The 142,062-nt window shown below is 47.9% G+C and overlaps 3 protein-coding genes and 1 long non-coding RNA gene across 9 annotated transcripts; 2 read left to right on the forward strand and 2 right to left on the reverse strand.

Moving 5' to 3' along the window:
* Positions 1-2,412: 2,412 nt before the first annotated feature.
* On the reverse strand, positions 2,413-34,746 carry Tmprss4 (transmembrane serine protease 4). 2 transcript variants are annotated; one of them, XM_085688677.2, is made up of 13 exons: positions 34,398-34,746; positions 19,715-19,748; positions 15,147-15,260; positions 13,678-13,830; positions 12,233-12,362; positions 9,696-9,797; positions 8,273-8,307; positions 7,058-7,217; positions 5,937-6,103; positions 5,005-5,103; positions 4,639-4,781; positions 3,348-3,497; positions 2,413-2,938 (listed from the first exon to the last, which is right to left on the reverse strand). In XM_085688677.2, exons 1-13 carry the CDS (start codon positions 34,398-34,400, stop codon positions 2,927-2,929), a joined length of 1,302 nt encoding a protein of 433 aa, XP_085544803.2. In that variant the 5' UTR covers positions 34,401-34,746; the 3' UTR covers positions 2,413-2,926. The 2 variants fall into 2 exon arrangements, with proteins under 2 accessions (XP_085544803.2, XP_085544801.2); XM_085688675.2 differs by lacking the exons at positions 15,147-15,260; positions 19,715-19,748; positions 34,398-34,746 and adding an exon at positions 15,110-15,126.
* Positions 26,783-88,878, forward strand: Smim35 (small integral membrane protein 35). 3 transcript variants are annotated; one of them, XM_085688678.2, is made up of 5 exons: positions 26,783-27,066; positions 78,161-78,277; positions 79,427-79,460; positions 80,493-80,626; positions 85,769-88,878. In XM_085688678.2, the coding sequence occupies exons 1-4, from the start codon at positions 27,060-27,062 to the stop codon at positions 80,590-80,592; spliced, it is 258 nt and encodes an 85-aa protein (XP_085544804.1). In that variant the 5' UTR covers positions 26,783-27,059; the 3' UTR covers positions 80,593-80,626; positions 85,769-88,878. The 3 variants fall into 3 exon arrangements, with proteins under 3 accessions (XP_085544804.1, XP_048272692.1, XP_048272690.1); XM_048416735.3 differs by lacking the exon at positions 26,783-27,066 and adding an exon at positions 48,013-48,361; XM_048416733.3 differs by lacking the exon at positions 26,783-27,066 and adding an exon at positions 77,720-77,995.
* Positions 88,879-90,837: 1,959 nt separating this feature from the next.
* Il10ra (interleukin 10 receptor subunit alpha) lies at positions 90,838-105,230 on the reverse strand. Of its 2 annotated transcripts, XM_048416731.3 has the most exons (8): positions 105,076-105,230; positions 103,131-103,251; positions 102,447-102,631; positions 101,471-101,637; positions 100,326-100,476; positions 97,313-97,434; positions 93,539-93,571; positions 90,838-93,410 (listed from the first exon to the last, which is right to left on the reverse strand). In XM_048416731.3, the coding sequence occupies exons 1-8, from the start codon at positions 105,140-105,142 to the stop codon at positions 92,499-92,501; spliced, it is 1,758 nt and encodes a 585-aa protein (XP_048272688.3). In that variant the 5' UTR covers positions 105,143-105,230; the 3' UTR covers positions 90,838-92,498. The 2 variants fall into 2 exon arrangements, with proteins under 2 accessions (XP_048272688.3, XP_048272689.3); XM_048416732.3 differs by lacking the exon at positions 93,539-93,571.
* A 24,302-nt stretch (positions 105,231-129,532) lies between these two features.
* LOC125389047 (uncharacterized) lies at positions 129,533-130,950 on the forward strand. 2 transcript variants are annotated; one of them, XR_007228380.3, is made up of 2 exons: positions 129,533-130,305; positions 130,395-130,950. It is a non-coding gene; the product is annotated as an uncharacterized LOC125389047 (long non-coding RNA). The 2 variants fall into 2 exon arrangements; XR_015001622.2 differs by having other exon boundaries at positions 129,533-130,094.
* Positions 130,951-142,062: the final 11,112 nt, after the last annotated feature.

A 142,062-nucleotide genomic window follows, 5' to 3' on the forward strand; every position in this document is an offset into this window, starting at 1 on the left:
TTTCTTACTGTTGGCAGTAGTTACTGTGGAAACTTATAACTAGCTGTTAAGAATAAGTGACAACAGACACTGAGAGAAACAATTAATAAATGGGACCTCCTGAAACTGAAAAGCTTCTGTAAAGCAAAGGACATGGTCAACAAGACAAAATGACAACCTACAGAGTGGGAAAAGAGCTTTACCAACCCCACATTAGAGGTCTGATCTCCAAAATATACAAAGAGCTCAAGAAATTGGTCATCAAAAGAACACATAATCCAATAAAAAATGGAGTACAGACCTAAACAGAGAACTCTCAACAGAGGAATCTAAAATGGCTGAAAGACACTTAAGGAAATGCTCAGCATCCTTAGCCGTCAGAGAAATGCAAATCAAAACAACTCTGAGATTCTATCTTACACCTGTAAGAATGGCCAAGATCAAAAACACTGATGACAACTTATGCTGGAGAGGTTGTGGGGAAAAGGGAACACTTCTGCATTGCTGGTGGGAGTGCAAGCTGGTACAGCCCCTTTGGATGACAGTGTGGCAATTTCTCAGAAAATTAGGAATCAACCTTCCTCAAGACCCAACAATATCACTTTTAGGTATATATCCAAAGGATGCTCAACGGTATCACAAGGACATGTGCTCAACTATGTTCACAGTAGCATTATTTGTCATAGCCAGAACCTGGAAACAACCTAAATGCTCCTTGATCGAAGAATGGATAAGGAAAATGTGGTAGATTTATACAATGGAGTACTACACAGCAGAAAAAATGACATCCTGAAATTTGCAGGCAAATGGATGGAGCTAGAAAACATCATATTGAATGAGGTAACTCAGACCCAGAAAAACAATTATAATATGTACTCACTCATAAGTGGTTTTTAAACATAAAGCAAAGAAAACCAGCCTACAAATCATAATACCAGAGAACTTAGACAACAACGAGAACCCTAAGAGAGACATACATGGATCTAATCTACATAGGAAGTAGAAAAAGACAAGATCTCCTGAGTAAATTGGGAACATTGGGATCTTGGGAGAAGGTTAAAGGGGAGGGGAGAAGCAGGGAGGGGAGCAGAGAAAAATATAGAACTCAACAAAAATCAAATATATATATATATATATATATTCATATATATATACATGAATAAGCGACAAGTGAAGTGAAGGTGGCAAATGACTTTAATCTCAGCACTAGGGAGGCAGAGGCAGGCAGATCTCTGTAAATTTGAAGCCAGCCTGATCTACAGAGCTAGTTCCAGGATAGCCACGGTTGTTACACAGAGAAACAACTGTCTCGGAAGAAAAAAAAAAGGAAAGAAAAGAAAAAAAGAATAAGGGACAATTGTGACTTAGTGGGCCCAGTAAAGTGAAAGAAAATAACCACATATCCTGATTAGTTTTGTATCAACTTGACACAAGCTAGAGTCAAAAGTGGGAAGGCAAATGTCAGCTGAGAAAATGCCTCCATCTATGCTGCCCATTTGCAAGACTGTAGGGCCTTGTCTTAATTGCTAGTTGTTAAAAACCCAGTCGGCTGTGGGTGGTGCCACTCCTGGTCTGAGTGCTATAAAGAAGTGAGATCAGTAACGTGCGAGGATCAATCCAGTAAGCAGCATGCTGCCAGGGCTTCTCCTTCAGTTCCTGTCTCTAGGTCCTGCCTTGAGTTCCTGCCTTGGCTTCCTTCAGCGGTGGAGTGTGACCTGAGAGTTACGAGATGAGACAAACCCTTTCCTTTTCAAGTAGCTTTTGGCCATGGTGTTTTATCACAGCAACAGAATCCCTAACTAAGATATCACCTGCCTATATTCCTCTGAGGCTCAGGGAATATTGCTGAAGAAGAGGTTCAAACAAACAAACAAACGAACTAACAAAAGAGTGGGAGGAAGGGGTGGAGTGTTGTCTATATTTTCTCTGAAATGAAATATCCCTTTCTGGAAAGAGGAGGGAGGCTTATGACATATAGAAAGCTAGAAAGGCATAGGTTAGGAAACCTACAAAGTACAAGAAGCCCAGAGAGTCGTAAGACCCCTGAGGCCCTTTCCAAGTATATACAAGCAGTCACCAATTGCCAGCAAAGGTGAATCTGCAGGACAGAGGGCCAGTGTTTCTGTCTGAGCACTGGGTAGAGAATTCCAATGACTCCTCCTTCAAGTATTGTCTAGGCTGGAGGTGGGCGTTTTGGTGACGCAGCTGCCTTCAAGGTACCCATGCACCTGCAGGCAGCCCCAATAAACTCATTGGTTCAGCAATCTAGACTTGGGTGAAATCAATGCTTTGCTTTGTCCTTGGTGCCTTATAAGTATTGACTGGACATTTTTCACATTCCCGGGGAACAGTCAGACAATACCAGGCCAAAGACTAAAGATGTCACAGTCTTAGTTGGATTCTTATCAAGCTGTCCAGGAAGCCTGTGCCAAAGATTTTTCATACCCATTTAATGATAGCGACCGCAGTGGTAAGTGGTAACAGCAACGGAAACGAACCAACACTAGACTATGCGTCTTCCATTAGAACTGCCTGATTTCCTATCACAGTGGTCTTAGGAATGGGCAAAGAGTACAAAGGCCCTTTGGACCTTTTTCTCCTCGGCTCAGCCCTTAGTGATCTGGGCTCTCAGGAGAGAGCTGTCTTCCATTCTTTCAGTGACAGAGTCTCCTTGACTGAATAACACATCTGAGAGTTGAGTCAACAGTCTGGCTTCCCTCCATGGACTGCATGTCTCCCTGGGGTTGTGGGGGAAGCACGCGTGGCTGAGCTAGCACACCTGACATACTTCTGGGCACTTCTGCAACGTGTGTGTCTGCATCCTAGGATGCTGCAGGAAACACCAGGGTTGTGTCCAAGAAGGCCCTTGCCCTGTGTCTGACTTCGACGTATCAGGCAGTGGGCAGGTCTGAGGGGAAGCTGCTTTCGGATGTGGCAGACAGCAGTGTTACATCTCAGACTAGAACGAAAGACAAGACAGTGGCAAAGGGAAAGTCAGATGTCCTGGCAAAGTAATGGCAAGGTCAACATCTTCCTTTCCTAAGGTCGTTTTGCTCTCCCGCTCTCCCCTCCAGGGGCCAGGTTAGCATCTTCTCCCTTGGAAAGGGTCCAGCAGTTTTCTTCTAGTTGTATAGAATGATAAAGCTTGGGGTGGGTTTTGCACCCCGAGGTACTTGTATTCCACAGATATTGCTAACCTAAGGAATCTCCGCTTTAATAGAGAGATCTCAGACTGTCAGCTTGCTGGGAGAAAAATGCATTTGGGATGTAAAAGGTTGTCAGAGCTATTTAAATCAAATCTAAGGAGGATGCATGCCCTTAGGGTACATATCTGAAGGGAGGGCTCCCCATGGGACTAAAGCACTCACCTTCCGCACATTGTAGATCCAGTCGAGATAGGCAGTGACCTTGGTGTACACTCCAGGGGTAGTTGGGCTCCCACAGCCATAGCCCCAGCTCACAATGCCTACTACCTGCCAGTGGTTAGAGTGGTACATCAAAGGCCCACCACTGTCACCCTGTGAAAAGCAAGGACAGGAGTTGCTGGGGAGGGCTGGCCAGGTGAAGTGGGGGCCATCTTCCTCCTGTCCCTGAACTGGCCCATTGGCTCCCTTGCATTCTCCATGGCTCTATGTGCTGATTTCTCTACCCTCCTTCTTGCTCATGGTACTCAGTGTTCTTTACTCTGTGGCCCATCTGTGGGGAACTAAACTGAGGGCAGCTGCCTGCCTTCTCAGAGGGTCATAAGTCACACTAGCAAATTGAATTTTGTTTAGCCCGGCAGTTCCTACATCGATCGAGCTGCCAACGGAGTGCCTATTTATGTTTGATCCCGTTCTGGATAACTGAGGTTCAATTAACTAGACCAAAGTTCCTTGCCCCCTCCCCCCAACCCCAGGAAGTTTACAATCAAATAGGTAGGCAGAGCCAATAAGTGAGCAGATGACAAAACAACGCAGTGAAAACCACACAGGGCCTCTCTCTGAGCTTAGCAGCACTGCTGCGGCCTGACTGCCTGCTTGCATAGCCTCTCTGTGGCCACTAGGAGTTCCTGGAAGGCAGACACTGTCGCTAAATCTGAATGTTCATGGCCCACAAGAGATGGCTCAGAGACAGCTAGCTCTTGAATGAGGGTTTTAGGGTCAGGGGATGGGAGCAGGCTGAGAAATTTGAATAAAAAGGGCTCCAGAGATTTTCTGGAGGTATGGGATGGTAAGAAGGTACATAGGAATTGCTCAAGAGTCCTGGTGGTCAGGGAGATGGGAAGAGGGGGCATGTACCAAAGCTCACCTAGCATGAGATGGTCTTTCTCGTAAAGTATATCAGTATACGGGTAGTCACAGAGAAAGCAGACTCGGGGTCAGTCCTCAAAGGGATTACAGATGATGGGAAGTGAGGGTGGGTGGAGAAGGTGGCAATGCCATCTTTACAATATACATTTGAATTTTCTGCTCACGTAGCTCCGTGTCTCCATTTATCCAGCCATCCATTCTTTTATCTTTACCAGACCTTCCTTAACCACAAACAGAGACCTTCCTTAACCACAAACAGAGAGCTACAATCCGCAAGGCTTCATGTGGGCATCCAGTTTGCAGGTTTTCATGTTTTCAGGACCCACATCCCTACTCACAGAACTCCCATGGTCTTTGGAGGACCCACCTGGCAGGAGTCCACGCCACCTTGTAGGGTACCTGCACACAGCATCTCAGCGGTGACGTCCCCCTGGTAGGCATCCTCGGCATTGCAGCGGACGCTGTCAATGACCTGGACTGACGCCTGCAGCAGCACGTCGGACATCTCCCCTGGGAGGTTGAAAACGTGTTTCCTCGTTCCCGCCTGGACCCTCAGCCCCTGTTAATTTTCTGGACAACCAAAACTCCTGGATGCCTAAAATTTTGGTAGCTTGGTCAGCTAGGATGGGCTTTCCTGAAGGATGTTCCTCTTTCTTATTACCGATTGGGGGTTGGGGAGACCTAATAAAATACCCTCATGCAAAGGATCTGAGGTCTTGAGCCCAACACTCACCACCATTTTGCTCTGTAAAGCCCCATCCAGTGACCCAGAGTGGTGTGCCTGGGATGAGCTCTTCATCAAAGAAGGGCAGGCAGATGGGCCTGACGGTGTCTGCCAGGAACAGAGAGAAAGACTCTATATTAGGGCTGATTTTTTGTTTTGTTTTCTATATTTTGTGCTTTTACAAGTTGGGGGTTTTGCTGGTCTAAGTGTGACTAGATTAGCTAATTCCTAAAGAGAATAAGCTACTTGTCTGTGAGGCCCTCAGTATCTAAATCTGGAGTCCACACCCTTGACCTCATTCACCATCACCCGACTCTTATGAACCAAGTCAATATTTTTTTCTGCCGTAAACCACCCCAGGGCTAGATAGTAAACCTCTAGAGACCAATCTCTGCAGTCTAGACAACTATTCTCAGTCTCCAGTTTCAAGCATGCTTAAACTGGCCTACCCTAGCTCCCTCCTGTGGTCTGGAACCACAAACAACACTTGGGCTGTCCCCTGCCTCGCCCCCATCCTTTCTGTCTTCTGATACAAGCACACAAACACACGCACAAACACATACCAAGAAAAACCCTGGAAATACTAGGTTCCTTGTTCCTGGAGGAACGCAGAGTCACAGAGTCACACTGGTTATTGCGCCAGGTCTTAAGCACTGGTCAGGGGTAAGGAACGGACTAGACAATTCTTTTAAAAAGGCCCTAACAACTCCAAGATCAGGTGACTTGGATTTTCCAAATGGAACAAACAGACTTGAACGATTGAATGTTAGCTGGCAGTCAGGGCAGGTCCCCTGGTACCAGAAATGTCGAGATGTATATTAGTTGGACACCCATGGGCAAGCTGAGGTCTTAGAAAGAACACGGCGTGTCCAAGGCTGCTTGCTTAGCAGGGTGGGGTAAGGACAATCTGAGGGGCTCTGTTCCCAGGGACCACCTCTCACCTGTGAATGTGAGTGGCCCCTGCAGCTTGACGAGGGCAATGTCCTTCTCTCTGGAGTTCAGGGCATTTTCCTTGGTGACAAAGATCTTGGCTACAGACAAGGAGGAAACGTGGTCCAGTTTGCTTGAGCCGACTCTCACCTTCCAGTTGGACAGATCAAGGTACTTCCTAGGGGTGGAGACAGACAGGTAGATGGGGGGGGGCAATTACACTGAGGCTTTGCCTGAGGCTAGGTCTCCAAGTCTGCTAGGAGATCATGTGACTGGGACCAAAGTGGTGGAGGCAGCAGTCTGAGGAGCCACCTTCCTGAAGCCTTATAAAAGGAAATACGATTCTGTTTCTTATTAAAAGGGCCCAAGGAAACTTCCACCTGGAGGGTTTGGGAAGAGGCTGCCCCATTGTGGGGCCTTAGAGTCCTGCCAGGTTCTCCTGCACCCTTGGTCTTGTCTATGCTGCTTGCATTGTAGTCTGTTGAGTTGTGGGCTTGTGTTCATTCTTCTCCTTGCCAGGTCCTGCCTATGCACAGGGAGCTTTCCCCAGGAGCAGATTTAGAGCTCTTGTCAGTCTCAAAAAGGTAAAAATCCCCTGAGCTAGACTGAGGTACCTCGAAGGGGACATGGGTCTATGTGATGCCCAGGATCTGAAGGGAGTGGTTCTTGGTACTCACTGGATGCTGAGTGAAATGGATGAATGAAAGTGAAGGGGGCCTGAGTGTAACCCTTTCCCAAGGCCTGGCCAGCTCCCTCTCCGCTGGATCAAATGATAATCTATAGCTGGTTCAGTTTCTGCACATAGGGATTGACTCCAGACCCTGGGAGCCGTGTCTTGGAAGACTGGCAAGGAAGAGTCAAGGTCTTGGAAGCACAGATGTGTGGGGAGAACCTCGGGAGCACGAGTGGAACCTGTACACAGTGGTGTGAGGAGCCTGGGTACCTGAAGCTTTTCACCCATCAGAGGTCAACCTTGGAGACCAGCTCTCTCTGCTCAGATCCCCAATACCTAACAAGGGAATCACGGCCAGTGTCTCATTATCTCATTGCTGCACCCCAGCAACGGTTTCCAGGGGATCCTGGTGGCCACGGCCTCTGTCCCTCCTGGCCTCCTCGTAGCTGGGAGTCTTACCTGAAGCAGTGAGCTGCTGTGAGGACCCAGTGGGGATCCAGGATGCTCCCACCACAGACATGTTGCTTGTTGTACTGGATGCTGACCTGCCATGGCCAAGAATCCACAGAGGCCTCCACTCCACCCACTATACGAGGAGCCTTCAGGCTCTTTCCACATTCTGGACCCGGCCGAGAAAAAGGGAGAAGGGAGAAGTCAGGCTTCTGCGGAGTCTCTCCCCCAAAGCCCCGGAGCAGGGCCCTCAGGATTGGTACTGGATGGGGAGAACCCACCTATGCCATTGGTGGGTGGATCATTCACTGGAGGATAATGGACATGACGTCACAGGTATGCCTGACCACCCCCCTACTTTGTGTGTGTTTAGGAATTTAGATTTTTGAGTATGGGTATGTTCATTGTGCTTGCAATTTATCATCTTCAGAACAAACAAAGACGCAGAATCATGAATTCTGAAAGCCCTGACTAAACAGAACAGTCACCAGACGCTCCCCACTGAGTAAACAAACAGCCAGTTACAAGTTACTTTGGTATCAGGAAATTAGATAAAAATTCTAGAAACTGGGTTTCTTCCTTCTGTTAAGGGAGGTTGCCCATTGGCAATCCTGTCTTCTTCTGACATATCTTTCACGTCTGACCTTTGAACTTGAGTTAAAATCTTCAGTGTCAGGGCTGGAGAGATGGCTCAGTGGCTAAGGTTATTAGGTGGTAGGTCCTTTAAGAGGCAGGGCCTAGTGACCCTTAGGTCATCAGAGTAGCCATTCTCTGAGGTGGATAAACATTTTTCTGTGTTCCTGAAATCTAGTGAGGATTTAGGACAAGACAGAGTCCACCCCTGAATTGTTGTCTGGTTTCTTGTTGCATCCACATTCCATAATGAGCCCCCAATCAGCATTAGGGCCCCGCTCGAGGACAAACCAAGTTGACTTTCTGGTCTTAGACCTCCAGGTTCTAAAACTGTAAGCTAAGCAACACTCTTCTTGACAACATTATCCTGCCTCAAATATTTCTTTACAGAAATAAAAGTCTAATACACTCAGGTCGTGGGCTGTGAGCAGAGGGTGGAAGAGAGTTCTTAGCATTAATCACTTGAAGGAATGCTGATCTGTAAGCCCAAACAGTGGGACCTAGTGACGAGGAGAGCAAAGAAGATGAAGGTCTTTCTTCCTGCCCACTGCTGGTCGAGGTCCCACACCCTCAGAGATGGGGTGTACTCACCCAGGCAGCTCAGGGAAACCAGAGAGCGGCAGGGCCTGAAAGAGAGACAGGCTGGAACTCAGTCCTTGTGACTCTGCTGATTTAACCCAGTCCCCTAGTCCTGGAGAACCCCAGGACTTCCATTATGGGCCTATGTAGAATTGCATTAATACTCAGTGGGTTCGATTTGACACTACATCCCGTTGCTGTGCATGCACCCTACCGTGTATGGAGCCCTGGCAGGACAAAGGCAGCCCTAGGTCGGAGAGAAGCAGTACGGGCTGTTGTGGAGCATTTAACTAGGCAAGGATGTGCTACATTTGTTTATACTGTGGAATATTACTTTAAGTATGTGAAGGTGTGTTACATTTGTTTCTGCTGTATTTGTTTCACCTTGCCTGCTTAAGGTACCTGATTGGTCTAATAAAAAACTGAACAGCCAATAGCTAGGCAGGAGAAGGATAGGCAGGACTGACTGGTGAGCAGAGAGAATAAGTAAGAGAAATCTGGGGGACGGGGGAGAAAAAGGAGAGAGGGGAGAAACACACACATGCACACACACACACACACACACACACACACACACGCAGACACACGCTTGAGATACGCTTGAGGCCAGAAGTCAGGCAGCCAGTCAGACATGAGAAGCAGTGAAAGTGAGATATACAGAAAGAAAGGTAAAGGTAAAAAGCCCTGAGGCGAAACGTAGAAGAAGAGAAACAGGTTAAATTCTAAGAGCTAGTGAACAAACATAAGATAAAGCCAAGCATTCATAACTATAAAAAGTCTCCACGTCATGACTTGGGAGCTAGTTGGTGGCCTAAAAGAAAGCCTGCTACAACTGGCTACCCTGCAGCCCTTTCAAACAGAACAGGATTTTGAAGGAATCACACAGTCACTACCAGTCCTGTCCCTCTCCAGATGGGCTGTGGCAAGCATCTTTCCTGTATCCTGAATGCTAAGAAGACAGCTGCTCTTGGCCTCTGCTGCCTTGCAGCAGGGTTTGTCTGGATTTGGCTGTGCTCTAACACAGTGGTGGGGTGAGGGTGGAAGAGCCGCCTTGGGAGCATCAGAAGGTGCTGCTTTGGCCTGAGGGAGTTATGGGACAACGCGCCTTTGGGGCTCTTGCCTACCAGGCAACTCATCAGGGAACATGAAGTAGCTGTGGAAGAAACAATCTTGACTGTTCAGACAGATACAAGGTCATTGTTCATCCCTCTGCCTTTGAACAAGACAACACACATTGTATTTTTTTTTTTTTTTTTAAAAAAGAGTCAACAGATAAGACCCTGTGAACCCAGCAATGGGATTCCATGGCCCTGGATGTTTAATTAGCTGCTTGGCTAATTCTTCCTGTGTCTGGCTCCTGTTCTCTTTGCTGCAGCCACGACTGGCTTTCTGGTGGTAGTTAGCCTCTGTAGGTTAGGTGGTGTCCCTCACTTACCCAGTTAAATTCTTCGTCTGAAGTTCCCGGCTGTTTCCTGTGACTTGAGCTACCGTGAGATTCCGGCCTGGGACAATCTCCACCGCTCGGAAAGTGGGTTGACTGTGGAGGAAGAAAACTGTGAGTTGGGGCAGAGGCTAGAACTGGATGGCAGGGAAGACCCATCCTCGGGGGGGGGGGGGGAGAAGCGGGCAATACAGGTGGGCTGGGTTAGTGGGCAGAGCTGGCTTTGCTGGATCACAGGAACGGTTCTGTGATCTTAGTCCAAGGCTGGCTGCCCTGGTCTTGCTTTCTTGGTACAGAGCCCAGAGCTCTGCAAAAGGGCTAAGGGCCCGCCTTCCTCACACCTAACTCTCTCCCTGCCTCAGATGCCCCAGCATCTCTTTAAGTTCACACCAGCGGGAACAAAGCAAAAGGTCCCAGAAAAGCTGTTGTCTTAGCACAGAGTGAACTGGAATGTGGATGTCTGGTTTTCTAGGAGACCTGGTTTGTCTTCGATAGTGTTTTCAAGACAGGAGAAGATCCATTTTCTCACAGGAGTCTAGGTGGAATGTCCTGAAATTTGGACTGCCCTCTCCCTTCCCTTCTGCTAATCCATGTTTGTCTTCTTTCACACCCTGGATTTAAATCTTCCTCTTCCAGGAAGCCTTCCCTAATTACTCTGCTCTCTGGTTCTTTCTTCACCAACCTGCCTCTTCCAAATCTCTCCCCCTAGTACAAGCTTTGCATAGAGGTCTGGGATCACCTGGCTTGCTGGTCCACACTCAGGTAGGAAGGCAAGCACCTTCCCGGGTGAACCAGGTTCTAGACCTGGGATGACAAGAGGCTGCTATCCTCAAGACCTAAGTTCTTATCTGCTGGCTGTGACACCAGCTTGGTGTGTGACCTTGGGTAGGTCTCTTTTGTCCCGTGGCTCCTTCTGAGTCCTGATTTTCTCCTCTATAAAATGATGCACGAGCCAGGGGTTCCTCCTACATTGGACTTCCTACGGTTTTGTGTTCCTAGGTAAGAAAGGCTTCCTTCCAATCCAGGCAGAGGAAAGAAACTAAAGAGACCTGAGCAGAGAGCTCCATCCGAGGAGATAGGGTGCTGGCGGCAAAGATACCCAGGAGAGCGAATATTTGCTCACCAAGTCCAGCCTGATGAGTAATTTAATGAACTCAGGGTTATCATAAAGCCCGAGAGGTGAGGCAGCTCCATGCCCCGGTGCCCTCCAGAAAGGCAGACATTCTGGGAGGCTACCACCTTAAGAGCCGCAGGAAATCCTCTAGGTTTCATAACTGAGACAGCCTGCAGCATTTGGTCCAGCTGACACTGCAGTCAACTGGACTGCAGTGGAGGAGGGGCCAGTTGCAGGGGTAGAAGGGGACAGCAGGTGCTGGGCATGCCTCCTGCTGTCCTTTGAAATGAAGGTGACAGTGTCCCTTTCTGGGGGTGTTGGGAGTCCCCCTGGAAGGGAGAGAGCAGAAATTATAACCAGGAGACAGAGGGGCAGAGGCCAGATGAGTTCATACTGGCTGTCTTAAACATCTCTTGGACAAAACCTTGAGGCTGCTTTAGGGATCCATGGAGAGAACTCTGTGATCAACTGGCAATGTCTGTCTACTGGTCATCATTCCGGTCTTGTCTCTGGGCTCAGTTTCTTAGCGTCCCAAGGAAGTTCAGCTTGCCAGGGGAAGGGTAATCCCTCTTTGCCACAGAACACCCGGTTCCCGGAGGAGAAGTGATCAGTTCTCACTTCTTTCTCCACTGATGAAGCCTTGTGTGGAGAGAATTCCCAACGCACAGACACGGAGAACTTGTGTTCGGAGAGCTGGGCAGGCAGATTCTAGTCCTCTACCTCCCAGCGTCTGCCTAAGCAAGCCACTTACTCTTTCAGAACCCCCTCGTAACACAGATTTAATAATAACTGTGCTCTGAGCTTTCTGCCAAGATCAAATGAATATAAATACATGTAATGCTAATTACCCTCCATGTCCCTTCCATCCACTCCAGATTTGGACTTGCTTCTCCAGTTTGCTGAGAGCTGCCGCGGCTGCTGCTGCTGTGGGGCCCCAGCGGAATCAGGCTAGTCTTTGCTATTTTTGTTTTCCAGTGCTGGGAGTGGAACCCAGGGCTTTACATATGCCAGGCAAGTTCTCTACCACTGAGCTACACCCCCAGCCTTCCTTGCTAGATTTTAACCAAGAGTTAATTTGCATATGTAAATTAGACTTTGTGCCATGGTCGGGGATTTCTTACAAAAGGACAAAGCAGAGATAACTGGAGAAAAGGGCTCCATCCTCCTCTAGTGAGATTGGTATCGCTTCCTCTGGCTAGCTCTGAAGGAAGCTGAAGGGGGTTTGATTAACTTAACAACTTCTAAGTGCTGGGACTCACACATAGTTTTATATGAATCCCATGCCTGTATTTTTAGGGAGAAGGAAGGAAGAGAGTAGGGGAGGGAGGGAGGAAGGAAGGACAAACAGAAGGCAGGCAAGAAGGGAGTAGAGGCTGCTGGGTTGAGGTGATAGCCTCCTATAGCTTTGGTTGGGTACCTGTCATAGCCCATCTGCCTGCAGGCTGTCTTGGCCAGTGCTTCTGTGAAGTTGTCAAAACAGGCAGAGACCCAGGTCCCTGTGGCTACATCCAGCACCTGCAGAGTTGATCGGTCCTTGGAGAGGCGGACTGGTAGGGAAGGAGCCTGGGTCAGCTGGAGTGGGGAGCCTCTCTAGCCCAGCCCCCCTCCATTGCTGCTGCTCCCAGCCCAGAACTGAGGACATGTTCAACATCAAGGGAAGGTTCTTCCAGTTGACTGGAGCCTAATTTGGATGGCAGCTAAGGGGAAGCCTGGCCAGCTGCCCAGGGACAGTGCTTGACAGGATCTCTTTTTGCTCGGAATTACTTGACCATGGGCCACACAGCTTGCCCAGTTTGGGGAAACATCTCAGCCAGGGACCTGGTAGCTTCTCCAAGGAAGGTCAGAGAGAGAGAGTTTAAGTAAAAATTTCTATTGTTGTTAGCAAGGCAGGAGCCCATGGGCATTTGACTTTACTAAATTACCAGTCAATATACAGGAAGTCACTCAGCCCTGCCCCTCAAAGGGTCTCATTACCTATCTTTCAGGCTAAGTGTTAGTGGGTCAGACCAAGCTAGGCGATCCTGGATTTTATGCTTGAACGTTTGTCTCTCCAGTGATCGTCTTCCATCTTGTTCCCTAGCATGTTCAGCAAACACTGTGAGTGCAAGGGTGGCTAGCTGGTTAAATGACATGACGGCCATGATTCTAGTCTCACTGAGATTCCAAAGAGGAACTGTAGCACGAATACTAAAACCCAGAGATATTGGGGTTCATCTTGAAAACCAGAAAAGCAAAGCAGCCAAACCACTAGAGAAGGCTTAGCTCTCCCAAGGCTGGACGACCTCAGACTCAGCAGACTAAGCCTCTCTATCCTCCCATTTTGTATTCCCTCTAGTGCTGGGATTAAGTGAATGTGACTTCCTAGGACTGGGATTAAAGATATGAACTGCCACCACCCAGATTTGTTTCTGTGTTGATGTTGTATAGCCCAGGGTAGCCTTGAACTCACAGAGATCCATTTGCCTCTGTCTCCCAAATTCTGGGGTTAAAGACGCGTGTCACCATTACCTGACCTCTAGTGGCTTTAGCCTTGTCTCTGGTCTTCAGGCAAGATTTATTTACTAAAATACAAATAATATGCCACTACAAGGAGCCCTCCAAGGCCACGCTCTCTATTCCTCTTGTCCAAACCAAGTAGGTACAGCCAGCATAGCATTGGCCATACTTTCCTGTCTCCTCCGTGCCATGAATTAACCCTTTTTGAATGGGTGCCCTATCCCAGTGTTGGGATCTACAGGTAGACGTGCCATGATCCTGTTCCTGGGACCTTTTCCAGCAGGACTAGAAACTGACAAATCTGGGCAGAGGCTATAACGGAGCCCAGTTCTCCCACCGTTCCTGCCCTTCAGTCTCGGGACTCACCTGCCACGCCAGGCTTGTCAGGGAAGTCTTTGACACAGTGCTCCTCATCCTCCCCCGAGGCACAGTCAAGGCGGCCGTCGCACACCTGCCCCCTCGGAAGGAAGGTCAGGGGACTTCCACAGATGAAGTAGTATTTATCCAGAACCACCTTGACTGGAAGGCATGAAGCAGGGGCAGAGACGGTCAAGCAGGCAGAGAGAGGCTGTTTTTCCTGAAAGTCAGGCTGGCTGGAGACAGGTAGCCAATTTGAAAAATAAATTTTTATTGCCTGTGATGGTGTGTGTCTGACTGGAGGTCAGAGGGCAACCTCTGGGAGTTGGTTTCAGGTGTTTTACTACAATCACGGAAAGTTGACTAACGTAGCCACATCAGGTTGGGCCAATGTTGAGAAGAAATGATTTGGGGGTTTATACATCTCACAAACACCCCAGGCTCTCAAGGATGGAGGTGGTGTCGGAGTTGGGGATACCCATCGTTACTCTGATGAGGACCTGCTCAGCTGGAAAACTTGGATCCTGCCTGTGCCAGTCTCTGTGGACTCCGAGCCTCAGTGCCCACGTGTGGAATAAAGGGTTAAAGTAGAGGGTCTCTGTGTGTCAGCCAACACCTTCCGCGCGTTGTGTCTGCTGCTAGTGTGGATGGCCTCACAGCCCTAAGTAAGACCGCCATGGCCGGGTTATGCAGGCACTGCCTACCCTGGGTCCCAGCTCTGCCTGTTACACACTTTCGGCTTTTAATCCAGGTTCTTCACACAAGGAAGCTCATTACTGCTCATGATGCCCAAAGGCATTTCATCATAGAGAGGACTCAGTAGACTTCGTGGGCTCACAGGTTTGAAGGATAGAACCGAGATCCCCACCCCTGATTCCTAACCTTGTCTCTTATATTCTGAAATTCCCTGCCGTGAAATCTGGGGTCAGTCCCTGTGGTAACCGTGGGAATCATTGTCACAGAGTGGGCTGCCCCAGATCGCATCAGAGCTAATGCGCTAGCCATAGTGAAGACTGCGCTGAGGTGGGCAGAGGGTTCCATCTGCCTGGCCCTCTTCCCTGGTACCGCCTGTCCCTCTCCTCTTTATAGGCAGAAATGCTCTCTAGCCTGCCAGACAGTGTAGAGTTGCACAGACGCCCTGTTCAGCCCCACCCCACCCTGCCCCTCCACCAGCTGTCAGTTTGCAGAAGATCGGAAGGAGGCGGCTGGGGGTGGGCACCTCTGCAACTGCCTGAGTGCCACGTGGATAGCAACCATCTGGAAGAGAAGCCATCTGGGAGAACTGGGGGATGCGCTCACCTTCCCCTTCCCCTTAGAAGCCTCCCTCCAAGGCAGGGGTGGGCACATGAGGCATATGGATTCATTCCCTGCTCCCAAGCATTGCGTAGATCACCTGCCTATCACTGTGGGGGTGGGAGGGTGGGTGAGGGCTGTGGCTTACTGAGGGGGTGAAGGTGAGAGTGGGGGCTGTCACTCACTGAGGAAGGCTACAATCACGATGGCCATCAGGCTCAGCAGCACTGCGATGATGGGGATCCCCACCTTTTTGAAGGTCTCCAGGGACCTGCGGGGTTTGCGAAAGCCAGGAATATCTGCAAGGGCAATGAGAGAGGGGAGGAGAATGAGTCAGGCCTCGGAGCCCAGCCCTGCCATGGCTCATAGTCTTCTTCTTGCCCCGGGCCTGCATCAGGATGCCCTGGTGATGGTTTTGGCTGGTGGGGATTATCCCGATAGGCAAGGCTGAGATTTATGAACATGTATTCACCCACTTCCCCCTCCCTTGCCCAGATTTACCGGGTCTTTTGTAACTGCTTCTCAGCTGAGCTGGCAGCCTGTGCCACCTCCTCTTGTCTTGCCCTAGTTTGTGCAAGAGGATGTCACTCTTGCCTTGTCTGACCTGTCCCTGGCCTGGGAAGGGTCCAAGCTCACTAAGCATGTACTTGGGTCCCTGCCATGATCTATATGTTACGTTATCATTTCCCTTCCCTATTCTTGAATATATTTTTAATTGACACATACTTGTAAGTATGGACTATAATATTTCAACATAAGTATGTAATACATAATAAGATCAGGATAATTATTTTATGTGTGTGCGTGTTGAGAACATCCAGAATTCTCTCACTGGCTCTTTTAGAACATCAAATGTCGTCAGCTGCGGTCATCTCCACTTCCCCAGTGCTACAGAACATTGGTGCTTACTCCTCTTATCCAGTTGCTTCTCTGATATATATATTTTTTAAAGCAGGAGACTAAGACCATGTAGCTCAGGCTAGCCTCATGCTCTATATGTAGACAAGGATGACCTTGAACTTCTGATCAAGGTGCTGGAATCAGAGGTGTGTACCACCACTGGTTTCTGCAGTGTTGGGGACGGAACCCAGGATTTTCTGTACCCCAGGCAAGCATTCTACCGACTGAACTGCACCCCCAGTCCTCTGCCTTCACTTTTTGCCTCCCCACACAGTGAGCATGTAGCAGAGGCCTGCAAATTCCTCATGAGTGTATGTATCATGATGTTCCCATCTCCAGGTTAGTCCAATACATAGTGAGGCCCCAATGTGGTCCTTGTTTTTAAGGAGAGTAGAGTCTGGAGAAGAGGCACACAGGACACAGGTGACAGCCCACCAGGTGGAAGAAGGTGTGTGCTGAATTATAGACACCACTTGGGGAAGGCTGGGGAAGGTTTCCTGAGTACTTCAACACAGGAAGAAGACAGGAACAGAGGCTCTGGGCCGGTTCAGACACAGGCATGGAGGGTGTGTGTGTGCTGTGAGTGTCTAGTGTCCTGGAATACGGGTCGGGAGAGGGCAAAGCCTGTTGGGAGGCAGGACAACAAAGTCATTCTGTGGAGACTTGAAAACCACGCTAGGGTTTGGCATTTGTCCTGAAGGCAGTGAGGGGCCATTGAAAGTTTTGAACAAGAGAGAGTACGTGATTGGGCTGTCATCTAGGGAGAGCCTTTGCTTGTCTAGGAGAAGAGGGTTGGAATGAGCTTGGGACCAGGGAGTTCACACAGGAGGCTACCATCGCCTAAAATTTGTAAAACAAACAAACAACTACACACCCACTTCAGACAGTGTCATATCTGAATTTCAAACAATGCAACAGGCTTATAGTTCTCTATGTTTGGTTCCCAAATGGTGGAACTATTTTGGAAACTTCAAGGAACTTGGGAAGGTAAGGCTTAGCTGGAGGAAGTAGATTCCCCAAGGCTGTATCTTTGGGAAGCTATTTTCTTCTCCTACTTTTTATTTCCTTTTATGTACCCTGTTTTCTGCAACATCCTGTGAATGGCTGCCACACCCTTTCCCACAGGGTGCACTGAAACATTTTGGAACTGTTTCAAAATGAGCCCCGTCTCCATGAAGCTGTTTGTACCAGGTACGATGGTCCCAGGGGCACAGAGAGCAAATACACACGGCAATCCAAGGAGATGAAGCGTAACAAGGCAGAGAAAAGCTCTGTGTCAGCACCACAGATAGGTACTGGGTCTTTTCAGGTTCTTTCCTTCAGGCAATGAACTTGGGAGGTGTTTTGGGGACCTTGCTCCCGAGGGAGCTGGGTAAAAAACACAGCAACTCCGGAAACCTAGAAAGCAGTAGGCAAGCTGTCTTGCTCTCACCTCCACATGGCTACCCCCAGTCTCTTTCAAACCCCTCTTCTCCATCTCCTTCCTGTGAGCCCATTCTAGAACTTCCTGTTCAAGATGCAACCATCCCACGCTTCCCATTCCCCCTTGCTCGTTTTTTCCCCAAAGCACTTATCTCTGACCTACTTTCAAACGTTTTGTGTCTTTTCTCTCTCCTCCCACCCCTCCCTGAAATGGAAATGAAGCCACCATGAAGACCATCTTGTGCATTGCTGCATCTCCAGTGCCCAGAGTCTGTCACACGGCAGATGCCCAGTGAGTGTCCATGAAATGGGAAATGATCCATTCTTGACTCTGTTCTCCTCAGCACACCCCTGTCCACTTAGCTCTTGCTTTATTCTACCTCAGACAATATGAGGCCTGTGCCAGGCACCACCCCCTTTCTTCTGCTCCTCGGAAGCTGAGGCTGGCGTCTATTAGAGACCAGTACCCCATAAACGATGGTATCAATGATTGTCAGTAAGAAAGCTCAAATTTAAACTGGCCGGTGGTGGAACACGCCTTTAATCCCAGCACTCGGGAGGCAGAGGCAGGTGGATCTCTGTGAGTTTGAGGCCAGCCTGGTCTACAAGAGTGAGTTCCAGGACAGGCTCCAAAGCTACAGCTAAATCCTGTCTTGAAAAACCAAAAACAAACAAACAAAAAAAAAGAAAAGAAAAGAAAAAAGAAAACTCAAACTTTGTGCTTCCCTAATGGGAAATTTTAAGAGCACAGTGGCCCAGCAGTGGGGATGTGAAGACGAAGTGGTATTGACTGTAAATTTTTAGGGGCCTGACACAAAGCAGGTCATCAAGAAATAATGCTAGGTAGTCCTGTTTTTTTTTTCTTTTAGTTTTTCGAGACAGGTTTTCTCTGTGTAGCCCTGGCTGTCCTGGAACTCACTCTGTAGACCAGGCTGGACTCAAACTCACTAAGATCCACCTGCCTCTGTCTCCCGAGTGCTGGGATGAAAGGCATGTGCCACCACCGCCAGGCGGTAGTCCTGGTTTTAATGCTTCCGCACTAACTCTTCCGAATTCTTCTGTTTCTGCGGCACCGAAGCATAGCATTTTTTTCAATTATTCTTTGCCTGATCTGTTCCTTGGACACCTGCTTCTGGGGACAGGACATTGATTTGTTTTCTTGGATAGTGAACTATCTGTTGGAAGGAGTCACTTGCTACGTGTCCAGGCTGTTCTCAGGGAAGACCTGCCTCCCTCCTCAGGAAGGGATGGGGTTTCACAGTTAACTCAGGTTCATAAATAACCTCCCAGCCTGTGGTTGTTCCTTCTGTCTGTTTGTCCTGCCTATTGCTTCAAGATGAAGTTTCCAGGAAGGTGGCTTTTACTCTGTCCCTTTCCTCTTGAGTGACAATAATGGCTCCTGTCACACTCACTTCTGGACTTCGCTACTCTGAACCTTCTAAACGGTGTGATGAGCCTCATTTTCTGAGCTAGTTTCAGCACCAGGCCCCACCCCAGCACCTAGTCACCCGAGGAAGGTTGACTTCCTGGTGTTATTCCTGACTTCTGACTCTCAGGAACTCAGATTCCTCCCCTCCCCTTTCCCTCCCTTACCCTGGCTGTTGCTAGGTGACTGTCTAACTAGCCTGGTTTATACAGCCAGCCCCCACCACTGCGTCCCAGGGCTTTCCTTTCAGTTTCCTTCCCCACCAGGTGTTTGGGGCCCATTCAGCTGTGTCCTGGTTTCACAGTTCTCGGGTTTGTTCATTGGCTGAGGCACACACAGGAAGAGCCACGGGAAGCCTGGAGCTCTCTGGGGACCTTGTGGTCTACTGTTAGGTTAAACTACAAAGTACAAAGGAGGCCCTGTTTCTACTTAGCTGAGTTATTGTTTCTGACAACTATTAACTTGTGATGCAAATGAGATGTTAACCTGAGAGGGATGAAGCCATTGTCTTCTGGATTTGTTCCCATTAATTTGTTCCCTGTTCATTTGCTGGTGTAGAGGCTATCGGGAGTAGGCGACAATGATTTAAGAAAATAAACTAGGAGGGGGCAAAACCCTTAAAATTGGGAGTGTTCTATTTATTCATTCATCTTCTTTAATCAGGGGTTCACAGCTACTTCCTTCCCTACCAGTAAAACACCAGTGCCCAGCATTGAGCCTTGGACACCTGCTTCTGCGGACACGAGGTTGGGTTGCTGCAGCCCAATTCTGTGCAGCTCAGGGCCAGACACAAAGAATAGATTGGGGGAGTCGCTGTTCTTGGCCTTTTGGGCCTGCTGGTCATATTTCCTCAGAGGCCAGATTTTTTCTAGAACAAGTCCCAGAACCTATGAATACTTAGTACTTTTTGCTGGATGATGGACGGACAGGGGATTGATGTCATGCATAGCATCGAGTACTACGGTGGCCGGGTAGCCGAGATTCAGCCGAGGGACCTGAGCTTACCATGGTTGTTCAGGGGCTGGCCACTGTCCCGATCCTGTAATTGAAGGAAAAGGGCAAAGTTAGTGAGGGGACCTCTGGGACCCAGACTACCAGTGCCTGCTTCCCAACTGTAAGTATTCCTTTTTTTTTTTTTTAAATGATTACGTCCCACAGTAGATCTGCTGAGCCATCGAAGCATAGATCAGCCTGTGTTAAGTATCAGTGGATGTGACCACAGCATTGCTACAGTTTATACATCACCAGCAAGTACTTCATGTAATGGATGGATGAACTGACTGATGGATCCACAGCACAACAACATTACTGGGAAATGGTGAAAGTTTGGAAGTGGAGCCTCACTGGAGGAGTTAGCTCATGGAGGCAAGTGCCCAGAAAGGGTATCTAGCCCCAAGGTTTCCTTGTGCTCTTTTCCTCATCCTAGTAGCCTAAAAAGTGAGTCAATTTTCACTCCTAGTCCCTCTTGCCTAAGTACATGCAGCCAAGTAACTTCTGGCTAGGCCCTCTGAATCTGTGAGCCAGATCAGTCTTTCCTCCTTGAGGTTGCTTCTGTCGAATACTTTCTCACAAGAACAAGAGAGTAACCAATACAAAGCTCGTACTAGATGCAACATCATAGATGAACTTCATGACATTCTGGTGAAAGAAAGAACTAAATACAGCAAAGTATGCGTTGTTTAATGACACTATTACAGAATTAGGAGGTAAAGTTTAGGGGTGCTAGTAGTCAGAACAGGGGTTGCTGCTGGGAAAGTGGGGTGGTTATAGGAAGAAGCACAATGGAATGTTCTGGAATATTGAGAAACTTCTAGAACTTGTCGTGGGTGTTGGCTATATGATGTTTACATATGTTAGACCCTCTCTGAGAGGAGTATTTCCTGAGTTGTTTGCTGCATGTGGAATATACGTAATAAAACAGGCAAGCTCAAACAAAAGTCTACCAGGATACTAGGACATTTCTTTGTTCTATAGTGACACACTTGCACAAACACACGCACAGGCATTTCCTGCATTGCTTACCCACTTCCCATGTGCACTCAATGCACACACAGTTGTAGAGAATCAATTGGGGGAGTTGCCTATATAAAGGCTCACATGCAAAGCATGCTTACTCCTTTTCCTACAGGTAAGGGTCAAAGGGAGGCTGATACCCAGGTTCCCATTTGAAGGGTGATAAGGGCCAAGAAAAAGCACTCTGACCCCGTCTTGACCCCATGACCAGGGCTTGGAATCACCCAATCCCTGAGCTTGCCACAGAGTCAGGCTGCAGAATCCCACCAATCCCTGAGCATAGAATTCTACCAAACCCTGAGGTCCCTAAACTCCAAATGCCGCCAATTCCTGAGTCTGCCCCAGAATCAGGCCACCAAAATGCACCAATCCCAAGCCACCTTGGAATGTTCCGCTCCTCAAGAAATTCTATGTAAGGTCTGTACCCTGTTCAGTTTGCTTTTGTTTCTTTCTTTTTTTAAATATTTATTTATTTATTTATTATGTATACAATATTTTGTCTGTGTGTATGTCTGCGGCCAGAAGAGGGCATCAGACCTCATTACAGACTGTTGTGAGCCACCATGTGGTTGCTGGGAATTGAACTCAGGGCCTCTGGAAGAGCAGGCAATGCTCTTAACCACTGAGCCATCTCTCCAGCCCCTTGCTGTTGTTTCTTACAACAGCCACCCTCCTTCCTTCCCAATAAATCTTCTGAGTGGGGTTTGTTGTGTGGTGTGACATTTTCACTGGCCTGAAGACCAGCTGTAACAGTTTTTGCTGAAGCTGGAGCAGAGCAGAATTGTAACTCTTTCACTGGGGAAACCTTCCCCTAGTGGAGCAGAGTTGTTACACTCATGGGGGACCTGAGCAGAGCGGTAACAACTTTACCAGGGAAACCTTCCTCCACCTGGGCGGAGCTGTGACACTGGGGAAACCTTTCCCTAAAGCAGGGTTGCAAGCCCCTAAGCTTACAGTGACTTTATGGTACTCCTTGGCTCCCAACTGCCAGAATACTTTTCCATCCTGGTTGCAATGCTTACACCATTCTCTGAATACTTTCTAACATCTCAGAACCTTCCTGATCTTTCTGTTAAGGTCTGGTAGAGGATAAGGAGTCCCTGAGCTCTGTCTGAACTTTCAGCCTCTACCTAGGGTCTGGCTTGCTAATACTGTACGGAGGTCATGGATATCCAGTGATGATGGGAGGATGTTGGACATTTTCTACTGGGGACTTTTCTGGTCCTGATTGAGAGTAAAAGGCTTCTTCTAAAGCCTTGAATGTGTGGGAATCCTAGGGTGGTTTTGGGGACATACCTGCTCTCATGATTAAACATGGAACCCCAGTGATGGGAAGGGAGCTCGTTCCTGCTTTCCGTTCCTTCTACATTTGGGTCTGCAATCTGCTGGAGGGGTTTTGCCCTTTGATGTCACTACAGATGGCTGGTACAATGTCCACAGGCTCTGGTTCCTATGATTGGTGCCTTTGGGCAAGAAATAAAGGGAGCTTTCCAGTGGCCAGCTCACACCTGGGCAGCTCTTCCTGTCTGCCCATCCTCTGTGGTTCCGCAGGCCTTCTCTGTTTGGACAGTCATCATTTCTTGGTCTTTGTCTCTTTCTGTTTCTTTTTTCTTTTAAATTTTATTTAGCATTGACGAATAAAAATTATATTGATCTTGGGGGCTAGAGAGATGGCTTTGTGGTTAAGAGCACTGACTGCTCTTCCAGAAGACCCAGGTTCAGTTCCCAGCACCCACATGGCAGCTCACAACTGTCTGTAAACTCCGGTTCCAGGGGATCTGGCACTTCCACACAGACAAACATGCAGGCAAAACTCCAAAGCACATAAAATAAAATGAAAATCTTAAAAAAAAGAAGAATAAAAAAATTGTATTGGTCTCTTTTCTAGGTTAAACATTTGGCTTGTGCCTACAAAAGACTACACTGGTCTCTAGACTTTGCTCAGTCCCCGTTTCTCCTTGGTCATCACCAGGCTGGACAGAGAGGACGACTTTCAGAATGAAGATGAGAACAGACCAGGGTACCTGGCTCTGCAGCTACTTAGTCAGGAGATAACAATATCAACAGCAGTGCACGCACAAACTGGCAAAGTCTTTTCATTTAACTTAGAACCAGATTAATAAATGCTGAAACTGAGCGTGTGGTAATCAGAGTGGTTAGCGTTAAATTAGCTAAAGTAAGTAGAGGTATGAGGAGTGCCCATTCTGTGCCAGGCCTTGATCCAAAAAGGAACTGGAGTCAAAGATCAATTAGCAGACTGGGAGAGGTGCCCAAACCAGACAACTGAGTGCTGTATCCCTTGGAGGGCCTGGGGAGCATGAACTGCCCCAGAAAATAAGCCAGGAACAGAAAACCCCACAGGTTTGGGGACAACTTTCAGAGGAAAGCGGATGGAGAAGAGGGAATGTCTGGATGGAGACAGAGTAAGGGTCAAGTGTCAGAACAGTTAGGGAGGGTCTCCCTGGAGAGGACACGTCTGAACTGTGACTGAAATGAAGGAAAGGGGCCAGCAATCCAGAACAAGTGTGAGGTGAGGGAGGAGCTACATAGAAGTTGGCAAGTTTGGAGGGGAGGCAAGGGTATAAGGGAAAGGGAGGATTCTGTACGCGTTTGGAAGATTGAGACTGGCTTTCCCAGTGGGCTGGGTGCCTTTGGGCTTTGGTTAAGCAGGGCAAGGTGTCTGCTGGAATGTGGAAGGCCAGAGGAGGTAGTAGGGTACCAAGAGCATCTATTCAGTGGACTGCTCCCCTCAGTTCATCCTTTTTCATGGCTTCTACCTGTGCATACACGCCTGCATTAGTTAAGGTAGGTAGGATGAGGTCCCTTTGTTTTTTACTAATTCAGCAGGCATTGACTGTACCCATGATGGGCAAGAGATTATGCTAGAAGCCTAGACACAGAAAGAACAAAGAAAATGTTCAGTCCACACCTTTCTCGGCCTTGGGCGTTTACTGTGAGCTGAAGTGGCCTGAAACCTCACGGTGGGCAAAGCTTCTGACTGCAACCTACTTAGTTGTGGACGTCCAAACGTTCAGAACTCATTTGTAAACAAAGACAGAAAAAAGAGAGGGAAGTCAAAGTTGCAAGTTGCAATCTTAAAGGACCGTGACTGTCGTGTTTGTCACACATCCAAACTCTCCTTCAGTGCATGGGGTCGAGTGAGCGCTGAAGAGCTCTGGGTGAGTCAGTTAACGAGTCTATCTCAGGTTTAAGACTTGTCTTGGGACAGCCTTTAAGAATCTGCCTGTAAATATAGTCATACAATAAAATATCACACGGAAGTCAAAATAAACGAACTACAAGTCATATCAAATAAAAATGAAGCATATACAACCGAATGACAAGGGCAAAGTCCCAACAGGTTCCATTGTAGCTCAGAATCCTTTGCGGGAAGAAGCAAAGCAATGACCGACATGGGACCTTGGGGTGGGCAGATCTTCCCTCGGCAGAGGGCCTTTAATACCGTTCCTTGTTAGTAAAGAGGTGCAGTGCAGTCAATTTTTGTTAACTTAATAAGCAGAGACTTGTCCTCCTATCGCAGCAGGGGCATGCGTGTGCATGTGAGAGGCAAGGGGGATCTGATATAGAGGTTACTGCTAAGTCCAAGTTTTTGTGTAGATGCATGGAAGCTTACTATCTTCCTGAACCAAGCGACTAGCTAGCGAGTTACTAATGAACCCTGTGTGGGTCAGTAGTGAAGTGTGAGCATAGACCAAGGGCGCAGCCTAGCCAACGCTGTAGCTCAAGGTTCTAAGAGACTAAAAGGCTGACACCTGCCTGCGATTTGGAGAGCCCGGCTCCTGTCCTCATGGTGCTACGCTGTAGCCTCTAGTTCTCCCATTTAGTGGCTCATTCTCTGCCCTTTCTTGAAGCCTCTGGACAAGCATCTACGACAGAGAGAGGTTGGAAATGTGAGGCTGTCAGACTTCCAGGAAGCAGAGATGCTGCAGACCATGGGTATCAGGGCTGGTGGTCGATGGGATGGGGGTGTTGTAGGACTGAGTGGTGATTGCAGACTATCAGTGTTAGAGACATTCTGGGGAGAGCCGAAAGAAGGACCGAATGGTGCTCCTATCCCCTCCCAGCCCAGGTTCAGTCCTGAACTGGGGAGAGGTTGAGGTTGAGACATGTAGGTACCACGTGGAACTCAGAGATCCCACCAGACCCCACCACGGCAGGCCCAGTAGTGCTCAAGGATGCAGAATGGAAAGAAAGGGTCTCTAGAGACCACTCTGGATCACTGTCCCTGAAGTCAGACAGAGGAAAAATATTGCCCTAGAGTCAGAGAAGAGCGAATTTTGAAAAGCAACCAGAGACCAATCATGGCTCCTTCATTGTAGAAATGTCTCTGGTTATGCTCAGCTTATACTTAACCTCTTGAACTGGTCACGTTACCACAACGCAGTCCCTGTATAACCCAAGGGATGTTGCCAGGCTTCCCCTTTCTGTCAGGACTGCTGGCTGGGCCCGGCCCCCTGATTTGTTGATTCAGATGGTACAGAGCTCCGACTTGTGGGTCCCATTCAGTCTATGCTCAACTTAGGGCTCATCTGGAACAAAGCTTGTCCTGGCTGGAGTACAGCTGAAGGTGAGAGTGCCCAGATCCTCGGTGCCCAGGTGGGAACAGGATGGAGGATGGATGGGTGGATGAGTGATGGTTGAAAGACACTTGCCATTACCTGGCTAGCTCAGAGCATCTTCCTGCCTTGTTTTCCAGTCGCCCACTGACAAAGAACAGCATTAACCTGGAACCCGCCCGCAAAAGCTGAATGCTTGTTTGCAACATCTTCCTTTCAAAGGTGCTATTACAGTCAATCTTTGGGAAACCCAGAGACATCCTCACTTCACAGAACTGGAAGTCGAAGCTCACATCCATGAAGTGACTTATGTGGCTTCAAAGCAAGGGAAGGGCAGACCCAGCTCTTGAAGTCAGGGAACTACCGGCTTCTAGAGTCAGGGAACTACCGGCTTCATTTCCTGGCAGTTTTAGGGACCTGTGCGGTTGAGCATCTTTGGGGGGTAGTGCTCCCTTTAGAGTCTCTACCTTTCTGCAACGTGGTCTTGTTGCTCCTGCTTAGCCTGCGATCAACCTGCAGAGATCACCCTTAGTATCTCCACAACCCTTCCATGGTTGCAAGGCATTAGACACTGGACTTGCTTCCTAGGTTTGCCAAAACCTCTATAAATGGTGATGGGAGCTGTCTCTCCAAAATCATATAAATAGCAGGGCCTTGGTGTCCAGGAGTTAATGTCCAATGTTCATGTTACCATCACTTCTTCCATCTTCTACCGCATTCACCCTTGCTCAGCTATGGTTCCTCCCTCTCTCTGTGTTTTAAATCCTGGAGAAGTTCCTGAGCTTACCTGAGCTCCAAATATTGAATGGTTCAGTCAGAGACAATTCCCCAAGACACCAGGCAGTTTTCTTTATTTTGGGAGGGAGGAGAATTTTTGAGACAGGGTTTCTCTGTGTAGCCCTGGCTGTCCTAAAACTTGATTTGTAGATTAGACTGGCCTCAAACTCACAGAGATTTACCTGCCTCTGCCTCCTGAATGCTGGGATTAATGGCGTGTGTCACCACCACCCAACTTTTTCATTGAACCTATTTTTTAAATTCAGAGACACCACAAAGAGATAGCCAAGGGCGTGTGACTTCCTCCTTGCTGTACCTCTAGGCTGCTTCATCAGGCCACTGGGAACTATCTTCCAGAGATGGTGAAGTACTTGATTATTTCACAATGGAAGGGCCAGGGCCTGTAATGAAGAGGCCCAAGGGACAGAGCCGAGCAGATCCTTCGCCTTGCTGAAATCTCTGCAGCTCAGACATTGCCTTTCTCTGAGAAGAGGCTAGCAGAACTGACGAAACAGAGCTGGTAATGAGAAGGACAAACCAGAGCACCGAGAGGCTGTTTCTCTGGCTTTGCTTTTCTCTGTGGCAGCTGCGGGGGGTCCCATGAGGAGGGCTCTGGCTTTCCTTGATCTCAGAGGGAAACCTGTTGCCAGGTGATGGGTAAACAGGCCCTCCGAGGCTCTTTGCTTATACAGCTAGGTTGCCAAGGCTAGGGACAGAGTGACGGGGACACCCCAGGGAGAGGTGGGGATGCTTTGTGAGTGAGCCAAGAGACCTGGGGCTGCTCACAGTTAACAAGAAGAGCAAGTCTTGACCACAGCCAGCTCAGGTGTTCAGGGGGCTCTCTAGGTGGCCTTAAGCCACTTTGACCCCTGAACCCTCAGTCCCACTGCCAGCAGGCATCTGCTTTCCACCTGCTGCAAGGCAGGCAGTTTGATGCCTTTATCAGGCTGGAAACAAGACTCTGTCTCTTGGGCGCCTCCACAATGGCAGGTAAGGCGGCGAGAAGTTTATGGAGGGGCTCTCCATCACCAGGCCAGGGAGGGGTTGCTGAGATGGAGCAGTTCAAGGTGCATGCGGGGTTTCAGTGGCAACAGCCATACTGGCTTCCAAGTGGTCCGTATCCTGCGACCCTGTTTTCAGGATGTCTATCCAGCAAAGCAGGCTAGGCACCCGCTCTCGCTATAGGAGCAGCCGTCTGTACCATGGGTGCAGGCGCCCTCCCAGAAGTCCACTTTCTATAACCTAACCTCAGTCCAGCTGCTACATTAGAAACCACTGTGCCTTGTAATAAACCACATAGGTGCTGACCTGCTGGCAATTTGAGTAGAGAACCTCACCCCCATTCCAAGGTATAATAGCTACAGGGCAAGGCCTGGGGCGGGAGGCAAGTGTCAGGTGACCCACCTTTATCCTGCTGCCAGCCCGCGGCTCAGCTCTGGCATTTAAGAATCAACCTTTGTGTTACAGCAAGACTCTTAATGCAGGCAGGACTTGGGGAGGGTAGAGAGGCAAGGATCCCTGTTTCAGGGTGCAGGGGTTAGAAGCTCTCCACCCTTAACCTATAGGACAGGACAATGAGAAGGCCAGGGGTGAGGCACTAGCGAAGGACTCTTGAGTGGAGTGGACCGTAGACACCCTGGCTTCCTGGGGAGGCCCTATGCTCCCGATGGCGCTGCTGTGAGCTCTCTTGCATGTTCCCGAAACCCGGGGGAAGCAGTCCGTTCTCTCCTACATTTCTGAATTCTTGACTATTCTGTTTTGCCCAGCTCCACACAGAATTTTTGTGTCCACTTTCTCCTTCTGACAGGGCCAGATAAGAAGAAGGTGTCTTGGGCGCTTGCTTGCTGAGGGCAGACTAGAGCTTAACGGGGTTCTCTAAACACTGTATTTGCCAGAACCAGGTAGCTGCCACCTGCAATGCAGTCTGATGGTTATGAAAGAATTCCACATAGTTAACGCTGTTTTTAAAGACATACTGCCTTTGCCTGTCCTGAATTGTCCCTTAAATATTTAGGGGCTGGAAGTGGTGGCAGGGGAAGAGGGGATTTGCTATTGAAGGGCCTGACTCCTCTACTGAGCTCCTAAGCAACCTTGAGCAGTTCTCAGTGTCTCCGGGGCCCAGCGTCCTCCTTTGCAATGTATGTATAACTCTAACTCCCTGTCATGACTGACAGGGAGAAAGGCTCGGCAGAAACACTCCACCTGCTGGGTGTTGTGCGCCTTTCCAAGGCTGCTGGGACTTCATCTTGTCCTCTCATGATCTCATTGTTATTTATGGTCCCCTTGGTTGATCTTTGCGGTCTGGAGGGTCTCAGAGGCTCTGGTGGGGATGGGGTCCTCTGTGACTATTCTTCCTAAGCAGGCGTGATGGGCTGGCTCCCGAACTGTCACACGCTGTTCAAGTTCAACACCGAGGTTCTCTCCAAGGGCAGAAGGGAGCACTCTGTTTCGTTCTGGATGCCTCAGGGACAGCCACCGCTGCACACAAGTTTAGCTGCTGCTGCTGATCTGCCCGCAAAAGACTTGGTGACTCCTTGATGGCTTTCCTGGGAACTCTGAACTCGAGAACCTATAAATAGCGTTCCGGTGGTTCTTCCGGGACCTCTCTGCATTATTACTTCGATGTTGCATAACCTGGCATTCTTCTCCCACTTCCCTGCCCACTCACATAACTCTGCAAGCGCTTTGGAAGTTTCTCCTTGCCGTGATGTCTCTGCTAGGAGAGGCATTTTGGCAGTAGATGGAGCACAGGCCCTGCCATCCTGCCACCCGGGTCTGAAGCCCACCTCTGTGCACAAGTGTTGACCACTGAGAGCCTCAATTGTGCACATGTGTGCGCACGCATGTGTGTGTGTGTGTGTGTGTGTAAGAGAGAGAGAGAGAGAGAGAGAGAGAGAGAGAGAGAGAGACTAGTTTTCAATAAGTCTTCCTCTTGAGGAGCCCCAAATATGCAAGGTCCACAGCACATTACCTGGAGCAGAGTGCGGTGACTGTTAGCTGTAATAATACTGTTTTATTCAGTCAGAAAGCCATCGTTCAGGGGCTGGAGACCCAGCAGTGGATAAGAGGCAGTTTTTCATGCCCCTGAGCAGAGATTCGGTCCTTAATAATTGCTAACAATATTTAAATAGAATCTGACAAGTACCTGACATAGTAGATACTTGGGAATTATCCGTTTTTATCTGGTGAGAACTTTGCAGAGCATCTGGCACAGATGTGACAGGAGCCAGACAGCTATTTTGATGATTTTCTAGGTTCAGGGTTCTGATATCAGGAGGGCAGACTGTGGCCCAAGGGTAACCAGGACAGTTAGGAAACCTGAACGGAAAGACGTCAGTTGCTCTCTGAAGAAGAGGTAGCAGATGAAGGTCAGAGAGGCAAAGACAGACAGAAGAACAGAGCAAACACAGCCATTCAAACCATTTTACGGAAGAGGATGAAGAGGACTCTGAGGACCAATGGGGGTTCTGCAGCACTCTCTTGGCAGAGGGAAGATTGCAGCAGCTAGAAGCACTTCCTAGAAGTGTGTGTGTGTGTGTGTGTGTGTGTGTGTGTGTGTGTCGGGGTGGGGGTGTCTGTAAATAGGAGCTGGGCCATGCAGGAATTTCCCAAGCAGACAGGTAGGCCTGGGAGTGGTTTCTAGTGTCCTTGGTTACTAGGCAGAGCCCCACCAGTGCTAGGGATGGGTAGGTGGGACAGGAGTGGGTGAGGTCACAGTCCTTCCAAGCGCTGCCACTCTGGTTGTTCTATTTTGCTTATGGAATTCTGCATTGGGTTTCAGCGGGGCTCTGAGGCTAGAACACACAGGGCCTCATAGGTCCTTCCTCAGGGCCTGTGATCTGGGAGGACTGCTGGCTTGCAGTGTCTACTGTCAGGGCCAGTCTGCCGCCTGGTTCCCTGACAGTCCTCTCTCTTGAAACTTGCTAGGTAGTTAGGCGGCTCTCAAATTCATGGTGAGCCATCTGCCTCAGTTTCCAGAATGCAGGGATTACAGGTGTGCACCACCATACTGGGCTTGCCTTTAAATCAGTTTTCTCTCCTTAATGGTCTCATGGCAATATGGGTAATTTTTATGAGCAGACTGGCTGTGAAATTTTTGTCTCAGCCTCCTTGAAGGTTCGAGTTAATCATGCCCAAGGGCTTCCTTCCGTGTGTGTTGCTCCCCGGAGCCCCCACTGCTGTGATCTTTGGCATCTTAAGGGGGGCTAGAGTCTGCAAAACCGCCATTCCTGCCCTCCGTCCTCCGTGTTAGCATCTCCACTTCACGTGCACCTTTGCTATAAAGCTCAGCAGCTTGGAGGTAGTGAAATGGGGTGCCCTAGTCTCACAATGGTTCAGGGTACGCCATGTGCTGGCACCATGAGTCTGCAAACTGAGGGAGACAAAGAGACCTCCAGGGTTTGGAGTCTCATCTCTGCCTCTTAGAGACTGAGTGACCCTTTTCAACTCACTTGACTTCTCTGTGCCTTCCTCTCCTGATTTCTAAGTCTCAGAGAGTTGCTGTCACACTCAGAAGGAGACCCTGCACATCAGAGTCCCTCTTGAGCACAGGGGCTGAACTTCTTGTGTCAGGTTAGAGGCAGGAAGTCAGTTGCTGTGGTTCTGTAGGACATCGGGGACTCCAGCTCTCAGGCCAGGCCAGTGGCTGTGTCTCTTGTGTCAGCGTGGCAGTGGGGCAAAGGTGCCTCACTTACTTCCTTGTTCCCTTCTTGTTGGCATCTGTGCATGAAGGAGGGCCATGTTCTTCCTGGAAGGAGGGGAGCAGTTTAGCTGACCCTGCTCCTGGAAGGGTCATGCAGCCTTCGAACCCGGGGTCTTGATCTTGAATCTTCTCCTGGCCTTCCAGGGTCTTTTTAGAACCTATTCTATGGCGAACTCTCAGGTTCCCAGATGGGTAGTGGAGAAACTAAAGTAGGCAGGCTATAGTGGGAGAAATTGAGACCATAGACAGCACACTAAGCATGGGGCATCTCTGTCTCACCAGCCAGGTGTGTAGCATACCCCATGTCCAAAGACCCTTCTTCACCCTGGACAGGCCACTTCATTCTGTCACCCACTTCCTCCAGAAACTGTTCTTTCACCTGCCTTCTCAGAGTTTCCATCTGCGCGTGGATTAGACTAGAAGCTGGAGAGCACCCTGGGAGCCAGCAGGAGGGCAGGGTGTTTTGCAGTTTTGAGTTCTGTTTACCAGTTTTTCTGCTGCAGTCGTGATGTTTAATCAGAGTGGCAGGCTGGGTGGTGCCACTAAATACATCACAGGGGGATTGCCACACTGTCTCTGCTAGACTCTCCCTTTTCCTGTTGCTGGGGTTTCCTAGCAGGCTCAGGCCTGTCCTTCCCTCACCCCCAGCTTCTGTTTTCAGGGTCCAAAACACTTTTTTTTTCTGGTAGGAAGCTGCACTTTTTTTTTTGAAAGTTGGATTTGGTGAACTTTGCTTTCTCTACCATGTAGGTTAGAATCTTGTGACAAGAGACCTGGCGCTCTCTAGCCTACCCAGCCCCGTAGCGGCATGACAGTGAGTTATGCCCCAGTAACGGGATTGTCTGATGACCTGACGCCCTCTGGATGTGTTGTTCTCACCTCTCAGTGCTTTCCTAGGGCCTGGTGCTGATGAGGCAGGCTGTGTTACTGCACAAGGAACGGAAACTGTGCTCTTGCCTGGTGGGAAACATGGTCCTTCAGAGCAAGCCACTCACTCCGCTGATAGCCAGTAGGGCCCTTCCCCAGCCTTGTCTTCTGAGCTATGGGCCAGTGCTATGAGGATGAGTTCTCCCATAAAGGGATCAGACTGCACACCTTGTGACTTCTCTGCTCCCCAAACATATTGCTCCAGACGTAGCATGTTGTCCCTTGTCCTTGTACCACCACTCTGTCTCGCTCATCTCATCCAATTCTCTCTCTAAAGGACACCCTTCCTGACTTCTCTGCCTGGAGAGAGCTGGTTCATACTTCCAGAAGTCCAAAGCAAACACTTTCTCTTCTGGGACAGCATCCAGGCACCCTAGAGTGATCTGCCCCTTTTGGCTAAGAAGTATCTTGTAATCTTCTTTTGTGAGTGCCTCTGAGGGAACACCTAGACATTGTCTCAACACCCCCACCCCTTGCCTAACAGTTGGTCATTGGCCAGGGTGAATTTTTTTTTAAAAAAGTAGCTGGCTTCCTGGAGCCACATAACAGATTCTCTTACCCAGGGAGAGAGGGAGCTGGGGAAGCAGACATAAAGAGAGAGCTTTCTTGGTACTTCACCAGTCTGTCTGCTGCCCAACTCTCAATTTGCTACCCCAAAGTCAGGGATGAGATCACCAGAGTGAAGGGCTCTTGGGTTCTGTGGCTCAGCTAAGAGGGGGCCACCACATGCCACCAGGTCCCTATGCCAGCAGGCTGACCTGTTTATTGCCACAGTCCTCCAGCCAAGCCCACCAAATACTTTGGGACTGTATAGGTTGGCAAGGAAAAGAGACAGAGGGGAGCACCTTGAAGGACTCAAACTGATCTTGGGTGTTATTGCTCTTGCCTTGATTGGATATAATGCCCTCGTCTTTGGCTCATAGGCGTTATCACCCTGGCCTGGCTTGGATATAATGCCGTTGTCTTCAGCTCATGGTGTGCTCAGTACTTCCTGAGAGTAATGAGTCCTGGCCAGGATGGCTCTCCAGGGATCCCCAGCTGCAGGGCACATTTGGTACAGTCCTGCCCAGGCCAGGCACTAGGTTCTTACTCTGCCCAGGACTGGTGGCCCGATCTAGCGCTCTCTCGACATAACCAGCTAAATAAACACAAGGGAAACCACTGTTGAGAGGCGGCTCCATGCGGACTTTGGCCAGCTCTGACAGGGAGAGGCAGGAGGACAGATGGGAGAGACAGGGAGGGCTGAATCTGGCCTTGGGTTACCCCATCCTCTCTCCTGTGGCCTGGGAGCTAGGCTCATCTTGGCTCCATCAGTGGGAAAGGACAGATTGTTACACACAGGTAGCTTAGCGGTTTGCTCAGGGCCTGAGTCTGGCAATTCTCTCCTGCAGACTAGCCATCATGATGCCTGCCTCTGCTTCATGAGCCCTGGCCTGACCCTGCACCCATGGTGCCCACTTTCCTCCCCCTCATCAGCAACACCAAGCTTTCCTTCCTGGCTGGCAATGGGGCAGAGTGAGATGTGGTCCTGGCTATCACTTCCTGAAGTGGGTACGGTTCTTACATTTGCTCAGGCTTCCTGGTTTACAGAGTCTATTCACCCATGTTGGTTTGCTCAGCCTCTCTGCTCACCGTAGGTGTGCCAGGGGTTTCATGGACCACACCGTTTTCCTTCTGCAGGGCTGGGGAGTGAGCTGAGACTCAGTGAAATTAAAGTCTCAGGACCTGTACAGAGAGCTAGCCCCTTGGTTGTACCACAAGTTTTGTTTCTGTTAGCAGCCTCAGAAAGGGCACCCTTGTCAGCAGCTCCTCCAAGAGGCAACCCAGGGCTCCTCAGTGCCACTCAGCAATGGCTCACAGTCAGGAGGCTGACACTGCTCCTTTCCTCCCCACTGACCCCTCCCTGGGATGGGGGACACCTCTGCACAGCACCGTGTATGACTGGGTAGCTTTGGTCCAGTACAGCCAAGTGGTCCTGCCACTCTGCCCTCAAATGGACACTGGCAGTTTGCCAGACTTTCTACTAGAGGATCATGGGAAGTGTTTGGGTATCGCATACCCTTTCCTTGGACAACTTCTTTCTCTGACCTTTTCGTTTTGATGCTTGAGCAATTACTGAGCATTGGAGAATCAAGACCCACTGACTCCTACCTTAGGCCTGGTGATTATCTCGTCCCCGCCCTGGTCCTCAGTTGTCCCCCTTAAAAGGACAAACCAGCAGCAGAAGATGCTGGGGATACTCAATGGAGGTGAGCTATAAAGAGACCAAGCAGACGGCCCCACAAACATCCCTGAATGCTTTGGGATATCTCTTTACTGATTTCTTTTAAAATGACAGGACTCAGTTTTCTCAGGAAGTGTCCGAGGGCCACTGTGGCACCAAAGCAGCCCTTGTTTTGAAGAAACCGTCGCATCTTCCAGCAAACACACCCGAGATAGTACGCAAAGAAACAAGCATGATTTAGAAGCAATTGGTAGACAAAGACAGCCCTGACATCTGTGCCCAACTTCAAGGATGGCTAATGATGGAGAGGGAAGATGGTGGACACAAAGGGCTGGAAGTGGAGGTGTTCAGTTATGACTTCTTTTTTAACCTGGAAGGTGTCACAACATTCTGTTAATGACCCCGTGGGCCACTTGAAGGGCCGTTTATGGCCAGCTGCCTTCCCCAGCCCGAGGGCCCAAGACTCACCATGCTGTTTTGGTAATCCTCCGAATTTTCTTACAGCCTGGAGCCAAGATCTGCAACCCAAGGCAGCGGGAGGGGTCCTCAAATGAGTCTCATTAGCCAGTAGGCCAGTAGGTCAGAAAGCCGGGGTCAGCACTGGTCAGAGGGCGCCCAAGTGCAAGGCTGCCCTTGCTTCCTGACGACCAGCATTCTCTTCCTTCAGCAAGCCGCCTACCTCCTGCCACTGTGTCTTGGAGCGACTTGGGGACTCTGGGGCTGGTCAGTTCCTACAACCCAACAGGTGAAGTTGTCAAACTGGAATGATTATGCGTCTTGTAACCTGACACCCAGTTTGAAGGGTTGGGACAACACCTGGAGTCATTCACAGACCTTAGAACAGGTGACACACCTAAAGTCCTTACAAATGCCTGCCCACTTGAATGCCTTCCATCCAACCAGAGGGCAGGAGGGCGGGCATTGGCTGAGGCTAGGCGATGACAGACAACTTTTTCTTTCTCTTTCCTCTAGTTGTGTGTCTTCTTACTCTGTGTGTGTGTGTGTGTGTGTGTGTGTGTGTGTGTATGTATGTATGCACTTTCATTTGGGGTTGCAGGAAGCAGGAAGACTAGATTGCTGGCTTGTGCCAGGCAATTGGATCGGGAGTTCATGCATCTCTTCCCTAAAGAAGATGTTCACTCTGTCATTCCCTGGACCCAGAGTGACGCTGTGGGTTGTGGGGCTAGTGAGCTTTCTGCTAGTGTCCCTTTCACATAGTTGACAGTCACCAGGGCTACAGCTAGGGCCAGGTCATCGTCTCCACAGGCTCATTTCTGATTCACGCCCTGCCACCTAGGATGGTTGGACCCCTACCTTCCCCAGCCAGGGACTGTACAAAGTGGAACCTCAGGATCAGACCATAGAGCTAGAAGGGACCTGGTCACTTGTGGACTCTCTGGGGGTAACCTACCATCACGTTCAAGTTAAAAATGTAGATTGCGTTCTGTTTCCCGTCTGATTCTCCTGGGAGAACACTCAGCCATAAGTCTTGGCTCTTCCATTTAGCAATGTGCTTCTAGGCGTCATCTCGATTTCATTTTTACAGTAACCTCACCGAGAATATTTTGTTGTATTGACCATTGAGGGTGATGAAGTTGTTTCTGACAGAAGAAAAGTGGAGGCTGGAGCCTGGGTTCTCTCCTACTGTCTGTCAGGCAAATGGGTTGCTGTTCTGACAGGGCACCAGAACGCTCTGGGGTATAGTTGGGGTTGGACGGCCCCCAATTTTGGTCAATGCTGAGTAGCCTTGATTCCATCTGAGGCCACCCTATAGGTCTTCCGGGCTTGATGAGTCCACAAGACTCTCACTCTTCCCTAAACTGGAGCAAAGACCTTGAAAGCAAGAAGTCTGGGGCCAAGTTGAGATCTCTGAAGGGAGGGCCTCAGTAGTCAGGCCCCTCCTTTTCAAAGGAGAATCTCAGCAGTGGGGCAATGAGGAGCCCGTAGGCCTCTTGCAGCTAGGCCCTCCTTGTTTGGTTCCTGTCTGTGCCTGGATAAATATTTGGCCTACATTTCCAGGCAGCTGCCAGGCAAGATTGCTGCAGGGCAGGGCTGCTGCAGGCAGGGCTGGTGGCAGGATGATTGCTCAGCACTTCTTGCTCTAGCTTTGGCCCCAAGCTCCCAGGTGAGTCTGGGAACCAGGGCAGAGGCCTGGCAAGGAGGCACACAGGCCGGATTTGGTAGGCTGCTGTGATACTCCTGGGAAGAAAGCGCACAGTAGAGATGGAGGCACTGTGGTCTGCAGAAAACAGGCTTGCCTTTTCCAGGTGCCTGATGCAAATAGCTAGGCCATAACTCCATTTTCTGGTGGAGGCTTCAGCCTTTTCTGGGGGTGTGCGTGGGGTACAGCGTCTCCTGTAGCCAGGCTGATCTCTAATTGGCTGTTTTAGCTTAGGATGACAGAAACTTTAGGTTTCCTTGCCTCTACCTCCTGAATACTGAGAATAAGGTGTGTGCATCATAGCTTTTGGTTTGTGCGGGGCTAGGGGTCAAACCCAGGGCTTTGTAAGTGCTACAAAAGCCCTCTTCCTTCTCCCGACAGAACTACACCCCAGCTCCACCTCTCCCTTTAGATTTACTGTTTGCTCTTCCTTTTTTCTCTCTTGCCTCTGACTCCTTTCTTATCCTTTCTTCTCCCTCCAACATAGTTTCCTCTTCCTTCTCTCTCGTCTCTTGGGAGTATGTTAACTTCCGAGGCAGAGTCACTGTGAAGTTTGAGCTTTTGTATCCCTCACTTGTGTGACCCCTTCTAAGGTCATTGTCTCAGTTACGGTTTACTATTGCTGGGAAGAGACACCACGATCTCAGCAACTCTTATAAAGAGAACATTTATTTAAAGGTGATTTGCTAACAGTTTTGGACGTTCAGTCCATTATGATCATGACGGGGAGCCTGGCCCTCAGGTCCAGTATTCCAACAGGAAGTCGACTGACTGTTACACTGAGGGAAGCTTGAGAAAAAGACTTCAAGGCCTGCCCACACAGTGACACATTTCCTCCAACAAGACCACACCTACGCCAACAAGATCACACCTCTTGATAGTTCCACTTCTGTTGGGGACCATTTTCTTTCAAACCACCACGGCCATCTAGTGGGTTCCAGCAGAGTATTTACATTGTCATTTTTTTGTAATTTTTGTAGGTACACACATACACACAAACCTTCAAAATATATAAGCTTCAGGGGCTGAAGAGATGACTTGGTTAAGAACTCACACTGTTTTTGCAGAGGACCTGACTTTAGTTCCTAGTACCCATGTTGGGCAGCCTGACCTGTGCTTCTGGCCTCCATGGGTTCCTGTATGTTCACCCTCAACATACACAGGGAAAAATTAAGCCAGATAGGGGTGGGGGCTCACATCTTTAATCCCAGCACTTGAGAGGCAGAGGTAGGCAGAGTTCTCTGACTTTAAGGCTAGTCTGGTCTATATAGCAAGTTCCACGACAGCCTGAGCTACACAAAGTAAGGACAAAAGAAAGATAACAATAAAAGTAAAATATGGAGGTGTGTGTGTATGTATGTATGTGTGTATATATGTATGTATGCTTCAGGTTTCACATAACTTGCATCATCTTTGGTCAAAGAGCATGGTCTTTGGTAGCCTGGAGTCCCTGCCACCTAATCTCAATTACCGTTTGTGACTATGGGCATCTTTATAATTCCCCTGCATTCCATACTCTTCTTTTACACAGGGATATTGAAGGGCTGGCCTCATAAGCTTGTTATGAGAGAGTTGAGGATCCAGGTGACATATCTGCTCCCCGAAAGAGACTTGGTGAACGGTCTCTGTTCCTGTGGATAAAGTTCTTTTACTAAGTTCAGGGTTATGGGAGAAACATCAGGCCTGGGCACACCTGCCTTGATCTGTTGCAGGAGATAGGGCACACTCATAAATTGTGTTAAGATTAATTCCAGATAACACGAGAATGCCTTGGGAATATAGAGAGTCTTTCTGAACTTTCACTATCCACTCTCTTTCTTATTTCTCTTTCTATTCTCACCTTCTGCCATCTTTTCCCCACACCTTTGTCCTAACCCCAGTTTATAGAACTACATATTATTTGATCATTGTTTCTGACTGTGCATTTGATCTTAATGTCAGCTGTCAGCCATCTTTCCATTCATCCATACTCAACTATTGGTCCGTTTATTCTGTACATTTGATCTTAATATCAGCTGTCAGTCATCCTTCCACACTCAACCATTGGTCCATTCATACTCATTGACCCACCCACTCAAGAGATGGTTCCTATGCATTATCAGTGTGGTTAGACATTATGGTTCGGGAAACTAGAAAAGATCTTTCTCAAAGATCTCAGTCAGCCCGCACTTTGCATGTCCCCCATTAAAACAGGACCTTCAAACACCCTGTTAAAACAAGCCTTCTAGGCTCTCTGCTTAAGGCATGAACAAGGTGTGTCCCCAAGAGTTTGCAGAAACGTAGGCTCGCAGTGCTTCATCCCTCCTCCTACACACCCCGAATTCTCTGGGTGAGGGATCTCTGGTGAGAGCTTGCTGCTGGCAGTCCATTCTCAGGCTCAAGGGAGGAAAGAAGCTGTTGTCTGTGGAATGAACTGGAATCAGAGTTAGAACTTGACAAAGGCAAATCCCTTTGATCTGTCCTCTGAACCCAAGTAACTCGACAATCGGTTCAGTGATGGATTTGTTTGTCTGACCTCATTCAAGAACTCAGGCAGAGAAATGCAGTGGGTGGGCAGGAGCCAGGTGTCCCATGCACTCCCTCCCTCAGGGTGTGATGCCTTCTGCAGGGAGTTCGTGCGTGTCCTTCCTACGGGACAGCAAGAGGAGCCTATGTCATGGAGAGGGGTGCAAGTGAGGCTCTCCCTCGTCTACCTGACTTTCTGAGAATTGTCACTTCTCTGGGGACACGGAACCTCAGGCATCTGGCCAAAAATCCTCTAGTCATCTCTATTAGTAAGGAGCTGACCTTTCTCTTGTGGCCCCTGCCGATGAAGCAGCTACTCCTGCCCATACATATCCAACTTAAGGCTGTGGTCAGGAGAAGAGTGAGGACAAATAGGGGCCCAGTGAAAGACAGGAGGCACAGTTGCTTCAAATAAACTACGGAGAGCAAAAGATGGCCAACGCATCACATGCGTTCTTGCGTGCTGTGTCCTTAGGCTTCTGTATGATGTCACATTGATTCATTCTACGGTATGAATGGTACTGCCACCTCTATTTTATGAAAGACCACGCTGAAGCTTAGAGTTGGAGTCCAGGTTGCTGTGACCTAGGAAGCCCAGGCTTTTCTACTCCGCCAGGAATGATTCACAGAGAGGGTCCATAGTGGCCTCTGAGGCCCTTCAGGAACCTCCGAGAAGCCCCTCAGACTCCCGGAACACCAGAGCTCCGTGTGAGCAACTGTGTCTCAGGGAAAATGTTTCCATCATTGCCCATGTAGCTTGGTAGCAGGCTCAGTGAGAGATCTTTCCCTTAGCCAGCCATCTTCCCTTAGACTAGGCAAAGAACAAATTTCAGATTGCGTTTGAGTCCAATCCTTGTCTTTTCACCTGTCTTCAGAGAATGCTTTCTAACTTAAGGTTTTTATCACTGTAGTGAAATGCCATCACCAAAGAGCAAGTCAGGGAGGAAAGGGTTTATTTGGCCTGTACTTCCATATTGTTGTTCATTATTGAAGGAAGGAAGGACAGGATGTCAAACCAGGCAAGAACCTGAGGCAGGAGCTGAGGCAGAGGTCATGGAGGGGTGCTACTTACTAGCTTGCTTCGCGTGGCTTGCTCAGCTTGCTTTCTTATAGAACCTAGGACCACCAACCCAGGGGTGGTACCATCCACAATAAGCTGGACCTTCCTCCATCAATCACCAGTTAAGAAAATGCACTACAGTCTGATCTTGTGAAGACATCTTTTGTTTTTTTTTTGTTTTGTTTTGTTTTTAGTTTTTTTTTGAGATGGTTTCTCCCTGGATGTCCTGGAACTTGCTCTGTAGATAAGACTGGCCTCAAACTCACAGATATCTGCCTGCTCCTGCCTCCTAAATGTTGGGATTAAAGGCGAGCACCACAACCACGCATCCAGAAGCATCTTCTTAACTGAGGTCCCCTCCTCTCAGATGACTTTAGCTTGTGTCAAGTTGACATAAAACTATTCAGGACCCCCTTTTTCTTCCTTCCTTCCTTCCTTCCTTCCTTCCTTCCTTCCTTCCTTCCTTCCTTCCTTCCTTCCTTTTTCATTGAGACAGAATCTTGCTATGTAGATCAGAGTAGCTCCAAATTTACTATATAGCCCAGGCTGACCTCAAACTTGTAATCTTCTTGCCTCAGCCTTCTGAGTTTTGCAATTCCAGGCATGTTCCACCATGACTGGCTCAGGTCACTCAGTCTTATCTTGGGCAGCCCAGCGCACATAAGACACACGGTGGGCAACTGGACTGGGAGATTTGACTTTCATGTGTGTTAGTAGGCATGTGTGTAGATGTGAGTGCACATGCGTGTGCATGCCTGTGGAGGCAGAGTGCGACACTGGGTGTCTTCCTTAACCATATTCTCCCTTATGTTTTTGAGATAGGGTCTCTCACTGAACCTGGAGCTCAGCGATTCAGCTAGGGGACTCACTGGGACCTTCCTGTCTCTGCTACTCTGGTGCTGGGATCACAGGCAAGCCCTGCCATGCCCTGTTTTTATGCGGGTGTTGGGGACTGAACTCAGGTCTTCGAGCTGTTCATGCACTTTACTTACTGAGCCATCTCTCCAGCCTCATATTCTACGTTTTGTTCTACAGTGTTGAGTATTTGAGACTGAAGACAGGAAGGACTTCACAACTGTTTGTTTTTGTTTTGTTTTATTTTGTTTAAATCTAATTAGAAGGCAAGTGATTTCATCTTATTCTGTCCTGGTTATTTTCTCATGACCCAGATATGTACAGTACATACATGGAATAACCATGTACAGCTTAAATCTATGCCAACATGGACAGCTCTATTGTCTGCCAGCTACTTAACCTCTCTGTACCTCTCTTTTCTCCTCTGTAACATGGGGACAGTAATAGGTCCTGCCCACAGGGACTGTTGCAATAAAATGCCTACAGAGATACTTAGAGCATATTAAATATAGGCAGTGAGATTAAAATGAGCATTAAATGACTCTTTCCCATCAAAACGGATCACACGTCATTGCCATCCCTTCCTTATATATCTTTGATTCGTTGTTTCTTCAATAGTCATACATTTTACCCAAGTTCCAGCCCCCTTTGTCAGTTGTGTGGGTAGGGGCCAGGTGTGTCTTTTTTTGGCTCCAATTACCTGGGTGGTTCAGTAGCTGCACATCTCAGCCTGCTGTGGGATTGTGTGATGTAACATTCCCACAGGAATGAAGATGGGAGGAGAGCGTGCTTTGTGGGGCTCTGCCCACTGAGTAGCAAGATCTGGCTTCTTTCCTTTTTGTGACTGAGCAGAACAGAGATGACCCTGGTGAGAATCATTGCCCTAGTCGCTGTGGAGTTGCTTCCTCCTGCTTCTGTGGCCTCTCCACATATTTAGTGCATCATACGTATTCCCGTGAGCTATTCCTTTAAACACGTACGTGTTCCCGTGAGCTACACCCTTAAACCTGCACATGTTCCCGTGAGCTACACCCTTAAACCTGTACATGTTCCCGTGAGCTACACCCTTAAACCTGTACGTGTTCCCATGAGCTATGCCCTTAAACCTGTATGTGTTCTCTTAAACCTGGATAAGCTTTGTTTGGCTCAGCTGTGTGTTCCTTTCATTCTGCAGAGGTCCCACCCAATGTTTCCAGTCACTTTGCATTTGCAGGGGGTGGGATTAGTTTTCTTTTCCAACTCTGCCTGAGGGAAGCTGAGTGCAAACAGGGGCCTGAGCCCAGGGAGTGGCCGGTCCAGGTGAGGAGGGACTAACAGGACAGCTCTCTAGGTTCTTTATGGCTCTATGACTTCAGCGAGTCCTGAGTTATAAAATGGCCACACTCTTATCTTTATCAGAGGGACTTTGGAAATGTTTTCCGAGGACTTTTGCTCCCTATCACATCCAGGAAGCTGGCTTGCTGGTAGAGGACCTTGTAGAAGTCACGGGGTTGGAAAGAGGCAGTAAGGGATTGGTATTTTATCTGCCGTGTGGTGAGGAGAAGCAGTCTGCTGGGAAAAACACCTAATATCTTTACAGTCCCAAAGCGCTTTCTCAGCTCTGACTTTTTAAGCAACCCAACATAGTCAATGAGAGAACAAAGATGCCGAGAAATTAAGTCACTTGTCCAGGTTCCATAGCGGGAACTGACACCTTTCACATGGCACTTACTCTGACTTCTATTGGCTGTTGGCACAGAAGCTCCTGCGACTGTGAATGGAAGCAAACCTTTCTATTTGTAGTTTGGGCATGGCAGGTGTTTTGCTGCGGTGATGGGAAGTAGACCGGCATGCCTGGTTTCAGCGGCATCAAGTGGATGGTGATAGATTCTCTGCTAGACAGAGTAGACACTGGATGCCACACATCTGGCCTCCAGAACTGTGAGACAGCACATTCCCATCGGTGTAAGCCATCCAGCTGTGGCGCCGTGAGCCTGTAGTTCTAGGAAGTGAAGGCAGAACCAGCGTGTCTCCTTGCTTCCTTCAGGGTTGCTATATTATTCTACTTCCACCATGACTGCACACAAAGAGTATCTGAGCCCTGGGCAGCCTGTGCTCTGTGCAGTCCTGGTTCTCCGTCTGTGCCCCAGTTATAGTTATCAGAGCAAACTCACCTGTCTAATCCTGTCTAGCTCTGACTTTTATTCAGTGTACCTTCTACTACCTCAGATGTACCACGAGAGTGCTTGGTGTGTGTGCAGGAGCGAGCCTTGGCACAGGCTCTTCAGAGAGTCTCCTGAGTCTTTCTGCTGGGGGCTGGCAGTCTCAGGCTGGGGATAAAAGGGTCGTTCCATGTCTTACTCTTGACCTTCGAAGGCCAGTTGGAACTTGAGTCCTGAAGTCACGGAGCTTTCATGGGGCAACGGTGTTGGGTTTTTCTGCTTTTGTGGGAGGACATCTTCTTGGATGAGAATCTTACCTTGCCTAGTCTGCCACCCATAGGAAATGGGTGGCAAATTAGCAGAGCAAATAAGCAACCTGCTACCCTTCCAGGCACATGCTCTCTCACTCCTGTAGAGAAGCACAGTTTCTTATATCAAGTGTATTATAAAAGGCTGGCTTGTCCAGTAACAGCTTGTGCATGCTGGAGAGTCACAGAAGGCAGTAGTCGCTCAGTCTAAGAAGCTGGACATTACAGAACAAGAGGACCATGATGAAGCTCTGGAAGCTCTTTGGAGAGTTTCTGAAGGCAAGCGTGCATTAAAAGATTGCAGAAGGCGGATGTCCACAGATGAGGGCGGCTTCTGGATCCACGAGTGCTGAGGGAAAGTGAGGCATGTGTATGCTGGCTGGCTCCTGTCTCCATCCCCCTCTGTACAGATTCTTGCCCATTGAGCAGTGTCAGCCACACAGAGGCAGTCTTTGCTCCCTTGGCTGCTACGTCAGTTGTTTCTGCAGATCTCACAGACTCACCTAATGTGGGCTTTACTAGTAATCTAAGCATCTCTCAGCCAGTCTAGTTGGCAATCAGGACTGACCAGCACGCCTGTTTACAGTTCATGCCCTTGGTCCCAGACAATCTGTGCCAGGGTTCCTTGTTACTTGCTCACGCGCTGAAAGTAGGCGGAGGGGTGCACAATGTGCAGGGCAGGTAAGAGGTGGGCAGAGATTAGAACGTGACGCGGAAGAACACATGTTCAGCTCGAGAACCAGGTTAGTGAGTATCTTTGTCCATTGTGTGCTCCTGCAGCAGCACACCCGAGACTGTCATTTTAGAAAGAACAGGAAGTGATTGCCCCCTGGAGGCTGAGAACCCCAGTCTCCAGGAGCGTATATGGTGAAAGCCCTTTTTGGTGTGTGGAAAGGGTGTATGCACCAGTTATTTTTCTCAACACTGTAACCAAGACACCACCTGAAAGAACAATTTGAAGGAAGCAAGATTTTTTTTTGTTGTTGTTCATTATTCTAAAGAGTTCAGTCCGTGGTTTCTTGGCTGTGTTTCTGGGATCATGGTGGCCAGAGCCTTTGGAGGATGAGCCTGTTCACCTCACAGAGACAGAATCAGAGAGTGAGGAAGGACCCGGGAGCAGGTGTAACCTTTAAAGGCATGTCTTCAGTGATATAACTTTTCCAGCTAGGCCACGTCTCCTAGAGTCCCCACTACTTCCCCAAAGAGCACCCCCAGCTGGGGGCCAGGCATTCAACATGTGAGCTAATGGGGAGCACATTTCTTACTCAAACTATAACAAAGTGGGAGAGATGGGGAGGAGAGGGAAGAAGTGGGGAGACATTCCCTGTCTGGGAAGAGTCTTGTTTAGGGAGCCCACTTCCTCCCCAGGAAATCCAGCCCACTATCATGACATTAATCCATTTCTCCACCGTCACAGGCTAGTCATTTCTCCCCGGGCTTCGCCTCCCAGTGCCGATTAAGGATTCTATTCCCAGTACATGCTTTTAGGGGGGACGCCTGGGAACCCTAGCAGTATGAGGCTGTATCTGTCTAGTATTTCCAGACACCCTCTGCAGGCCTCTCCAGAAGAGACCAGTGCCTGGCCCCTACATGGTGCTCAGCAGTGACTCTATAAACTTAATTTCAAGCACGGCTCCAGCCATAGAGAAACACAATTAGTAACGTAAGGGAGAAACAGTGAGACCAGGTGTGAGGCAGCTGTGTCAGCCCAGGTGAAGGATGGAAAAGGGATGAAGATAAAGGCAGGGCAATGCTGCTCTGCTTCCCTCTCTGAAGCCTGGTCCTGCTTTATATGCTAGATCTGCCTAATTTTGTCCTAAGGACATGAAGTCTGTATGTTCCCCTTTTCTAGATGTGGCTACGGAGGGATCCGTCCTAATACCACCAGCCTGTGCCTCGCAGGACAACCCAAATCACTGGCTTGGAGCAGTGTGCTAGACGTCTGGGCTGTTGAGATTTTGCTGATGTCAGCCGTGGGGATGACTCAGGCTTCCATCTGGGTGGCGGAGCATGAAGTGGACCATTAACAGATGGGCTCAGCGGTTGACCCCATTGGAGAGGAGAAGCTTTTAGATGCTCTGTGTCCAGGCCTTGGCACGTCCTGCGGATGATCATTTATTGATAAGGCTGGTGCCTCTGGCTTGACTGAGTGCTTTTGGCCACTCATAGTGATGCTTGGGGTGGGAGGGTGGTGGTTGCTGGCTTCTGGATACCCCTTGGCTTCCACAGGGCTGCCAGGAACACAGACACAGTGGTGCCAGGCAAAGGGGGACTCATTTCTCTGCCCTAGGTTCTCCAAGTAGACTTCGTCTCCAGCCTGAAAGGCATTAGTGAACACCACTCTATGAGGTCGATAGGGAGAGCCGTTCTGGGTACGTCTCACACCTCCCGTTACCCACCATTTTCTTCTGTTTTACCTATGCGTCGGCAGAACAGTAGGCACACGGCCAGAATAAGCCATCTTGAGTCTAATGTCATCCAGCTGTCCCTGTCCCTGTCCCTGTGCCCTGGCTCTGGGAGAAGAGTGCGCTGAGCGCCCAGAGTGCGCGGGCTGCTGCAGACCCCACCCCTGGAGCTCTTCAACAGAGAGGAGAGGGACCTAACACAGACATCACAGGGTGATCCACCGGTAAATGCTAGGCTGAGAACAAACAGGCAGAAGCTCAAGCAGCTGCCCCGGGAGGTAACATTTGAACTGAGCTTATGAGGATAAGCTGGACTTCGCCAGGTGAGAAACTGGACACAATGGAGAGAAACGCCCTCAGCCCACACAGGAGGCTTTGTGTGTTTGGACAATTTATGGTTAATTCCAAAGTACCAATTGAGCAACCTCTCTGGGGGCAGCTGTGCCAAGATTAGATAAATAAGGCTGGCTGGGAGACAGCTCGGCAGTTAAGAGCACTGGTTTCTCTTTCTGAGTCCTGGTTTCGATCACCAGCACCCACGTGGTAGCTCACAACCCTCTGTAACTCCAGCTCCTGGGAGATCTGACACCCTCTTTTGGCCTCTGAGGGCACCAGGCACACAAGTGGTACACAGACATATACACAGGCAAGACACCCCCCCACACCTATACAACCACACACACACACACACACACACACACACACACACACACACACACACACACGACTAGATAGATAGTGCATGGCCCTGTGATGGGAAACTCAGAAAAAGCAGCTTCATTTGAAAGCCTTGTGTTCAAGCACAGAACATGTGCACAGACTTTATACATGGCAGAAGTCTCCAAATTAGGGTTCTTGAGTCTTGAGATTGTGCAAAACAATGCATTGGAACAGAGGAAAAAACACAAAAAAGTTTATGTGTTCCCTTAAAAAACAAAATTTCTTATAAAATAATAATAATAGTTATTATTATTATTATAGTGTGTGTGTGTGTGTGTGTGTGTGTGTGTGTGTGTGTGTGAGATGCTTCTGTATGGGCACATATGCTACAGAGACAGGTGGGGTCAATAGACAACTCTGTGGAGTCAGTAGTTCCTTACTGTCTTTAGCTACTGAGCCACCCTGTGAGCCCCTACTTATATGTAGTTATCCATTGAAACCAAATAAAGCATTTAATCACTTCTAATATTTACAACAGGGCTTGACCCTGATACCTGTGACTGTCCTCTTGTCAGGAACTCATGTCTCTGTCCCTTGTCCCAAGTGTCCCGCGGAAGCAGAGTACAGAAAGCAATCCTCTAGGTGTAAATGGCTTCTTGCAACTTAGTTCTCTTCCAGCCTGTCATCCAATCTCTCTGTGCTCAGTGAAATCCATTTTCAACCATCTTATTTTGTTTTAGGTGACTTAATCCTCCCAGAGTGGACAAAACAGAAATTTCTGAAAAGATCCCAGGATTACAAACGGAGCGGTGATAGAGGTGTGAGCAGAGCGCTCGACAGTGGCAAGGGTGTGGCCATTCCTCTTCCAACCTACTCTTCGCTGACTTATCATAATATCATCAGAACTGGTAGCAGCTAGTCCCAAATACTCTAAGTTTTCAAAACAATTGGAAACAGATTCAAATCTCTTGCTATTAGGAACACTCTTAGAGAGATTTACTAACCTTGGATGTTGGCTAGTGGTGATGGTGGGTGTATACGAAACCTAGACATAAATAAACATACTTATTGGTGATGTATACACACTGTGTGTGCATGCATATGTGCGTGCGTGAATGTCTATATGTGTGGTTGCAGAGATCAAAGACGTTTGGAGCTCAAAACTGTAGGCGATGAACAGCTGGCAGGAATTGTGTAAGCGAAAGGGTGACTTGGTTGTTTTTGTTTTGTTCTGAAAGAGCACCTGCTCTGGGTGGACCGACTGAGGTGGCAGTGGCAGGGGCCAGGACAGAATGCCAGTGAGCTTCCCAGCCCAGGCTGTCAGCTGTTTGGAGAACCTGGGTGGCTCAGGGGCAAAGGTGCATGACCCGAGCCTAATCCCTGGAACCCAAGTGGTTTAAGGAGAAAACTGACTTGCCGTGGTGACTGACTAGATCTGGGAAGACAAAGGGGATGGCAGGAGCTTCAGGCTCCCAGGGGAGATTTCTGTGCCTCTGGGAAATCTTGGGAGCCATTTTATTTCCTAAGATGGTGAACAGAGGCAAAGGGTGGGTTTGGGGAGGGAGATTATCAGGTTGAGTACTGCTGGGAGAACCTCAGGTAGAGCCCTTCACTCCATCAGACTTCTAGGTGTCCTGCAGCTGGCTTGGAGCAGCTCTGGTGAGTGGTGATGGAGGCTCTTGAAATAATGACAGGAACTAAGGGACAATGGTGGTGTCTGTCCAGACCTCCAGACCCCAGCCAGACCTCCGGGATCAGTTCCTGGCTGCTTCCCATATTCCACCAAGTGTAGGTACCCCAAGTTGTTCCCTAAGTCATCAAGCCATTGTAGATATGATTCAAGCTACTTATCTATGGGGCTCCAGGCCAAAGTTGTTGGGAAACCCTAATTGGGCTGGGAGTGTCCTTGGCGTCATAGTCAAAACTCAGATAAACAAAGTGAGCAGCGGAGGAGGGGGTGGGTGGGGAGGGTGCGGGTCTGCTCAGCTGTCAAGACTGGGCAGGCGAAGGCATTTGACCAGGAGCAAATACTCCATCTGGGTCCTGTTTTGGTGCAAACATTTCAGTTCTGGTAATTTCGTTTTGGTTTTCGGAATGGGGCTCTCTGGACTGCTGTGTTCATTTGGGGCTTGGCCTAGAGAAGGCCACCATTTACTATCAGTGCTGAAGGACCAGTGAGATGGCTCAGTGGCAAAGCGTATGTGCTTTCAAGTCTGATGGCCTGAGTTCAGTCTCTGGAACTCACAAGATGTCAAGGGAAAAAGCAACTCCTGAAAGCTGACCTCTGACCTCTGTACATCCACCATGGGACACGCTCACCACACACATGCAAAACAGGTAAAAACCAATAATAATAATTTAAAAGAATATGTTAGTCATGTCTCCAAGGGTGGTACCCAGGGACACCAACTTGAACCTCTGTCTGGATGTGTGTGGGGTGGAAGGTATGTGAAATCGATGAAGGTTGATGGCTATCTTATTTCTCATATAAAATCTTTCTTTGGGGAGGAAATGAAGAGTAATACAGATAGGCAAAAAGTTCCATATTAAAAGGGTAAAGGTTTAGACATAAAGACAGGAAAGTAGAGGCAAAACAGTGGCCCACATCTTTAAACCCAGCACTAACTTTCTGGGAGTCTGAGGCCAGGCTTGTCTATATCACAAGTTCTAGGCAAACCAGGGCTATATAGTGAAACCAGGGGTGGGGGTGGGGGGAGAAAAAAACCAACTATAATAAAGGTAAAGAAGAGTAGAATGAGGGTATACAGAAGGCATAATGTGAAAGAGAGAAATAATAAAACAAACAAACAAACACCAGATCCAGATGCAATCAATCAGTTTGGAACCACAAACTTAGCCATTCAGAGAAACGCTGAGGGATAGAAATTATGTGGCGGCAGAGGGGGTTGGGGGAAAGAGAGGGAGGCAGGGAGAGGAGGGAGCTTGTCTTTTGTGTATTAGCCTGGTTCTCAGGTGCAAATCAAAGGAACAAACACATGAGAGAACTGCCTACTGTCACTGCTGGGCCTGGGAGAGGTCTGGGTAGCAGTGGTGAGATCTGGCTGCTTAGAATGACAAGCGTCTCCAAGGGGCAGGCCTATGACCTAACTGTTGCAACATGGGCTGAAGCCAGAGAGAAGGAAGCAGAACCCCAACGCATGCCTTTCCTGGCCAATAGATCCTGTTTGGTGTTTTCTTTAGACAGTGGCTTTAATTAGCACCAGGGGTTGATGGTGAGATGGGGAGGTGAGAGAGGGCGTCCACACTAGGCGTGGAAGCAAAGGCTGGCACTCTCACCGTGCAGAAAGGCCTCAGTTCCCTTCACCATTCCTGTTCATCATGGAAGTTGATACACAGGGAGTTGTCTGGGCTCCTACCAGTCTCTTCGTATTCCATCTGCACCCAGACAGAGGCAGGACTCAGGGAATCCAGTCTGCTTTCCTAGGTGAAGTAGCAAAGGAGTAGAGATGGAGCCACACTGGCGGTCACACTGAGACAGAAGGATAACCAGAGGCCACCACACTGGAAGACCACATCCTGTGGCTTGTGTTCTTAAAGATGATGGCCTGATAGCTGTGTAGTGTGTTGCTTTGGAGACATCATTTTACACAATTTCCTCCTGGGGAGAGTCTCATTCTGCTCTGCCCTGGTCCTGCCATCTTTCCCATCCTGTTTGTAACTTGCCTTTCTTACCCCTTTGTGGTCCTCACTCCTGCTTCCCACCTAAGCCCTGTGTGTAGACGTCAGTTTTATTCTTCTACCATGTTAGTTCTGGGGATCAAACTCAGCTCCTTGGGCTTGGTGGCAAGCACAGTTAAACCTGAATCCTCCCCAAATTTCTCCCTGGTCCCCCAGGCTATCCTGACTGCAGGATTCAGTGCTTCAGCCTTGAAGGCTTACATGGACCCAGGGATCCTGCCAAGCACGAAGGCTCTTCACTCATCTGCTTTGCCCTGACTCTCGGAGACGCTCCTACCCCGTGTTTTCTCATACTCTGAGTTCTCCCATGTTCATAGAGTCTGCTTCTGACTAGGTAGCTAGTCCAAGCCCTGCCCTTGGCACCGGCCTCTTCTCTAGCTGGGCACCTCCTTTCTGGAATGCCAGTGTGTCTCTGTGTGTCAACGCTGTGGCTGTCTATCTAGATCCGCATACTCCCACTCCACTCAGGGCTCATCCCAGCTCAAGACTCTCCCATACCCCTGGCACTGGGATAGATACCAAACCTGATATTGCTACAGAGAAACCTCAATGCAAGGTGGGGCAGAGCCAGCACAAAGGGTCATGGACACCTGGGGCCTACAAGAAGTCCCCAGAGCTGAGTAGCAGCCAAAAATATACTCAGGAGGTTGTGACTTCCCTGCTTCCATAGAATAATCCCATAACACAGTAGCTGCTGTCATGCGCTTGAGACTATTTATTTGCTTACTGTTCTGGATGTTGAACTCAAGGCCTCTTAGATAGTTTTCCTACCACTGAGCTGCAGACTCAACCTGTATGATGTACATGTGTGTGTGTGTGTGTGTGTGTGTGTGTGTGTACTCTGCCTCCCAGGTGCTGGGATCAAAGGCGTGCGCCACCACAGCCCGGCAGACAGGGTCTTACTAAGATGTCTAAGGCAGACCTTGCACTTAGAATTCTCCTGGCTCAGTTTCCTAAGTAGTTTGGATCACAGGTCTAGACAGTCTTTTAAATGGTTGTAAAACATGTTCTGCTTAGGCAGAGCAGCTCATCAGCGGTCCCCACTAGTTGGCCTCTTCTCAGCCCGTCACAGGGTCAACAGAGTTCAGAGTCTTGCCTGTGGCTTGCCTGCTTCAGGAGCCAGTTATCAAATTACCCATGTACTGACCTGAGCGTGAGCATAATTATTTATTTTTAAGGTGTTGGTGCTTAATTTCATAAAATGGCCTTAGGGCTTCATAAAACTCAGTGTGTAGAACTGTTCAGTCCACTGTCCAGTTCTTCTACTCCCCTCCATTTTTTTTTTAATTTAAGGAAAGGCTGCTAATTTATTTATTTAAAGATTTAAGATTTAGGTGAGACAAAATGGCTCAGCGGTTAAGAGCATTGCCTGCTCTTCCAGGGTTCCTGAGTTCATTTCCCAGCAACCACATGGTAGCTCACAACCATCTGTAGTGAGGTCTGGTGCCCTCTTCTGGACTGCAGGCATACATGCAGACAGAATATTGTATACATAATAAATAAATATTTTTAAAAAACGATTTAAGATTTGTTAGGTATACAATATTCTGCCTGTATATGTTCCTTAAGGCCAGAAGAGGGCACCAGAACCTATTACAAATGGTTGTGAGCTACCATGTGGTTGCTGGGAATTGAACTCAGGACCTCTGGAAGGGCTGTCAGTGCTCTTAACTACTGAACCATCTCTCCAGCCACCCCCCCCTTTTTTTTTTCACGGAATAGCTTCCTTTAAAAAAAAATGTGCTTTGGTGTTTGGCCTGCGTGTATGTCTGTGAGGATGTCAGATCCCCTGGAACTGGAGGTACAGACAATTTTGAGACGCCGTGTGGGGGCTGGGAATTGAACCTGGGTCCTCTGAAAGAACAGCCAGTGCTCTTAACTGCTGAGCCATCTCTCCAGCGCCTGGTCTCCCCTTTGCTACAACCATTTTTCCTCCTCTGAAGGAGTTGGGTGTCCTGACTCCTCTGCTCTCTTAACTTCAGCCTTTTCTAGGCCTATGTAGAAACCCATCATTTCCTTGCAAAGCATCTGTCCCAGCTGAGCAACAGATCTCTGGCCCTGGAGCAACAGCTTCCCACACAGCAGCCCCTGCATCTGGATGTTGAAATGTCACCCAGTTATGTTGATGTGCCGTAGCAATAGTGTTATCCCTGCTCCCAGGGAGTCCTTTCAGTAGTACCCCAAAAATCTGGGCTCCTTGCAGTGTTCTCGAAACCTCTCCCCACAACTTATGCCTTGTGGCAGCATGCCACATTTCTCTGGAAAAGACACTTCCTTCATTTGTTTCCTCCACCAGAGACCTGTGTGTGGCAACACTTGGGACTATTCTCATAGACCATTTTGGCAAACAACAGTGTATAGCAACTGAATACACAACCAAGGCAGACTTACCAGAAAAGGCAATTAGAGAAGTTGTATGTGCATTTTAGGCTTCCACTTGAGACCCCTTTCCTTCTTGGGAAAGGGATCATTTCTAGGTTCCTAGGGGACGCACAGATCACAGGGGTATTTTCTCAGATGGGAAACGCTGTGGAAGAACACGGGCGACTTATTTCTGGGGTTGGGGGGGGGGTCTGACTCAGGTTCCTTCAGGAGCCAAGGATGGAGGGACAAATGGAAATGTCTAAGTATGTGTTACTGGGGAGGACAGGAGGTCCCTAGAAGGTCAGCTCTGCAGGAAAATATCACCTTCAAGTAGGAATGTGGAATTGTCCAGATCAAATCAAGCACAGTATCTTGCTCTGACCAGAGACAGCATGGCTGAAACAGTGGTTGTACTGTGTGACAGAGTAAGGCAGCTGGTGTCATCTCAGGGAACAGGAAGCACCCAGCACCCAGAGAACCAGTTGCGGTGATCCCCTGAAGGACTGAGTCCCTAAGCGCATCTTAGCCCTAGCACATGTCCAAAGGCTTAAAGGCACTGAGGCTGGAGGCTGTCACACCGGCCTGGGAAGCCACAGGTAGGAATGTCAAACCCAGGAATCATGGATGGCTTGCTCTTTACTTCTCTGAGAGCCAGTAGGCAGGTATGGAGACTACTCTCTCTATCTGGGGATCAAGACCCAGGATAGGGGTTTCAGGGGCCCTGGGTAAGACACATTTTCATTGTTCCGTCCAGGCCATGGGGGTTTTAGAAGCTGTACAACTCGGGCTTCTGAGCGTGTAAGACTTCTGTTTTCTTAGTTTCTGTTGTGATGAAACTCTCCGACCAAAAGCGCCTTGAGAGAAGGAATAGTTGATTTCATCATACGTGGCACAGTCCATCACCAAGGGAAGCCAGGGCAGGAGCTCAAGTAGCAGAAACTCGGAGCAGAAACCACAGGCGGCGGCTGCTCGCTGGCTCACTCACTGACTGATGCTTAGCTTTTTGTATAGCCTAGGCCCACTGGCCTAGGAAACGATGCTGCTCACAGTGACCTGGGCTCTCCTACGTCAACAAATCATCAAGGCAGTGCCCTACAGGCATGCCCAAAGGCCACTGTGATGTGGACAGTCATTCAGTTGATACTCTCTTCCCAGGAGACTCTACACTGTGAGGCTGAGAGTTAAAGCTAACTAGGACCAAACCCCCAGGCTTTGACTGTTGCCTCCTTTTCTTGGGGGAAGGAATCATTTCAGCCTCTAGGGGGCGCACAGACCACAGGAATGGTTTTCTCAGGGTTCTGTTAGAAACTGCAGGTTTTATAGGGATCCTGACTGGCCACTGTGTGGCACCCACTCTGGTGTGATCCTAGGACTTCCCTCTGGCCTCGTGGTCTCCAGAACTAGCCCTGCTCACGGATTTATGCATTCAAGAAACATCTGTGCTACACCTGGGAGAGGGCCCTTTCCTGAGCTGGGGGTACAGGCACACAGACACGGGGAAATCGATCTGGACCCCCCAGCAACCAGAGAAGCCAGTGATAGAGGGGTATACTGAATAGGCATTGTTGAATCTGGGGCTTAAATGATGGCTTCCTGCTGGATTCAGCATGTGCTGTGGGCCTTGGAAGGTGAGTGGGAAACCATGCAGAAGGTTAAGGAAAAAAGCAGACAGGACAGCATCCTAAGCCAAGACCTTGAAGCAGGAACCTGTTTGGCCCGTCCACTTTGGGTTTGACAGGACAGTGTCAGGCGGGAGTTGTGGGATGAGGCTGTGAGGCGGAGAGTGCGGGTCAGGAGTATATTAGTTGTCTAGTTGTTGTGACAACTGACCCAAAAGCTACTTAAGGAAGAGAAGCCTTTCTGCCGGCTTGCAGTTTGAGAATGAAGTCCATCCTTGTGGGGAAGTCATGGTGGCAGGAGGGTGAGGCTGGTCACGTTACATCTACAGTCGGGAAACAGCGAGGTGAATGCTGCTGCCAAGTTTGTTTTCTCTAAAAAAAAAGAAAGAAAGAAAGAAAATATGTGTGTGTGTGTGTGTGTGTGTGTGTGTGTACGCGTGCATGTGCACACACACGCAAATACACACAGGCCAACATCTGTTATCTCCCCTCTATTGTTTTCTTCCTTATTTTACCTGGATGCTGAGGATTCGAACCCGAGTCCTCAGGCTTACCCACAGAGCCACCTCCCAACTGTTCTCTCCTCTTTATTCAATCCAGGAACCAGTTCCAAGAGATGAGTCGGCCACACTCGGGGTCTTCCTGTATCAATTAACCCAATGTGCAGAGATCTGTCTCTCCGGTAGTTTTAGATCTTGTCAGATTGGCCACCGACACTAACCATTGCGGGAGGATGGTTTTCTTTCTCAGAGGAGATGGAAAGCTGACTTGGGAGTTGAGACAGATACAGATTTTCTGAGGCATGCGCTTCTGTGATTTTGGAGACTTTTCATTTTTTTAAAAAAATTTAAGATTTATTTATATTTTACGTATATGTGTATGTTGCCTCCATGTTTGTCTACCACATGTGTGTGGTACCCAAGGACATCAAAAGAGAACATCAGATCCCCTGGAAACAGGGTTATGGGTGGTTTTAAAGCCACTATGTGGGTGCTTGGAACCGAACCTAGGTCTTCTTCAAGAGCAGCAAGAGCTCCTAATTGCTGAACTGTCTCTCCAGCCCCAGCTTTTGAATTTTTGAGCTAGAAATTTGTTCTGTAGTCCAAGCTGGACTAGGAGCTCCCTATGTAGTCTGGGCTGGCCTCAGATTTAAGATCTTGCTGTTTTCTGCCTGTGGAATGCTGGAATGGCAGGTATTCATCACCACTGGGCTTACCCTGTCCTTTAGAGGCTTTCTTAGAACAGGAATAAATATCTAATTAGGTAGAGAAGCTTAGAGGCTCACACAAGAGGGACCTGCAGCCTACCTTAGCTGATGGAGGACACTGCTCAGCATCAGAACCACAGCTTCCGCCCTTCCCTACTGTCTCTAAGGGCTCCCACCTGCCTTTAGCTTCCACTCTGCTTGCCGCAAGGTGACTCCTCTGTGGCTTCCCTTCCTGAGTTTCCTGCAACCTGGGGCAGCTGTAGAAGGCAAGATGCATGAAGTTCGTATCTGGACTTCTGTCCAGCTAAAGAGGGACAGAGGGACAGAGGGACAGTGGGAGGTGGGTGGCAGTGAGTTTTTATATGGAGTCCAGGTAGATAGTAACCTTCAGTTGTCCAAGGGAGTTTGAACCTGACCAAGACTCTCTGTAAATGTTTACAGCAGCATACAGGTGATTAGAATTTTGCTGTCTGCCAACCATTTTCACACTTCCTGCCTCAGTGAACAGCTGAACTATACTGTTCTTTCCATAGGTCTAGGATTGACTTTGGAATGAACTCCTAACTATGCTTATAGGGTAAGCATGCGCTCTACCGCTCAGTGACACCATAGCCTCTCATGCTTCCTACCACTGGGGATAAATTCCAGGCCTTACTTATGACAGGTAGGTGCCCTGCCACCACACCTTCTCCCCAGATACCCTGTTTCCTGTTCACAGTCAGCCTGGATTGCCTGGCTTGAGTACCCATATAGGGAAATATGTCACCTCGGGATGAAACCACAGACGACCTGGTTTTGATATTCTAATAATAAAAGTAGGCACAGGTAGGGTGAAGCTGGCCCTTACAGTGTTGTCTGTTTTTCATTTCACTTACTCCTCCCTGGGGGAGGTAAGTGACCTAGGGTGAACTCTCACTTGGTGAAAGCTACATTTCAAGTGGGCACCGAACTAGATCTCTGAGGCTCAGCACTGGCTTTTAGGATTGTTTAGGTGTTCGTTCTGGGGGAGTCATCAGAGGAGGGATGGGAGTGGGATGTCTGTTAGTTTCTTAGTATCCAGTTTTCTTAGATGATGCTGAGTGTGACATGGCTTGTCCTAAGGTCTTATTTCAGTATCCAGAAGTGGCTTTGTGTGCCATGGACCAAGCTGGGCTATAGGAGACATGGAACAGAATGAATGAGCCGTGAGCTCAAACATGAGATGCCTTCAATTCGGGAAGACGTGTTTATTTTGACTCCATGAGGAGCAGTAAGAGATACAACGTAGCCCCCAGAAGCAGCTGGCACAGCTTCTCTGTCGCTTGTGCAGCAGCCATAGTGAAAGGCTGTCTCTGACCTACATTGGTCTTTTTTGGCCCTGGGTTCAGGCACAGTCAAGTTTGCCTCCCATATCCTCGTTCTTCCTCCCTAAGCCCCTGAGCAAACGGCCCTCCTGCTTTGCAGGGGCAGGAGCTCATTTGGCCCCTTTGGGATTAACAGACAAATGAGTCACAGTTCTCCAGAAGTACTTGCGTGGAAACCAATAAAGAGGGAACAGCCAAAGAGACCAGCTGGCAGCCTTGGCCTGAGTCGATATGCATCGAAGTGATCGAGGTGACAGGACGTGTAAGGGCTGGTGTGTGTGCTAAGTATTCAAGTATTTCCAGATGTCTCAAGGCTAGATCCAGCAAACCCATGCCCCCGACCCTGTGGCCAGGCAAAGCAGCCTTGGCTTGTCCTATTTCCTGCAAGGAGCATGAATCAGCCTGGGTCCAAGGAGTGGAAGCAAGGGTTGGGAGTCAGCATCTGCCTTCCAGGTGGAGGATCCTGGGGTGCCCTGAATGGGTGCCTGGCTCTAGATGCATATTATCTTCCTTGAGATCTAAGAGTGAATGTGACCCTGCCTTTGAACTTGCCAAGCAGATGCAAGAATCTAAGGATGGTGGGAGGGACTGAAGGCTGATGTGAGGGGCTGGGGAGGAAATGCATGAGATGGGAGTGCGGGTGGGTAATGGCTGATGTAAGCGGATGGGTGCCAGTGTGAGGTAGAAATGCAAAAGGCAGATTGAATGAGGCTCATTATTGTCTACGGCTGGAGCCAACATGAGATTTGTAGAGGTCAAAGGTATTTACCCTGTCCAGCTGCAGGCACAGGGAGTAGAGTAGGTACTTTGACCACATTCATGTGTGTGACTTCTGGTCCATTGAAGTGGAAGCCTGGCTTGGTGTGGGCAGGCCTATCAGCATGGAGTTCAGCAGATGTCAAGCCCTCCTTTAGGCCTGGATGTTCATGCTTGTGGAGTTTCCCTAACCTAACTGCCTGGCTGGCGAAGAAAGAGGCTTTACCATTCCTCAAAACACCTGTCTTTCTTTAATCTCCCACAGTCTTCACCACAAAGCAGGGGGCACATCTCATCACCTACACCTGGGGAAGATGAACCTGAGGTTCAGAGTGGCTCACACAGACTCAGGCAGCAGGTGCAAGATGCAGCTGGGGCTCTAGAGAAATCTTCTCAAGACTTGGTCCTGGGGCTGGAGAGATGGCTCAGTGGTTAAGAGCACTGGCTGCTCTTCCAGAGGACCTGGGTTCAATTCCCAGCACCCACATGGCAGCTCACAGCTGTCTGTAGGGGATCCAGCACCCTCACACGAACATACATACAGGCAAAACACAAATGCACATTAAATAAATTATAAAAAAAATAAAAAAAACCTTTGTCCTTACAACTTGTCTCTTACAACTTGTCTGTATCCACTCCCAAGAAGCCTGGGATCCCAGAGATACTACCACAGCTTTGGGTGGATTGGACTCAGTGGCAACGGATCCCCAATAGCTCCCAGTGCCCCCTTTTAGCATTTAGTGTGGGAGTCTTAGTAGACGCAGGAAAACACTGACAGCCATCCAAGTGGATGCAAGTAACAAGGACCACAGTTTTACTGTCACCAAACTTTTTTGGATCATGTTTCAGTGATCTAGTGGGTCAGTATATAACACTGAGTGTGTATTATAATATTATATATGTACAAGTTACATTTCTACTTGCACACTGATATAGGCAACCATTTATAAAACACACATGCAAAACATAAATTGAAGTGGTAAAGGTCAGAGTTCCCCTTCATGTTACTGTTCACACTTAAGAGCAGCCCTTTCCGTTGGCTGAGGGTGTCTGTGACATTGCTTCAAGGTCTCGAGGCCAAGGCCCAACCATCCGGCTAAGCCTTTCCCTGCCAGCTAGGCAGGTGGCATCCAGAGGCTGCTGTTGGCATCTCCTGTTGTTGCTAGGACTTGTGCTTGTAAATGCATGAGGCGTTTACTGGGGCAGCACATTTAGCTTAAGAAAATGTTTAGTTGCCAAAACACCATATAATTACAAATTATTCTTTGTGTGTATGTGCATATGTATTCATGTATGTGTGCATACATGTATGTGTGTGTACGCTGACATGTGTCTGGAGATGAGAGGTTAGAGTTGGTTGCCCTTCTTAAGCACTTCCTGCCTTACTTGTTGAGACAGGGTCTCTCATGGAACTTGGTGCTTGCTAATTTGGCTATACTGGCTGGCCAGTGAATCTCCTGTCTCCATCTCCCCAGAGCTGGGCTTGCAGACACACTGTGGCATTCAGCTTTTACGCAGGTGCTGGTGACCTAAATTCTTGTCCTCTTGTCTATGCAACAAGGACTTGACAAGCTGAGCTATCTCATCAGCGGCCCCTGCCCCCTGATCTCAGCCTGAGGTTGAGGCTGTTGGTGAAAAGGAAAAATGAGAAGCTGGCCCCTCTCCCATCCAGACCCGGGATCTGTGGTACTTTAATTATTACAACAGTGTCTTCTCTGCAGGCTCTCCACCTTTCCTGAGATGGGCTGGTGTTGGGTGTCCCTCATGTGTTTAATCTAAAGCTCTGACTCTCTCCATCACTCTATGACCTCTTAATGCCCCCAAGTTACCCGTACCACTATTTACTTGACAGACCTCTTCAGTAGGATGCTCTTTCAGACAGTGAACCTTGTTCTAATTGATAAAATCCACACCATTCAGATTTGCCATGCTAATGATATTTCTCTTTAAGTTCGTTGAAACAAGTGCACAAAGTTGTCAAGCAAAAGAGAGACCTCTTTATTCATCTGTACAACTGCACTGATGTAGAGCAATAGAATGAACTCTCGGCCAGGCACCGTCTGAGCCCAAAGACCCTGCCTCAGCAGCTTGCAACAAGCCACTCAAAACCCTTGAGTCCGCTTCCAGCATCCCACCCTTCCCAAGACGCAGACCCCCTTCAGCCCACTTTTGACACCAAACCTGATGCCCTGGGGTGGAGGTGGAGGGTCACAGTGATTCCAGGGCCCTTTGCTTGGGTTGATGTATAGAGACCCTGGCCATGATACCTCTTAGGTAAGAAATTGCAACTTATATTTCAACCTGGGACTGGCCTCCCATTTTTGATTGGCACCTGAAATACTTTACCTGCTGCCTCTATGACTGGAGTCAGACCGTGCAGGTAGACCCAGCGCCTTGTCTGTGGCTTCCCAACCCTTGGTGTTGGGTAGGATAGCGTAAGGTCTAGGGTCCTCTGAGATAGCAGTGGCCGGAGGCATGTGGATGAACAACACATGTCTACTCCTGGGTGACGGTTTGGCTTCTCATGGATACCACCAAACATTATCCAGTACAAGGATGAAAGCTGATCCTGAGGTGAGAACCGGAATGTGTAGAAACAATCATTGTCCGATGCTAGCTTCTCCACCACGGCACAAAACAAGGCAGTATTGAGTTCTTTCCTCTTCAGGCAATGCTGTAGTATTGAGAACGGTTCAAAGGCTACATGCAGTTCATTTATAGAAAACTTCCAGTACTCTACTGTTGTAGAAAGTTACAGTCTAAGTTAAAAAAAAAACATATTCCCTGTCCTATTGGGTCGTGCCATCCACATTCAGGGTTTTACCCTCTTATCTGTTCTCCAACATGCCAATCATCTGCCCTTATAGATAGAAGTGAGCTTTACTAGTCCCTCAGATGTCACTCAATCCTATCAGGATGTCACCAATAGCTGGATGATGGTGGTGCATGCCTTTAATTCTAGTACTCGGAAGGCAGAGGCAGGCAGATCTAGGTGAGTTTGAGGTCAGCCTAATCTACTGGAGCTAGTTCCAGGATAGCTAGGGCGGTTACACAGAGAAACCCTGTCTCGGAAAAAGCAAAACAAAAAACAAAGCAAAACAACAACAAAAAGATGTTATCAGTGCCCTAGAATACCAATCCCAGCAGCAAGACTGGGGCCTGAGCTCGGCCTTTGAAAGTTCTCTCTGACTCTGTTGTTAGCCACCTTCCAGTTATGCCTCTGCGATCACATTAGCCATCAACGATGACACTCAACAACTTACTCATGCAGTTCATTTATTAGAAGGGATCCTCGTTTTGACCTGTCTTGTGGATTTTATCACGCTCAAGGAAGGAGTGAGCCAAGTATTCTTGGGATGGCATCTACCAAAAGAAAAATCCCAAATATTTATTTACCTTAAATCCGTTTACTCAAAACAATACTTCCCCGAACCTAAGCATCCCTCTGTCTGAACTTAAGTACATTCAGAATGACTCTCCCCTGCTTCCTCTTCAAGGTGATACCATCAGAGCTGTTTTCTTTGGGGGAATTCCCTACGCTGCCTCTCATCTAGGCAGACCTTGGTGAACCCATCCCTTTGTCTTTCAGACCCGCAGGCTATATGGGTCTATCTACAGACGAATCACCTGGGTGAGGGGTTTTGGAAAGCTGCAGAGTCCTGGATCCGTGGACAGCTTTGGAGATCCATGGAGAACTCTGGAAGACATGGAACATCTGCTTCACACTTATCTAGATTTTAGGAAAAAGCTGGCTCAGACTTGGGGCCCTTGATACATAGGGGTGAGGCGAAGTTCAGGGCTGAGAGGCAGGGAACTAATTCATACTGAAATTATATTTCTGCCAGCAGGACTCATACTTCATGTATGTCCCCCCCTCCCGTGTGTATGTGTATGTGTGTGTTCATATGTGCATGCCTGTTGTGCGAAGGCTAAAGGATGACCTTGGGTGTTGTTCTTCGGGCACTGCCCACTCCAATTCCTGCCCCTTTAGGCAGGATTTCTCACTGACCTGATGGCTTAGGCTGACTGACCTAAGGAATTTGAACCCCAGGGATACGCTTTATGTCTGTCTGCTCTTAAACAGTGAAATTATAAGCGGGTGTCACCACACCCAGCTTGCTGTATGTGGATTCTGGGTTCAGATCCTCACTCTCACAGGGCAAGCATTTACCAGCTGAGTAGGAGTCCCCACACTGAGGACTCCCAGAGTCTTGAGGTGCCCTCCTTATCTTTCATAAACCCTGTCATCAGCGTAAAGGTTGGTGTTAATCTCCCTGTTGCTTGGTAGGGAACCACACATCCTGGTATTGTAGACACCACTGTAACATTGCTAAGGAGGATGGGACCAGACGCTGAGCCTGGTTCTGTGTCATGGCGAGTTATGACCAGCGAGGTAACTACATCTGCCCAAACTCCTTCTTGTGTTAAGGAACAAAGGCAGACTTCGGAGCACTAGCGGGTAAAGATCTGTGGAGGCTCACACGTTTAGGCTGCTTTTCGTGTGTTTGGTGTCTCTGCAAACCTTCTGGGGCTTTTCTGTTTTCACCAGCACGGCCATCTTGGGGCCCACTTTGGACCTAAAAAGCCTGTACTGTTTATCTTCCTACCTGAATTGGTTTGTTGTGGTCTTTTATGGCCTTAATTGTGTGGTGTAGTAACGCTAAGAGAAGCCTAAAGGATCCCTGAACTTCAGGTGTGGTGTGGCAGCTCAACTCCACCCTCAGTGGTCTGTATCGGTTGTACCTTTCAACTCTGTAACTCCTGTCTCAGCCTGTGGAGTCAGAGGCCTGGAGAACCCAAAGCAGCTCGCGGGTGGGGCTGGGTACCTTCTAGTTCCATGGAACTGATACACTTCTGGTTAGAGGCAGGCTTTGCAGAGACAGATTCTAGATGGGAGTGTTCACCAGCACCCGTGGGGCTCCTGGCAGTTCCATGGGTCATGAGAGACCCATGGAGACTTTGAGGGAAAATTTGGAGGCAGAGGATGAGCCTACAGAATGCCCACCATCTCTGGAACGACTGAAAAGGTAGGGAAGATGCTTTTTAACACTGGCTTCATGGAATTGGAAGAGAAGATGGCGGTACCGAGTGGTGCGTACAGAGGGGAAAACAGAACTAGAGAGAGGTGACAGGCACGGACACCACGGCGAACCATGAAGCATGATATTGCCAAGTGGGGCCAGTTCTTGGGCCTGCTGGGAGGCTCGGGCCACCACGGGGCTGGCCTTACCCTGTTGCAGTCTGCTAGGTTGGTGCCATCAATTGAGCCCCTGCAAGCATGACAGTTGTGTCCAGGGTGCCAGCAGTGTTGGTAGAACAGTTGGTACTGAGGGTAGGGTGGTGTGTAACTGCCCGGAGCTTTCATGGGCTCTGCCCCCGGATATGATGCCCAGCTGCACAATTGCTTACCTGACTCTGGGTAGCGACAGGATATCCAAGTGAGACTCAGTGATTCCTGTGTTTATGGTGCTTTAGAAACCTTGAACCAGATCAATAACTCGTTGCAGTACGGGTTGGCATGTAAAGCTGCTTGGGCGAAATAATATACTGTGTGACACACAGCAGAGTGCAATGCCACCTTAGTGATGAATGTGCCATAGAGAGATGGGAAAGATGGCGGAACAGAGCAAGAGATCTCCCTGACTGAAGAGCAGCTGGATGTCCAAGATGAAGGGTGGCTCATTTTCTGGATTGTGCTGTTGCTAGAGGTCATGTTGGTGTTCATGGTCCATGCTGATACCCGTGGTCCGTGCTGATGCCTGTGGTCCGTGCTGATGCCCGTGGTCCGTGCTGATGCCCATGGTGCCTACAGAAACAACGTTGATGTCCATGATCCATGGGCAGCTGGGAAACGTGGTTTTCTGAGATCTGTGCTGCCACAGGCAAGGAAGGTTTCTCCCCCCAGTAGTATTGATGACTGTAGACTCCTAACTAAGAATGAGGAACATTGAGGGCTTCTGTGCAACCCATCCTCTCCTCAAAAGAAACAATCTAGACAGAAAGTTACCAAAGAAAGTCCTTAAGATTTGTGATGGGGAGGCTGAAGTGTGGCTCTTCACGGTTGATGGCTTCTGGTGTGGATGGGGAAGAACTCACTTATGGGTGAGTCTTGGGATGGTCGCTGGCAGTTTGGCCATGCCCCCCTGAGTATATGGGCAACACAATTGGACTCAGTGTGTTTTGTTTTTACTTTTTTGGGATGTGTGTGTTAGTGCAAGGGTGAGAGGGTGGACCTGGGATGAATGCGAAGCAAATCTGATCCGGATACATTGTATGAAATTTTGAAAGAATTAATAAAGATATTGTGTTGGGAAAAAAGAAGCATGCTCTCTTCCCCATAGGACAGTAGAGCATTAGGTCACACGAATGGGAAACATGTTTCCTTTTGAGTCACCTTTGATAGTTTGTCATAGAAATCTAGCAATTCCGTCTGAGCTGTCCACTTTGTTTGGGCTGGTTGTTCCTGGATTTCCTTTGGAATCTTTTTTATGCAGTCAGGGGCTTTTCCTCCTTCATTTATGAATCTGGTCATTTGAGTGTGTTTTTTTTCTTAATCAAGTTTAAGGGCTGTCAGTTTTTGCTAATCATTTCAAAGAACTGATTTTTGCTTTTACCGGTAGTCATTTTTGGTTTTGCATTTATTTAACTATCTAATTAGCTTCTACTCTAACTATTGTTTTCATTCTTTTTGATTGTTCTAGATCAGCGGTTTTCAACCTGTGGGTTGCAGCCCTTTTGGTGGTTGGAGGACCCTTCCACAGGGGTTGTTTATCAGATATCCTGAGTATCAGTTATTTACATTATTATCTGTAATAGTAGCAAAGTATAGTTATGAAGTGGCAACAAAAGTAATTGTATGGTTGGGGGTCACCACAGCATGAGGAACTGTATTAAAGGGTCGCAACATTAGGAAGGTTGAGAACCACTGCACTAGATTAATTTGTTCTGTCATTTAAGACCTTTCTTCCCTTCCTTCCTTCCTTCCTTCCTTCCTTCCTTCCTTCCTTCCTTCCTTCCTTCCTTCCTTTCCTTTCCTTTCCTTCCTTCCTTTCTTCCTCTCTCCCTCTGTCCTCCCCTCTCTCCCTCCCTCTCTCTCCCTCCCTCTCTCTCCCTCCCTCTCTTTCCCTCCCACTTCCCACCTCTTCCTCCCTGTCTCTCCCTACCTTCTCTCTCTCTCTCTCTCTCTCTCTCTCTCTCTCTCTCTCTCTCTCTCTCTCTCTCCCTCTCTCTCCCTCTCTTTCTCTCTGACACAGGGTCTCTCACTGAACCAGGAGTTTACTGGTTGGATAGCCTAGCTGTCCAGCAAGCTCATGGTCTCTTCTTGTCTTTGTCTCCCAGTGCACACACCATCATATCCACTTTTTTTCTTTAAAAACTTTATTCTTGTAGAATTTCATAGATGTATAGTGTATTTCAATGATATCTACCCTCTCTGCTCCAACTCTAACTCTTGTCAGACCCTGGCCTCCCACACATCCTCTTCCCATGTCTTTTTCTCATGATTTACAGAATACACTCAGTGCTGTCTGTATGTGCACGGGTGTGGGGCCATCCACTGGAGCAACCTACCATGCACCCCTTCACTGAAGAAAGCTAACTCTCCCAATCCTGGCAATCTTCAGCTGTCAACATAAGCTAAGGGTGGAATAAAGACACGTTTTTATCTTGTGCTAGTGTTGTGCAGGGAACCACAGCTTTTCTGAGTTTGTGAGTGCAATGGCCCGGTGTCCCACAAGCAGTTCCCAAATAAACACATATTAATTACAAATGCTCCGTCAATAGCTCAGACTTATTGCTAACTATCTCTTAACATTTTAAGTTAACCCATATTCCTAATTTGTGCTCTGCCACGTTATAGTACCTTTATTAGCATGGCATGTTTATTACCTGCTCTCTCTGCATCTGGCTAGTGACCCTGACCCCCTCCTTCTCCTTCCCATCATCTTTAGCTTGGTCACCCTGCTTTAATACTTCTTGTCTTCTCTCTCTACAGTCCTCCAAACCTCTATGATCAGTTAGTGCCTGGCTCTGCCTCTGACTCCAAGCAAGCTTTATTTGTCAGAACACAATCAAAGTATTACAAATTTCCCCCTTTTTGTCTAAATAAAAAGCAAATGTTTTAACTAACATAGTAAAACTACATGCAGTAAGTATAATATACAAATATATATAGGCAATAATTACATTAACAATGTCTAGTCCATATGCATGTGACAGAGTCAGAAAAAGACTCCATTATCTATCCTATCTTGGTGAGTTCAAAGTATTGGATCTAATTTATCTTCTATCCTATCTTGTCTTACCAACCCAAAACTATCTTTTTGTCTCTTTTTTTAAAAATATTTATTTATTTATTTATTGTGTATACAATATTCTTTCTGCGTGTATACCTGAAGGCAGAAGAGGGCACCAGACCTCATTACAGATGGTTGTGAGCCACCATGTGGTTGCTGGGAATTGAACTCGGGACCTTTGGAAGAGCAGGCAATGCTCTTAACCACTGAGCCATCTCTCCAGCCCTATCTTTTTGTCTCTTAACCTTATATACTTTATACCTTTTTTGTGAGCTTCTTTTCTGAATTTGCGAAGAAGGAATACTATATAACTATCAAGTCTTAAACTTCACCAGAGACTTAATAAGGAAATAATATTACCCAAGTAAACAGGAAGTGCAGTGCAGACAACTTCTAAAACTAAGAAATTACAGAAACAGCTGGTTGTCTGGATAGTCACCCAAGGTTCCTCTTAAATATTGGGGTATTCATCTTTGGCCTACAGGCCTAGAATATCTGACAGACTTTTCTGTGAAGCAGGACTTTTGAAGGACTATCCCACCTTGTCTCGACAAAGTTTGGCAGTTACTTTCTTTTGTGCCTGCTTGCCCAATTTGGACAGCATATTGTCAGAAGTCGAGGAAGTTTCTTGCCCAGTGACTAACTTTTGCCACAAAAAAGCAAACTGCATATGAAGGATTCTTTTGATACCTATCATCTTCTCTGAAGTAGATTAATGCTGCCAGGAGCAGACATGTCTCATCATTAAAAAAAAAAAAAGCAACAAAAACAAACTTTATGTTATTAAAACATCTTAAATGCTATATTCTGTGGATCTTTGAAATGTTTGATTACCTATCCATCTAAAATATATCTTTGTATATCTAGAAAGCCTAACTAACATGGCTACAAGTTTGAATATTACAGATGCCTAACTGTATTTTTGTGATTCTGTATTTCTTAATTATACATTACATTTTCAATTGAGCTGTATAAGTACAATACCTTAAACAATAGTAGAAATTTACATACAGCATAACAAAATTAACCTTAAGTCAATATCAATAAACTAAAATCCATACAATATAAAATATTGATATTAATAGCTGTTTTTTTTGAATAAAGTAGATTCAATAACCTACCCTTTCATCTTATTATTTCTATGTCCCCCCTTTCTTTTCAGAACAAGATTCCTGAATCTAATCTCCTTTGTTTAGCTTTTTTCTGACCATTATCCATAACAGCCATGTCATGTCCAAAACACATTTTTTTCACAGCATTCCCCCCCCCCCCCAACTTCTGGATCTTACCATCTTTCCATCTCATCTTTGTTAGTGTTTCCTAAGCTATTTGGGGGAGGGAGTGTGATATAAATATCCCACTTCGGACTGATCACTCCACGGCTACTCATTCACTGTGCTCTGACCAGATGTGAGTCTCTGTGCGAGTGGCCGCCCACTGCAGAATGAAGCCTCTCTGACGAGGGTTGAGGGCTGGGCTAATCTATGTGTGCCCACATGAGTGTCTAGAGGTCAGTTACTAGTATGTGTATTAGCAGAATAGTAGTAATAGGTTCTCCTCTAGGGCCAATGACTCCCCAGCCACAGGTTCTTAGTTAGCTACCAGCTTTTATTTGTTTATTTATTAACTCTGGTTCTGGAAGCTCAAACTCAGGTCCTCATGCATTTTACTCACTGAGCCATCTCCACAGATTCTTTCTAGGATGTGTTTCTTCTAGGGATGACCTTAGAAACACACACACACACACACACACACACACACACACACACACACACACACATTTATCTTAACTTATCAGAATTAGCTTGAGATTTATATCAGTTTGATTGCAGTGATTGCTGATCCTCTATATCTCTAATCTATTACCAATTTTGTGTGCTTTGTGTGTATTCAAATGATCATGCAGGATCATTTGCTCTCAGCCTGAAGAAAGCCTTTCATTAATTTGTATACAGCAGACCAACTAGCAACACATCTAGTATTTTTTTTTTAATCTTGAAAGGTTTTATCTTAATTATGTCTTCATTATCGAAAGACAGCTTTGCCAACTGTGGGGTTCTTGCTGATGGGGTTTTCTTTGGGCACCGTACCTCTGAATTCTGCTGTTTCCACCCAGAAGCAGCTGCTCATTTCATGGGCCTTGCCCCCTGTGAGTCCCCAGCTATCTTCTTCTCGCTGCTTTTATTTCTCCCTCATCTTTGATTTTTAGTACTGTTTTGCAAGTATTTGTTTATTTGTAAAACTCTTATTCGGGGTTTCTGGGTGTGTAACTTATTAGTATTTTTAAAATAAATTTCAGAAGTTTTGTATAATTTTCTGACTATTTCCTTTGGTCTTTTCTCTCTTTCTCCATTATAACACTGCTGCTACATTTGATAGTAGTGCCTCAGTTTCTCTGGCTGTTCACATCATGTTTTCCTGCCTGTCATTTGGCTTGCTCCAAGCTTTCTTGTTCTTTTTTTCTCCTGGCTCCAGTCTATTGTGGAGTCCTTCCAGTGATGTGTTATTTTTGCTTACTGTCACTTTCAAGATAGAATTTTAGTTCTCTCTCTCTCTCTTTCTGGTTTTCCAAGAGAGGGTTTCTCCTCTCTCTGTCTCTCTTTCTCTGTCTCTGCACCCCCTGGTTTTTCAAGAGAGGGTTTCTCTGTGTAACAACTCTAGCTGTCTTGGAACTCACTCTGTAGTCTAGGCTGGCCTCAAACTCACAGAGATCCACCTGCCTCTGCCTCCTGAGTGCTGGAATTAAAGGGATGTGTAACCACAGTCCAGCCAGAATTGATTGTGTTGCTGGGGATAACCTCAAACTCCAGCAGACAAAGGATTCTCCTGCCTCTGCCTCCACAGGTCTCTGGTAGTGCCAAGACTTCAGGTGTCCTCCACACCCAATTTCCTTTACTTATTTAATCATATTTTACTTTTGCTCTGGACACATAATTGCAGTGACTATTTAAAAATATTTTTTTTCTATTAAATCCAACATTCATCCATTCTTGCAGTCTGGTTGCCCATCTTTTGAGTGCATTGGCTTTATTCCCGTCTTCCTCCTTTTATAGGGGCAGAACATTCTTCATGTGCAGCAGAAGCTCTGGGTCCAGGCTCCTTCCCTTCCAGGGCTTGCAGCTATCACTGCACATAGCAAGATCTCTTCAGTCTGGGTAGAGTCTCCACTTTGTTGAACTGAGGCAGAGGTTGGAGATTCTTGCCTTTCTTACCTACCAAATCTCACAAATCTTCTAGAATAGATATTTTTTCATCTGCTGTTTGCTTGTTGGCTTTAAATGGTTATTTTTAAAAAAATAAGTCTTATCTGTTTCACTTTGAGCAAAAAAAATCTTCATGTTTTTGTGCCAGAATCTTATCTCTCTTCCTCCTCCTCCCCCTCTTACTCCTCCTCTTCCTCCCCTTTCTTCTCCCCCTCTTTTTCCTCCACCTCTTCCTCCTCCTCTTTTTCCCTCTCTTCTTTTTCCTCTTCCTCACCTCCTCCTCCTCTTCTCCCCCCTCCTTTTTCTCTTCTTTCTCTTCCACTTATCCTTCTCCTATCTTTTAAATTTTGAATCGTGTTTAGATTTTTTTGTTGTTGTTGTTTTTGTTTTTGGAGACAGGGTTTCTCTGTAGCCTGTTCTGGAACTAGCTCTTGTAGATCAGACTGGTCTCGAACTCACAGAGATCTGCCTGCCTCTGCCTCTTGAGTACTGGGATTAAAGGCATGTGCCACTGCTGCCTGGCTTGTGTTTAGTTTTTAAATTTAATTTCCCCCTTCTCTCCCCTTCCTTTCTTACCCCCACTTTATCCTTAAGCTGTTAAGATTCTTTGGGCTGACCCTGTTTCCTAGCTACCTGATTAAGGTGGAATCCTGCCACTAAAGCCACCTGCCAGGCGTCTGGTCACTTGACAATTGATTCGTGTATCCTGTCACAAGGTAACCACACAAGGTCAATTTACCATTTGCTCTTTCCTTCTACTGGGACTCCTTACTCTTTTCTGTCTGAATTTATTCTACACACAGCAGCTAGAGTAGGTTTTAGAAAGGTCACGTTTGGTCCTGACATTGGACCACTACCTGCTTGGGTGACTTCCCACAAGCAGAACTGCTTCACTTAGACCACAGGCTGGATGAGATAATCTCTTCATCTTGTTCTCATCCCCCTCTCTGTGCCCTATTCCACACCAGCCACACTGCACACCACACCAGCCACACTACACACCAGCCACACTGCACACCACACCAGCCACACTTTACATCATACCAGCCACACTGCACATCACACCAGCCACACGGCACACCACACCAGCCACACGGCACACCACACCAGCCATACTCCACACTACACCAGCCACACTGCACACCAGCCACACTGCACACCACACCAGCCACATTGCACACCAGCCACACTGCACACCAGCCACACTGCACACTACACCAGCCACTCTGCACTCCACACCAGCCACACTCCACACTACACCAGCCACACTGCACACCAACCACACTGCACACCACACCAGCCACACTGCACACTACACCAGCCACACTGCACACCAGCCACACTGCACACTACACCAGCCACTCTGCACTCCACACCAGCCACACTCCACACTACACCAGCCACACTGCACACCAGCCACACTGCACACCACACCAGCCACACTGCACACCAGCCACACTGCACACCACACCAGCCACATTGCACACCAGCCACACTGCACACCAGCCACACTGCACACTACACCAGCCACTCTGCACTCCACACCAGCCACACTGCACACCACACCAGCCACACCCACACCACACCAGCCATAATCCACACCAGCCACACTGCATGCCAGCCACACTGCACACCACACCAGCCACACTGCATGCCACACCAGCCACTCTGCACGCCAGCCACACTGCACACCACACCAGCCACTCTGCACTCCACACCAGCCACACTGCACACCACACCAGCCACACTGCACACCACACCAGCCACACTGCATGCCACACCAGCCACTCTGCACGTCAGCCACACTGCACACCACACCAGCCCCACTCCACACCCAGCCCTACTCCGCACCCTGACCCCACATCAGGGTATGCTCCAGTCTCACACACTATTCTTTCAATATTTTTTAATTGTCCATTATTTCTATTCCAGATATTTGTCTGTGCTGTTTTCTGGATATAAAATGCTGCAGCTTCACACTTTTTTTTTAAAAATTCACATTATCTCCTTGGCCTTGCCTATGCGTCACACTCAGAGAGGCCTTTTCTGGCCTCCTACGCTAGTCCAGTTCCCCTGTTCTTCTGGGGCTCTGATCCACTGTGCTTCAGCAAACATATGATCCCTAAAGTGATTAACTAACTGGCTTCCCACAGACCATGCTTCATGAAGTCAGGACTTCTCTGCCATGACCACTCTATGCCTAGTATATCCTGGGCACAGAGCTTGGCACATGAGAGCTCCATACAAACCCTCTGAGCATGAGGACCAACGCTCCCTGGGTGCAGAATGTCATGTGGCGCTAAAGACATCCACAGGTGTTGCTGAGAGCTCAGGTGGATCCAGAGCAAAATATGAATTTCAGAGGGAAGCTCCTCACTTTCAGTCATAGTCACAGCCTGGTTATCAGCTGGCAGCCCGAAGGACACGTATTCCAAGGGACGTTCGCTGAGTGTTCTGTCTTTGGGGCTGTGCCATCACAAGGTGGCAGGCTCCCTTCTCCTTGTCGTAGTGTGACCAGTAGCCTGATAATTGTAGAGTCTCCATTTCCACTTTTGACCTTGTGACCCTTGAGCTTGTTCTAACTTACATGGAAATCGTAGGACAGGAAATAAAGAGTGAGATAGTGACAATTAAAAGTAATCACCGCAGGGGCGGGGGAAATGGCTCATTTCACATAATGTTTGCCTTGCAAGTATAAGGACCTGAACCCCATCTCTAAGACCTATGTCAAGAGAGCTGGGCATGGAGGTCGGCATTTGTAATCCCAGTGCTGGGGAGGGAGGTGAAGACAGACAGAGCCCTAAGTCTTGCTGGCCACCCAACCTAGACTGCTCAGTGTGCTTCAGACCCATGAAAACAGGTCTCACACAATAACAAACAGTAGTGTGAGGTGAACTATACCTCTGAAATGATACCCAAGTTTGTTTTCTGGTCTCTACATTCACACACACACACACACACACACACACACACACACACACACACACACAGAGAGAGAGAGAGAGAGAGAGAGACAGAGAGAGACAGAGAGAGAGAGACAGACAGAGAGACAGAGACAGAGAGACAGAGACAGAGAGTTACACACAGAGAGACAGAGAGTTACACACAGAGAGACAGAGACAGACACAGAGAGACACAGAGAGACAGAGAGACAGAGAGATACACACAGAGAGACAGAGACAGAGACAGATCTCCCACAGGCCACAGGCTGAAGTTTGGCTTAAAATAGAAACAAAGAAACACACTTGCATTAATAAAGACTTTCTCAGGTCTGTGTTCCTGACAGAGCAGCCTCAAAGATGATACAGAGTTTTAAACTAAAAACCCTATATTAGGCTCACCATAATGGCTTGGCAGGAACCTACCTGTTCCTGTTGCCAAGTCTGATGACCCAAGTTCAGTTCCCAGACGTACATGGTGGAAGGATGCATCTCTATATGCATACTGTGGCATATGTGGGCACATACACTTGAGTGTAATAAAAATACTAAGGAAAGCCTAAGTAAACACTAGGCAAAGGCTTTCTGCCGTTAAAATTGTTCAAAATCTGACTTGACGACAGCTGATCCTTGGTTAAATGTTTTGAATGCAGAAAGATAAAAATGGCGCTTAATTCTACTTCCTAGAAAACTATTCATTTTTCGGTCGTTAAAGCAATGGGTGCGCCTGTTCATAAAAGGTAGAACGTGCAGGAAGATGGAAATGGGGTCTGCGCTCTTCCCCACTGCTTCTTCTTTGCTCATTGCATTACTTTTCCTCTGCATCTGTATGGAAAACAGAGTGAGAGGCTGTGTCAAAAGACCCAGCAAGAACAGCTGGAGCGAGGTAGAGGGTTTATTTTTGGCTTACAGTCTGAGTTTATCATAGATGTAGAGGCATGGTGGCGGGAACATGAGGCAGTTGGTCACGTGCCCACACCCGGATGTAGATTGGTCATTCATAGTCTATCACGGCTGTGGAGGCATGGTGGGCAGGAGCATGGGGCAGTTGGTCATGTGTCCACACCCGGATACAGAACGGTCTTCCTCATTTCACATTCTTCTCCCAGGAAGTATAGAGCCCATCTTGCCCATTATACACTTTATTTGAAGTTCTGGTCATTTAAGATGAAAAGAAAATCTGGCCTATCCCTCTAAACCCAGCACTTAGCAGGCAGATCTCTGTGAGTCTGAGGCCAGTCTGGTCTACAGGGTGAGTCTTAGGACAGGGAAATCGTCTTGAAAAACCAAAAGTGAATCTGGTCCTCATTATTCCACAGTGGCTGGAGTGGAATGGCCCTATAGTGTATTTTATACAATTTATGTAAAAACTATGAAGGAACAGATTTTTAAATATGCACAGGAAAGACAAACGCCAAATTTGGAAGACGGATTACTTAAGTGGAAAAGAAGGAAGGGCTAGTCTAAAAGTGGGCTCTCAAAAGAGATTATTCTCAGAGAATTTCATTCTTGTATAGAATGAAATCTGATATATTGCTCCCCCATCTCCCCCTCCATCTCCCTGGCATTCTGCCATCACATGTACCCTAAACTTCATGCCCCCTTTTTTCTTTTAATAAGTCACTAAGTCTAGTTAGTGCTGCCCTTATAGACATACCCTTGGAGCATGGGTGACCCATCAGTGTCCACATCCCCACAGGAGAACAGATTTTCCTTCTCCAGCAACTATCAACTGCCAGCAGCTCCTCAGTTATGAGTGGGACCTGGGGAGGCCCTCCCCCATCCTCACTAGAACTTTGGCTGCCTTGGTCTTGCTCAGGTCTTATGTAGGTGACCACAGCTGCTATGAATTCATGAGACCAACAGCCACACCGTACCCAGAAGGCAGAGTTCTCTTCAGCTGGCTGACTGAGGGGCTGATACAGACGTCCCACTGAGGGCTGAGCACTCACCGGCCTTGTTCTCAGCCCATTGACCAGTTATTCTCTCTGCTTGGGATCTTTAATAAGCAAGAGTGGAGCGATTTTTATGATCTTTGGCGATTAGAAGTTAGCTCGGTGTTGCTTACCATGCTATTCTATATGGCTATAGCAGGAATATTTTATGGTAAAAATTTAAGGGTATAAAGAGGAGACCAAGTAAAGAATGTCTATTAAATGAGCAGACTGGAAAAATTGAGAGAGTAAATCAGAGTAATTAGTGTTTCTGCAAGCAATCTCAGAAGGCACAAATGGGGGTGGGGCAAAGGAGGCGTAGACAGAACTGCAACCTCCTTCCCTCGCCTCCGAACTCAGGCCAGTGACTGTACCCTATTCGTGCTTTCCTTCTAGTGTTTTCTATTTTTGGCCACCTTTCTTTGATAAAACCCTTCAAAATTCTGCTTCAACAGTCAATGCTAGTTGAAAACCATGAAGGGTGGTCCTGTCCCTCTGCTCTTGTCACCAGCCCTTAGATATTAAAGAGCTTCTGGAATCTCTGTCCTCTCTTTCATAGGTGACGGTGCTAGCTGGCTTCACCTGTCGCCCTGGTAACAGCCCAGAGTCATCTGTGGGAGACTCAATGGGGGGGCGGGACCTCCAGATCAGATTGGCTTGTGGCCATATCAATGAGAGATTGTCTTGATTGACGATTGATGTGGGTGGTACCAGCCTACTGTGGGTGGAAGCATCCCTAGACCTGGGATGTCTAAGAAAGCTAAGCAGAATCTGTGAATGAGCTCATACACAGCATTCCTTCATGGTTTCTGCTTGAGTGCCTGCCCTAACTTCCTTCAGTGATGAATTGTGACCTGGAGGAAAAGGTCAAACACTTTTACTCACCTAAAATTCTTTTGGTCAGAGTCTTCTATCACAGCAGCAGAAAGCAACCTAAGACAATGACCTTGCTTTTGTGTTGACCTTGGTTACTGGTTTGGGTTTCCTCTGGTGTTTATTACTTGTCTGAGCTTCTGCAGAAGCTTCCCGACTGTCCTTCTCCAGTGTCACCCCTTTCTATCTTTATTCACAGTTGGGGTTAGCCCTCTGTCAATCATGTCCTCCATCACATGACACAGTGTTTAGAAAGACCGGTGATGTGAGTGATAAAAATAATTTACCCAGTACATGAAAAGATAGTGAGAACTTATCGGAGTATACTAGTAGAAGGCAGTGTGTGAGTTCTGGGGATGGGGAGTATATTGCCAAGAGGGAGAAAGATTTTCTCTATAGTAGATGGGGGGAAGGGTGATTATCTGGTCTTTCATAGGCCATTTGCGAACCGCCTATATCTGCTTAGATAGGCGGGCATTTCACTAGCTTGTTAAGCAGTACAGTTTAAAGTGAAGGCTGTCCTTCTCAAGACTGGCCCCTTCCGCAGTGCATCGTGGGTCCTTAGGATCAGGCTCCGAATATTTACAACACCATGTGTTCACTGGGACCAGGTTCCAATTAGTTGTGTCTTGGATGCCTAAGTGTAGGAATTTTGTTTTTGCTTTTGGTCTTTTGTCTTTAGATGGCCTCTGCTCAGAGTCCTGTACTGACCACACAGTTTGCTCAGGGAGAAGTCTGGGCTCCCCTCTTTGTGCCTGAAGCACTGTAACATGGCTCCCACCACCCACCCCGTTCCTGCACTGCTCACCAAACAGAGTGCCACAGTTCTCTTGGAACTTGTTGCTTCCTCTGTGGAGGACATTTTTTTTTTTTACTCTTGATGTCTACCTGGCATTTTTTTTCTCTCACCTCCATTGGACATCTGCTCGTCCACTCCTCCTTCCTGAGGCTTCCCTGAACACATTATTCAAACTCTCCCCTCCACCCCACAGGGATTTCTGGCTCCACTGCTCTGTGTGCTTGCCCTGGCATGCACCGTCGTCTCACATATCAATCTACTTTTCTTCCTTCCTTCCTTCCTTCCTTCCTTCCTTCCTTCCTTCCTTCCTTCCTTCCTTTCTTTCTTTCTTTCTTTCTTTCTTTCTTTCTTTTCTCATTGGCCGTCTCCTTCCACAGGAATGGTTCCTCCATGAGGGTATGGAGTTCTGTCTCCTCTATTTATTTCTATAAAGCTTGTACCTGTGCAGGAAAGATGCCATCCACTACTTGTGGGATGACTGGAAACGTCTTGGTCTAGCACAGGTTTACTCATGGCTCTCCAATCCTGCACTTGTCCCCACCGAGGCCACTTCTAGTTCAGTGTTTTTTTTTTGTTTTTTTTTTTTTTTTACAGGTTTCTCTGTCCACTGTAGTCCTTTGGTATCTAACACTGGCTAATTTGTTAGGAGTGAGAATTTGTTACTTGTGGTTTTGAAGGCGGGGATATTCAAGATAAGGTGCTACGAGGTTTGGTGTCTGAAAAGGGTTGTTCTCTGCTTCAAGAGGGTAGGTAGTGGATGCTGTGCCCTTACACATTTGCAGAGGTACCGAAGAGTACAAGCCCACTCCACTGAGCCTGTCTGTATGGTTGCTAATCCCTTTTGAGACATTTGTAATCTTTACTATCTGGCCGTTAGCAGCAGGCGCAAGTGCCAGTTGACAAACTCATGTGTGTCAGAACTGTGACTCTGCTGTTCCTAGAATCTAATATCTTAGTCTTCATTTTCTCAGATGGCAGACTCTTCACTAGTGTTGGAAATCCCTGTTCCCAACTTGTTCTAAGAGATTGAAGGGGTCTGGAAGGAGTAATGAAGAGTCCCTGGTGTTGCCAGGCAGTAGGGGCACACACCTTTAATCCCAGCACTCGGGAGGCCGAGATGGGCGGATCTCTGTGAGTTCGAGACCAGCCTGGTCTACAAGAGCTAGTTCCAGGACAACCAGGGCTGTTACACAGAGAAACCCTGTCTCAAAAAACAAAAAACTAAAAACAAAAAGTAAAGAGTTCCTCGTGTCACCAGCTCCCACAAACATGCATGGTGATCTGCATGGCGATGGGTTTGAGCATCAGTTAGGCACGGTACTGCAGAGGTGCCCTGAGGCCCCTCCACGTAGCTTATTCAGGCCTGCAGGGAATCTATGACTTCTCTGCCTCTCTTGGTGATAATAAGCTGCTGACTGTCCCAAGCTGTGACTGGGCACAGTAGCCCTCTAAGGTTCTCTGAGACTCCATTTACCCAGACACTATTTTTAAGTGGGCTCTGACTGTCTTCTTGAAGCTCTGCTTAGCTCTGGGTTCCCACAATCCTGTCTGGGAATCCTACTGTCACTTTGGATTCAATTTTTGGGGAAAAAGCATGGATGCCCTCTCTGGGACTTACTGACATCCTTGTAAACTACTTATCCTTCTTCATCTCCTGATTTTTCCCAAGGCTGTGGATTCTTTTCTAATATAGACAGAGGGTCAGTCTTGCTCTCACTTCCTGCCCATACTGTGAACATCTTCCCTTTCTCCATGGAACCGAGTTTCTGAAACTTATGACTAGAAAGCAAGACCCCCTTCTTTCTGCATTTGACAGTCATTTTATCATCAGGAGTGGAGAATAATAACCTGTCTTTTCTCATTTCGACAGTTTTTCATTATGTACCCCTGACTGGTCTAGAACTCAGTATATAGACCAGTATTGCCTTAAACTCACAGAGACTCACCTGTCTCTGCCTCCTAAGTGGTGCCATATCTGGCTTTAACCTGGCTATTTTACTGGGAAGAACAATCAAGGAGCTTGGAAACGTGGCTTGGGTAGCAAACCGTGAAGAGCTAGATTGATAACACTTGCATATTTGATGAATCTGATGGTGATAATGATGACAACAATAACAATATTATTAATATCTATTGAGCATGTGGTGTGTGCCAGGTCTGATCCTAAGTGTCCTCTTTTCCTGACATTCCCATTAATTATTCCAATAACTGTGCATTTTGCATAGTGTGATCCATAATAATAATCCATCAGAACTGCTGAAATCTAGAAGGATAAAGGGACTAAGGGCTCCCACCTCATATAGGCAATGGGGCTGGACTTCAAGCACTGCCTGCTCCCAAGTCTATGCTCAACCAACACACCTCCCAGACTTGTGGCGATATCCCTAGAGCCTCTGCCCTCAGGCCATGGACACAGGGAGTCTTTCTATTTCTCCATCCTATTTCAACAGCTTCCCTTTCCTCCCCTGCCCTGGCACAGATGAGTTGCCTTGTGGTGTACCCACCATCAGCCTCAGAACCTGGCCACTCCTCTGTTTCTGCTCTGTCCTCTCATTTCCCTGTACACTTCCAACCACTCTTTGTCTCCTGCTCTTGGTTTAGCCTTACAAATAATATATAAATTTAGCAGAGAGTTCAGACCACAAAAGGGAAGAAGGAGCAACCAGAGTGCTCTTTGGATACACTGGGTACATGGGCTTTGCAAAAGGGGAAGAGACCAGGCAGCCTATGGACTGTGTTCTTGGGGGTCTCCTGGCCACCAAGATCATGCTGGGGCTAAGCCTTCCAGGCTCTTCTCCAAGAAGGCAGAGCATCTTCTATTAAGTAGAATGCCCATGATTTCAGGAATCTCCCCAATTCTGAAATATCTGTTGCCAGAGGGGTGTTGTGCCTTTGGATCAACATGCTGAAGCTATCACATGAATGCAGTTTCAAAATTCAGGTATCAGATATTCCCTCCACAGCAGGTTGGGCTGAAGCAGCCAGCTTAGCCTGGCAGTCTTATGGAGGACTCTTGCTTTGATCCCGGTGGGACGAAGAGGAGGGAAGTTGTAAGGTGGGCAGGGCTTTGGTGCAGTGTGTGTGAAGATGCATGGCTTCTCTGCAGGTGAGGACTCCATCAACTCGCTGGGCATGATCCTCGGAGTGGGACTGTCTCTGCTGCTGGTGTCCATCCTTGGCTACAGCTTGGCCAAGTGGTACCAGCGCGGGTACTGCTGGGATGGTGAGTGAGCCCCACCCATGCCAAACAGCCCCAAGTTCTGCTTTGCCCTTCCTCACCAGTAGATCATCAGAGCAGATTATGAGCTGGCAAGGTTGGGCGGGGTGGCAAGCCTTTCAGCAGAGCAGGATGCAAAAATATTTCCTCTGCTGGTTGCAGTGGTTGAAGATTTGCCTGAGCAGCTCTAGTGGGGCTCAGATGGGGAGGCGGGCCTTTATCGAGGGAATGGAGGCTCCTCCCACTGGAAGAAGCAGCCAGCTTCTATTTTTCTGAACTCCCCAAGACCAAGGGCAACGCCTGGAAGGCCAGGGAGCCAGGCTGGTTCTTTATGTGTCAGTCTCTGTCTGTGGGTCTGCTTGTGTTCCCTGTCATTCCCTTCACCCCCGCCCCCCCCACTGGTGTCTGTGTATTGTGTCCATGAAGTGTGCATCTATTGAGCATCTACTATGTCCCAATGCCCTTTCCCTTGGTATGTATTTTTATAATTCCACACCATGAAGAAGTTATTCCATTTTTTGCCCTATTTTTATATGGTCTTGATATGGATACCAGGCTTTCCTCAAACTCTCCATCTTCCTGCCTCACTCAATCTACTGAGTTCTGGGAATTTAGTCAAGCACATTTAGTTCAACTGCAGCCTACATTTTTTTTTCTTGAGATTGCCTCTAGCCCAGGCTGGCCTTGGATTACCTATATGTCTAAGGACACCTTGAACTTCTGATCTTTTTGCCTCCACCTTTCACATGCTAGGATTGCAGCTATACACTACCACACCTAGTTTAAACTATGTTGGGGAAGGAACTCAAGGCTTTTCATGTGCAAGAAAAGTACTCTCCCAATTGAGTGACATCATTACCCCTCAGCTTCCATTACCGAAGCAGACAGGGATATGTGGTGAAAATTACAGGGCTGGAACATGGAGCTGGGGTGAAGCCTAGGTCTGGTTGTTAGAGGGGCTGGAAGTGCTTCCTTCCTAGGGTAATCAGGGCTCCTGTTGGAAAGACTGTGAAGGATCTTGAGAGCCCCCCACAACACCCCAAGGTCAGCCTGTTTACCCTTTGGACAGGTGAGGGGGAAGCACCAGTTATTCCCAGAGAGATGATAGTCACTTCCCCTGGAGGTCCTAACTCTCTTTTCTGCTTGTCTTCCCAGGGCCTAATTTTGTCTTCAACTTATACCAGATCCGGTGAGTAGATCCAAGACAGATCTGGGTGGGCTATCACTGGGGGCTAAACATAATGAAAAAAGAATTAAGAGACAGAAATGGAACTTACTGCTTCCCTTCCCTGGCTCTCTCCAAAGTAAACCAGAAATACTCCATTTAGAAAAGTTCTCAGAGTCAAACATGCCACCAGACAGCACCTTGAGAGGCCCTGACAATAGCAATCATCTCAGCATTCACTCTCAGGCCAAGAACACACCATCCATGCTTTCATCCATCTATCCACTCATCCACTCATGTACAACTTGCTTACCCACTCACTCATCCATACACTTACCATCCATCAACCTACCCACCTATGCACTTAGTCATCAATCTACCCATCAACCCGTCCTACTACTTACCAATTCATCTATGCATCACGCACCTACTCTACTTATTCACCCGTCTACCCCCACTAGTCATCCCAAATCCATACATGCATTCATGTACTTCTGCATTCATAGATATACATATGCATCCATGCACTCATCCAAACATGTGTGTATCATCCATGCTCACCTCCACACTACTTGTCTATCCATCCATCCATGCACTTACCCCCCATCTGTTTATTATTTATTAAGAAAAGCTTTTATTATAGCAAGTTTTATGGTATTTATTTCCAAGAATACAAAGATGGCTTGGCATATTCTCTGTCTCTATGCATCTCACTGTCAATGCTGGAGATAAGCCTGATTGTAAAAAATATAATATTGGACACAGTAAGGGATTCAAAAAAGAAAACAATTAAAGGAAGTCATGATTTTAGGAAGAGAAGTCAGGAAGACCTCTTGGGGTGCATCATCTCCCTATTCCCTGCCATAGGGCAAGCCTGCTTCTCCTCTGGCCCTGAGAGATGAGCTGAATCTTCGCTGGAAAGAGAAGTCAACGAATCAGTGACCTAAAGATTGCCCTATTTCTAGGAACCACTCTGTAGGTTCTAGTCTAGGGAGACAGGTCCCAGGGAGAGGCCAAGTTCTCAGTTTCAACCGTTTTATTGGAACTCTGTCTCAGAAACCTGAAGGACTTGGAAGTGGGGCCACCCTTCACCATCAGTGGCCACATGAGCAGTCCAGATGGCGGCTACATGAAGTTCTCCAATGAAAGAGTCTGATAGAGATGCTTCTAGCCTCTGGAGGTCAGGAGAGGTGAGTAGGAGGGCAGACTCCTCAGTGGGGCCTGATGTCTACGTAAGCTCTTAGGAGGATCCAGGCTGTCAAGCCCAGCACCAAGGACCACTCGTAACACAAATACATCACTCAGTCCTTCTACTCTTTCCCGGGAGAGCCAGGCAAGATTGATGGCAAAGCAAAGTCCTTCTCCAGCCACCTTCTCTTTTTAGCGTCTCTTCTCTTTATGCCAGAAAAAGGCTCCTGAGTCATCATGGGCTCCTTTCAGTCTTCCTGGGCCCAGAAAGCCTTGCCTAGCCCTGAGCATGGAGAATGAGGAGTCCTCTCTCGGTCCTCTGACAGCCCTCGTAGAGTTGGGCCTTTGTGGATGGGCCTGACCAGCCCTAGCAGTTTTCTTCGAGGACTTGGAGAAGAAACTGTGCCCCGGGGTTGAAGACCTGTATTCCAGGAGAGAGAGTCTCAGGAATCACAGCCAGGTCTGCCCTTCTCCTCTCTTATGCCGCCCAGAATGGGAAGGGCCCCCGACTCCACAGTGTAAGTTGTCATGTAGAATCTCCTGCCATTTCATTCTGTAAAGTTGATACCAGGGGTTGGAGAACCAATAATTTTCATTAGGGAGTTCTGTGGTTAGAAGAGTGATTTCAGAAATGGTTTTTAACTTTTCCATCAGTGACAAACTTCCTTGAAGGCTGACCTTGGGTCTTTATCTTGACCTTTCAATCTCTGTGATTGGTTTGACCATTTTCCACCCTTCCCCACCGTGGCTGTCTCCCTCTGACTAGTTCTCCCTCTAGTGACAGACCTCAGTGCCCACTACACACGACCAGAACAGTGAGAAACCATTTCCCTGTTTAGGCCCCTGAACTGGGTGGTCATGGGGCATAGAGTGGGGTCTATCCCCCGGTCTCTGCTGTCCCATGTAAAGCCTACCCCATGTGGCAGAAAGCAACTGGGGGTTTGGAGCAGTGGGGAGCCCCTGGCTGAGGCTGAACAAAGCAGCTATGGACAAGGACTTTAGAATGTGTCACCTCCCTCTCCCTCATCACTTCCTCCTCTGCCTGTGACCTACTGGACAGAGGTGGAGCTGGTGCTAGGAGATTTGGCTCAGTAGGTGTTTGGTATAAAGTGGTTCCAGCCAGAGAGGCTGAATGCGGAGCAGCTGTGGCTGGAGGAAGACAGAAGAGGCCTGTGCTGCTCAAGCCTGCCACTGGATCAACTGGCCCCAAGTTCCAGGATAAAGAATGCCGAGGCCAGAACAGAGACAGGAAGGGGAGCTCTGGCCATATTTGTTCTCCTTATCTTCACTTTTTGCTGAAGTTCCTATGTTTTTTATTTTTTGTTACTCTAATCTCTCTCTGACCAATAGCAGACTGTGGAGGAAGGAATGAGCCAGGTTTGGCAGGTCCTTCCTGCTTCCTGCCAGGGACTGGGCGGGGGGCTTTTATTCCCAGTTCAGATGGGCTTGGATACAATGCTCCAAGCATGTAGAAAGGGATCCTTCATGGCTTTGGATCCTCTCTCTTCCTCAAAGAACTCCCAGGAAAGATAGAGAGAGGAGAGCCTGTTGTCTTTGGCTCCCCTCTGCCTTGGATATTGGCTCTGCAGGTTGGACCCCACTTTTGAACTCACAGGTTATGCAGCCTCAATATCTTCTACGGTTGGCATGGTCTGTGGGGCCCTGTCGGGTGCCCTGGAGATGAGCAGGACTCAGAAACCTTCTGGAAACTTGAAAGGATGATTAGACTTGGAGCCCCAGGTAGTCCCGGGCCCAGGTGTTGTGGCTGCAGGTGAGGACAAGGACAGCTGTTGAAGTCTGGGAGAAGAGCGGGTATTTCCCATGCCCAGAAGCAGAAATGAGAGAGAACCGCTTCCTCTTTCTGAGCCCGCTGACGCTCTCGGTGTGCCCTTGTTCTCCTTACTTCCGCAGGCCCATGGCATAGCAGTTTTCTTCGTCCTGAACAGTGGCTCCACCCTAGGAGTCCGTTGTTGAAGGCTGTGAAGGGGCAGATTCGGGCTTTCTCAGAAATGGACTAGAAACCAAGCAACAGGTCTGCGAGGCAGGACACTGGAAAGGCAGTCAGATCCTTGACCGTGCCGGGGCCTCCCCAGTCCTTCTGCCTCCTCTCTTTTCCCTCTGTGCCCCACTGGAGAGCCTGCTGTGCTGTGGGCTACAGTTTCTGTTTCCCTGCTCTTCTTCAATATCCTCCCCAGGGCTGTGCCAGCCTAGAATGTTCTCTTGTCCCATACACCCAATCCTTTTGTCCGCACCCCAGACTCTGTGGCCCTCATCTCCTGTCTTTCCTGAGACTCACCCCAGGACTCAAGACTAGACATCATTCATTTTGGTCTCTACTGTAGATGGCCAGGATTCCTCCCCAACCTGGACAAGCCCTTTGTAGCCAGAGGACTCTAGCAACCCTTCAAATGAAGCAGAGTAAGTCAGCTTACTATGGATTAGAATTGGTTGGAGAAGAAACAGAGGGGTGCCTCATTCTGGAAAAGGATGTCCAGCAGGCTGAGGATGACCGGATGGCTTACACAGTATATTTTCATGTATGATTCGCATTTTAAGTCTGTGGCCACCCTGTGACACAGAGATTATTATTGGCTCATTTTACACATAGGAAGACTGAGGGAGTCGGAGAGGTAGCATGCTTTGCCCAGGACTGTCCAGCACTCACTGGCTGTAGTGGAGTCTGAGCAGAATCTGTGGCCTTGGGGACACAGTCTCACCTCAGGGCTTATCAGGGTAAGGACTGGTCATTGTATAAAAGGATTTGGGTCTTATTCTGACCTGTGGTGCTGTGTGGCCTTAAGGCTGATCACAACACTTATTTGGGCATCTATTTCAGCACTGGGAAAGCAAAAAGATAAGATTATTTTCTTGAAGGTTCCTCTTGACTCTTCCTCTGTCTTAATAACTAATCTGCCCAGTAGATGGCTAAAGGATGCAATCACTATAGAAAGTGTCAGCTCAGATTTAGGAGCTGGCTGCTGAAAGGTGGCTACTGAGGTCCCCTAGATGTCAGTCATCTGGGACTCTAACTACTATCCAGTTTTTCCCGTGTCTTGCAGAGATCTGGTGGGATTGAAGCCTGGATTATTCCTAAACTAATCAGGTCTGAAATGCAAATACTCACATTTGTTGGGCACAGACTGATCATGGCAGGGGCTCCAGGTACCCAGTCTTACTTCAGTCTCACAGGTAGGGAAACGGAGGCTGGGGAAATAGATACTCAGGTGGAATAGAATTTACTTTGCTTAAATCCTGGGGTGCTGGCTTGAAGCATCAGGTCAAGGGGCAGCTACTTTCTAATGACTAGCTTCCAAGAAACTGGCTCCTCCCTCCAGTGAGATACTAACTTCTCACAGTGATGGCTGAGGCTTTGGGGGCTCAGGCCTCCCCGGGATTGATCTCAGCTCTGAGCTTCTCACTCACCAACTTCCTGGTCTTCCTTTTCCTTTTTAGTCTTTCTTTGATTTCTCAAATCATTCTTCCTTCTGGCTCATGTCTCACACGATCCCGGAGCCTTTTTCAAGACTCACAGGCCTTGTTCTCTTCTGGGTTTACTTATAAATACTTTCTGGTTCTCATAGCTTCATGATTTCAATCCATCCATCCATCCATCCATCCATCCATCCATCCATCCATCCAAGTTTCTCTACTCCTCCAGTCACTGGGCTAGGCCCCATGGGGAATCCAGTCTCTCTGGAGGACTGAATCTCTCCTGCTTCATAAGCATTTCCTGCAAACAGAGTTAGGCTTTATGTCTCTTCCAGGTCCCCTGTTGTGTCCCGTATGCTTCTGGCCATAGGCAGGAACTTCTCAGGACACAGAGTGAAAGGATTCTTCAGTCTCTCGAAGGCATTTTGCACATTGTTCCAAGCCTGCTCCGTGCCTGGTGCTCTTTTTAAAGTTCACACTTGTCATCTCTTCTCCTGCCAGCCTTCAACCACATCCCGCCCTGTGTGTGTGATCAGATACGTTTCTAGAGAAGGGAGCACACAGAGGGAGAGCGTTCCTACCACAGGACCGTCTAACACATGAGCAAAGCCATAGTGCCTTCTATGAGTCTGCATGGTCTTGCTCCAAGTCAGTGTCGGTAGATGAGGTCAGGTGACAGGAGCTAGAAGACCACAATCTATGGTGCCCCTTCCTAAGCGTTCCGTGACTTTGAGAAGGCCAAAACAGGAGCAAATGGAAGTATCATTATTTTTAAAAACTGCTTAGTGAGCAAAACCCAGCTAGAACTGGTGATGTTTGAGCAAAAGCTGATACAAAACAGGAAGCCAGTGGCCTGGTGAATTCTCACACTTGGGGACAAGAAGTGAAAATGTTCTGTCTGCCAGAGGAGCAGCAAAACAACAAAACAATAAGTGAGGCTGTGATGGAGGCCAAGGCCGTAGTGGACTCTGCCCTTCCTGCTCTCCCGTACCTCCCTCTCCTTTTCGTCTCTTGCAGTGCCATGGTCTTGGTTTCCCCTCCGCGAAGCCTTGGGTAGGATTTCTCAGACACCAGCAGAGGACTGCTGGGAGAAGGGTGTGTGAGAAATGGAAGCAGTCTCTCGGTTTCTATTCTAAGCCCAGTTCTTCTCCTTCTAGACTGGGTTGAGGCTCTCTGGGCTCCAGAGACCTTGTTTATGTAAGGCTGCCATTGGCTTTGAGAGCTCTGAGGCTTCTTCCAGCTGTGAAGTTATTTCCCAGTGGGTAACTTTGATTCCACCAAGCTGGGGTGAGGGTGGTGATGGGGAAGTGAGTGGACATTCTGTGTGTGTGTGTGTGTGTGTGTGTGTGTATGTATGTATCTGTGTGCATACACATGCATACAGAATTGTGCCAGCCAGGAGGGTCATGCCTAACTGTCTGTCACAATCTAGGGAGGTTTGGCATGGTGGGTACCCAATGAATGTTTGTCCAAAGAGTGGGTGAATGCATACTGAATGTTTGCAGGCGTCTTTGCCTTGTCTCCTGGATGTATTCTCTTACTTTATGTCTCCTGTTTGGTCTGCAGTCCTAAGTCCCACAACACATAGGAACGGTAGGGTGAAGAAAGCAGGAAGGGAATAATTACAGAATCACGTTACTAAGAGGAAAGGGGATGGCAAACCTGAAATCGAGCTTCCACTCAGAGTTACCTATAACCCTCTCTCTCTCTCCTAGGTTCAGACTAACGTCTCCCAAGCACCTGCTTTGCTCAGTCTTCCATGACCATCAGAATCATCTCGATGCTTCTCAAACTGCTTCCACCTGCACTCAAATGCTTCCTTGACATGAATGGAAAAGTTCTACTCATTCAAGCATTCATTTATGCACCAAAAGTTCATTGAGCGCTCATTACTATGCACTACCATTGACTGGGCGTAGAGGGCACAGAGATCAATCAAGAGGAGTTCCTGCTGCCAGCGAGCTGGAATGAGTGCTGGCTAAAGGACCTTGCATCAAAGTCGGGGGCCCAGAGAACCAAGGAAAATAGTCAGCCTCAAGACTATCCCCATTTGACAGACCAAAAGGCTGAGGTCCAGTCAGACTCATTTGAAAGAACAGCTCATGCCTAGAACCCAGGGAAGCAGTCTTCCCTTTCCCTGGGGATGCTCTTGGGGCCTCTCCAGCCCAATAGTCTTGCTGTGGTAGTTGGTTAATCTTAGTGGACCTTGCTGCGGTAGCTGGTTAGTCTTAGTGGACCTTGCTGTGGTAGCTGGTTAGTCTTAGTGGACCTTGCTGTGGTAGTTGTTCAGCCTGAGTGAACGGATACCATGTGTTTGCCCTGCCTCCCACACTCCACCCCATCCCAGGGTCTAGAGCCCTGACTGTATTACCTATGCTGGCTCTTTGCTAACCTTGTATCCTGCGCTCAGATCTTCTGTCATGGACTCCATGTCTGAGCCTTCCCGCCTCCACTTAGCGTAGTTACTATATCACACACCTGAGTGCACCCAGCACCTATGGGGTGTCTCATACCACTGCAGGTGTGGAGGGCACCAAGAGTGAGACTTCACACTTCCCATCTCATCTTCCCAGGGTGGCCCCGTAGTGACAAGCTGCATGTTGGAAGCACACTCAGGCTTCCCAGGAGTTGCTTTGCAGAGGACACATGGGCAGCCTTGAAACAGCAGTGGAAGAAGAGCTTCTGGGGGTGAGGAACTGGCATAAATAGAAGGCCAGAGGCATGAGCAGTGTAGTTTGTTGGGGGGAAGGCAGGTGGATGTGGGGGCTGGGGGAGGAGAGCGGTGAGCATGTGAAAGGGAAGAAATGAGAAGGGACAGGAGCCAGGAGGGTGGTTCTGAAGAAGCCTCTGAGCAGAGGCTTTGAGTGTTGTCTCACAAGTTGGCCAGTAGAACTCAAAGCCCAAATTTACATTTTCAATCCCTCAGCTCAGTAGACAGTGAGATTATTTAGTGGCAAGGGATGCTGGAGGGAAAACAAATAACAACAAACAAACCTGACCAGGAGGCTATGGCAAGTGGTACCCGAGAGGGCTGAAGACTCCAGATGGGCAGGCACGGAAGAAGCAGGATGGAATAGCCGCAAGGCCACGGGAAAAGCCAGGCTGAGGAACGACATAACGGTCCCTTTTCCATTAGGCATATTCTGCACGGTCCCCTTGGCCGTGTGCGTGGGGTTGTTATTAGCCATTCTAAGAACCAGTAGAGGAGTCGGAATTAAGAAGAAAGTGGTGACACCAGTTCAGAGACATGAAGGGTAAACCACTTTACCCCTCTCTGAAGGCATTGGAGAAATGAATGTGGATTGGTAGTTGTGGAAGCAGGAGATGCTGGGGCCCTCCATGAATGCCTTTTTGGGGGATTCTAGACAGTGGCTAAAGATGGGAGTTGTGTTGAGTGGTAAGTTTCCACAGAGAGGCTGCAGGGCTGTAAGGTGCTGCCATTCAGGAATCATGCATACTGTGTGTAGAGTGTAGTCCGTGAGTGGGGCTGCTCTTCTAAAGGGCTGCTTGCGAGGGGAAGGAGGAAGGTGGCACTGTGTCTGCCCTTCCCTACTCATGCCCAGTCCAGAGTCCCTCAACTCTTTGGGTGGGATAATTCACTACAGGGAACACTTGACTGTTGCGTCACCCCCTGGCTACGGGCTGAGGCCGTCTGAAGATCCCCGAGGCTGCTGACTGGGGTCTGCAGTGAACATGCTCAGCTCAGGCATGGTTCTTGACACTGTAGGCCAATAGGACGGCTGCCCGCTCTTCCTAGAGCTAGCGAGTTAGGTGAATACCCCGAGTTCACAGGCTGGAGATGGTCAGGAATCCTCTCCAGACCTGTCTTCTCATCTCTGTGCCACCCACGATGCAAGCTCACAGAGAACACAGAGCACGTGCCTCAAAATTCCCAGTCCTAAGCCCTAATCCTGTGCCAGACCCACCCTGAGAGCCACTTAAATATCTTTCCTCTGAATGAAATACGACTATTGAGCTGAAGCTGAGCATCTTCTAGGTCCCCCACATCTCTGCCGCGGCCACACCATGTTTTCCCTTCTGTACCCATGCCATGCACTGCTCTCTATCAGGTTCAAGTGGTAGTTAACACTTGACTCTTTCCTTCTATCCAGCCTGTTGTCCTGTCTTGCTTTCTCTGAAGTGTCATTTGAATTTGTTCCTTCTCGATTCCCATTGCCCTCGCTCAATACACACACACACACACACACACACACACACACGTGCGCATTCATCCATATGGATTGAATGGTGGTGTCCCCGCCCACCCCTCAATGTTGAAGTCCTAACCTCTAATGTGATGGTGGGACTTTGTGGAGGCTATTGGGCGAGGTCATGTGGATGGAGCTTCATGATGGGATTAGTGTCTTCATAAGAGGAAGAGACCCTAGTTTATTTCCATCATGGGTGGTATAGCTTCAAGATTCCTGTAGACAAGGAAGAGGCCCTCCGTGGGAGCTGTATGAGCTAGAACAGTGATCCTCAGTTTCCCAGCTGCCAGCATGCTTCTGGTTAAAGCCCTTCCCCACTGCTAGGTGCTCTCCCATAGCCAGAGCGAAGGCAGCTTCCCACCCTGCTTATTTACTCCCTGCCTCATCCCTGGTGCAGGATACTGGTTTCTTCCACAGATGGCGACACTTGTTAGTACGCAAATGCTTGGTGTTTACCTTTATTTATATCCAGATAATCAGCTGCATGGAGCCAAGGCTGAATCTCACATCTGGCATGTGGTAGGTAACTGCTAAAGGAATGGACCATTGGGTTGGCAAGAAAGGCCAGCAAAATGAAATGGCTGGTTTTAATAAAGGTCTCCCTGTTTTCGGCCCTGTTCCCTTTGCTGAATGACTTATGTTTTGGCCAGAGTCACTGTTTATGAACACGAATTTCATCCTACCCAGTCCTTTCTCAACAGTGTTTATAGAGTCCCAGCCCTGTTTGGAGATTTATGGGAAATCCAGTGAAGTTCAGATCACTCCGTCAGTGAGAGGCACCATGGGCCTTCTCATTAATAGCAATACACTTAATTTTAAGTTGTGGGTTGGCTTCAAAGAAACCCTCAAACCCATGAGCACTGCAGGAAATGAGTGAGTCAGGCTTCTCAGTATCTGGTGTCCTATCGGTGGGGGAGATAGCATCGGTACCCGGCTGCCTGGACATGCCCTTCAGGTTTCTGTGTGGCCCCAGATAAGCAACACTTCAGGCTCCCTCCTCTTCCCATGATGGGCTCTGAGAATTGCCAGCCTGTGGTGCAGGTTCTGTGTGAGCCCTATGGGTGGTACCCAGCCTCTTGAGGTGCTGAGCGTTCTGTAGACGCAGTGTAGGCTCTGTGTGTGACCTGACCTCTCAGAGGGATGAAAGTTCTGTCGCTGTATATATGGGGGATGGTAGAGGTATTTGTGGCGGGGGTGGGGCGGCAATTTCTCGACTCTAGTTATTTACGAATTTGGGAAAGCACAGTTTCACAGAATTTCCTCCTCTGTCAGTGTGAGCCCATTTCCCTTCTCTCTTTGCTAAGAGGAAGTTCCGTTAGCTCACAGAAACCCAGAACCACACATTCCTCAGCCTGGAAAAGCCCTTGAAGGAAGTGCGCAGCTGAAGATCAAGTGTGGCCTTCTACTGGGGACTTTAACCTGAATTCCAGAGAAGCCTGAATGAAGTGTTCCATCAGCTGCTGCCTAGAAGAGTCCTCTAGGCTCCCCACAAGCCCTAGCTTCACTAAGGAACCAACCGACTCTCCCACTGACATTTCTAGGCCTGCTGACACTCACAGCTCCTCTCTGCCTCTGTTCTGTCCTGCAGGCCTGCTTCTCACCAGGATAATTTCTCTTCTCTTTTATCGATCCAGTGCTCAGGCGCCACCCCACCTGCCTCAAGAGCTTGTCCATGGGGAAGAAGCCATCCCCAGCACCATTTCCAGAAAGAATGGTCATTGTACCTCTCTTTTCCGACCCAGCCAGGAGGTCCCCAGGGAGGAAGTAAGCCCATGCTTCTTACACACACACACACACACACACACACACACACACACACACACACACACATACAGTGTGGTGCTGTTCAGGTTCTCTGCAGGAGAGGAGACTGCTGTCTCTCCAGAAGACCTCCTTTCCCAGAGTGAACAGGGAGGGCTCATGGGAGCCCTGGGAAAGGACTTGGTGTCCTGATGATCTCAGACTCACAGACACCCAGGACTCAGGCACGGCCCCTAGATTTGCTGCACCCACATGACTGAGTTCAGGGATCTGTGCCAACCCACACACTGATTGTTGTGAACAGAACTCGGGAGGCTTCCAGCATACGGAACCACCCAGGCACATCTTCAGGGTAAGGCGAGCGGGCACAGTGTCTGCAGATCTGGCTCACTCATGCCCTGGAGTCCCACACTGTCAGAACTGCCATCCCAAACACTGGGGTTTAGTCTTCTGAAAGAACACCCCAGACCTCTCTCCGTCATTTCATCTGTTTCTAAGAAAACAGTCTGTTTCCCTTTCTAGCCCTAACAGCCCTTGACAGATGTTTACCCATAGAATCCCAGATGTGGGGTACCATAGTAAGCTCTTTTCGTCCATGATCTCATTTCAACCTCATGACTTCACCATGACAGCTGTCACTTTCGTGTCACCTTTGGGCCATCAGAAACTGTGAGAGAATCTGTGCCTTTTCCAAGGTCACAGTTAATGCTGAAGTTGGGTCTGTCTGTGTGGGCCCACATCCGCAGACTATCTCCTTAAAGCACATCTTGCTCATGACCGTCACCAGTGGTCCATAGTTACCAGGAGAAATCTGATGGTTTTCACAAAACACCCATTTATTGGACTGAAAACACACACCATTCACTCGCCGTTGGGGGCACATTCATGTCCATTTTCTCAGTGGGACTCCACAGTCCGAGGGATTGGGCTTATTGGGAACTTGTCAAGTTTTACATACAGACAGGAACTGAGGCACAAAGAGGAAATTGTGACTTGCCCAAGGTCACATAGCTAGAAACAGTGCAGTCAAAACTAGAGCTCCTAAGAGACCCTGAGCCCTGCACCTATGCTATGCTGCCTCTTCAATAAATAAGTGAACAAAATAAATAAATAAAGGTTCCTAGGCAATCCCAAGGAGTCCTTCCAACTTCAGAAGGAGCTCTGGTACCAGACTGGCCTCGTGACCTTCTTGGCAGAGTGGCAAGCTCATGGCTGACTCTCCCAGGTTACACAGCCTGTTTCTGGAAAGCTTCGGAGAAACTCCGGGCTCAGGGATAGGCACTGTGAGGGGACCAGCAGCCTTGCCCTTTCTCCAGCATCCTTGCTTGGCGGCTGCAAACTGCCTTTGTTTGAGCACAGACCTCAAATACAGTCTAGGGAAGTGGGACCAGCCCTGAGCTCCAGTTACTAGCAGCTCTCTTGGCACAAGGGCCTAAGCTCCTGCAAGATCTCTGAGACCTTGGCATGAGGCAGAAGCTACCTGTGGGCAGATGGTTTCCACAGTCTACTTCCTCCTAGCCCAGAGGATGGCAAGGTCAAAAATATCACCCCCAGGGCCAAATTGTCTAACATTTAGCCCGAGGGACTTCCTAACGATTCATTCTTATTTTAGTCCCCTGAAGAAGCTGCTGGTCCAAGGTCAAGCAGCTGAACACAGAGATGCCAACCCAGTACCCTGTTCTCTGGGTCTGTAGTTAGAAAATAGCAGCAAATACAGATATTTAAGACTTAAGGCTGGGTCAGTGTCTATGCCCAAAGGCCACATAAAGGGTAGTGTGCTAACATAGACAACCATAGTTTGTCTGGCCTGTCAGCACAACAGTGAGTATCAAGGAGCAATGGCTTGGCTACTGAAGATAAGCCAGGGGGACACAGATGTCAAAACCAAGGAGATGTCAGCGGATGGATAGGAGAGACACCCACAAGAGCTAGATTGTAAGTCTCAGTCCCTTTTGCCCCATGGTTCTGAAGTAGCTGGCTGATCATTCCGGATGGCATGCACCTCAATATCTTCCAGTTACAGGTACCATGTCCAAGTTGGAGCACATCTCTCCGTGACAGTATTAAGCCTGGTTCCTGCTCCCTCTGTACTCTGCAGGAGGCTGGCTACTCCCACTCCTCTGTGGACCTCCAGGTTGCTCTGACTTCAGCCTGGTAACCTTACCATATCTAAAAATCCCTGGGGTTCCTCCCAAACACAGATTCTTCCAGTACAGGACCCAGCCCTGGGGAGTGAGGTCTCTGTCTACCCTGCTCCGCTAGGCTGGAGTCTGCAGGGCCCATCTCAGCAGAAGCACACATAACCTCCCATGTACTGGACACTTGCCCAGCAAGATGGCCTTTTCCTGCCCTGTGGGGCCTGGCTAGCTGGCCATGGTGGATTTGTAGAAAAAGGTCCACCATTTCTTTGATCCCTGGGCCCTAGTGCACATAGGACAGCAGGCATGGCTGGAATACAACGAGCCCTTAGACCATGTCATTCCTCTACCTGCAGGCTGGAGATCAGCGGCAGGGTGACCAGGTTAGAGTCCAAGCTATCCAGGAGGCCACCAGGGGCTGCCCCATAGTCCAGAGGGGCAAATTGATGAGCAAAATCCCAACCCTCTGTGCTTAGATCTTCACAGCTAACCACGCCCAGGAGTGACCATTCTCCAGTCAGCTGACTCCATTGCTTACTTGGGGTCCCTGCTGGTGCCGGGGTCACCCCTTGGGATTCCTGTTTCAAATAACCCTTGGCCAGAGCTGGTGGAGGCCAAGTTAACTCAGCCTGCAAGCACACCCTGAGTTGAGGGTCAAAGCCATCTGTCAAGGAAATCTCTTTGTTCACGTGTCCTTCTGGGTCTGCTGCCCCTTCCTTCCACTGGGTCTGTTTCTGGTAGCCCTGGGATGTCACTGTGACTTGGTCTTTCTCCTCAGGAACTCCGGGTTCGAGGAGATGAACATGGTTCAAGGCAGAGTCACTCTGTGTGTTCTTAGGCTGTCCTGGAGAACTCTGGGTTAAGTTAATGTCATTGTCTTCCTGGCCCTGACTGGTGACTCCAAACTGCTGCTTCCAGGTGGGCCCCGTGCTGGAATGTAAGCTGGGATCCTGCAGGCAGATCCCACTGTCTGTGTTGTCAGCGCAGCTGTCCCCGAGCTCCAGAAGCTCCTCCTTTCCCAGAGTCCCTTGCACCTGGAGGTGGGAGCCAGGGAGAAGAAACTGAGACTCTTCGGTCTGCAGTGATGGCTTGCCACTACCAAAGCCACTATCGGTGCTGCCATGCAAGACCGAGTCTCTCAGCTCTGGGGACACCTTCCGGAAGGCCTCCAAGTCCAGGATGCGGACAGTGTTGAGAGTTTCTGGGCAGACAGGGTTGACTGGGAGGAAGTCGTGGGGCTTCTCGAAGACCTGGGAGGAGAGGCAGGGTGAGTGTGACGATTGTCATGCTCAATTTGACTGTATTGAGAACCACGTGGTTCCATAAAGTATGTCTATAAGGGTGTTTAGAAAGGTTAAACTAAGCTTGGAAGACTTACCCTGGATATGACACTATCCCGTGGGCTGGAGTCCTGGGGTGAATAGAGACGAGAATGTGAGCTGGGCACCAGCATTCACCTCTCTGCTTCCTGACTGTAGCAATGCGACCAGCTGCCGCATGCTCCCGCTGCCATGCCTTCCCTCCCGTGGTGGCCTTGCACCTCAAACCTGAGCCCAAACAAACCCTCCCTTCTTCAAGTTGCTTTTGCCGGGCACAGGCCTTTGTCACAGCAATGAGACTTATATAGTGAGAGGTGTGGCCGCTTTCAAGGACCTCCTCGGGAGCCAGGTGAGCAACTGTGGGGGAGGTGTAGAGTGGGAACAGAGCCTGGGCAGCCTGCAGGGTGCTCCTCAGATTCATACTGGCATTAGAATTTTCTCCCAAGAAGACTTCATGGTTTGGCCCAGGCAGGGACACAGGCAGCTAGTGTTCTCGGGGCCACATTTCATGGGGTCTTGCTGAGACTGGAGAAAGCTCTGTGACCCGGATGAGGCTTGGAAATCCAGGCCCGAACTGAGGTGTATTTCAAACTCTTCCGACATCAGCCCCAAGTAAGAACTAGTTGCTAAGTAAGCAGCTGTGTGTGCAGCGCATGGAAGTCACTGACGCTAGTCACAGGGAGTAAGTAGCGAGGTGCCCCAGTGCGTTTAACCCCATCCCATCCCACCCCATCTTTCTATCCTGCCATCCTTTGAGTTTTGTAGCTTGCAGTCGAGGGCTTGCTCTCCTTAGTTGCTAAGAGTTCCGGGGAAGCCACTGAACACTTTTCAGTTCGTTCCTCTGCTCTCTCATGGTGGTACCCTTCCTGTCCTGAACAAGGCAAGGGCAGCTCTGTCACAGGGCCTTTGCTGACTACTGTGCTAGGGATAGTCTTAGCACTCCACATGTCTGTGTCCTCCTCTTTGTTCAGCTCAGATGCCTCCTCTTCAGGGGGACTTTGCAAGCACCCAGGCCAAACCAGTGCTGCAGCCATTTTCCCCAGGCTTCCTTCCTTCCTTCCTTCCTTCCTTCCTCCTAAACTTAGCTCCTATATGTGCTGGCTAATCTTATGTCCACTTGACACACAAACTAGAGATATCTGAAAGGAGGGAAACTTAGTTGAGAAAATGCCTCCATAAAATCTTCTGTAAGGCATTTTCTTCGTTAGTGATTGATACGGGAGGCCCGGTTCATTGTGGGTGGTGCCATCCCTGGACAGGTGATCCTGGGTACTCATCAGGGACTGGAGAGATGGCTCAGTGATTAAGATCACTTGCTGCTCTTACAAAGGACTGGGTTTGGTCCCCAGGACCCACATGGTGACTCACAACCATCCCTAACTCCTGTTCCGGGAGTCCAATGCTTTCTTATGACTTCTGTGGGGATCAGGCATGCAGATGGTACACATACATACATGCATGCCGGCAAACACTCATAAACATAAAGTAATGAAAATAGATCTTCTTAAATTTAAAAAATATCAATACCAATCGTAATACATCTGAATCTTCACTATTAAATAAAAGAAAGCAGACTGAGCAAGCCATGGGGAGCAAGTCAGTAAGCTGTTTCTCCATGGCTTCTGCATCAGCTCCTGCCTCTGGGATCCTGCCCCATTCAAGCTCCTGTCCTGACTGCCTTTGACAATGAGCAATATGGAAGTGTAGGTCAATGAACCCTTTACTCCCAAACTTGCTTTTTGGTCCTGGCACCTCACTGCAGCCCTAGCAGCTCTACTAAAGACACTGCAATGTGAACTCTAGAGGCAGTAACCATCCAGTCTTACTCCTCTCTCTAAGAGCCTAAGCTGAGCCGGAACTATTCAGGTTTGTTGACTGACTCTGCTGCACCCCTGCCCTCATTTCCTTGACACTTAATGACTCCAGTGCAATGCCTCCTGGTTGTGACCCTCTTACTATGTCCACTATGGCCAACTAGGTCCACAGTGGCCACAGTGATTAATGATGAAGGTTGTATCTTTTAGCAGCTTGTCACCGAGCCAATATCCTTTCCCTAAACTTTAGTTTCCACCCATAAATGGAATGAACGACAGCACGTGCCTTCTGATGGCGAAGGTAAAGTGTGTGCAGTGATTGGATCGTCCGAATTAAGTAAAAGACACTCAATAAGTATCTGCTGGGTGGAATTGTACTCCCTGGCAATTCTGTAAGAGTTTCATCACCCCTGTGTCCTAGAGAAAAACCCAAAGTTCAGAGAGCTTAGATGATAATCTTGGAGTCACCAGCGACAAAGGACAAACCCAGAGTTACACACAGCTATCTGGATTTGAGATCCTCAGTTTGCTTCATAGAACTGACTTCAACGACCTGCTGGAGGCTCAGTTCAAATCGGCAGTTGACTCAGAGTAAATTCAGGAACATGCCAGGGCTCTCTTACACAAGTCACCCCCACAGACAGGAGCAACTGTTAAGTGGAACTGGGCAGTTTAAATCTGAGAAGCAAAGCTCTCACGGGAGCGGCAAAGCTGCGACACACAGGTTCAGAAGGAATCAACATTACATTTACACCTGGCTGGCATGGGCTGGCATCGGCTGGCATCAAGTACCGGGAACCCCTCGAGGCTGCATCAGGCAGTTTCCTCCCTGACAGCACTTGTAACTATGGAGGATGCTCTGCAGCTTGCTCAAATACCATTTTACTCGTTCCCGAGCTTCTCCAGACACAGGGCTGCCCCCTCTCCCACTTCCTGGATCCCACTCTCCACAGAGCCAGGCTCAGCAGTGTGGTTCATTCACCCCAAACAACCAGCACCCGGGCTTCTGACCCTGCACAGAGTATGAGCTAAGGTTCCCTTGGAACAAGCCAAGGGACATGTGTCTGGGGAACTGAATCTCCTGGGAGCACGGAGAGAGATGATAAGGCAAACTTTAGATAGATGCAGGAAGAATTAGTAACCCCTTGAGAACTGTAGGGCTGGCTCGCCCATCTCTTCCTTATAGTTCTTTACCAGTTGTGTCATTGACCTGAGAACAGACTCTTGCCTAGGTAAAGGCCCTGATTAGGCCAGGCCATCCCATCTTTACACACACATACATTCATTTTCTCCTCCCCCTCCTCTCCCTGTGTGTATGTGTGTACGTGTGTCTCCTTATTTTTCCTAGAGACTCCAGGACTCCTCATAGGTTTGTTTCCCCTTCCCAGTGCCTGTCCAACTAGGTCCATATATACATGGTCTACAGCCATCTATCATACATTAATAGTGCATATATTATCCAGGGTCCAGGGGCTGTGGCTAGCCACCTCTGACACAACCTGAGACCAGGCCAGAGACAAGTAGAGGTTTGGGGTTCTTATAGGATGACTTCTGGAGGCTGGCTTATCACATATGCCTCTGTCTGATAGAGAAAAGAGGTCCTGGCCTCCCCTCAAGCCCTTTGCTCTCACTCTGGTCTCTCCTCTCTGGGACTGCTCTAGCCCTCTTTCTCTATTCTAGACTCCTCCTTCAGCAGCCTCAGAATAGGATACTACCAAACCTCCCCTACATCTCCTCCCAACTGTGTGACCCTGTGAGCACAAGCAACCTCATTTACCACTGGTTTAAATGAGGATAACAACCAGGACCAATACATGATGTCCAGTGGCTGCTCCACAGGCTACTGTCTGGATGATAAAGCCATGCTAACTCAGCGTGTGTGCACCTGTGTGTGCATGCGGTCTCTGGGCTACTCAGAGGCACAGTTCTCCAGACTAGGTTTAGTGTGTGCTTGCCCTCCAAGACAGTGTTGGATGAGGATGCCCTGACCATGAAGGAATATAGGAATAGAGCACTGACCAAGACTGCAGGCAACTTGCCCGGGCGGCGTCGAATGTAGTGCTGGAGAGCCAGGCAGACCAGGGCTCCGCAGAGTATCAGGATGGAAGTGAAGAGGATGCTGAGGTTGGTCAAGGTGAAATCTGCAGACCCAGAAGGATAGGTTTGAGGCACAAAAGGTACAGACCCCTTGTAGAGATCCCTTGGCTATGATCAGAACATACTCAGTGAACGGCCCCAGGTCATCCCCACAGGCAATTGGTGGGTCAGAGCCCGGGGGGTATCCAGGTTCCTAGAAAGGTTCACTTGTCACCAGTTCCTTCAGTAACACATCGGCTCTACCTCTAGTGGACTACCCTGATGGTCAATGAAACACTGAGGCAGGGGAAAACAGAAGGTGAGAATTGAGTCTGAGGTATCTGGACCCAGATTTAAATCCCAGCTGTACCTCTTATGAGTTGTGGACAAACTACAAAAACATTGTAAAGAATACGAGTCCCACTGTCTGTGTATTCAACGGGAAAAGTTACAGTATCGCCTCAGGATGGTTGTCAGACACCGCACCTGTGTTACCTGACCCTGGTAGCTATCTTAGCTGTCAATGCCAGCATCACCCCACTTTACATATTGAGATCCCGAAGCCCTGAGACACTAAGTCACTCGTTCTAGGTCACCTGTAAGCAATAAAGCCAAGATTCCAGTAAACCTTTTGTACATAAGGACGATGAAAATCCCAGCAGCACATAAAGCAGCTGACACACTTGGTGACTTATTCTGCGCTGGGTCTTTCACGACAGTGAGCTGTACTGGAATATATCACAACTCTGTGAAGAGTCTCTTTCATGTTCTGGATGGAACACTCCCAGGGCACACACTGGGTACAATGTGGACACTTACATTAGCTGCCATGGCTTGCTAGCTATGGCTCCCTCTGGGCAGTCAGCTGGTTGAAAGACTCCCAAGGGTGAGACACAACTACACTTGATAACCCATCCTAGGAAAGGGCCCTGGGCCCCTGGCTGAGGGCCTGGAACCAGTTTCTGCTGACTCCAGCAGCTCTGTCAGGGAGCCAGCTCAGCGTTGTGTTTTCTGGGATACTCAGGGCAGGGAAGAACCCTTCCCACAGTGGCCCTGAGGAGAACCAATCAGGAACTGGTGCACTGAAAGGGGTCCCTGGAAAGCTCAGCTGTGCTCAGGTGGAAGGACCCCAGTGTCACCCCCTGGCAGGAACGAAGCTGTTCTGAAAAGACTCTCGAACACCCTTCCTTTGGCTATCTGACTATAGGAACAATAGGATTTCCCTAGCAGTCTCGTGCTGGGAGAAGAAGGCCAAAGCCTGGTGCCAATCAAGGGGAACTTGTCTCCTGGAGATTTCCCAGAGTTCTGACAACAGACCAATGGGAGAGACTGAAGTTGAGATAATGATGAAGGCTCACGCCATGATGGGTGGAGCCACACACCATAATGGGAGGGGTCACGCACCCTGACCTGGTCTTCTTAGTTCTGTATGCACCCCACTCAGTCTAAACATAAACATCATGTTGATTTTCATGCCCTTAATGTCCTGGAAAATCGGCTTTCAGGGTCACCAGTCCTGTTTGTTTCTCGTCCCCATGGAGCCACATTGAATAAATTTTCCTTTTTTGCCATTCACTCTGAGTCTTTATTAAACTCCTGAGGATGAGTGGCCGATCTTGCTGGTTCTGGCAGATCGAGACAGGTTCTGGCAGCATTGGTAATAATTGTAGTAAGCTGTGGCCCAGAGGAAAAGCACACTTTGGATGCCAGCACCCCCAGCAAGTTATCACTGCCTCAACTATGCTATTCTGGAGATTTTTAAAAATTGTCCCCACTTTGGTCAGGATTATCTGGTTTTTTTTTTAATCTCTATTTGGTGAAGCAGAGAAATTAGTATTTGGACCTTGGTTTGGATTTTTAAGAAAGTTTCAACCCTTGGTAAATTCCTCCTGCTTTGCTGAAACTTGGGCTTTGATTTCCTATCTATTAAGCGGTTCTTTGAGCTGTGTGTGTGGTTTTATGTGTGTGTGTGTGTGTGTGTGTGTGTGTGTGTGTAGTATGATGTAGTGGTGTTGTGTTTGTGTTGTATGTGCACATGTGTGTGGGATGCATGTGCAGGTCAAAGGTCAACATTAGTGCCTCTCCTGGACCGTGTTTGTGTTCTTTCTTTTGGGTAGGGGCGGCATAGGGTCTCTTGTGCAACATTCCTAGCCTGGAACTCATTTATGTAAACCAGGTTGTCCTAGAACATACAGAGATTCACCTGCTTCTGCCTCCTGAATGCTAGAATTAAAGGTATGTGCCATTGTGCCTGGTTTTCCACCTTGTGTTTCAGGGTCTCTCACTGAACCAGAGGCTCATTGATTTGGCTAGGCTCCCTATTTCTGGCCCCTCTTCTGAGGAGGGGGATTGGGATCACAGAAACACACACCATGCCTGACTTTTACATGGGTTTTGGGAATTTGAACTCACCTCCTCACGCTTGTGGGGCAAACACTGTATGGACTGAGCCATCCTCCTACTTCCTTGAAGCCTTCTGGATTTGTGAATCATTGGTGGTGATCACTGGGTAGTGATTGGCTTTGTGTTTTGAATTCTTTTGAATTGTTACAGTTCTGCTGAACTATTTTGGGGCACCATGACATTTGTACGACAAGCCTTAAACTATTTAGATAACACAGAAGTTGTCAGGACTCAGCTGAGCCATGGGAGTTCTGTTTTGAACGTGTATGTGCACATGAAACCGAGAAACAAGCATGCTGGGCTGTCATTGTGATTGACATAACCAAAAAGTATTAAGATTTTACTATCTTGTTATGTCCTATGATAATTATTATTTTTTTAACTTAGGATAATTCTAAGCAGGATGGGACAAATTCTCCCATGGGTTGTGTGAAGAATGATGGTTCTATGTAGAAGCTCTGGGCCCAGTGTGGGCACCAGCAACCCTGAGCATTGCTTTCTGGATTGTTCTGGACAGTTCCAGCATCCTCTGTCTGCAGTCTGGGCCACTCACATTGCTCCGCGAGATGTAAACACTGCTCCTCTGACCATTCTGCTCTGTTACTTCGGGTTTCCACCAAGGGCTTCACCTTGATACAAAACTCTCCCATCTCTCTGGAGACTTTGAGGGAGAAGCTCTCCCGTTCCACTGTCAGGGTTGTGTTCTGAAATGGAAATAAGAACAGAGTAAACAATCCTTCTATGCTTGGTGCACAGAGCTGAGGGTGGGAGGGGCCTAGTTTTGGTTTTCTGCTGGAGATGAGCCCAGGGTTTTGAGATGTTAGACAAGGGCTGGTGCTAAGTGAGCCAGCCCTGGGGGAGTGGGGCTCTCTAGAGACCATTCTGCTAAGTATCTTCGGTCATTTTTTTCTAAGATAAAAAAAATCCCGTGATTGTCAGTGAAGCCCATTGTCTCCGTTAACTACCCAATCTAATTTTGTTCTAATCTTTTGTGTGTGTGTGTGTGTGTGTGTGTGTGTGTGTGTGTGTGTGCAGTGTGTGTGCCACAGCACATTCATGGAAGTCAGAGATCAATCAGATATCAGTCTTTGTCTTCTACTTTGTTCGAGACAAGATCTCGTTATTGTTTGCCACTGGGTACTCCTAGCTCGCCTAAAGCTTCCTCAGAGTCTCCTGTTTCCTGCTTCCATCTTACTGTAGGAGCAATGGGTTACAAACATGTGCTACTGAGTCTGGCTTTATGTCGCTTTTGGGGGTTTGAACTCAGATCCTCATGCTTGTGCATAGAAAGCTTGTTACCTACTCAGCCATCACCCCAGCCCACTGCTTTTACTTTAATAGAGCAAAGGGTGTCTTTTATGGAAGTGGAAGATCTTCACAGAAAGAGCTAGAAACAACTGAGGTAAGAGCATCTGATGGAGTCTAGCCAGCAGGGGTTGGATTCCAGTACATATGGAAGCTCTGTTTCCTTATCTACAGTGTGGAAGAAAACACTGAAAGGTATTCATGTTTGCCTTGCTCACTGCTGTTGGTAGGCGTGTTCTCCTCACTGTCTCCTGGGAATAGAGTTTGAGAGCTCTGACTCCATCAGTTCCCTCCTGGATCCTCATAACCTCTTTTCTCTGTGTGTGCCAAGCTCCCCAGTGGGGATGTGACAGTGATTCTAGTTTAGGTAGCCCTCGTCTGGTGGCCTCATACCTTCTCCTCCTGAATCTTTCGGACGGAAACCATATATTTGCGGAAATTCTTGAAGATCTTTTCATACTCTTCACCTGCAGGGACTATCTGAGGCCTGGGGGGATGGATCGTCCCAGAGACGCTGTCATGGGTTACCTTCAGTGTCACACTCCCGACCGTCAGGATCACTGAGAGGGAGAGGGGCAAAGGCATGAGGCTGAGGACTAGGGATGCATCCACAGCCCGACTCCAGGGTCAAACCTTACCCACTCTAAAGCCTAGGCCTTGGGTTTGCAACTCTATTCCACATAAGAACTTCTTAGGGAATGTGTTACAGATGCTATAGGTCTTCTAGCATCTGAGAAATCTGAAATTCTCAGCCTGGGTCCTGGAAATACAAATTTTAAAGCTACTCCCTAGAATATGCTTTCTGCAGGCAGCTGACCTAGCATATAAGCTTGCATTTGGGAACCAGTGACCTTCCAAGTTTTACCTCAAGCTCTGAATCCCACAGAACAAGCCCACCTCGTACCCAGATCCTGTGCAGGCCCAGGGTGAATGGAAGAATTCCACCATGGTCAGGCTGACTCCCTTAGAACTCGCCACGAATTGTCTTCATTTTTTTTCTTCAGTGTGTCTTCCAGCCTCAAAGGCAAGACCTGGGAGATTCACCCCTATGAGGGGCCAGGTCTCATCTGAACTCTGTCTCTACCTGCTTAGGGATGAGTACCTCTGCCTAAACTCTACAAGTTCACAGTGATGGTTCTCGTGACCCAGACATGTCAACCACTCCACGACCTCTTTTACGGAGGATTAAACAATGTCAGGTCCCTTTAAAATCTCAAACAGCTTCAGATCTGTTGAGGCAACAAGTTCCCTGGCCAGGAAGCCTGGTGATGTGAGAAGCTGTGAGAACAGACAGAAAAGCCCTAGGCTGGAGTTCCTGACTGGAAGGGTCCCAGAAGGTCATGTTCTAGGTCTAGGAGAGGCAAAGCACCTTCATCCACTGTGAAGCGGGTATCAGTGGCGGTCCAGTTGGAATACTTGTTGTTGTCTACTGCCCGGACTCTGGCCAGGTAGCCACGGCTGCTGTATAGATCCAGGGTAAACTTGGTGAGATCACAGGATGATGCCTGGACCTTTCTACAGCTGTGGATGTCTTCCCAGATTGTCGTTCCGTACCTGAGGAGATACCAGGGCAGGCACTGGGGAGGCAGCTTGGACCCACGCCTCTCTCCCTTAAGAGGGAAGGAAAAGGCCAGGGTGGAACGTTCCCATAATGACAGAAAAGGAGCAGCAACCCTCATGGTCCTAGTTCTAGAGTCTCCCTCTTCCTCCATCAAGGTCCCCGTTGACATCCATGGTCTAGAGGGCTTCTGGGTGGGAAGCTAGGTAACTCAATATTCCATAAGAATGTGGTAGCCCACTCTGAATCTCCCTGCTTCCTTTCATCTAGTTACATTTGTGAATACTTTTCCATAATTCTGGGAAGCCCTCGGAGCCAACAGTTGCCCACCTTAGGGATCCCAGCACACTGCTCACCTCATGATGCTTAAGCAAGGATGTGTCGAAGATGTGTGTCAGAGTCCCTTCTGGTCTCATTTCAACAGTAAATCAGCCACCTAGTCCCTCCCCTACCTCCTTCTGGTCCCCCCACACTCCTTGGGCCCTGCTTTCTTACTTCTTGAGTTCCACTTCGTAGAAGGTACTCTCGGACTGATCTGGGATATGTGTCCAGCGGAGGATGTGTTCAAAAAATCTGGCTTCAAACCACACAGAAAGGGGGCTGGGCAGCTCTGTCCCTAGGGGGAAAAGAATGCCAACACTAAAGAAAGCACAACTATCCCCAGGGACTAGGGAAAGGATGGTGATAGTGGAAAGGGTTATAATTCACATACTGGGTACCATGGTCCATTTAGTGATCACAGCAGCTCTGGGCTCTGGCTAGACACACGCAAAATTTACTAAGGAAGAAACAGAGGCCCAGAGAGTCAACTGATTTGCCCAAGGGCAGTGGAGTTAGTAAGGGGCACAGTGAGGACCTATATCCAGAAAGTGTTTGATTCCACAGCTAGTGTCCTGTCCTTCTATCCATAGCTGTATGGGATCAGAAGCCTCCTGAGAGACTGACAAGAGTAACCTAAGTCTGTAACACTCCAGGAAGATGGCCGGGAGTGAGCGGTATGTGTGTGAGCAGTGAGCTCGCAGGTGAGTCAGTCCCTGGCTCTGCCCAATCCCTGTTCTTGTTCTAGCACCATCCCAAGACTAAGTTCTCATCCCAGCCCTGCCCTGAAGCCATGGCCCCCGCCCTTCCTGGATACACAGACACTGCTTGTGTACCTCACTGTGCGTTCCGATACAAAAGACATCTTGGGATCCGGGGCTTGCGGCTTTTCCCATTCCCTAGTTTCTAGCTATAACCAGATGTCTAGGTGAGTCTGGAAGTAGAGGCAGAGTGAATTAGTCGGCTGCGGCCCCAGACCTCCTCCCAGAGGTCTCTAAGGCAAGAAACTCAGTCTTGAGATTCAAATAAGAAAGTCCATTTTACTGTTACATGAAAGACAGAAGTTTGTACAGGGTCGATACACTGGCAAAGAGTTAGTTCCAGACTCCTGCAATCTGCTCCCTTTAGCTAATGTGTTGGGGCTGAGGGAATTCTGCTGATGAATTCTGCTATTTAAATTCTGCAGCTTAAGAGTGTGCAATGAAAACAGTCCTTGTTCCTCTCCAACCTTCTTGACCCTTTAAGATGACTTCTCTTGAAGGCTGCTTTGCACCCACTTCCCTTCTTCTCAAAACCATCAGCTCCACCAGTCATGTTTCTTTTTGAGTGACACTGTCATTCTCAGAAAATACACTTGTCCCTGCCCCCTTGACTTTCTTTCCTGTACTGTCTTTGAATCTCAAGGCTGTGTTTCGGTTGCAAAACTCTGGGAGGGTGAGTGAAAAACTAAGCCCCTGTCTGTCGTGTTTGGGCTGGCCACACATCCCCAATGCGGATGTAGATCACATGACTGGCTGTGTGGATTTTACTTCAAATTTTGGAGTCCTGTAGACATGTTTTGGGTCTCTAGTTTTCATGCCTCTATGCCATTTGGTCCCTCTACCTGTCTGCTGTTTCATCTCTCCTGGGCCACTGAAACCTAGCCTGAGCTGAGGGGTAGGTAAAGAGGGAGGAGGGCAGGTGGCAGCCGGAATGAGTTGAGGGCTAAAGACTACCTTCGATGGTTAGGGAGTGGGGGACGGGAGAAGGGGAAGGATGGAGATAAGATGGTAGGGTAGGGTTCGGTTCGGGGAGAGGAGTCTAGGAAATGGCCAGACCCATGGAAGAGTCAGAGCCCCAGAGAAGCAAGGGTTAAGTTATGGTTTGCTGTGAGGTGGATAGGTTTGGGAACGGAGGTACGGGATGGGAACTATAGGCCTGGCACATCCTTCGATGGCCACTCCAGAGCTGCCACGGTTAATCTTAGTCTTCTTCACTTCCACAACGGGTGAGCCCGAGACGCAATTTTGCCAGCGTGAAGGAGCAGGAGCTGGGAATCGCGGAGGTCCGGAAAGGGCCATCCAAGCCGATTCTCCGGGGAGTGTGAGTTTGAAAGCAACAAAGCGAGCTCTGGGGAGCCTACCGTGTGCGCGGGAGCCCTGGCTCAGGCTGGCGAGCGCGGTGAGGAGCAGGAGCAAACGCGACAGCATCCTGGGCGCACAGCCGCATCGTCTGCCGGAGCCGGCCTTTGCGCCGCCGGCCGCGGCTGGGAGAATTGAAGACTGTCGCCCAGTCCTCAGGGCCCGGCAGGATCGCCGCCTGGAGGCGGGGCCTCGGCACGCCCCGCCCTCATTCCGCGGAGTTCAGAAACCTCTGTAGTCTAAGTCTAGTCAAGGCGAATCTCCTGAGGTTTTGGTCTCAAGGTGAAAGTGCAGGCAGCTGAGCCCTTCTGCATGCTTGGCTCCCAACATTATCGGGGCAGCCTGGCCGCATGATGTGTGTGTGTGTGTGTGTGTGTGTGTGTGTGTGTGTGTTCACGGTGCAGGTGGCCAGGGAAAACTTCACCCATTGGGTGGCTGTAGAGCTTGTTAAGTTTTTGCTGTGGTTGGGAGAAGAACTATAGCGGCCAGCGAGGCTAGGAACTGACTGAATGTGCCGGGCCAAAGCACAGGTGTGTGAGGACGCTTGTGAGAGTCCTGGTGTTGCCCTAGCTCTCAGCTAAACCAACAGTGAGAGACTGTCCCCTACCTGACTTCATACTTTTGGAGGGAGTCCACGACACCCCTGCACATTTTAGGTTGTTCTTGCCTTGAATCTGCAGGTTAGAGGTGATATTTGGCCTGATGTCTTGAGACCTGGTATCACCCAAGTGTCTCTTCGGTGGCCAAGACCTCAGTCTGCCTTCCCGTTTCACCAATAATGTCACTGTGGGAGAGACCAGGCTTTGTCCACCTCACTTGTTGGCAGGTGACACTGCTACCACACGAGAGTAGCACCTACAGGATTTCAGGGTGAATCTCGATCGAATTTAATCGAGATGTGCACAGCTCATCTGCCAGGCACATACATATGCTGTCCTGGAAACCCTGTTTTGTTCTGGGAGGGCACAAAAAAAAAAAAAAAAAAGGGCTAAAGTCACTAGAATGTCCTTGCTCTTAAGAGGACATTTCTCACTCCCTTTGGTGCCTACTGGTCACACTGAACACACACACACTACTGTGTGGAGCAGGTATGGGTGACTTTTAATCCGCAAGCTGCATGATTCTCAGTGTAACTCCCAGCTCTGCCTCACTTAAAATTGGAAACTTACTGAAAACAGTACAAGATATGAGATATTTGTTAAGGGTCTTTCCCCACCCCCATCCCCGGCAATCGGATTGAGTGTTTCTCCAGTGTGAACTTTGTAAATGACAAGGGCCTGTCACTATGTCAAAAATTTGAACACCCCTGTACCTGGAGAAAGGGGTTCCAACTTGGGGTGTGGGACATGAGCATTGTGTACGTGACCTGGGAACTAATGATCCGTCACCTCCATGGCCTTGTGGAGATACAAGCTTTGTTTACACACGACGGGGATGGATAGTACCACGCCCAGTGAACTGGACAGAGTGTGTGCCAAGTGGGCTGGGATCCTGTTCTGTACTTGAGGGTGCTCATTAAAAAGGTGCTTGTCAGTGGGGGGCAGGCTGCCCGAGCTGCATGGCTAGTTGGGGAGAATATCTGTAAACCACAACATCCAACACACATATGCATGCACATGGGTAGCCAGGACCACCCTCAGGGGACAGACAGCCTTGTTACCACACCCTCACATCAGCTAAGTCAGAAAGCCTTAGATTTTTTAATGTGTGAAGAGATTTATTTTAAAACAAACAAACAAACCTGTTTTTACACTACCTGTCCCTCCACTGGTAAAGAGTATACGCTGCTTGGGAGTACCCGGGCATGACACAAGTACCCGGGCGTCACTTCCTTGTTCCTAATAACCTCCCCCCCTTTTTTTTCCCCGAGACAAAGTTTCTCTGTAGCTTTGATGCCTGTCTTGGAACTAGCTCTTGTAGACTAGGCTGGCCTTGAACTCACAGAGATCTGCCTCCCAAGTACTGAGATTAAAGGCGTGTGCCACCACCACCCGGCTCCTAATAACCCTTTTAAAAGAGAGCGCTGTGGTGTTTCTGCCTCAGCAGCCTTTCTCTTAGCTTTTCGTTGAGTTGTCAGAGGTTTAAAGCCCCCTTCCATGGCTGTTTCGAAGGATGATCAAGATTGTTCATTCATATACGAACGTTTACCGTCACAGGGTGATGCTGGGGGAAAAGTGTGACCAAAACCAAATCCCTTCCTCTAAAAACCACCTGGCTGGAGGCGGAAAGTGAGCAGGGATGTTTACAGTTTCTGGTAAGGAAAGTACAGACTAACAAGTGGATGCAGGGCAGAGAACAGGGAAGGCTTCCTGGAGGAGGTGGCCTGTTAGCTGAGACTTGAGAGCTGAGTTGGCAGTAGGCATGTAGTAGTTGGATAAAAAGAGATCGGCACACTCTGAGGGGCAGACAGTTCAATGCTTTGCTCAGGGCCGAACCAGCTTTGAGTGCAGTCTATTCCCTTGTCCTCCTTCCTCCACAGCAACCAGGGAGATGCTATACCAGACATACAGTTCCCACCCCTTAGAAAAGTAAGATTGCTAGAAGGACTGACACTCATGCTGTTTTGTGTTGAGGGCGGCCTGCTCTTTGGATCTGACAAACCCACTTTGAGGTTCTGCCGTCAGCACCTGTGTTGGAACAGATGGCAAGTAACAGGATTTTCACGCGCTCAAACTCTTGAGGTGCACCAAGGACTCCACAAAAACAGTTCACAGCGTAGCGGGGAAACTGAGTAATCCTGTTTCCTTCTCCTGGGAACATGGGACAACTGTTTCCCAGTGTGTGACTGGACAGTATGACTGGTTTTAACCCTCGTGAAGTTGCAGTAGTGGATGCGACATCTAGGCCTCCCCCCTGCCTGTGCTGCTCTGTCAGCCACCCAGAGGGTCCCAGCAGTCAGTGTTCTGCAGATGGGAACACCAGGGCAGAGGGCAGAGACTTCCTTCACGCAGTACGCAGCAGAGCTGAGGTCACCCCTGGGCTGTTAGACCCGAGAACTTCTGTTGTCTCCTATTTTGGCAATGACACCTTTGAATCTTGGAAGAATCCTTGCAAATCACAATGTCAAGTGAGTTGAAAGAGAATGAGTGTGTGTGTGGGGGGGGGCACAGTTCAGGACTGAGAAGATGGTGTGGTGGTGGGCTCAGGCCGGTGAGGCAGACATCTTGCTCCCAAAACAACGTTTAGGGTACCTCTGAAGTCTGGATGGCTCCGCTGTATCACTTTCACTTGGCTCCATCTGGGTCCCTGTGATGATGTGTCTCTATGGACTTCACAGGGGGTAGAGGGCTCAGTCATCTGAGCAGCAGGAAACAGTGATCCGCAGGCACAGCTTGTCTCAGGATTCGGGTTTGGGGAAGTTCCGGGCCTTGTGATCACTCTGACAGAGCAGCACATAACAGAAACCCAGGGCCAGGGAGTCTGAGCTAGAGACAGAAAAGAGGAAGCTGCCTGGGGAAACTTGGCAGGCCTTGGGGTGAGAAGAATTCAGGGCAAGGTATAGGGCCTGCCAAGGTTAAGCCAGTGCTTCAGGCCTGCTCAGTCCAGTCCTAGTCCCAGGAGGAGCCTTCTGAATGGATCTGTAGAAACTAATTCATGACCACTCCCTTTCACTCTCTGCCCAACACTTTCCTGGCTAAGTATGAAGGGGCTAAGAAGAGATATCCTCTGAACAGTGGCTTGGGCTTGAATAGGGTGCTGTTGCTGCTGCTGCTGTGCGCACTTCAGCTGGGTTGCTTTGTTGACAGGAGAAGATTTGCATTTTAAATAGAATCAGAACACTGTGGAGCTAAGTAATTGGTGACTCACTCACTCTGCAGAATTCAAGCCATGGTTTCCAGATTCAAGTTCTTCTGCCTGTCAAGTCTCAGCGGCTCAGCTTGCGGAACTCTGCTGGCTGTGGTAGCTTGTCCTGCCCGCTAGCTTGGAGGAATTGGGGAGATATGCTGGTCTTCCTGGTGAAGGTAGAAGTCTTGCTGGCCGCTTGAAGCAGCAGACTCAGGCTAAAAGCCTTCTCACTCCTACACTCTGCCAAGGATCCTCCTATTGATGGATACTCAAAGCAGAGCCCATGGGCCTTTTAAAGGGGACACCTCATTCTAGCTTGTCCACTACCAGCTTTGTGACCTTAGCCTCTGCATGATTGAAACCATTATAATCTTGTTGGGCTATTGGAAAGCTGGGCACAAAAACATGGAGACGACAGATGTAATCTTCACCAGTGGAGCAAATGCGGTTAACAGAAATAGCCAGCAGAACCTGCCACCTGCTGTATAGACAGAGCCAGTTCACTGTCCCTCAGTCTGGATTTGTGTGGCTTCTCTCTGGCTGTGGTATGGGCTATACATGGCAGGGGCCTGTGTTCTTGGGATACCTCCCTTCATCTGAGTGATTTTTCGGAGCACCGTCTTGGCAGGAGAGGGTATGAACTATGCATTGTCCTTCCTTATGAACTCAGATGGAAGCAACCGAGCACAGATCACACACAGAAATGTCCCCAGTCATGTAAAAGAAGAGCAAGCCTTCCTCCAACAACACAGATGGCCTTGACTTCTCCTGTCTTTGAGGGCATCATTTCCTCTTTCTTCAAAAATAACAGCATCCCCAATCCTTGTCTTCCAAATGAAGGAAGTTGATCTGTTGCTGGGCTTCCAGACCAGAGCCCCCTGGCAAGTTCTCAGCATGTCTCTCCTCCTCTCTAACATAGAGGCCTCTGAGTTGCTGCAGTCTGCTCCAAGCATGTACACAGACATGATGCATTTTAAAACTCTGTGGGGCATGTGCAGATATCAAAAATATCCAAGATATTGCCATTTATACTTGCTTCAGGACACAACAATTATAACTATATTAAAGCAATAAATCTATCACTTCAGGACAGGCATTGGAAGGGTCACCAGTCCAGTTCCATTCTACACTGGGCAGTCTATAAGTGGGACAGGCCAACACTCACTACCCTTCAACTTCTCCAGGCCGCTCCATAAAAGAGGAGGACCTTTTCCCTGAACCTACTCATTCTCATTTATTTCTCCTACATCAAGATAATTCACAGAAGGAACCTCGCCATCCTCCAAGTGGAATTCCCAGCGGTGGCACACTGGTATGATGCCACTCCCGTGGACCACACAAGACACACATTGTCTTCACCCTAACTAATACTGACAGAAACTGTGACCCAGATGGTGGCATGTGAGGCCTTTCCCTCAGTGGTTCCCCTAGAGAGAGAAAGAGACCAGGTAGGCCTGCATGGGGGCTCTTGAGGCTCCTGTGATTATTTTTAATATAGATTGGGTCTTTTATCACCAGTGTGGGCTAAGCCCAGTCTCTTACATTTGGACATCCCTTTTCCAGGGCCTCAATCCTTAGGATCCCTGCTCTAGGATGTCAGGTCATCTGTCCTGGTTCACTACTCTTCCTAGGGCATTTTGAAAGTGCCATTTTAACGTTTTTCGCAGAATCAATGACAAATACAAGAAATGGTAACTGGAGGCTGGCCAGGGAGGGCGGGTGAGAAGCATGCACATAGCCAGCTGCCGTTGAGTGCGTGGGAGAAAGACATGGAAGAGGGAAGCTAAGACCTCAGGGTAGTCTTGAAGCACTTGTCATTTGCCAGAAAATGAAACTCAGAGAGGAAGAACTGTCTTAAGACAATGTCAGGTTAACACCTCACCCCCAGGCTCGTTCTGTGGCATCTTGACCTTTGGAGACAGAAGAACAGCCAGCCATGGTCTTCTCACCTTCTTTCCCCAAACATTTCAAACAGGGAGACACCTTCATTACTTTGAAAGGAGTAGGCGTGTCCCCTGGTATCTTGGTAACCAGCACCAAATGGCCTTTCTGTAGGCACTGCCCTGCCCTGCCCTAGACCTTCTTCTCAGGTTGTTAAAAACAAAAACACAACTGGAAAATTACCAGGACCCATGAAAGAAAAATAAACTGTTTTTGGTGGCATGTTTTTAGAGTTCTTGTGTGTGGTGAGACCACTTTTACACTTCTTAAAACTTTTAAAAAAAATTTAAGACTGGGCTTGTCTGTGTAGCCCTGGCTGTCCTGGAACTTGCTCTGTAGACCAGACTTGCCTCGAACTCACAGAGATCCACCTATCTCTGCCTCCCAAGTGATAGGATTAAATGCATGTGCCACCACCGCCTGGCAAAACCTTTAAAATTTTGATGACTCTCAGAAGTTCACAAAAATTCTTGGATCTAGTAAGTCATAAACACAAACATATACATACCCAATACCTAATCAAGTGTTCAGAAATATGTAGACATTTTACCAATACTCTGATACAAGGTATGGCATGTCAGAGAGAGATGACTACCGCTCCATGTTATAAACTGTGGAAAGTCTAAGGTGCACTTTGGAAAGCTGGAAATCAAGAGCAGCTGCTCCAAGAGTCATTAAATTCTTGTAGGTAGTCACTACTGTGTCACATTTATAATTGGCAGAAGTGCTTGCTGGGTGCTTGCCCTTTGGCTGTCCTGGGGCTTGCTTGCAAGATCCTTCTGGTTGGCTTGATTTCTATCACAACGTGGTCCCGAGCTCATGACTCGATGCATCTCCCCTCTCCACTGAATTTTCCTCCGCAGGCCAACTCTAGCCACTGCAATGAAAACCTAAGTCAGTAGCGAAACTCTCCTGGGGTCCTGGTTTGATGTCAGGGGCTATGCCTTTCTTGCGACATTCCTCCCTCTCAGGCGACTAGCTCAACTGCACACTCAGCTCGGTGTCAGGCAACGTAGCTGGGTATAAAAAGGGTCTGCGCCTTTTTAGCCCAAAGAGATAAGGAAGGACCCTAATATTACTGCATTGGGTGACTTGCTATAATTACTTTATCTGCCCATTTTAAAGCAGAGGAAACTGAGTCTTTTTCTGCTTTTTAAAAACCTAGTTCCACATGGCTCCACCTCTCTCACAGTAGTCACAGACAAAACGTCACCAATAGGGAAATCCCAGTCACAGACCAGTTGGGAGGCTGGCAGGCTAAGGATGAGCTATGGGGCCTGTGAACAGATATTTGGAGTCATCTATCCCCCTGGCAGAGGCCTCGGGTGCAAATGTAGGCAGGAGCTGCAGGAATGCCCTGGCTGAGCTGCCATGGGAGATGAGCCGGTAGTTTCTGAAGCAAACACTTTAGCATCCTGATCCAGTCATTCCTAAGTGAGACTCTCTCCCAGGAATCAGCTTTCGAGTATCTGTCATGCTCTGGTTTCCATCTAGGCCACCAAACAGAGTGTAAATGGTAGTCAGACAGTGGTACGTGCTGCTGAGAACGTTTAAGTGAGAAAAGGGTGGGTGGGGAGAACCTCTCTAGTGTGTGACTTCTGAGCAAGGACCCGAAGGGGGTGAAGAAAGACCCATGGGGATATCTGGATGGAGAATGTTCTGGGCAGAGGGGAGCAATATTGCAAAGGTGATGGGGTGGGAACAAAGCTGTCACAGTGGGGACCTGTAAGGCCAGTATGTGAGAGAGACTCAGCTGGCTACAGGCAGGAGTCTCCGTGTGAATCATGGCTAGTGGCTGGCAAACAGAGACCAGTAGACAAAGGGAATCTTGGTCTCTCTCACCTCCACTCAGAGGTATTCATGGAGCAGGGACAGGGCAAGCATGGTCACTGGCTTTTTCTTCCTGCAGTGTGGGTTCCTTCTCCAACATCGGAGCAATCCTATCCCTGTGTTCTGATGTCTAGACTTTTTTAACCTCTCCCTCTCTCTCTTCCTCTTTCACCCTTTCCCCATTTCTTGTTTCTATTTTGGATTCTTCCCTCTTCTCTCAATCTGAACTATCTGGGCACAGGGGCTGTTGCTGACAAGAAGGTTGGTTGGGGGTAAAGGGAAGGTCCATGTGTTCTAGTTTCCCCTGGCTGCTGCAACCAAGGCTCCCAAACTAGGTTGTCTTAACAAAACTTCTAGTTCTGGAGGCTGGAAGTCGGATCAGGTTCATTATGCCAAAGTTAAGGTAAGGGGAGTCACATTCCTCATGGAAGTATGTATGTGAGAGCATGTGCAAGTGTGAGTGCATGTGTGTGCAAGTGTATGTGTGCAAGCATGTGTGTGTGTGAACAAAATCTTCCTCTGCCTCTCTTTTCTAACAAAAATGTAATACCTTACATGTGATTGAATGCAGAGCAAATTTCCCTATTTATAATCTTTAATTCAGCCACACCTGCAAAGACCCTGTTGGTGCAGGTGATGACTTTCACAGTTTAAGGAAATTGTCTTAGTTAGGGTTTCTACTTCTGTGAAGAGACACCATGACCATGGCAATTCTTATAACGGAAAAATATTCAACGGAGGTGGCTCACGTTTTTCAGAGGTTTAGTCCATTACCATCACGGTTCAACATGGTAGCGTGCAGGCCTCATGGTGCTGGAGAAGGAGCTGAGAGTCCTACAGCTTGACTTGCAGGCATCAGGAAGTGGTCTGTCTCACCGTGTGTGGCTTGAGCATATATGGGACCTCAAAGCCCGCCTCCACAGTGACAGTAACTTCCTCCAACAAAGCCTCTCATGGGTGTCCCTTTCTTAGGGGGTCATTTTCTTTCCAACCACAACAGGGTTCATGTGGATACCACAGGGGTAGGGGGCACAGGATCAGTCCATCACTAAAACCAGTCAAGTTCTAATAATAATCTTTGAATTCATTCACTTTATTGCACATTTACATAACATTTGCTCAATGCTAGACATTTGAGGATGCTGGACAACCACCGTGGGCAATGCAGTGTCTTCCTGGGGTTTTTGACATTGTGTTAAAACACTGACATCTGCAAAGTTCAAACTCAAGAGCAATGCCTGTAATCTGTAAGTCATAGGTTGGACATTATGGCAGACTACAGATGTTAATCAAATAACCACCCAGCTGGAATGCCAAGTTGTCTGCATCTGTGGCAAGTGTTAAACCAGTCTGTGATGGATGAGAAGTGCTCTACAGTTGAAAACTGAGGACAGATTGTAGTTGGTGTTATCAGATAAAGAAGGAGGGAACCGCATTGTTCAGAGAAGGGACAGAACCACACAGGGAACCAGTGAGATGTGTTCCCTACCAATCTTTACCCCTGTCTTTGCCATTGGCCACTGCTCTGCATCCAGGGCCTCTTCCTATACCTGACCATGGGTTGTCTCTTTACTTCCTGCCCAGTGTAGCTGAGGTGGCTTAACAAGGAAACCCCAAGTTTGGTATTGGGGCCAAACCCCTAAACTTCAGTCAACATGATTTTAGATTCTAGGATGTGGCAGGCATGGTGTTGAGAGTTCCATGAAAGAAGATAAGATAAAGGTATTATTTTCATTCTTGAGGCAGGGATTGTGTGCCTAGAGTAGGGTGTAAAGGTTTCTGCACTGTACAGCCTGCTGACTCACTGTCTGTGTGACCATGAGAGAGTAACTTCATCTCTCTGACTATCAATCCTTCTCCAGGTACTCCTAACTCTAGTTGTACAGACCTCACCTGACTCCTCTGTGTCTACACTACAGGCCAAGTGGCAGCAGACGACAGACACATGCAAGTGGGGATGCTGAAGTGGTCTCCTCGAGACTGAAGGTCTGAGCCTGAAAGGCTTGACCTAGACGACTTCCTTGGGTACATGCCACCTAAATAAGGTTTCCAAATGAAGGTTCCATGCCAGGCACAACAATCCAGAAGATGGCAGGTAGACCTACTAGATACAGGACCTTAGATTGTTCAGTATTATCTCTGGGGCCCTCCTTGGGTATCACTGGGCATTCTAATCAACCAGGGCGCTCCACATCCTGGGACGGAAATGAATACAGGTGGCTTGAGTTTAATTCTTTTCTGTGACTGGTATGTGGATGGATTGTGTAGGTGTGTTCACCTGTGGGTGTGTGGAGAATGGGGGTCATTCTCATCTATCCCTCACTGCAGTTTTCTTTTCAGACAGGGTCTCTCACTGAACTTGGAGCTAGGTTGTGTGCCAGCAAGCCCCAAGGATCCTCCTGTCTCTGTCCCGCACCAGTGCTGGGATGACAAGGGCAAGCACAGCCATACGTGGCTTTTATGTAGGGGGTGGGGATCCAGACTCAGTCCCTGATACCTACACAGAAAGCATTCTTTACCCCCTAGGCCATTGCCCTAGTCCCTTGATTTTTTTTTTCATGACATTGGCTCTACTGCGCCCAACCCTTCTTCTCTCCTTCTCCTCCTCCTCCTTGCCTTCCTCCTTCTTCTAGTCAATTCATCCACATAAAAATTTCAAGGTGGAATCAAACAGCTTGACCACTGGTCAGAAATGTTTCTGGAGAATTACTGCTTCTGGGCGTTTTAATGTCCATGGTGAAGTGAGGATATAACCCCCCACCTCCCACCCCCACCCCACATCCTTGTAGGGTTTTAGAAAAAAAGCCCAGTGAAATTCTATAGCCAAGGACTCCTTTCTCTTCACCATGGCACCGAGCACAGAGCCTAGAGACAGCCCCGAGGAGGACCAAAGCTTGAGTATCTAATGGCTGAATCCTGACATTGCTGAGACTTACCAAACCTTACTCCCCGGCCATTGTTGTGGGGGCCGGTGGGTTAACCGTCCACAGGCGGTCATATTAGGATTGATTTTCCAACCATAGCAGCTTCTGAATCTTCCCCTGGTCCCTTGTCCTCTCACCTTTTAACATCTGGGTGGGGGATTTTGCTCAGAGTGTGAATCAGGCTCCTAGTTCTCTCAAGTCCTCATAGGTGTGAATGCTGTTTATGCCCAGAGCGGTAAGGGCACTTTCTGTGAGGTGGAGGTGGGGGTGCTGTTATGGTGGCCAGGGTCTTGCTGTCTGAAACTGCAGGGCATGCACAGCCATACCTGGATTTTTATGGATTCAAACTCAGGCTCTCAGGCCTCCAGGTCCTCGTGTCTGAGCACTTAGGTGTCCACGGGAAAACACAAGCCTGGATTCTGTGGTAGCCTCTGGAACTGTCTCAACACCTAGTTCCTGTATAACCAGGCTGGGAGGGAAGAGAAGATGGATGACTATAAAGATGGAGGGAGAAAGAACGGAAGGCCTCATACCTAAGCCTGTGGAGAGCATCAAGAAACTCACTCCCACTTTTAAGGCGTATTTGTAAGACATGTCCAGTAATACCCGGGGCTTACAAGTAACATGATTCTCTCTGAGTTTGCTTCTTTATCCAGAATAGTAAGCCACACACAGGAAAGATGTGCAGGAGAGCAAATGGTACCAGTGGCCAGCAAACATTTGTTCAGAGTTTAGAAATGCTTTCAGCCAAGCTGTTATTTCAATATAAATCATTACTGGACAAACCCTCATCTGCTAATACAAGTTCAAAATAAAATACTAAACATTCCTGGAGCCTGAAGAGATGGCCCAGTGGTTAAGAGTGTTGCTGTTCCAAAGGACCCGAGTTTGGCTCCCAGTACCCACGTCAGGTGTCTTACAACCACTTGGCACTCGAGTCCCAGAAGATGTGATGCCCTCATCTGGCCTCCATGGACACAGTACACATGTGGCATATGTACGCACATATGCATACACATAAATAAAATAAATCCTTTAAAAATATATTGATTATCCCAACTAGGAGATAAGGTAACTCTCTCATGTATGAAAGGCTATATAATTTACATAGACAATTTGAAATTAATGGTTGTATGGGATAAGGGGATGGAACACCTCTCTCCTTAACTCTAAGTTGTATGTGGTGACGTCCATCCCTAAACAACAGATGTGGTTTATGGGAATAACTTTATAGTGGAGAAGGCTGGCAAATCTACCCCAGCCAGCTGTCCCAAATAGAAACTAACAGTGATTAGTTGTGTCAATGGTGTGCACTCTGTGGTGACTTGAATAGGAATCGTCCCCATAGGATCATACGTTTGAATGCTTAGTCATCAGGGAGTGACACTGGTTGAGAAGGATTAAAAGGATTAGGAGGTGTTGTCTTGTTGGAGTAGATGTGGCCTTGTTGGAGGAAGGGTGTCACTAGGGTAGGCTTTGAAGTTTCAAAAGTCCATAGCAGGCCAAGCACGTTTTGTTCTCCCTCTCTCTACTTAGGGTTCAGGATATAGCTCTCAGTTTCTGCCCACATGGCCTCCTGCCCTGATGATAATGGATTAAACCACTGAAACTGCAAGCTAGCCCCCCAGTGAAATGCTTTCTTTTGTAATTGCTTTGGTCATTGTGTCTCTTCACAGCAATAGAACAGTGACTAAGACACATCCCTAAGAAACTGTGATGATTTAAAATGACCCTTCACCTTGTAAACTGGCTTCCCAATGCAGAACCCAGGGATAGCCACGAGGAAGACGTCAACCAAATTCCAACAGAAGTGCATCTTACAACTTGATCATTAAGCCTCAGAACTATCAAGGCCATAGAAAACTAGGGAAGGTTGAGAGTTGCCACAGTTAAGAACCTTAAGGATATATGCCAACTTACAGAATATTATACCTAGGAATATAAAGGGACACTGGACAGAAAATGAAATACAAATCATACAAAGACTAGTTAATTATAATGTAGCAATATAGATCCATTCATTGAACAAATGTATCACAGTAAGGTAAAATTTTTACAATCAGGACAGCTGATTATAGGAAACAGGATTACTCTCTGTGCTGTTCTCTCTCTCTCTCTCTCTCTCTCTCTCTCTCTCTCTCTCTCTCTCTCTCCCCCTCTTTCCCTCTCTGTCTCTCTCTCTCTGTGTGTGTGTGTATGTAAATATGAAAATGTTCTGAAATAATTGCCTATTTTGAACACATATGCAGATATTACTCTCTACATTACCTATACTCACTATCAACCCTTTTTGTCTATCAACAATAAAGGAAACCATTGTGGAAATGTGTAATTGAGTCTGTGTAAGGTCTGTACTGGCGTCCTTTAAGATTTTACTTTTTATTATGTGTATATGTGTGTACCTGTGTGTGGATCTGTGCACATGAGTACAGTGCTGTGGAGGCCAGAAGAGGGTATCAGATCCCTTGGAGCTGGAGTCACGGACAGTTGTGAGCCGCTTGATGCTGGTGCTGGACACCCAACTGGGGTCCTCTAGGAAGGCAGTGTGAACTCTTATTAATCTCTCAAAAAAATTCTCTCTCTCTCTCTCTCTCTCTCTCTCTCTCTCTCTCTCTCTCTCTGTGTGTGTGTGTGTGTGTGTGTGTGTGTGTGTGGTGTGGACATGGACACAAAGGCAAGAGAAGGAAGTGTCTTTCCTTTTTCTACATCTTATTCCTGAGACGGGATCTTTCTCTGGACCCTGGGCTCACCAGTTCTCAGTTGTCCCTGTCTCTCATCCCTCAGGCTCATGGTCAGAAAGTTTCAGAGATGCTGCCTCTGCCTCCCAGCATTGGGGGTCCAAGTCCACATGTGGCTTTTCGTGTGCTGGGAATCCACAATCAGGTGCTCATGATAACACAGGAAGTACTCTTTCTTACCCACTGAGCCAGTTCCCAGCCCCCAATTTTGGATTTTAACCCTGTTTTCTCTTCATAAATATCTGCTCTTATCTCTATCACAACTTGCTTTAGGTTGGATTTTATTTATATGTCATCTTGGGGTGGCCACTTAGATCATAAATATTCATCTTCTCTTCATTTCTAGTTTGTATATCTAAGGTTACAAGGTTCCTTTTGAGCACAGTTGCTCACAGCTCACATGTTTAGCTATGTCTCTCACTTGGTTAAAATCTCTTAGATGTTCATTATGCTTTTTGGGTTCTTTAGAAGCATGTCTCCTCCTCCTCCTCCTACTCCTCCTCCTCCTTTTTCTTCTTCTCCTTCTCCTCTTCCTCCTCCTCCTCCTCCTCCTCCTCCTCTTCCTTCTTCTTTGGCAGTAAACATTTCTGATCTCATTTCTTGATTTGTAGCCTGGTCTCTAAATGATTTAAATTTGTGGGAGTCACTGAGGCTTGATGACCACCATAAAGTTAGTTGAGATTTTAATTCTGATGCGGGGATGCATGCCTTTAATCCCAGCTCTTGGGAAGCAGAGGTAGGTGGTGGTCTATCAACTTGATTTGTATACTGTGTTCCAGGCCAGTTAGGGCTACATAGTGAGACCTGTCTACAAAAACAAAAACACAACAATAACTAAAGAAAGGTGACATAGTTGAAACTGTGTTGATGATAAATGATACTGTTTTATAAATTTAGGTTTCTGGCTTTTTGTACTAGTGTGTAACAGTATCACAGATTATTTTTCCTTTTTGGTATATGAGTCTTGCAACCTGTTACCTTGTCTGTTACTAATCTTAGGGTTAAACCCAGACTCGTGTGTGTGTGTGTCTGTGTGTCTGTGTGTGTGTGTGTGTGTGTGTGTGTGAGAGAGAGAGAGAGAGAGAGAGAGAGAGAGAGAGAGAGAGAGAGAGAGAAAGCATGTGCGCACATGCATTTATACATTTGCGCCTCAGAGGACAACTTGTTGTGAGTCCTCATATTCACCCATAGGAGCACAGGGATAACGGATGTGAATGCTACCACATCAGCTTTTATGTGGACTCCGGGGATACAAACTTGGGTCCTAAGGTTTATATGGCAAACTTCTCATCCACTGAACCATCGTCTCCCCAGGCCCCCAAAATTCAGTCTTTTGATGGCAGAGTGACCATGGGCTTTGGACATGCACATATAGCTTTAAAAGTCAACTGAAGAAATTGTCTTCTATTCCTGGTTTTCTGCTAAGTTTTCTGGAATATGTACTAACTTTGGCCAAGCACTTTTCCCGAATCTGCTGAGACAAGCTTGCGGTTTTCTCTCTCTACTTGGTTAACATTGGTGGGGTACATTGAGGAAGTTTTCACTGTTGATTTAGCACCTAAGTCCTAGGATAAAGCTGACCTCATTGTAACTTGTTTTCCTTTTAGTGAGTTGTTGGGTTCTGCTGGCTGAGATTCTGGAAGCTTTCTGTCTGTGCTCATCTGAGACATCACGATGCCTTTGGTTTTCTCTTTGTCTCATTTTGGTCTCGGGTAACGCCTGTCTCATAAAATGGGAAGTGCCCTTTCTCTTCCATTTCTTGGAAGAGTTTGTGTCAAATGGGCAGTATTTCTTCCATAAATATTTTGAGAACTTTACCTTTGAAGGCCCCTATGTGGGAAGATTTCTCATGATAATTTTGAGTCAGTGTATAGTTGCAGGGTTGCTCAGGTTAGTGAGTCTCTTTGAAGTGAGCCATGGTACTTTCTAATTCTCCAGAATTTGTCCATTCTGCTCATTATCTTCAGCTTCTTGACATGGAATTATTTACAAAGTTGCTTTGTTACTTTTCTAATTATCCGTAGAGCCTGGTAAGAAAGGGTTTTCTCAGTTCTGGCACCAATAATTTGCATTTTCTCTGTTTTAAAAAAAATTTTGTTTTCAGATTTGTTCAGAGTATGTGAAATGGCTACACACGCCTTAATCCACCAAGCCATTTCGAAGGCACATAAACAGTAAGAATTAGCAATCCTCTTAATTAGCTGATGTCCCTTATTATTATGACATGAAATTCTCTATATCAGGCAATAATTTTTGCTCTGACTTTACTTTGATTGATATTAATATAACTGCCCCAACTTTCCCTTGACCAGTACCTGCATGGTATATCTTTTCTGTCCTTTTACCTTTGTATTTGCAGTGCATTTCCTACTGCCCTTTGACGTATTCTAGAATGATTATCCACACACTTAGATCCTAGTCTGTCATCTCACTATTTCCTTTATCCTCTTCGCATGTTCTCTAACTTCCCCTTTGCTCTTTGTTTCACCTTCTGTAGATGGATGAAGTGTTTTCAGCTCATCCTTGTCGGCTTGTTTGCTATAACTCTGTCATTAGGTTGCTGGGTTGCCCTTGGGTTTAGGCTGCACATCTTCACCTTCAAGCGGTACTGTGTCGTTTCCTACGCATAGTACAGGAACCTACAGCACACAGTGTCTCTCTCCTCCATAGTACAGGAACCTACAGCACACAGTGTCTCTCTCCTCCATAGTACAGGAACCTACAGCACACATGTGTCTCTCTCCTCCCAGCCTTTATCCTATTTTTCCTGTACATTTCACATATATTCTAAACTCCATAATACATTGTAATTTTAAATTTTAATAGTCTTTTATGTTTGAAAGAAATTTAACTAATTTTTACAAATCTGTGTGTTTACTAACAAAGTTACTACCTTCCTAAGCATGCTGGGTCCCGATACAAAAGTCCACATTTCCACCCAGTATCGTTTTCTCCTTGCTTGAATGGTTTCCCTGAACAGTGTGGTTCATCTGGGGGAAGTTCCTTTAACTTTGACTTATCTGAAGATTTTATTTTGTTTTGCCTAGATTGTGTTTTGTTTCTCTTTCAATAATTTTAATGATGTCACTCCATAGTCTTCCTTCTTGCATGGTTTCTGCTGAGAAATATGCTGCCACCAACCCAAAGTGGCATGGCACCGGGTCTAGCGTGGGTCCCTTAACTACAGCATCTCCTGACTGATGGTATCATGGTGAAGAGATCTTGTGAGAGACAGATTACACCCCAAGACAGGAAGCCAGAGAACTGGGAAAAAAACTAGTAAAGGCCTCCTTCTAGGCTCACCTCCTGAAGCTCTGATGTCTTCCAACATTGCCACATTGAGAACTAGGCAGACCCACTGCATTCAAAACACAGAACTGCAATCCCCAGTCTATATCATGGTGCTCCCGAAGGCTCTAAGAGCATGACACACAGAAACCCCACAGAGCCTCGGTACAGTTTGGTGAATCTTGACACATGCATAGACATTCATACCACAGCTATTTTCAATTTTACTGGTTTTACTTTCAGTCTAGGCTGGGCTAGAGCTCACTCCTAGCAATTCTCCTGTCTCAGCACTGCCCCACTCCGTGCTGATATTACATGTGTAAGTCACTGTGCCTTTCTTCATGTCTATGTAATTCTCCTCTGTGGATATTTGACTTTTCTGCTCAGTAACAGACTAGGAGCATTGGTGTAACACTCAATCTATCCTCCACCCCCCGCGCCAGGGCACCCTCCTCAACTTTCCCCCAATCAGGCACCTCTAAAGTTGACACCTGGTACAAGACAGGCTCTCAGAACTCTTATTTGTACCACATCTACCTAGTCAAGTCCTCTCTTAATTGCTATTAAAGTAAAAATTCTCACTTAAGGTGCTGAAGCAGACATCCTGCCTCACACGCTCCTTGAGTTGCTCTATAATGACTTCCTCAGGGTGGGCTTCTCACAAGTGGGGTTCCGTGGTGAAGGGGCATGCGTTTTGCTGAAACACATTTTGATATTTAGTTTTGCAGGTAAAAATTTTCCTCTTTTAAAGATGACTTCCTTGGAAGAAATTTCTGGAACCTGACTCACAGGGTAATGAGCCATAGGAGTGTTGGAAGACTTGAGCATACCTTAGTAAGGCAAGGGTTTTGCGTCCTGACTGGGGCCTCGCTCCAGGGTTCTCTTAGCGAATCTGAGCTTTGCTGAAGGCTAGTTTTACTTGATACACTCAAGAAGGGGACAACAGTGGGGGCATTTCTCAACTCTTGAATTGGTAGCAATTGTCATCTGGGAAAAATAAAGGAGATTCATATTCCTAGGAGAACCCTCTGCCTCCTTGTTTCCTTCTGTTCATAATGGAGACTCATTATTTCCTCTTCTCTGCCTGCATGTGGGGAGCACCTGGCAGCTAGGCGGCACCTTCCTTTTTTGCCCCAAAATCTAGAATGGAGCCTGGCACGTGTCTACATCTAGCATATAATCCAAAAAGGCATATTTGCAATAATGCATATTGTTGAATGAATGAACACCTGCCGTTTGCTCTGTAGATGATGCTGACCGTATTTTATTCACATCTGTAATATGACTTAATAACCCTCATAAGCTCAAGGGTTGGCTTTAACATCTCCATTTTCAAGATAGGTACATTGAGAGTCAAGGAGGGAAGAAACTTGTCTGAAGCCACACCCTTAACATGTTGCAAGGATGACATTAGACTTTAGACATGGCCCTTTTCCCCAAGTATCACAGGGATGTTTAATATCATAGCGACATATGGCATGTAAGTCACATACATCATCTCTAAAACCAGTGGTTCGCCTTCCCCGGCTTGGAAAATAGACACTGGACTCTTGGCATCCGAAAGCTATCATATATCATTTTCCTTATGCTATTTGTTTGTTTTTAGGCAGGGTCTCATGTAGCCCAGGATGTTCTCAAACTCACTGTGTAGTCAAAGATGCCCTTGAACTCCCAAACTCCCTGCCTCAGGCCCCCAAGTTTTACGGTTACAGGTATGTGCCACCATGCCTGACTTTTAAGTAATATTCTCTAAGACTTGAGTCCAGAATAAGAATTTTAACAACTCCTCCAAGTGAGTCTCTAAGTACACCCAAGTGTTCCAATCATTGTCTCAGAGCGAGGATCCTAATACTAGAGCTTCAACTGAAACCCAGGCTGGTAGCCACACACAGGCATGGCATGCTCATATTTGTGTTGCCAAAGCATGCTGGGACTGTTCAGGGTGAGTGAGGAGGGCATTGGGCCTATCTATCACACGGAATGGTGTCACATCCTGGATATACAGAGCTGCTACCATGTGACTAGATCAACAATCTCATCTCAGATGACATTTGTCAGAAACAAGATGTCATATGCTAATTGCTCATGACACAATCACTGGATGACAACCAGAGAAATGCTGCTGGGCCGAAGGTCAAACCCTTCGGTTTGTTATTTTTGTTTATTCAAGGAATGTCCTTTGACCCTCATCTGGCTTCTGGGTCATGCTTTGGGACCAGGGATGACAAGGGCAGAAAAGGGAGTGGGAAACTTTTAAAGGCATTTTATAGCTGAAGTTACGAAAGGCTCTTTATAACTTATCGAAAGAGGAAATAGGTGGGGCCCCACCTTTTATCAAGAAACCACCGAAGAAAAATGTCAAATGTGGGTTTGGAGGTGTGTGTGTGGAAAAAACTATCGAATTAATAAGCCAACATTTCCTTCAACCGTTCTGTTTTCAGCTTAAGAAAACACACAATAATATCACCTGCTGTGTGTTTACCGTATGTAGGCGCTGTCGTGCTACACACTAGCTCATTTCACTCTTCCTACCTCCCCGAGGTGTGGACTTGATTTCATTCCCTTTCCAGATGGGTCAGTGAGGCACAGAGATGTGTCCTCTATCCAGGCCATATGACAGCAAGCCCCACAGGTTGGACTCACCCAGGCAGAGGCTGCACCCATCGCCTGTTCCCTGCTACATTTCATGTTCTCAAAGTGAAAACATGGATGTTAAAAGGGATCGTCATGTAACCATTCAGAGAAGCGTCTGTGCTATCTATTTTAAATGGTGAAGCGATAATGCTTACATTTACCGTGCACCTGTTTGGAACCCCCTAACTTACCTGTGAGCTCATTTATTTCTGAAGGCCAGAGCTGTGCTGTTGTTCTCAGCCTGTGGCAGCTGAACACTAGTCTGAACTAAAACATGCAATCCATACAAAACATGCTACATTTCAAAGGCTCATATTAAGAAAGGAAGAATACGTGGTTGGGGAGATGGACCAATTGGCAAAGTGTTCACTGTAATAAGAGCCTAAGGACCCGAGTTCTGTCCCCAAGCATAGCCTTGCTGGTCTATCCTGCCAGTTGGGGAGACAGGAGGATCCCTGGGGTCAGCCAGTCTAGCTGAATAGAAGAGCTTCTGGTTCGGTGAGAGACCCCGCCCAAAGACTAAGGTAAATATCAATTGAAAAAGACATCCAACACTGATCTCTGGCCTCCACACGGACACACACACACACACACACACACACACACACACACACACACACGAGTTAGAGGGACAAAGACAGAGGCAGAGAGATACAGAGAAAATACAAAATGTTATGTCATTTTTTTTTTCAAAATTGATTTCCTATCAAAACAGTGTTTTAGACATTTGGTTTAAAGAAAAGATAGTGAGATTCATTTCACTGGCTTGAAGTTTTGTTTTTCGCTTATAATGCAAGTACTCCGTTTTTAAGAACTGCATAGGTGGCCTATATTTGTAACTCAGGTTATATTCCTTCAGGGCAGGGCTGAGCCTGAAGATGGTTGATACCTGCCTCACTTTTCAAGTGAATGATTAGGTCACCTGCTGGGGTCAGATGGATCATAAGGGTGAAGTAGGGTGAACACACGGGCCTCTACCCATCTGACCTTCACCACGTCCTTTTCCTCTCCCCCAGGTCTCTGGTCCACACTGGGCAGGCAGCTCCTGTGCCTGACTAAGTGATGAACACGGAGTTCCAAACAGTCCCAAGTCACAAACATGCACTGGGTACCTATGATGGAAGGGGCCAGCTGCCATTGCTGGGCTCGGTGCTAAGGGACATAGGTAACAGTGATGATTTACAGAGAGCTGTCCCTCTGCCGGGCACTTGGCTAGCTACTTTACAGACATGATGACATGTTATGGTTTAATTATGAAGTGTTCCCTCCAGGGCTCCTGTATGAAGGGCTGGGTCTCATCTAGGGGCACTATTTTGGGAAGGTCTGGAAACTTTAAGAAGAAAGGTTTAGCTGGAGAGGCTAGGCCACAGGGGACATGTTCTTGGGAGATAGGTCTTGCTTCCGTCCTCTCGCTATCCACCTCTGCTTCCTGTTTGCCAGGTGGTGAGTAGCCTTGACCACACACTCTTGGTATCATTATGTTGTGCCTGATCTTGGGCGCAGACTCTTCAGGGGTGGGGCTTATGTTCTGAGACCTCTGAAATGGTGACTCCAAATAAACCTTCCCCCCTTTGTGTTAGAGACAAGAGGTCTGGCTCAGCACTGTACTTATTGCCTGCAGTGACCCTGCGAGACAGCAGCTTGTTGTCCTTGCCACAGATGGGGAAGTGAGACCCAGAGGGTTGATGGGAGGGGTGCATGGTTGACGGGTGCTGCAGCCAGGACTTAATCCTGGTTCTGCCAGAGCTGGAAGGTCTGTGCCCCTAAACCTGCCTACCCAACCCTAGAATCTGCTCAAGTCACCGTGACACAACATAGAAAGTTGCAGGTGACCTTCCGCAGGGCCAGGGCAAGGTGCATTGGAGCCCTCATGAGCTAGTTCTGCTGATAGACCAAGGAAACACACGCTAAATTAGCAACACTTCAGGCCTCGGAGCCTGACGGACCTCGGGCTGCAGACAGTGTGCTGACGGAGGGCAAGGGTGTCATGGGGTGGAGGCCTAGTATCCCTGCTTCAGAAGGAGCTTGAAGTGATGGATACTCAACACTAGCGTCTGTGTGATAGGATCTGGCTTTCTCATCGTGGCGTGAGGAAGACGCTATTGAAGGCTGAGGCTTGTGAACATCAATCCTTTCACTGTGCACAGTTGCTCCCCACTGGGTAAGCTGTTGGCTTCCCAGAGCGGTCCCCTGCTGAACAAGAAGGCACAGTTCTGTTGAAAAGAAGATTGTAGATGGGAAGGGGTGGGAGAGACGGTTTTGTGGTTAAGAGCCCTGGCTGCTCTTCCAGAGGAACTGGAAACTCTGTCCAACACCCTCAGTGGGCACCATGCATGTGATTGATGCACATACATACAAGCAAGCAAACTATCCAGCTACATGAAACATAAAAATTTGAAGAGAAAAATCTTGATGGTGCTATCGCAGGATTTTTATGGCACATGAATGGATGTGCCATTAGAGAACGCGCTGGCCTTGTCTCTCTGTGTCTTGAATTATCAGGTCTGAAGGGCTGCTCTTCTGTCCTTTCCGCAACTGTCGCCGAAGAGCTGGACAGGTAGTGTCACCTGCCAGCAGAAAGTCAGGTGCCGCGTTGTTTGGAACGGACCTGGCAGGGTGGGGTGATAGTGAGCCCGTCGGAGTAGGGTGTGGGGAGAGGTTTTTAGGGAGTTTGTGTGGTTTTAATTATTTTGATGTTTCTAATGCATTGTGTGGATCATGGGGAGAGTTCCTTGCTTTGCTTCAGGGGTGTCGGCTTTAAAACCATTAAAAGTAAAGTTCTCAGGCTTTTGGCTTGGTTGTGAATCTTTTCTCCAGAAGATTTATCTCTGAGAAGTCACAAAATCAGGGTTCAAGGTTTGACACGCTGAAAACCAGACCCCAGAGTGAGGTTAAATTGTGACGATAATGTCCCAGTGGCCACTTGCTGCTTTCTTGGTGTCCTTACTCGCCTTACCCTATTGTGGCTTTGTAACCTCAGTACTTGTGACATTTGGCCCTGCTGACTCCACTGCGGGTGTCTGTGTCGTGTATCCTAGACTAACTTCCCTGTCGCTGGCATCATGCACCAACAGAGAGGACCGTGAGAAGATAGCGTTAGAACCTAGACTAGGCTTTGACTCAGTCCACAACACCCACCACAGCCCGTCCCCTTTCCCAGATACTGACAGGGAACCCCACCGAGGGGACGAGGGGTCCGTGACTAACATACTTCCAGCTGCCAGCATGTCTCTTCTGCAGAAGCGACTGTACATCAAAGTGGGTATTGGTGGCCCACATCCTGCTTCCCACTGCTTCCCTAGCCTCTTGCCTGGGAATCAAAGTGCTTGCCTGCCGGCTCCTACTCTGAAACCGCCACATCCTCAGAAAAGATCCCCACTTCAGTCATGTGCACCCTGATTGCTTTTTTCAGAGCCCCTGACATGTCTGTGCCTGATCCTGGGGTCCCAAATTCTCCCCAGACTCCCCACCATGCTGTTTGTCTGTTTGTCTCTCCATGGAGTTAATAATTCTTCTAACAAACTTCTTACCCTCAACAACCTGCCTCAGCATCCCCTTGAACCTCACATCCAGGACTTTCAATGGCAAACAAAAACACATCTCCAGAAAATGACCCAAGTGCCTTTGGTAGAGAACTATCTGTTTACACCATCGAGTTTCTTTCAGCTCTCAGCACAGATTCACCACGATGGGAAAGAAATGAGGAAGCATTGCACAGCTGGACACTGGAGTCGGGGGATTGCAGAAGCATCCATCTCAAAGTTCATCCAAGCGTTTCACATCGTGTGCAGTTCAGGGTGCCAGGGTAGCGTCAAGCCTACCTCTCCCGCTTCACAATTCTCTGATCTTTAGCAAGTTCCATGATGCCTTCTGGACTCTCAGCTTTCAAGTGGGAACCACAGTGGTACCTTGGGCCCAGGACACCATGAGATGCCGATGCAAAGACAAATTCAGAAGGGCACAGTGGACACATTGAGGACTACATCCGGGTCAGCTGTGCTCTAGTAAGAAGCCTGGGAAAAATGGATTTCCCCGGACCTGACCACCGAACTAGCTGGAGGTGTAATGGGGAAGGGTACCTGTTTCCCAGAAAGACATGCACAGCTTGTCAGACCGCCTCACGGGACGAGACCGAATGAAGCCCAGACCAAATGAAGCCCAGGCACTCTGGCTAGGACTGTTTAGATGTGTATGTCTCTAGCCCTCTGTTTAAATTTTAATTTCACTTTAGGCTTCTGAAGTGGGCTTGAAGTGGTCACGGGACCTCTTTCTTCCTCTTCCCAATGTGGCCACAGTGAACCAATCTCCTTTTTCGACTTTTCACTCTTCATTTGGCTGTTTAAGTCGGCTTCTGGAGGGTAGGTGGCTGAACTTGACTTCTTGAGGTAGAGATTGTGACCCTGAGCTTGGTGATACTCCCTGATCCTTGAGATTCCCACGAGGTGAGTTCAGTCCCAGGCACAGAGCTGTTGTCGTGGGAGCCTCCTCAGGAGGGATTTCCAGGGGAGGCCTGTGTGAGTTCACCTCTGCACTTCTCTTTTTAAGCAGTGCTCTCTGCTCTGTTCCCTGGGTGGCAATCTCAGTTCTTCCTTTAATTCCCACCCAAAACCAAGAGAGGAACCAAATGAAAAAGGAAAAACTCCCTTGTGTAAAGTAATTTTTGTGTGTGATCCATTCACCGAATATAAAAGGCTAAGGGGAAGCCGCCACGTGACTTCTGGGAATCAAACTTGGGTCTTCTGCAAGAGAAACACATGTTCTCATCCACTAAGCCATCTCTCCAGCCTCCTCTTCGCTGTCTCCCTCTGAATCCTTCTTACCACTCAGGTCTGGCTTGGACCACCAAGTAGTTTCTTCTGCCTTTGACCAGCCACTTTATTTTCCTTTCTGGCCTCGTTATAACAGAGATCATCCATTATTTAATGTGCCAGTTGTCACCTGCCTCCCTTCACTAGACTTCTCCTGAGAGTAGGACTCTTAGCAGTCTGTGAACCCCAGGGATCCCATACCCCGAATAACCCTGGGCCACCAGGACACTAGTCACCCTGTTGTAAGGCCAGGGCTGCAAATAGCATGTTCACCTAGGCGTCCCATCTCTGGGCAGTTCAATGGATCTCTATTCCTTTGCTTCAGGTTATTTGACAATGACAGCCCCCACCACCACCACCACCTTAGCCTTTTCCTTCTGATGATAAAGTGTGCATCCTTGAGCGGGTGGCATTTTGAGGAGTGAAGACTCAAGAATTTGTGTGGCACTCAGTGCAGAGGAAGGGAAACTCATAAAGGACACAGACCTACAGGTAACACTGGAGACATAAGCCCCAGCTCAGCATTCTCGGGGACTTGAAGCCTGGCACTATTTTTCCCTGCACCTAACCTGAAAAGCGCAGGCTATCTTTAGAAAGGATGCCTTAGCGAAGTCCAGGGAAATCCCGGGAGCTGGCAGGATGATATGTTTCTTCAAGGAGATGCTCAGGGCAAAGGTCACAATGAGGATACCATAGGGGAAGGGGACTGGAAAGAGGGGTGTCTTACTGTACTGGGAGCTGGAACCTTGTGGTTACCGTGGGATGGGCGGTGGGGGCGTGAGTAGGTAAATGAGGTAAGCGGGAGGTGGGAGGCCCAGGCAGCTTTTCCGAATGATGTCACTAGGTGGCACCCTAAGACAGATGCTGCAAGGTTAGACATCAGAAAGAGCAGGCGGATTCTTCAAGTCGCTTCCCCGGAAATGACTCAGCAGGGATGACTTCAGTAGTTGGGTGTTCTTTCGCGTGAGACCCAGGCAGCACCACATCACCTCCGTACAGCCGGCGCTGGGTGCAGATGAGATGGTCTCTGTTCATTACGTGTTGTCTGCGTTCCACTCATCATCAGAGCCTGGTCAGTGCAGTGAGGGTGCCCGAGACTGATGCCTGCACATGAAACATGAAGGAGTCCGTGACACAGCGGAGAACCCCGTGACCCAGCCCAGTCCAATCCACAGTTCTAGCTCATTCTCTCCCTCCTCTGAAACGAGGCTCCCCTTAGCAACTTCGTCGTGTGCCTGGCATTTATTACAACTGCCCTACAACCCGAGGAGCTTTTTTGGAAAGTACTTATCTTATCTCCCCAGCTGCGGAATGTAGCACATGTTGGTCATGTCTGATTAATGACTTTTTCCTTATCCCCCCTCCCCCGCAGCACTCGGCATATTCCCTGGACCAATGGCATGTTTGGTAACAATCTGATGGTGACGGTGATGAGGGTGAGGATGATGGCGGCGATGGTGGTGATGATGATGAAGAATCCACAGGCCTTCTGCAATGAGTTTGTGTGCCCTGCCTAGCGAGTCCTGCACATCACAGATAGTAATAACGACGCAGTTGCTGAAGCAGGAAGGTGAAGGGGCTGGATAGGAGGCTAATCAGTAGTTCTACTTCCAGAAGGAGCCCTGTCTTGGGCAGTAAGCGGCCCAAAGAGGCCTTGAAGCAGGGCCTTCACTACCCTCATTGCTATGCCTGTGCTTCTGTTTGGAGGATTTTATCAGAGTGGTTTGGAACTTGCTAGACAAGGACTTAATCCTCACCTCTTGCTGGGCTGAAATCGGAAGGATGCAAGGCTTAAAAATTAGTAATGATACTCCCTGTTTCTTTCATGCAAGGAAGCATTCCTTGTCTGAAAGTCATTTGTCAGGCACCTCCACCTGTCACTTACTTTACTATTAGCTGAAAATGAGACAATAAACAGCCAAAGAGAACCTGGCCTCTGTCCTTGCCGAGTTTAAAATCTTTGCGCCAGCAATCAGACATGGTAGTATGTAACTGTAATCCCAGTGCTCAGAAGGTGGGGACAGGAAGATCACGAGTTCATGGTCATCTTTGGCTATATAGTTAGGGGCAGTCTGAGCTACAGCACGCTGTCTCACATAAGGAGCAAAGTTATGGCTGTGGTAAGTACTCCATGGGAGAGGTATATGATATCATGAAAGTAAGTTGTAGGAAGACGATTTAGACAAGAAAGAAGCCCTGTGCACTCCACAGAAGCAGGAAACCATGGAAACAGATGTCTGAACAAAGCAGTAGATGGCCTCAAAAGAGCACACCCCCTCCCATTCCCACCCCCTATCCCCCTCCACACTGTATACGCCTGTTGTGGAGGAAATTGACCTTGTTGCTGATGTTTGGAGATGTCCTGCCCAGAGGGAAGTTAGACAGAAGGGTTCTACACACAAAACTTAACAGCCAGGCACCCACTGGCCGTCCACAACTCGCTGGCCACCTGTCCTGTCATCTTAACTGGGAAAGACACTGTGTAGTGTGTATGAGGTGAGCAATTTGTCCCGGTTTCAGCATTGAAAGCCCCATCTTCTGGGACTGTTCTGCCTTAAACCTGACACTTCTCACCTCCTGGAACCTCCTCAGTCCTGGGCAAGCAAGGACAGTCACCTGAGTGTCTGCCCAACATTACTTCTTGGCTTCCACCTCTCTAAGGTGAACACAGGTTCTCGGGACTAAAAGCATCCTCGTCCAGGTTGGCCCTGCAGAGTGGGTGGGGAAAGGCCCAAATAACAGTGAGTTCCTTTGATTTTTTTTTTTTTGAGACAGGTCTCACTCTGTAATTCAAGCTGGTTTGAAACTTACTATGTAGCCCAGGTTAGTCTCAAACTTGAGATCCACCACCATACCTGGCCACTGGTGAGTTGCTGAATGTTGACAGATGACATTCTTTGAGGCCAGGACTAAGAACCATTGTGCTAAATAATCTAAGTGCTTTGTGGCACCTTCATGTACAGACTCCTAGTTTATTTACTGCCGGGTTCCGGGGCTAGCCTGGATTGTAGTTCCTATGGGTGACGTGACATAGTATTCTCTCTCTCTCTCTCTCTCTCTCTCTCTCTCTCTCTCTCTCGATTCTCGTTTATTCTTTCTACCTAGGAATGCAGGTATGCCCGACTCTAACTCATGCACCAGTACTCTTGTGGCCCAGTTCAGTCAGTGATGTCTCTCCTTCTGTCCCACTTCTGAGCAGGGCAGCCCCCTGACAGCCCCTCTGACACCTCCCAAGAGAAACTGGAAGAGGTCTCTGGGATGATGTCTGTGATAGCTCTGAGAGGTGACTCAGCAGTTAAGAGCACCTGTTGCTCTTTCAGAGGACTGAGTCCAGCACTTGTATCAGGAGCCGGTGAATGTGCAAATAGCACAACTGCTTTACAAAACAGTTTAATGGGTGGATGAGCTGCCTGTAACTTCAGCTTCAGGGGATTTTGCTCTACTTTTCGGCCTCAGCAAGCACCTGACCACACCCATACATATATGTATGTATATGTGTGTATGCATGTATGTACACACACACACACATTTTTTTTAAGTTCTTCCAAGACAGAGCCCAGTGCTGTGTTTGGAGTTCCTCCTTACTCTCTTCAGTGAGACATTTCTCAGTTGACCTCCGAGGTGTCGGTCCTGGGATAAAACGTGTGGTTGCTTGAAGACCCTCCTTTCGTTCTTTTTTTTTTTTTTAAAAATATTTGTTTGTTTGTTTGTTTGTTTGTTTATTATGTATACAATATTCTGTCTGTGTGTATGCCTGCTGACCAGAAGAGGGCACCAGACCTCATTACAGATGGTTGATGGTTGTGAGCCACCATGTGGTTGTTGGGAATTGAACTCAGGACCTTTGGAGGAGCGGGCAATGCTCTTAACCTCTGAGCCGTCTCTCCAGCCCCCCCCCCTTTCATTCTTGTCTAGGGGTTGGCGGTTTGGGGGTTACCGTGCTCCACACCAGACATTTACTGCCTACTATGTCCGACTAATTATATAGGGTATGATTTCTCAACCATCTCAGTGCTGCTGAGGAGTTGACTCTAATGTAGAAGAGTGCCCCAGATTCTTCTAGGGCTCCCGCCACCAAGAACTCCAAGCCTGCTTCAGTCAGCCCCTGCTTGGCAGCATAGGTAAGGCGCTTTCGTGGAACAAGGGAAGTCTTTCTGACAGAGCATACCTCAGCAGTTACATGCTGACGGTGAAAAACAAATGATCCTCACCTCACGCTGTGTATAAGCAGTAACCTGAAACAGTCATGTGATTAGTACTGACTGTCAACTTGACCAGATCTAGAATGGCTTGGGAGACAAGCTTTGGGGTATGCTGGCGGAAGACTGCCCAGATTATTATTAGTTCAACGTCTCGTTTCTGGGAGGATTCTCTAGAGGTTAATTGAGGTGGCAGACTCCCCTCACCCCAGTAGGTAGCATCATTCCATGGGTCCTTAGCTGAGGAAAAGGAGGAAGGTGACCTGTGCAGCCACCTTTTTTGTCTTGACAGGAGATGTGATGGACTCGCTGCCCGGGGCTCCTGACACAAGGGCTCCTGTGCCGTGATGGGCATCACCCTTGAACTCTGGCTCCTTTCTTGACTTTGCAGGCACAGGAAAAGCAATTAAACATTCCCAGGGTTCTGTTGTTGCTGTTGTTTGTTTGTTTTAGAGATAGGGTTTTTTCTGTGTAGCCCTGATTATCCTGGAACTCTCTGTGTAGAGGGTTGGCCTTGAACTCAGAATCTGCCTTGGCCTCTCAAGAGCTGGGATTAGAGGTGCACGCCACCGCTGCTGAGTGTAAAAGGTGAAATTATAAAATTGTAGGGCACAGCAGCAGGAAACTCTCTTCCGTTAAACAATGACTTTTAGATAAGTCTTGAGGAATACAGCTTTTAAAAAGGAATAAGTGACTGGGCGGTGGTGGCACATGCCTTGATTTTTAGCACTCTGGAGGCAGAATCCTCTGAGAAGATCTCTGAGTTTGAGGCCAACCTGGTCTACAGTGTGAGTTCCAGGACAGCCAGGGATACACAGAGAAGCCTTGATCAAAAAAAAAAAAAACAAAAAAACAAAAAAAAAAAAACAAAAAAAAGGAAAAAAAAAGAAAGAAAAAGAAAAGAAAGAAAGAAAGGAAAATATGTAAAGGAAAATCTCCTTTTAAAAGGCATTTCTAAAGAAAAGAAAAAGTCACAGGCTGAAAGAAAACATTTGCAAAATGTATTTCCAGATATTGAGATTGTGCTAAAGATATCACTGCATGTAAAGTTATTATTTGATAATAGATGAAAACAGGTGAGAGGGCAAAATTCTTAGTGACACTTCACCAAAGAGTAGAGGTCATGCTCAGTGAAAGGGACCCCTGCACAACAGGGGCTCCCTCCCAGACCCTGGATTAGGCACAGCCTCCATCCAAACACCTGTTTTCACAGAGATTCTTTATTAAGCAAGGAAGAAAGTTAAAATGGCTCCTTTCTGACTCTTGCAGAAAAACAACAGCAAATGACCTTGCAGGTGTAAATTTTAAGAGAAAAACAGGAGGTTTGTGTTAAAATGGGCTAGGATGTGGTGGCCAAGGAAATGGGGGACGAGGGAGAAAGGGAAGGAGACAAAGGAAAGGGGGCAGGAATATGTGTCAGAGACAGACATGACACATAGGAAAATGGAGGTTTATAAAGGTAAAGGGGAAACCCGGTGTTAGGATAAGGAGCTAATTTTAATTGATAAGTTAATTAGGTGAATCAAAGAGGGCTTCTCATTGCTGGACCTCAATATTTCAATAGCTAGACCTTGATAGACAGCCTCAGGAGGAGGAAGTGGCCAAGTAAGGAAACAGATGTTAGTGGCTAGCTTTAAGAACGCAACCTAACAGTTTAGTAAGACAGAGGGAATCAGGGAGAAGTGCAAGGCCTGCCAGATCCATGCTCACCACACTCAAGCTGGTCAGAGTCCCTTCACTTAGTGTGCATAGAAATCAGAAAGCTGCAGCTAGAAACCACACTGAAGGCAATGCAGGCCCAGTGCAGGCGGGAAAGAGAACGACACAGTAGCAGTCTTTTGTGAGCGCGTCCAGCCACTAGGGCTCTCCTCACTGCTGATGGCTAAGTAAATAGCACAACCGCTTTACAAAAACAGTTCAGTGGGTCAGTGAGATGACTCAGTGGGTAAAGATGCTTGCCGCCAGGCCTGACAACCGGACTTGGATCCCCAGAACCCTCATGGTGGATGGAGAGAGCCAACTCCCCCAAGTTGTCCTCTGATTTCCACAAGTGCCACAGCATGTGTGCACCCCTACACATACATGCTAAATAAACACATAAATACAATAAAAATGAAAGCCATGGATTAGTATTTCTTGTAAAGTTGAACAAAACACCATATGGCCGAATAATTCCACTTCTAGTTATTTGTATAAGAGAAATGAAAACATCATTTATGCAACAATGTATGTGTTTCCAGAAGCCTGATAGCCCCACATAGGACATAACAGAATCTCAATCACCTGGTAAAGGGCAAACAAACTGTGACACTGACACATCGTAGCGCACCACCAGCCACGAAAAGGCAACAAAGGGCTGCTCCATGCCAGCATGGATTCCTCTCAAAAGCAGGAGGAGTAAAAGAAGCCATGCACGAGAGAGCACAGGCTCATAGCAATAAGAGTCTTCCATGGCAGGTCTCAAATGGGATAACACAGAAAAGGGTGCTGCTGGGGAGGGTGGAGCAAGACTGACTGAGAAAGTTTCGGAGCCAGGAAAAGGCAATGGGACACAACCTTAAGTATGCGACAAAGGTCATCAGAGTGAATGCTTTTCACAAGTGAACTCTGTGTGCAAAGGATACATCGGCAGCCCCGAGAGGCTTGGTTTGTTCACTATTTTTTTAAAGAAGAACGAAGTCATGCGAGAGCCCTTCCCCACACTTACTTACAACAACACAAGAGTTTTCTCCTTGCACTTGGAGTAAGAGTCGGGATCAATGCTGTAGCGCAGAGAGCGCGGGTGACTCTTGGTGTTCCTTCACCGTCCTCTTAGAATGCTCAGCTCATTTTTCTTCTTCCTCAGATTCCCTGAGTTCTTCTTTCTACTCAGAATCCAGCACCTGCAATTATTTTCAGCCTGGTCCCTTTACACTTTCTAGGACCTTTCTAGATCGTCTCATGCAAAACTGATCCGCTACTCTGCTCTGGTTCATCAAATGTATGTATGTATGTATGTATGTATGTATGTATGTATGTATACATGTATGTATGCATGTGTATGTATGTGTGCATGTATGCATACATTTTTAGTCATCCCTGTATGAAGTGAAGGTGCTTCCTTTTTACCTCTTCCTCTTGCTTCTCTTCCCTGTGAAAATGAGTTTCTTCTTTTGAGAGGGGAGATTTTATTATTGTTTTTATTGAGCTATATAATTTTCTCCCCCCTCAACTTCTACCCTCTTCCATGATCTTTATGCTTCCAATTTACTCATGAGATCTTATCTTTTTCTACTTCCCTTATAGATTAGATCCGTGTATATCTCTTTTAGGGTCCTCTTTGTTGTCTAGGTTCTCTGGGACTGTGAATTGTAGGCTGGTTTTTCTTTGCATTATGTCTAAAAGCCACTTATGAGTGTATATATATATATATATATATATATATATATATATATTATATTTGTTTTTCTGGGTCTGGGTTACCTCACTTACTATGATGTTTTCTAGATCTATCCATTTGCCCAAAACTTTCAAGATATCATTTTTTTCAATTGTATAGTACTCTTTGCATAATATCACATTTTCCTTATTCATTCTTTGGTTGAGGGACATTTAGGTTGTTTCCAATCCACTTCCTAAACATAACCCCAGTTGAACAGTGTAATATTCTGGCTCTTTAAGATACAAGCCACGCCCACTCCCTTCCTCCTTTCAGCCTCTGCCCCACTCTCCTCTCTTCCTGTCCCCTCTCTGGGAGAGGCAGCTTCTTCCTCTCTCCCCACTTTTCTGCTTCCCCCTTTTCTATTTCTCTTCCCTTTTTCTCTTCCTTCTCTCTCTCTCTCTCTCACCCCCTTCTCTCCTTTATCCTTCCCCTCCATAACCCAACTAATATATATCCAATTTTATTCTGTACGATTGCCTATCTATGTGCCTCCCACCTGCTGCCTGCTCTCGCTGGGGACCAGCCACCTTGATTTGTGGATGGCCTCCACCAGGACCCCACAGCAGCCTACAGAATGGGAAAAGATCTTAACTAACTCCACATTGGACAGAGGGCTGATCTCCAAAAATACAGAGAACTCAAGAAATTGGCCATCAAAAGAACAAATAATCCAATTTTTAAAAAATAGGACTACAGACCTAAACAGAGAACTCTCAACAGATGGATCTAAAATGGCTGAAAGACACTTAAGGAAATGCTCAACATCCTCAGCCGTAAGAGAAATGCAACTCAAAACAACTCTGAGATTCCATCCTACACCTGTAAGAATGACCAAGATGAAAAACACTGATGACAACTTATGCTGGAGAGGTTGTGGGGTAAAGGGAACACTCCTGCATTGCTGGTGGGAATGCAAGCTGGTATAGTCATTTTGGAAATCAGTATGGCAATTTCTCAGAAAATTAGGAAACAATCCATTGAAAATGAATTTCTTTTAAGAATACAAACCTCTCCCCTGTGCTCTCCATTTTCCTATCTGAGAAGGGGAAGAGCCCTCGTGTTCGGATGGCAAGTTATTGAGAACTCAGTTTTTTATTGTTGCTGTTTGTTTGTCCCAGACTTACTCAGAATCTCAGCACCTAGCTCAGGTCTGGCACACAAGACTTCAAAATTATTTGTGAGAAAAAAATAAATGAAAGTAGAAGGGGGCTTGTCAGGGAGGTTCCGGTGGGAGGAGAAGAGGGTGAGACATGGCACCGAGTGAAAGACTAAAGTTCATTGTACTTCTGTGAGAAACTGCCAAAGAAGGAATAAACAAACAAACCAAACAACCGATCCTGCTTCCCTCTTCGCTGGATTAGAGTTCCCCAGAGGCAGAAGAGAGGCTGTTGCTGCCACACATGGAAGCATGGTTCTGAGTATTTAAGATTAAGGAAAACGAACTATGGTAGAGAGATTTAAGCATATCACTATCTTTCAGAGAACCTAGGGAAGTTACCTCTGGAGCCATAGTTGATGTGTTTCCTATTTCTCGTTTACTGTTGCACCCAATAAAGACCACACCCTTAAAAAATCACTAGATTTAAAAACAAAACCTTATTTATAGACAATTTTGTCCAAAAGGTACACAGAGTTACCATACAACTCAGCAAGTCCACTCCTAGGTGTAGACACCTAAAAGAGCTGGACCCATAGACCACACAAGCACACATCCACAGACTGGACGCAAAGACCCACACAAGCGCATATCCACAGACTGGACGCAAAGACCCACACAAGCACATATCCACAGACTGGACGCATAGACCCACACAAGCGCACATCTGCAGACTGGACGCATAGACCCACACAAGCGCACATCCACAGCCTGAACGCAAAGACCCACACAAGCGCATATCCACAGACTGGACGCAAAGACCCACACAAGCGCATATCCGCAGGTATTCCTGGCAGCATTACTCATAAGTGCCCCAAAGAAGTGAAAGCAGTCCAAATGACCAACAAATGATGAATGGAGAAATTAAATACAGCGTATCCACAAAGTGGAATATTATTCCACAATAACAATGGGGAATGACTCAGTGGTTAAGGCGCCTGGGGCACACATGTGAGAGACTGAGTTGGGAGCCTCAGAACACACATTAAAAGCTGGACAAAGTGGTTCGTGATTGTGAGCCCAGTCCTGGCAGGGGAGGAGGCAGGAAGGTCCCTGAGACTCACTGGTCAGCCTCAGCCAAACCAACGAGTTCCAGGTTCAGGGAGAGACCCTGTCATTGAGGAAAGATTCTTAATACTGACCTCCACATGCACAAATACGCTTGCATACTCCCGCATGTGTACACCCCCAACACACTCACACATGAACAGATTAAAGTTCTAACTCATGAATGGGCTTTGAGCACACTATGACAAACAAAACATCCAAACATGGAAGGCCACATAATCTATTGTTTTATTCATAAGAAATGTGCAGGTTAGCCATAGCTACAGATACAGAAAGCAGATTCGACATCACTGATGGCTGTGGGAGGGACATGGGGTCAAGTGGGGGACTGACCACCAAATGCGAAACATGTTCCTTTGATGGGGGGGTAATGAAGATGATTATGATAATGGTTTATGGTTGCACAACTTTGTGGATATAAAAACCATTTGACTGTACACTCTCCACAACTGACTTAAACCATACGTGAATTGAGTTGTTAGAACCATTTTATGGAATGAGTAGACAAAGATCTTCCTCTGCTCCCCAGTTTTGGAGAGGTTGGTTTTTTGAGACAAGTTTTCATACTGTGATACAGGCTGGTCTCAAACCCCTGATGATCCTCCTGACTCTGCATTCCTAATGTTTGGATTATTGGTTGCAGCTACACTGGTTGGGTTACACTGGTTAAATTTCTGATTGTCCCCTGGCTCTTAGATGGGCAAGTCAGGCAGGATGAACTCGAGGGTCTGGTCACTAGGCCTGGAGATGGACAGCTGAGGGCACACAGCTCCTGCAGTCTGTGCACGCCCAACCTTCTCTCTCTCTCAATCTTCTCTTCATCTGGCTGGTGAATGAGGCAAGAGATCTTGTGTGAAGGGACCCATGAGGGTCACATACAGGGGAGCCCTTGATAACTTTGCCCCCTATGCTCCAAAGCCAGAGTGACACATTCTTTCCATCAGCTGGGCTCACCCCACCCCTTGTAATTACATCACTAGACCCCCTCTGCGTGTGTCATGTGCACTTGGAGTAATTAAACAGAACTTGGGGCTGATGACTGGACCACATGGCATCAGGCCAGTCCTAGAGCAGACTGGGAGAACTGGCTCATCCAGGCCCTGGGGTGAGTGGAAAGTCAGGGCACCCAGCGCTGAGAGCCAGGGGTGGGGGGGGGGGTGGCAAGACAGGAGGGTTCTCGGCTATTCTTCAGTACTTACCCTCCAAACTGGAGCCTGCAGCTGGTAGGGACAGGTAGTTCCAGGCAGAACATCTGCTTGTTTTAAGTTTGTGTTAGCCTGGAGGCTTTGAACTCTATGTCAAGACCTGTGGTTTGGTGCTGGCCCCAGGATTCTTGGGCAGCCCTCAGCCCCAGGCATGGACTGAGACAGGAAAGAAAGACAAAGTGCAGGAAGTGGTGGAAAATTCCAGTTTCCCAAGCCCTCTGCACAGGGAGCTGGGGTTAGAAGCCCAAGGGGACCATGGGCCACTCAGAAAAGATGGCCTGGGATTCATTCCCCACATCCTGTTTGTGCATCTGTTACCAACCACTGTGCACTTGCTCTGAAGGACAGTTCCACCCAACCGGAGTCTTCTCTTTTCATGCAGAACCTAACAGAGTCCATTCTCCTCTGTCAGGTTCTGCGGGATACTGAAGTTCAGAGGAGTCAACAAAACTCCTGCCCCACGTCACAGACCTCCCACTCAGTAGAGCCTGTATTCAAATCCCGGTAGGCCTGATTCAGACGTCAAGATCTCATCCAACCAGCGCTGCATCCATAGTTTTGTGATCCTAAAGAACCAAGCTCTGGCTTGCGTAGGGAATGCCCGAGTGATGCATGGGCCGTCTGAAGAAGGGAGAGGTGTGACTCAGCCACTGAGGTTATTTTGTGGGAGGACCCAGCAATTTTTCTTTGTGATGGGAGCTTGCTGGAAGCAATTTAGATATGAAGTAACTTTTGTTTGGTGCATAGTAGAGATTCAATAAAGACTTGCTGATTGACTAACTGGTTGCTTACATTTTTGTTAGGTGGTGTAAGGGGAAGTAAAAGAATTGCTAACAGTCATTCATTGAATATTGATTAAGTGCACATTATGATCAATGTCAATAGGAAAGTCAGGCATCTTTGGATTATTAATTATATTTTTAAAGGTTGGTAACAAATTCATAAAACTAGTATATTCTGAATAGAGTGAAATACATCCATGAATCCAACTTGATACAGTGTAAAACTGTTTAGATTTTCTCAGAATGTTGTATTCAAAACTATTGAAAAAATTGTGAGCAAGAAGAGCTATCTAAGACCAAACATGAGGATGTGCTGATAACCTCAGCAGAGGGGAGGCTGAGGCAGAAAGATCATGAATTCAAGTCCTACCTGGGCTACATAGTGAGATCCTATTTCAGATAGCAAGATAGAAAGGAAGGGATGTGGGGAAGAAATAAGAGGGAAAAAAGGGAAGGAAGGAGAGAGCCTGAGATTTACATAGCAATCTTGTATTTAATGTAACTCGATTTCTAACATAAGGTATTCAGAGTTGTTTTGGTTTGGTTTTGGTTTTTTCTTTAATCTGACTGAGCAGGGCTGTGCAAAACTTCCTGATCTCTTTGGAGAAAGAAGGACCAGTAGCTTCCGCATTCGAGGCTGATGTATATGGAGAGGCACAGAGTATTCACTATTAATAGTTTCAGAAGTCCAATCAGCTGGGTAGAAAGCTGCATGCCTGCAATTCTAAGACTCAGGAGAGTCAGGCAAGATGATCTTAGATTCAAAGCCCACCCGAGCTGCTTGGTAAGAGCCTAGCTCGTAAAGACCAGCAGTTGTACTAATCAAACAGTTTTGTTCAAAACTCCCTTTCTAGTATCTACCAACTGTACAATTTTTGGGCAACCACCTTATACTTTGTGAAGCTCAGTTACTTTTTCAATCTGTAAAATGGGTATAAACATAGTTATAGATACATATTGCAGTTAAGAGGGCCCAAAAGTATTAACTATTGTGTTTCGGTAGCAAAGTCCCAACATGGTGATGGTGAGGAGAGAGGTGATTGAAGCATCTCATTCACAAGGATGTCCACGAGACTATGTAGAGAAGGCTACCTCTGCCTCATTTGAGTATGCCACTTCCCCCAGAACAGGAAGTCACATAGATAGCAGGTGATATATGACACATAAAAATGAAGTGAGGTTGAGGGCTTAGGCAAGGGCTCTTCGATT

Source organism: Myodes glareolus, chromosome 4, assembly GCF_982192425.1.
Source record: "Myodes glareolus chromosome 4, mMyoGla1.1, whole genome shotgun sequence".
NCBI lineage: Eukaryota > Metazoa > Chordata > Mammalia > Rodentia > Cricetidae > Myodes > Myodes glareolus.

What these genes read in the sequence shown, in the direction of transcription:
- Tmprss4 (XM_085688677.2), bottom strand. An exon ending in CCAGCCCCTGAACAACCATG is followed by an intron (nt 15,261 to 19,714) that starts GTAAGCTCAGGT and finishes TTGCCCTTGCAG; the next exon opens with ATATTCCTGGCTTTCGCAAA. An exon ending in CGTGATTGTAGCCTTCCTCA is followed by an intron (nt 13,831 to 15,146) that starts GTGAGTGACAGC and finishes CATGCCTTCCAG; the next exon opens with TCAAGGTGGTTCTGGATAAA.
- Smim35 (XM_048416733.3), top strand. An exon ending in GCGCGGGTACTGCTGGGATG is followed by an intron (nt 78,278 to 79,426) that starts GTGAGTGAGCCC and finishes TTGTCTTCCCAG; the next exon opens with GGCCTAATTTTGTCTTCAAC. An exon ending in TTCAACTTATACCAGATCCG is followed by an intron (nt 79,461 to 80,492) that starts GTGAGTAGATCC and finishes ACTCTGTCTCAG; the next exon opens with AAACCTGAAGGACTTGGAAG.
- Il10ra (XM_048416731.3), bottom strand. Translation starts at nt 105,142, where the DNA reads ATGCTGTCGCGTTTGCTCCTGCTCCTCACCGCGCTCGCCAGCCTGAGC. An exon ending in GAAAGATTCAGGAGGAGAAG is followed by an intron (nt 100,477 to 101,470) that starts GTATGAGGCCAC and finishes TTTCCATTTCAG; the next exon opens with AACACAACCCTGACAGTGGA. An exon ending in GGGATAGTGTCATATCCAGG is followed by an intron (nt 93,411 to 93,538) that starts GTAAGTCTTCCA and finishes CTCTCCTCCCAG; the next exon opens with GTCTTCGAGAAGCCCCACGA.